Here is a 144,179-nt window from a genome sequence, read left to right as displayed (position 1 = left end):
GGGAACGCCCTCTCGTCTCCTTGGAACACGTTGCCCGGCCGCAGTAGACATAATGGCCCAAATTGGTAACAATCACTGGCTTCCTGGATCAAACGGTGCGAAAACTAAAGCTTCCTCAGGATTATCTCGGCGGCTTGTTGTGGAAACCAGTGTTTCTCGACTTTCACTTGCCGCAGACGAACGCGTAAGGTGGGGGCAGCACTCCCCACACAAGTGTAGGCAAGGGAAAGTTTTGCGCGCCTTCTCGTTTATACACAGTTACCTATTAGGTGTGGTTCCATTTACACATTGCCTCGCTCGTGTTACAGCGGCACGCTGAGGAAGACACCCGTACGCAGATTGCCTGGAAATCGCACCCCGCCTCTCCCTTTTCACGTTCTGTCTCGTCCTTTCCGCGTATCTGCGGAAAGGAGGCGTATCCGAGGTATCCTAGGTATCCGCGAATACGCGTCAAGGAAGCAAAGGCACACACGCCTCACAGATTCGCCCTGATTGGTACCTAGTTGGAATGATCTCGACCCTTACTACAATCTAAAAGCAGGATGCCTTATAAGGGGCACAGAAAAGTCGCGGGGTATAAACTATAGCTGGTAGCATCCGGTCTCCACAAAAGCGCTCCCCGTTCCCTTTCATCCCCTTCATGGATGCCTCCAAAGGGATTGGAAACGGAGGGGTTAATAAGGGTAGGCACCCTGACCCAGTGACGTCACTTGGTGTCACATCACCTAGTGTGGCAGCCACCTATGGCAGCTCCCTTGATGTGGAAGCTCGCTTCAACCTAACGCTAGAAACGAAATGCCGAAAGTCAACCCGAATTCTCGTATCCGAATCTGTGTTTTTGAAGCCGAACTCTATTTCTCAGACCTTCAGTGCCTTAAAAAACCCTAGGAGGCCGTGGTGGAGTGAAGGGTGTCGACACGCACGTCGGGTGCATAACAAGACCTGGGGTAACCTTTGCAATTGCCCAACATCTCACAAACTCATCGCTTTGAGACGTCCTGAAGCCGTGGGAACGCGCATCCGCCGAGAAACCAAAGCCAGTAGTTGGAGGTCTTTGGTAATTCATACACACACACACACACACACAAAGTTTGGAATCCAAGAAGAAAACTCCACGGGCAAAGAACGAACGACTTTCTTCTTGTTCGTCAGGGAAACACACTGGAGAATCACTTAACACGTATCCACCTATTCATATATACTACAGAACCACATTTATACAAAACAATACATCTGCCAAGCGTAAGCCCGCACGTGGCAACAGGCACACGAATCTTATAAATAACTCCCCATGCTCTCTCCAGGAGCTTAAAGTTGCTCTTACGCATGTCGGGCTTTAGTGCCATGTTCAGATGAAATCACATACTCAATGATCTCGAACCTCCAAGTAGAAGCCGTCGACACTCACCTCTTTTTGTTTAATAAACGCTTTCTCACATCAAAAGTGCATCAGAAGTGCGTCAAAATCTTCGCTGAAAGCGCGTCCAATCAATTTTCAAACCTCGAAAGACCCAAATTGCAAACGAAGAACGAACCCGTTCGACCATTTTTTGCACACTAAGTAGACACGTCTACGAACGATGTCAATGTATACCGACACGTGTTTTATGAGCTGATTGATTGATTGTAGGGTTTAACGCGCCGACGCAACGCAGGCGATGAGGCGCGCCGTAGTGGAGGGCTCCGGATTAATTTTGACCACCTGGGGATCTTTATCGTGCGCCGAAATCTCGTACACACGGGCGTTTTTGCTTTTCGCCTCCACCAGAAAAGCGGCCGCCGCGACCGGGAATCGAACCCGCGATCTCGTGCTCAGCAGCGCAACGCCTCAGCCACTGAGCCACCGCGGCGGGTACGTGTTTTATGAGCTATAGTTCTACTTGTTCGTGATCGATGCGTGTATTGTCTTATGTAGAACCATTTTTTCTCGCGATTTCCACGTAACCGTTTTGACACAATGGAAGCCTGGTGTTTGCACGCACGCGCCGTGTGTGCAGAGATCCTGTCAGAGCTTTTCGATCGACCAACCGGTCTATGGGGAAACGCATTAGTTTTTTTGACAGGACGCCGTCTGTCCCACTAAGAAAGCTTTCTCTTTAAAACAAAGCGAGCGCACAAGTGTCCGTCTGCACATTGGGGTAGGCCACACACACGCAAAAGGCTCACCCCTGTTAAACGGAACACAAAGTTAAACTGTTTAAGTCGCGGCGAGAAGGGCAACAGGACGACAAAAAGAACGGCCCAATGGGTTACAACAGCATGACAACCGGAAGAGTAACACCCTCAAGCCGGTGTCCAAAAACGTGTTGGTCCTGCTCTCCGAGATATGAGCAATTTTTTACCCGCAACTCCAACCGTTCAAGAGGCCTCGAACGTGTTACACTACGAAGAGTTTTTAACCACAGTCAGGAACAAACAAGCAGAAACAACTCCCATTGAGTCAGGAGCAGCGGTTATTCACAAGCCGCGAACGGCCGCGCAGGGCGGGTGCACATGCGCAGTAGGGACCCTCAGCCGTACCACAGTCTTGTGGCCATCTGCATTGCTCGACATCCCCGAACGCGCCGAGTTCTGAACTGAACTGTGCGGGCTTTGCCGCAAAACACTGAGTATCTGCGGGAGAGCTCGCTGCTGAGTGCTGTGTACGCTCATGAGGTATTGGCGGCGCGTAACAGATGATTCGTAAGAAGATAAATATTCAAAATATAAGCCGTAAAAATATTCTCCTATAGGGGTGTATTAAAACGAAAGTGTCTTATTCCCGGTTACATCAAGACGTGAATGACGTCATATCCGTCACGGAAGTGACGCAAGTACAACGAAGCAAGCGGCCTGTAAAGAGTGCACCCCTGCGCACAGGGTCTTCTTGCGGGGAAGCAGCCTTTAGTACTAAATAGTATGTTATACTTAGGGTTGTTAGTTTTCGGGTTTTATATTTTAACACGAAAGTGTTTTATGCCGGAATACACCAAGATTTCACTGACGTCATATCCGTCACGGAAATGACGCCAGTACACCTTTGCCCTAGCGACCCGCCAGCAGGGCGTCGCTAATCAAGCACACCCACAAGACAGCCGCCGACCCGCAAATTATGCTCAGCCGCAGATTTCGCTGCACATTTCACTTTCGTGTTTTACCGATTCGTATGACAGAAGAATCAACCACAGTTTTTTTTCAATACCTTAGCGATGTATTTACCACAGTGGTTATCTTTATTTTGCTACCAACGTGCATAACGTCAGTATCAGTGGTACTTACTGCATTATTTTTTTTTCTAGAAAATAAGTGTTTGGAGTTTGCATTTTCTAAGGCCATTGCAATGAGCGCATTTGCGTATTAGCTTGACAAACCATTATGATTTTGATGTCGTTTTTCTGACCTAGAAATGTCGTTCTTTCACCTAATGGAAACTAGACTCGACGGACAGACACTTCAGCTGACTCCCACTGGGTGCCTTTCACAATTACCGACTTCCGACGACAGAATGTGCTGAAATAAGTGAGGAATGGCCGACGTAGGTGAGGATACTCCAAAAGATTAAAATAAACGAAAAACAGCCCCCGTTGCACGTATCCACCGACATTCCAACAACCTAAAAATGATTGGTGAACGCGAGACCAGAAATGTGCTATTCTCAACCCCTGATAAGATATCTAAACTTTTTAAAGTCAATGAGCCTACCGCCGATGGAGGGCGCAGCAAAACGCTACCAACCGAGCCGACAGACAAGTAGCGAAATTCACCATCGTCGTCCATTTTGCCATTACAAGGCGGCAGTAATTAGCAGCGGCCCAGCACGTAGGACACAGATCGAAGCCATTAGAAAGCGTTAAGCCGCATCGCAAAGCAAAGCGGCTCAAGCGGCAAGATTGCAAAGCCCTTCGTAAACGTGAGGCGAAAGCAGTGCGTCTCAGACGTTTAACTGAGCCTTCATGTTTTCGAGTTCACAACCCTTAAGATGCGCTTAGGTGTCCTCGTTTTTTTTTTTTTGTAATCTTGCTCTTAGCGCTAGCTAAGATATATAAAAAAATGGTGGTTGATCCCTCTTTCATAGGAATCGGCAAAACACAAAAGTGAAAGGGGCCTTCAGAGGAGCAGTTGGATGTTAAAGGAACCTCCTTCATGCGCGAAGGGTTCGCGAGCCTGACGCCGCCAGACGAAGTAACGCCGACACGTAAGAAACAAAAAACAGCGGAGGGTGCCTCAATTCACGCGCGTCGCCCGTACACGAAGGCGCTGACACCGAGGCGCCAACTGTCGGCGCTCATTAGCGTCACGATGCGCTACTTCGCTTGGCCTCTCTTAGACGGCAGGACCATCTGAATGAGTCATAGAGAACGACATAAGGCGCGTTCATAGAGCTGCTCACGTCTCGGTTCATAGCGCAGTGGGAAGAACGTCACGTACCTCCCGTTGTGGCGAGAGAGTCGATGTATAGTGTACTAGAATTCTAGTACACTATAGTCGTGGGCTCAAAACCGGGCGCCGCCGTGTCAATGCCACTTTTTCTGGCGACGTCACTTCCGTGCCGGATATCACGTCACTGATATCTTTGTGTACTCGGGCATAAAACACTTTCGGGTTAAAAAGCTTTTAAACGTGTTGTGCTATGAATACAGCTGCTCTCCCAGACACCCATGCGCTTTGCGCTCTCACAGTTTCGGCTACGGCACACCTGCTATGTGATCACGTATGACGAGGTGGTGTTCGACGTTTGAACGTTGAAAGCGGGCTTGCAAGGGGGGCAGGAAGCAACATTACATGCTTATTAGTACAGTGACCGTTTCTATTGGTTTTGAATAGGTTCTAATGCAGAAATTAACTTTCCGGGGAAAAGAAAGACTGAGCCACCGCGGCGGGTGCGGGGAATGCCTACATATGTGGTGATTTTGTCATAATTTGGTAAATATGGTATTTATAAACAAAGCGCCCATCTTCAGTTACCTTGCCTCTGTTGCTAATACATCGCCAAACAAGGGAACTACTATACAGAGATATAAGAAGTGATTAGGATTTATTGTGCGGCGTTTCTGTGTATTATGTATAGCTAGCGTTCTCTTTAGGAACAATTGACTACACATCGCCACGTATGGTTCAACTATCGAAAAATGTCACCCCCCATGCCTTATTGAAATAAAGACCAGCCCTCTTAGAACCGCAGCCACGCAGCTGCGCCTAACAAACCGAGGACGAGGGCACACAACACGAGCGCTATGTTCCTTTCACTTGTCCTTGTTTTTTTTTTTTGCGCTGTTTATACCCGCAGTCATGAAAGCCTAAAGCCGTACCAGACTCCTTTCATGGTTTGAAGGACTCTGGCCGTACTCTACTGCAGTAATATTGTCGGCCTAATAAAATTTTTAAGCACCCGCAGAAATTTTCATACGTGGCATGTTACGTGCCATCAAACTTCAAACATTTTTTTACAATAAGCGCGACTGCAATATGAAGCTGCAAGGATAATTTCAGGCTCGTTCATCAGCCATGCTTTTTTTTTGGCCGAAAGGGGGGAGGGCGAGGGGTGCAAGTCGTGTTAGATTTCTATGGTCCCTCTTCAACATCTTCCACTCATGAAAACGGACTTTGAGTCTTAATAAACTTTGTATTCAGGTTCTTAAGAGTTAATAAAAGGTCAATAAAAACTCATATTTTATGGACTGAAGTCATGAGGAAGTCAATAAACTTCTTATTGCACGAACTCAACCAACATTGTATTGTTTTCAAGACAGCGAGTTTTAATGCACTTCAAGTTACGTTTCTATCATCATCGGCATCCTGTGTACGCCCACAGCAGGGCAAAGCCTTCTCCCATAGATCTCCAATTATCCCGGTCCGTTTCTATAGAGTGACCCAAAGCTCCCATCTTTTAACTGCGGCCAATAGAAATTGTATAAACTTTTTATTGCGAAAACGCACAAAGCATTTTATTGCCTTCAGTATGCCGGGCGTAGCATACGACAGAAGCAGCAAACGCGTCCTCCGTTGGAAAGACACGGTAAGATGACCGGGTGCGGTCGCGCGCTGGTAACAAAACATAAAGAAACTAACCCAAAGAAATGGCCTGCGGCAATGAACCTTATGAAAATCCGACGTCGTCGTTAACCGCTCACAGCGGGCGGTGACAGACAATGGCCAGTTTTAACACACTCTACTGCGTTTCTATAGGGTAAATCGAACTGCTAATTTGTAAACTCTGGACATTATACAGGCTATAAACTTATTATTACGAACATGCAGGAAGCATCTTATTGCCTTTGTATTGCGTTTCTATAGCTTACCGAAGGAGGTCTCGTAGTTTATCGGTGCATAAAAGTGGGGTGATATTGCGGCGCGTGCCCCGGCGAGTTAACCGAAATCGCGCGATGGGCAGCCGTCACTTCGTCTTGGGAGCACTTGGGAACGGTGGAGCCGGGGGTGACGCACATCACCGCCGGACATTGCGAGCCCCCAGAAAGCTCCGCTGTGAAAACTCGCCGGAAGCTCTATTCGAACCCGGCTCACAGGCAACAGGATGTTACGATTATACTCAATAAAAATTTTCTAGAAAGCTAATTAAGATAAATATAACAAAAACTCACCAGAAATTGTATTCGAACTTTGCTCATATGCCAAAGGATGTTATGACTGGGCGCAATAATAATTTTGTAGAAATCCAATTGAGATAAATTTATTAAAAACCCGTCAGAAACTCTATTCATACCTGACTCACACGAAACAGGCTGTTACGACTATAATCAGTAAGAATTGCATAGAAAGCTTATTGTATTTTTTTATAAAAACCATACAAGAAACTTATAAGAAACTACATTAAAAACCTGTAAGCTCTATTGATTTGGCTGTGTGTGCTTTCAATTGAAATACATGTTATAGAAATATTCTATAACATGTTAACACAATGTTTATCGGATTTTTTTAGCAATCTCTACAACAAGTTTATTAAATATCGGCAAACATTTTCAGAAATGTCTATAAAATTGACAAAGTCAACTTTTACGCCTTGGAAGGTCATCTAAACTTACTTTTGCTCACTACGTGAATCACAGGTTTGCTGTTCAGGAGTGCCTTACATTTATTCGTTTAGCACAAAGAGACTTTCGTTTTTTAAGGGGTTCGGTAGCTACTGTCCACAACTTCATTTACAATAAGCAGCCCATAAAAAGACTTGCGCAAGATTGCAATCTGAGAGATGACATAATAGGTTATGCAAGCGTAACAAACACTATTTTCTTGGCAGATTTTCACGTGGTTACGGAAAACGGGTTTTGGTACCCCTACGGGTTGTTCTCCCATGCTGAAGTCCATTTGAACTCACCGAGGCGCGCTTATGGCTGCCCGAAAACCCTCGGTCGTGTTATTCCGCAGTATTCTTTTTGGCTGCTACAAATTTTCTGCTTCAAAATGGAGTTTATGCTGCTTAAAAAATGCTCCCAAAGGTTCGGTTCAGCCATTTTATGAAATTACCGGCGGAGCGCAATCGCGCGCAGTTCTCTCTTCACAGCTGCTCTGGCGTAATTCCCAGGTGTCACCATATCGTTTCACCAACGAAGCTTAGCTCAAAGCGTAAACCCACAAAATAGACAAAAGACCGAATGTTGCACCATTCTCGTCACCCGTATCCTCATTTATGCCTTAGAATGCCCTTCCGCGGTCCACAAAGAGGTTATTAATTTTAGTAACGCCACATTCCTATGTCATGTATGTATATCCAGATACAAGGGTGATGTTAACGTTTTCGTTCAATTTTGCCACTTTTGGCCCCAGCGTCTAGAGCGTGGTTGCAACGGAAACTTATAAGGAATTTTTTTTCGGGCTGGAAATAAAATTCCCGGGTTCGACAATGCATAGGCCTACTCGATAAATAGAAGAGCGACACAAGCCACCAGTGCCTGAGCAAAAAAAAGTACAAAGGATGGTGCTGTGTCCTTAAAGTCGTAGTTGATTGGAAGACATGCGAGCTTAAAGGGACCCTGTAACACTCTTTGAGCAGTGCAAGTAAACCTGCGCAACGTTTAGATTACACTGCCAGGAATACCTGAGCCAAATATTACACGTGCACGTGAAGCGGTGAGCGCGCAAATCGATGTGAAAGACGCGGAAAAACAAACCGCTCTCTCTTCAGTTGTCCTCATTATGCATGGCCTGAGGGACGTCACATAGGCCATGGCTGCCCGATCGGCTGTCACTGGTCAACTTCGCGGGTAGATTCTCCCATTTCCGTCGTCGTAATCGCTGTGTACGAACCTCTTCTATGCCTGAACCTGTAGGCACAGTTTTGCCGTTTCTTTTGTGTTTTGAGTGCGCGCGGAGTTTGAGTGATGAGCTCAATACTTCCCTTTCAACGGGACCACTCGGCTACAAACGTTTATTGCTTCAAAAACGCCCTACCAGCCCGAGCGCGCACTTGCGAGCAGGCACCCATGCCTGCTTTTTTGAGGCACCAGACCGGAAATAGGCCCCTCCGCGTTGCGGAGAAAAGGAGAAAACTACCCGGCATGTGATATATCGAAGGCCACCGAAGAGAACGCCGCGAGCCGCCCCCCTCTACGGGAGAGAGCGCGCAGCTTTCGTCGCGTTGCCCGCGGTCGAGTTGAGAGGGAACGATTATGCGCGATTTCTCATCGCGCGTAGTTTCATTAATTGTGAACGGATTTTCATAATTCTTGCGGGAGGAGATTTCTGGGACAATAGACTTTATCCCAAAATACAATACTAGTAGTCGATGGCAAGTGTTGCAGGGTCCCTTTAAGCGTGAGTCGAAGTTCCGGCTGTGTGGCACAGCCGGACAGGTCCGGCAACAGGCTGGACAGGTCACTGGCGGTCGCACTCAGGCAATTTTTTTCCGGCATTTGGCAGCGGCGGCATCGAGGAGCAACAACCTGATCTTGGCATTTAAAATTTTCCAGCTTCTGCGAACTTGTGACCAGCTGCGGACGAGGCCGGTACCGGATGCGCTGAAGCCTCCTGCTGCCTGCCTGCCTGCCGCTGAGACAAAGAACCAGTCCCTGCTTTTCGTGTTTTTTTGGGCTGATGTTGCTCCTAATTTCGTCGCCGAGAAGCTGACCAGACCAACGGCATCGCTACTGCATCAACGATAGCAGCGACACCGTGTGCTACTGTGGACCAACGAGGGGCGGATCCTGGCATTTGGCAGCGGCGGCATCGAGGAGCAACAACCTGATCTTGGCATTTAAAATTTTCCAGGTTGGTTCATTTTACTGGCGTTTCTTTTTGTTATCCCGCTGTTCTCTGCCGCTGCTGCCAAACTTGTACCTACAAGACTTTGTGCTGCTTTTCGTTTGAGTATGTCACGCTGCTGTGTGTGTCGGTCGCCATTTGATTCTGGCGGGCCGGTCTTGACTTGTGTGGAATGTCAGTTTGAATTCCATATTGGATCATGTTCTGGCGTTACTGAAAAAACGTATAACTCAAAACGTAAGAGTTTCCAGAAAGCATGGAAGTGCGACAAGTGCAAGGGAGTGACCGCGGGATCGGAAGACGACACTGACAAACTAACAGCTCACACTGAGCTGATGGTTCGACTGCTAGCGATGGAAAAAAAGCTGGACGCGCTTCTTGTTTTACCTGACAAGGTTGATGCACTTGAATCGTCTGTGCAGCATATGTCAAATAAATTTGACGAGTTTCAGACGCGTCTGGCTGATCAAGAAAAAACCACAAAGGATTTGTCGAAGCGGCTCGACCAGCTTGAAAGAGCAGGCGCAACTGCCGATATAGCTCAGCTTAAACGGGACGTACATGCACTTGAGTGGCGTAGCCGCCGTTCCAATCTTGAAATACACGGTCTTGAAGAAACCCCAGAAGAGGATCTATTGGTTAAGTTAAATGAACTGGCAACACAGCTGCTCATCCCGCCGATAACACGAAGCGAGATAGCTGCCTTACATAGGCTCCCGTCAAAGCCAGACAAGATACCCGGTGTCATTGTTCGTTTCGTAAGCCAGAATCTACGCGATTCTTGGTTGGCAGCTAGGCAAGAACTGAAGAAACAAAAATGCGATGTGTATATCTGTGAGAATATGACTCGGTTCTCCCGTAAACTGCTGGCAGCAACAAAAGAATGGGCCAAAACGTCAGGCTACGAGTATACCTGGCATTCAAATGGTAAAGTGCTGGTGCGAAGGAAGAGTGGTGACCGGGCGGTGGTTATCCGTTGTGAAGATGACCTTGACGGCCTTCCTCAATAACTGTGTCACTTTCTGCTGACTGAATAGCTTTTCTTCCTTTCATGTCTTCTGAGCTTGACTTTTTACGCGACATCTCTGATCTCAACTTTCATTCAAAACTGTCGGTATTTCACTTAAACGCTCGCAGCTTGCAAAACAAAGTTGACGATGTTTCAGTGTTTTTATCTGGTTTAAACCACACTTTTGACCTTCTTTGCTTCACGGAAACGTGGTTTTCCCATAATACATACGTACCGATTACTGGCTACGAATGTGTATCGTTAGGACGCACACGAAAGACAGGAGGAGGTGTCGCTATATACATACGCTCTGGGTTAAATTATACGGTTCTGTCTGACTTTAACCTTATTCATGAAAGTTACGAATGCGTCAGTATCAAATGTTGTAATAACCTGTTTGCAGTTATTTACCGCCCCCCTTCTGGGTCTGTAAGCGATTTTTTCTACTTCATTGAAACGATGTTAGAAGAATGTGTCTCTCGAAAGTTGCAAAACGTGTTAGTGGGAGACTTCAACATGCATGCCTCAATTGAAAATTCAACATATTTTACTTTCCAAGAATTATTCCAGTCATATGGCTGCTGCAACACTATTACTACCCCAACTAGGATAACAGAAAATGTTGAATCTATTCTTGACCTATGCATTACAAGTTTCCCCAGCAGTGAATTGCGATCAGGGACTTTGTCGTGCGATCTCAGCGATCACTTGCCCATATACTGTGTTCTGCATACTAAGTATCCCTCCACTTTAAGAAACGGTACTTTAACCAGGGAATTCTCTGAAAAAAATATGGAACATTTCAAGGTTAGCCTCCTGTACCAAGACTGGAGCTCGGTAATGGGTGCAACAAGTGCTGACAGTGCCTACAACAACTTTCTAACGATCTTTCTCAGAATATACAATTTCTGCTTTCCTTTAACAACTCCCCGAAGGCATAAAAGAACGCGGAAGCAATGGATCACACGTGAACTATTCGAACGAATTAAATATCGTAACAAATTGTTCCATGCATTCCTACGCACCAGAAACAAGAGTGATTTGAAATTGTTTAAAACCGTCAGAAATAAACTGAACGCTGACCTTAAAAGAGCCAAACGTGAATATTACATACATAAGTTCTCGGGAATATTGGGAAATTCTCGATTAATTTGGCGAAGCATTAAAGAACTAATATCGTGTCAGCCACCTAAACAAGTCATAGTTGAAAAGCAGGGGTTCTCCGATGTAGAATTGGCTAATATTTTCAATGACCATTTTGTCGACATAGGTGCTCCTTCCTGCGACGTGACAGAAAAACCTTGTGAGCAATTCATCTGTGTAAACAACCCTAATTCCTTGTATTTGTTCCCCACGGATGAGAATGAGATTTTGTGCATAATTTCTGACCTGAAAGACGGTTGCACTGCTGGCCCAGATGAGGTAAAAGTAAAGCCACTAAAACTTGTTAGTAACATCGTAAGAGTGCCGTTAGCGCACATTTGTAACTTGATTCTCACGACGGGTGTCTTTCCTGACAAAATGAAACTTGGTCGCGTTGTAGCAATACACAAAGGTGGATCAGTAGAGGAATTGAATAACTACAGACCTATATCAGTCCTGTCAGTTTTTTCGAAAATAGCGGAACACATTATAAACAAAAGGTTGGTAGGATTCCTAACAGCAAATTGCATTTTAGCCAGGGAACAATTTGGGTTCCGTAGAAATAAATCTACAGAAAGCGCTCTCCTTGAAATTAAGGAGCAGATACTTGAAAACATCGAAGCCAAATGTTTCACGCTTGGTTTGTTCCTTGATTTAAGGAAAGCTTTTGATTGTGTTCAACACGACATTCTTGTACGAAAATTGCCTTTCTATGGAATCCGAGGAGTGACCTTGTCACTGATAAAAAATTACCTGTCCTCTAGAGCCCAGTACACCGTTATTAATGGCGTAAATTCTGAAATTAAGTGTTTAAAGTATGGCGTACCCCAGGGATCAGTTTTAGGGCCTACACTATTCCTTTTATATATAAATGATATGGTAAACATAAAAGGTCACGCTAAGTTAATATTGTATGCGGATGATACGAATGTATTTTTTTCCGGAACCAACGTACAAGATCTAGTTGCACAGGCAAACAGTTGGATGTCAGATCTCAGTTTTTGGCTTGCATCTAACAAACTGGAATTAAATGTAAAGAAAACCACATATGTATTGTTCAGAGCTAAAGGGATACCCGCACCTTTAAATATAAACATACAATTTCGCGGTTCCCCAATTCAGGGATCAACATCAACCAGGTTTTTGGGAGTCCTGTTCCAAGAAAACCTCTCGTGGACACCACACGTAGAATCGCTTAGATCAGATCTCTGTCGTGCAATTGGTATTTTAAACAAGTTAAGACATTACCTACCGGCAGTTGTTAAACGCGATATATATTATGCGCTCGTCCACTCACGTATTAGTTACTGCTGTTTAGTTTGGGCGACCACAACTCAGACTAACCTAAGAAACCTTTTAATCCTACAAAAGAGAGGAATGCGGGCTATTGCCAACCTGCACAGAACCGAAAGCGTAGCGCCGTACTTTGAAACTTATAAAGTATTCGATATCCGAACTTTATACAAATTCAAACTAAGCCTAGAAATTTTCCGCCAGCATAGGACCGATAAAGCATTGTTTGAAACTAACTACTGCCCGAAAAACACCTGTTATGAACTACGAAGAAATCTAATTGAAAAACAGCGCTCCCGAACAAATTATGGTACTCAGAGATTAACATCTCAAATACCTGATCTGCTAAATGAAAACCCAATTTTAATGCATCATTTAAATAGTTCCATACGAGTGATAACTTTCAAAATACTTGTAAAAAAAATACTCTTTGAAAAAATGGCATCTGAAAGTTAATTTAGAGTTGAAATGTGTGACAACCTATTCGCAGTGTTGTATTTTATATACCTCACACGACTGCTTTGTTAAATTGTTTACATCAGTTCATGTACAACAAAATTTAGTATCCTAATTTCATTGTTTATGCAATGCCATAAGCAAAAAAACTCCTGATTAAACTGATGTGATAGTTATTTCGGTTCTGCAGTTCTGTACATCTTTTTTGTTGTTGTTTTGTGTGGAAATTGTGAACAAGTGCCACTAGAGTCAAGGTCTTTTTGCGTAGCATATATCTGTTATCATTATACGTTTTTTGTGATTTGTCATTGTGTTTATATAACCAACAATTGCGTTGATATAGTTTGCCTATGTTGTCATTTGGTTTGTTGCGTGCTCATAATTTCATTGACTGGCGGTTGAATGTGCGTTGCTAGTGCTGCTGTCATTGCGCTACAACAGGGACGGGGCCTCGTCAGGCGGCCCAATCGGGCTCGATCAATCGGGCTCGATCAAATGGGCTCAAACGCCTTTTGCCCCGTTCGCCTTGGCAGAAGATTGGAAAATATTCTGTTTTTTTGCACGGTGTACTTGTACTCTGCCTAAATAAACAAACAAACAAACAAACAAACTGCAGACGCGCACGTACCCTAGCCCGGCACACTATCACAGAATGTATCCGGAAATTTGCACAACAGACACATGTAAAGTCTGCCGCAACGAGGTAGCCACCTTAAAGGAGCACTGACACGAAAATTTTATGTTACAATTTTATTGCTTTTATCGATGCTTAATGGTCTGGCCAACCTGAAACAGCACTTCAAATACTTCAGCGCGCGATAGTTACTTACATTTAACGGCCTGAAAATCGTTTGTTTCAAATTCCCGCGCTTTCATCCCGAACGGCGCATATGACAGACTCCCTGCCTGACCTCACCGCTTTGTGCGGACGTCACCGGCGCCCGCTTGAGAGGGTGTTGCGCCGCTCGTTGGGCCGCGCGCGTGAAGTGACGTCACGAGTTTTTGACGAGCGCTATCGCGTCACTTCTTTTTCCTCTCCTGGAGTGATGTCACGCTGATGTCCATTTGCTGAGTGCCGCTCCGCGCGCTGCTCCGTAGGCGCGATAAATGAGATCCAATTGAACTACGTTCTTCGCGTCGCAGGCCGCTCATATTTCAGCCAGAGTATTCTGTTGAGTGACGGAAGTGAACTGTGCAATAATATTAACGCCGAAAATTGGTGTCAGTGCTCCTTTAACCCACATGCTCTGGGATTGTACCAAGGGTCCGCATCGTGCTAACTCCGGAACCCTCCCGCCGCGGCTGTCCGCTGCCTTGTGCAGCCCCAGCCTCGACGATCAACTCTGGGCCGTCCAGCAGGCCTGTGAGGCGGTGAAGCGGCAGGACTTCGACGCCCCCAAACGGGCGAAGAGGACCAGTGGCGACGCCCCCAAGCGGGTGACTTAGGCCCGGTCAGCGAAAGCTCTGCAGGCAGTCAATAAAGTTTTTACCAACCAAAAGTGTGGCCCGACTGCCGACTTTCAGCCTGCACATCCCCCTCTCCGGCTGGCTGGGCAATGGTGGCTTCGGCTGCCTATAGCTTTGGTCAGTCGCAATGACAGCGGTGAGTGGGCGACCAGTGCCCGCTCTCGGGTATTCAACGCCCCATGGGAGCTTACAGCCGCTCCCACGAACTTTGAGGGCAAGTTCCTTCCAAGAGGCCGATCCGTGATGTGGACGTAGGCACTGACAGCCTGGGTGGCTACCGATGCTGGATCTTGGAATGGTAATTAGACCAAAATGCGGTTAAAAATTCCTCCTAAAACTGGAGGAAGGCGCCCCCTCCCGCACGGGGAACATGCTCCTGGCTGCCGACGCGGAGGTTCCTGGTCCGGAGGATCAGGTTCTACGCGGGGGCTTATGGTGGCCAGGTCTTGAACTGAAACTCGGCGACGCAGTGGTCGAAGCCGAAAGCGTGGTCTCGATCTTTCAGTGGAAACGAGGAAAAAAGGAATTAGTACACAGATCGGGAAAACTCTCCTTGCTGAGCCCCGGCTAGTAGGGCCGGACTGATCTCCTTTGCTTAGTCCCATGGCAGTCTGAAGACTCCTGTCCGATATGTGTGAGCGGGGAGTTGGCGAAAGGAGGACATAAAGCTGGTCACGCAGGCCGATCGATCTGAGTTCTTTAAACAAGTTTGTGAACAAATTTCCGGTACCTGGAGACCGGTAAAGGCATAGAGTACCTCAGTACCCGGATTAGTGGAAAACTTACTCGATGAATCGTCCGCACCATTGATCGGGTCCCGCCGGAGGCAAGGGCTGTAGAACCGAGTGTCAGTGCCAGTGCTGCCACCCCCTGATACGTTTTCTGTCTCCGATGGTCGGAACCCAGCACGCTGCCCCTTCGGATGAGCGGCAACCCCGTTGCAGGGGCCGCAAAACGTGCACCCTCTGATGCCCTCCCTGAGGTGAGAGATCAGGCCTGAAAAGGAGTCAGACATCTATGGATCAGAACAAAAGCTCGCTGTCCTTATTCCTTTCCAATTTCCCATAGCCCATTCCCTTCCCCCTCTTCCCTTTCCCTTCAACCCAAAATTTCCCGCTGCCTCCTAAGGAAGATCAGGGGAGCCTCCCCCCAGGCCCGACTCCTGGCTGTGGGTCGCTGTGTAGCTTTCCCCCTTTATTTTATCTCCACCTTCGGGTGGTCAACATTCCACTTGCTATTTGGCCAGTCCATTTATTTTACAATTGGGTGTAAACCGGTTGTACTTCGTGTGGTACCGGTCGAGACATTGGATTTATGTTCTTTTGTCTCATTTACTCAATGCGTGGCACGACTGGACTCAGAACAGCATGCGGTAGCCCCTGTGAAAACGTTTCGCCACAGGCGGTCGGGTTATACAGGAAAGGCGCAGAAGAGCGGCCAGCTAAAGAATATCTATGTTGCTGCGGGGTAAATTGTTAAATAATGAAAGGTACGACAGAAAGGATATTACTAATCCTGATGTGCCAAGTTTGCTGTGGTCTCTAGAACAAGCTGTTCAATGGCGACATCGGTTTGGGGAAGTTACGCCTGGACGAACTTTTTCTTTGGTCCCCCAAAGTTAATTCAATTGAAGTTTCGCTTTTTAACAAGCTGTTTCCGTGCCACACGCGCAGCTCGAATAAGGCCTGCAATCCGGGATCCTCTTCGCAAAGTGACGCGAGACCCGTCTCTACTTAAAAACACTCCCCCCCCCCCCCCCCCCCCCCAGAAAAAAAAAGAAAAAGAAAAGAAAAATAGACAAGGAAGAACACAGGAGACGAGCGGACGAGGGGAAAAAAAATCCCACGCCTTGGCATTACCGCCGCCCATCTATAATTGTGCCGGGCGCATGCATGTTGAGTTGCATAGCCACACGGCGAAAACACGTATACGTGGCTGCGCCGAGAAGCGTGCGTGACGTGCGCGTGAGAGGGCCGTAATTTCGGAGCCTGCAGCCGCCGTCGGGCACTTGGCCTGGCGGCGCGCTTTGTGTGCATACACAAAATGGGCGTGCAACTTCCCCCTGCCTTTCCCTGCCTTTTAAAAGCCGCCTCTCGTTCTTCGGCTGCGCGACTTCAACGAGCCCCCGCTGCCCCGTTCCCCTCCCCTGGGCTGCCAATCATGAAGGGAGCCAGCGGCCAGACAAGCCCCGCGTCTGCGCGAGAAAAGCGGATAAACGTGTACAGACAGCACACGCAGTAAAAGAACAGCGCCGCGGCCTTTTACGTGGTTGCAAGGGGGAGGCGAAAGTGCACGCCTACACGTACCAACACGATCGTCCGAGGCACGGATGTGCATCCTCGTCAAGCGCCCCCTTTCGCCTCTGCCGCCCGTCAGGGTCAAAGCAAGCTCCATCAGCGAAACAACAACGCCCACAACTCTTGGCTCGCTGGGCGCCTCGCTGGAAACTTCGTCTGTGCCCACTCGGTCTCCGTATCGAAAATCGAATCGGATTTTAGGGAGAAAACGTTGAAATAGGTAATTTTCGCAAGGTTCTCATAAATCGTGATTTGAAGCCTTGCGTGGCAGACATGAATAAAAAGAACAGGCTGACAGATACGAGCGTTTTTTTTAAAATCTGAAGCTTGCTTAGTGGTACCCATAGCGCCCTGTCAGAAAACTAATGCATTTCCCCATAGACCGGTTGGTCGACCGAAAACCTGTGATAAGATCTTCAGACACACGGGGCGGCGTGCGTCAAACCGGATTTCCATTGTGTCAAAACGGTTACTTGAAAATCGCGAAAAACGAACGATTCTGGATAAGACAATACACGCATCGCTCATTAAGAAGGGGGAGTAAAATGGTATACTATTATCTCATAAACCACGAATCGGTATACATTTAGATCGGTCGTAGGGGCGTTTACCTATGCGCGAAAAATCGTCGCATGTGTTCGTTCTTCGTTTGCGATTTGGGTCTTGGAAGCTTTGACGATCGATTGGACGCACTTTGAGCGAAGGCATTCACGCATGCACGTCTGACGCAGTTTTGATGATGCAAAGCTTTCGCGGTTCTCTCAACTTTAGGAAGGAATGGTAACTTTTCTTTTGCGATCTCTGAATGTCTCAGATTGAGAGCAAATAATATTTCGTGCAATATCTTGTCTTTTCTCCCTCTCTCTACAAGCACAAGGGTCCCGGTGGTGCTTCGCCAGAGGACGCCGCCCCTTCCCCTCGATGCTGCAGCAGTTGTGGGAGGACCGGGCGATTAATGTGATGGCCGCCCTCTTCCCTCTCCGTTTTTGTCCTCTTATCCCACCCGGCTACTAAGTTGCCCAAGCCCGTAATAAAGCTTTGGTGATCCATTCCTTTGCAGTTTCGGGCCAGCTTCGTAGTGAGCTCACCCTGAAAGCCGCAACTTCCCATTTATACTTAATGTTCACACGAAGTGTCATTCAGGTGACACTGTACCGGGCACTCGCTGATTAAACTTGTATCATTATTGTCGCAGCTGCGCTCTGACAACCCCCCAGGCAGGTTTTCCTTATTTCGAGTTTTTCGTACATGCGGGTGAACTTCCGCACTTCGCATGCCTTATAATCCCTCCGACGGTAATGCCCGCCTGTATAACATTCTGTAGAAGAAATACGTACAGCTGCCTTAAAAAAAAAAAAAAGAAAACTTATGAGAATTGAATGATATCTTTACGAATTGTATAAGCCCCATACACATCGTATTATCTTTGTATGGCATCTCATGCGGCCTTTATGAGGCTGTATATCTTATATGATACTGCGTACATTTGCATGAGGCATACCATATCTCGTATAAGATCTCATACATCTGAATCACATCAGAATGCATCATGAGATTTCATATCTTTCAGTCAGACTGTATGAGCTTCCGTACGAGGTCTCTTGAATATTAAATACGTACTATGACATTCATACAAGACCTCATACCCGGTTAGTGAGATCACAGACATCTCGTCGTATCGCACCTATGATGATCTACACGATAGATCTGAATTTTACATAAAAATGTGGAATCGGAAATTATAGATGTTAACTAGCTCCCCATTTATGGTTTAAGCGCATTTCCGTGTTCAGAAGAACGGAGAGAGGGCTACAGCATTTAGGGAGTGGGGCAACTGAGGTGCGTACAGATAGAGAGATAAAGTTGGAGAATCTAAACTGGAAAAAAGCATAAGAAAATGTTCCAGCAAATACGGCAACAGGGACGGATGAAATTCCTATACGGCTGGTCAACCTACTGGGTCCAAAAAGCAAGGCAAAACTGTATCGAGCAATCGAAAAAGTGATAAAAACTAAGCAAGTACCGGACAACTGGCGTAAGAGCAGGACGAAGATGATATATAAAGGTAAAGAAAACAGGGCTGATGCCAATTCGTACAGGCCTATTACAGTTACCTCAGTGGCATGCAGGCTGTCAATGCAAGCCATAAAAGCAGAACTACAAGCGTGGATACAGGGGAACAGCATACTGGGAGAACTACATTGGTTTGAGACGAGACAGACGCTTAGAGGACAATTCATTTGTCCTAACCCAATGCATAGAGGTGTCAATGGCTCAGGAGCGACCACTATGGATGGCATTTCTCGATATAAAGGGAGTCTACGACAACGTAGATAGAGAACTTCTATGGAGCATACTTGAGCGGGAGAAATTAGGCCAGGACTTTATAAAGCTGTTACAGGGAATTTACAATGAGAGCGAGGTTAAAATTACCTGGGAGGACCAAAAGTGCACGGAACCGGTAGTCACAAATAGAGGTTTAAAGCAGGGTTGTCCTCTGTCGCCATGGCTGTTCATGCTGTACATGGCTAGACAAGAAAGAAAGCTTGAAGGCAGTAAAATAGGTTTCAATCTATGTTATAGCCGCAAAGGACAGGAAGTGGAACAACATATCCCGGGACTGATATATGCAGATGACGTAGTACTACTAGCAGGTAGCAAACAGTGTCTGCAACAGCTCACAGATATCTGCGGGGAAGAAGCCACTGAACTGGGGTTAGAGTTTAGCACAGCAAAGTCGGGAGTTCTAGTTTTGAATGACAACGCCTGCAACGAATGGGTATTCGTTCAAAAAGCAGCAATACCGTGGGTAACGGAATACAATATCTGGGCATATGGTTAAACGAAGGTCAGGCGTATCTAAAAACTCATGAGGAGCATTTAAGAATGAAAGGCAGAAGAAACGCATCTATCATGAAGCACAGAGCAGTGTGGGGATATAACATATATGAAGTAGTGAGAGGAATCTGGAAGGGAGTAATGGTACCAGCACTCACCTTTTCAAACGCAGTAGTGTGTGCAAATCATAGATTCAATCAAGGCTAGACGTAAATCAGAGGGCCGTAGGTCTATTGGCATTAGGAGCACACAGTAAAACAACAAATGAGGCAGTGCATGGAGACATGGGATGGGCATCTTTCGAAGTGTGAGAAGCACAGAGCAAAATATGTTTTGAAGAATGACTTAGAAATATGGATGATCAGAGATGGTCGGCCAAAGTGTTACGGTATCTTTACATGAAAAGCGTGGACACACAGTGGAGGAAAAGAACCAGAAGGCTCAGGACAAAGTATATGAAACCTGGCAGTGCAGGGGAAACGACCAAGGCAAGAAAAAATAAAGTGAAAGAAACAGAGACAACGACCTGGAAAAAGAGGATGGATGCGAAGAAGTCCTTAGATATCTACAGGATCGGGAAGCAGGAGATCACAAGGGAAAAATTATTCGATAATACCAAAGGGAGTGCATTGATTTTTGAAGCCCGAGCGGGCTGGTTGCGGACAAAAACGCTTATCCGCGAGCCGGTACAGGAAGAACTATGCGCAGGCTGCGGAAATGAGCCAGAAACCATGCGACATATTGCAACGGAGTGCAAAAGTATCCGTCCAGTCCTCAGTGATGGAGCCATCCAGCTTCCGGAAGCCCTTGGCTTTAAAATTGGACAGCAGTAGAGGTTAGTAATATAAGGTTAGAATGTTGGTGGGAAAAGAGCAGAGAACAATCTGGGAAGGCACGCGAACAAAGAAGTCAGACTAGCACAAAAATTTGGTAAAAGTACTTTCTTTTTATTTTGATATTATTTTTTTTAGTTTTTTGTTTGTATTTTTGGCGAGGTGACTGTACAGTGGCGTTGCCACTAAGGCCGCTGTGCAACGCCGCCCCGTTACAAAGGGGAAGCCACTAAGCATCATCATCATCATCATTCTAGGGTGCCTCCATGCGCGCCCGCTCCGCTGAGGGTGAGGACCGTTGAACCGCGTCGTCTGCCAGCGCGACCGCCATTTTCTTGCATCCGCTGGACGCGAGGCGCGCGTTTGCTGCGTGACGCGCCTTGATAGTACTGGTCTCGCTAACAGTGTGGGCTTGATTTGGCTTTTGATGTACATTCCTTTTCTAGGGTAAATGAACAGAAGAGTAAGGTTTTGGTGAAGGATTCTCTGTTTTGAGATGATAAGCGAAGGTATGGTGAATGCCTTTCTTTTTTTACGATAGGTGACACGGCGGGCAACTTCTCGCCGTCGTTGTCATACCGGCGCCGTGAAGTTGCTGTCGTGGTGTTTACACATAAACATAGAAGAAAGTAGGCGAAGTACACGAAGGAAGGGAACTGCTACATATTCAAGTATTCAAGTACGAATCCGGCACACTTACGGCCACTGAAACTATTATGCTGTACTTATATATATAGGATTGCCTGGCGGCAAACTGTGCAATCTAAACATGATTGATTGATTGATGAGGTTTAACGTGCCTACGCACGTTAATGCTCCCCTTCCCTTAGTTCATGATTATGTCAAATAGGCTCGATATGTACCCAAGGGAAAAACAGGCATTTTGCCTAAAGTTCCAGATTGCTTGATTGATTGTAGGGTTTAACGCGTCGACGCAACGCAGGCGATGAGGCGCGCCGTAGTGGATGGCTCCGGATTAATTTTGACCACCTAGGGATCTTTAACATGCGCCGAAATCTCGAAAACACGGGCGTTTTGTATTTTCGTCTACATCAGAAAGGCGGCCTCCGCGGCCGAGAATCGAACCAGCGTCCTTGGGGTGCAATCTAAACATAAAGGCTTACACGGAAGTAGGAATAATCATTTATTACCTTGAAGCAAAAATGCACTATGTACAAAATGATGAACAGCATACTCCACTGCTGTTACATAATACATTATGTACAAAATGATACAAGCACTTCACTGCAGTTATAATACAGGTAATGATGATTACGCTCAAATGTTTTCGAACTTGCTTTTTAAGGTTTTTAATTGCGTTCTTAGCATGGGTGTGATGTTCTTGAAGTACGGGGTATCTTCTTTCCAGGTCTGCCAACTGCTTTTTCAACTCAGCACAATCCATTCGTGTCTCATTAGCTGTGAGAGTTTCATTTGCCGAGTTTGGAATTCCGACATTCAAAGCTTCGACACCTGGGCTGTTGAGTTGGAGGTTTTCCGATGACGTCTCTCGTGATACCGTGTGAGTTGACTCGGGGAGCATTCCGCTGTCTCTGATTATGCGTGAGGTTCTTCAGCGGGGCTGTGCACCTCTTCATTGTTGGATGTGGGCTCAGGCTGTGTTCTGTCTCTGGGTGGCTTTCGCTGCTTTGGAGCAACAGGAAGCAGAAAGGTATGCAAACCAATGATCAAATTAAGCAGTAAGTTCAGGGAAAGTGCGGTAATCAAGGCAACGGCAAATCAAGACAAAGAACAAAGCGGAAACACTGCATGGCAAGCGTCTCAACATTTACACTTGTAATAATTAACCAGGTCGAGCAATGGTGCCTTTTCCAGTGGAAATGGATTAAGTGGATGCGTGAGGTTAAGGTTGTTGCGTGGGCTGATCGACATTACAACTGAATAGGTGGAAGGGACTCCAGATAAGAGCAGGAGAAGCAGCCTCGATACGTATACATACATACATGCATGCATGCATAACGTGTTAAAGTCAAAATAAGCGAAGCATGCCAGACCGACGGCTTAATGCCTCTGGAACGTTTCCCAGCGGCCACCACCGATTTGTTAAGTAGTGTACGTACTTATACGAAAACACGCAGTGGATCAAATGGTAAATGCCTACCTCTGATTGGGAAAGGCGTTGGCACAGCATTTGGCTTCATCTTCTTCCATCTATCTGCCCGGCTTTGTTCAAAACAGGATCCTTCAAAGTGAGCCTACACGATAAATTGTCAATATAGGTGTCTTTGTCTCCCGAGAAAAATTAGAATAAATGACGTGAAATCAAGCAACTCGAACAAGCTGGCATCCACGCGTATCGGCTCACATCTGCACATGATTCACAATATAAAGGTGTAATTGACACAGTTCTTTTCACCTCCATGCGCTACTTTTATGGCATGATAAGCAAGAATACATGTCTTAAATATCATAATTTTTGCGCACAACAAGATTTATAACAGACCTTAAGTTGAAACAGCACGGAGAAACACGAGCATAACGCGTCGCATGCAGTTTTACGCTTCCGGGTGTATCATTCACACTGCCAAAAGTGGGCTTTTGGTGAAGTAAGCGTGATGCACCGGGATGACGCTTCGGGCATGAGAAAGGTCGCACACCTTCTTACAACGAGTGCCTCATTTCGTGATACAAAGTGAAAGGACTGATGATGCAAAGCGCCACACGTTTTATATCGGCCTCCCGCTTTAAGAGGCCACGTCCGTTTGCATCAATCAAGTATAAAAAGGCCGCAAAAGCAGGACGAAACCTCCAACATAAACACATAAAACCGTACGTCTCGTATATAAAAACGGCCACACAGACAAGCTGACAACAGCCCCAAATGGATTTGGCACTGCTGAGAAGCCGGGTACTTACACTGCATATGCAGGAGTGGTTCGTCGGCTGCCACTTGTCCCGCTTAATTGATCTTCCCCGTCCACAGAAGCCGCCTTTTTGGATCTCTAGGAAACGAAAACATCCTCCAGAGATTTTTAGCGCTGTTAGAACAGTGGGGAACGCAGCACCCAGGCATTCTACAAGAGATTTTGTAAAGAGCGCCGCTTTTCGCGCGCCTAGCGCGCCTAGCGCGGGAGTCGGCGAGGCGGGATGCAAGAGAATGGCGGCGGCGCCTCCCGAGAACCGGTCTTGGCGGCGGCGACCCCTTCCAAGAGTGGCATCAAGAACGGGGGTTGCGCGCCATAGGCGGGCATCGCAGTCTTTGAGGGAAGGGTGAAAGGTGATGGGGCAATCGAGATGGCTTTGGCAATAGTAATGTATGATATCGGTGTAGTAAATGGGGATGGAAATGTTGAGGGTAGGCGCGGAGAAGTGTATCCTCCCCGACGGGTATGCCTGGAGTATGATATTCCGGAGAGCAGCGTGAGCCGCCTCACACACTGGCAGGAGGCATGAGCTGGGTTTCACACGATTTCGATGTCTGGGGGAGTTTGAAGCAGGTGGGTCAAAGGCGCCCATCAGTCGCGCAGGCTAGCTGAAAGTCGGTAGGGACGGCGACATAGACGGTCGAGGATCTCTTCGTATGTGGCGACGTTGGTATGATGGATGATGGCGGATGTCAGGATGGAGGCTTAGGGACCGAGGGCTACCGTTGCGGGAGCTCGTCCGTGAGATTGGGTCGCTGTGTCTGTGCACCGGGCGCCGGGATTGTTCCAGTATTGGTTCTGTAGGAGACGACCGACATGTAGGCAAGGTGCATATGTTGCATTCGTCGGGGAATAGGTGGTAAGTTTATGTGGGTGCGGGTATGGTAGGAGAAGTCATTATTACGCGAGTTAGCTATTGCAGTTAATAAGGACTAACCTTTTAATACATGGTAAATAACTCTCGGGCTAGCCGGTATTCATAGGCAATGTATCTTTGAACTTACTAAATAGTTGCACGGGAGGCACGGTAAGTTGTTTTTGTAGAGTTTTGAATGGTCATGTCATCAAAGGCCCGAGTAAAATCGGCATAAATGCCCATTGCTACCTGCCCCTCTTTAATCTTCCGGAGTATGTATTCTTTTTTGTCCCACAACGTCATTTCCGTCAACCTATTCTTTTGAGAGAGAGAGAGAAGGCTCTTTAATGTAAACTGGTGAGGTCAGCCCTGCTAGGGACAAGGCTTGCTACACCAGATGGTGGGTGACTAGGTTGATGAGTGGTCAATATTAGACATTAGGGTTACAGCAGGAAGAAGACAAACAAGAAGCGTTGAAAAAAAAGGGAAAGTAAAAACAAGAGAAATCTGCCAGCAGAGTCCGGACATAAAAATACAATTGAAAAGAGAATCGTTAATCTAAACACTGAAACAAACCGAAAAGTAAACGACGCGAAAAAAAAGAGTAACACCAACCCAAGAAAAATAAATAGATGAACGCCAGTGACACCAACACAAGCAAAGTAAAGAGATGAACGCCACAGTGCGAAAGAGTAGATATCACGACACACTTGCTCTGTCTGCTATCTAGAGAAATTTGTCTAGTTCAGTGTCTCGTAGGAACTGGAGTAGAACTTTTGTACCTAAGGTACTGTCAGCAGTATTGGCCCAGGGCCCAAGAAAATGAAGTTCCAGACTGCCTCCATGGCGTACACGAGAGAGGGAGGTCGCTGCAGTTTTCCGCGCAGCAGCGAATCGAGGGCAGACACACAGCAAGTGATCGACAGTCTCACGCACAGCGCAAGTCCGGCACAGAGGGGAATCGTCCCAACCTATCTTGAACTTAAAACTCCGAGTAAATGCTACATTCAGGCGTAGTCGGTGCAACACTCCTTCACACCGCTTGTTGATGCCGCGTGGAAAGCGGAACTTGCAGTGCGGGTCAATAGCCTGCAGTGGTAGATACCTGCGGTGAGGGTCCTGCTACTCCGACATTTGTGCAGTTTATCCAATTTCGAGGATAATGGCGTTGCTGTCCTCTCGGGAGAAAGGAAGCTGGGTCGTACTGCTCATAGAGTGGCCTGCGCTGGCGGCTGCATCAGATCTAATATTGCCTTGAATGCCCGAGTGACCAGGCAGCCACTGAAGATAGATGTCATGACCCTCGTGCACTGCCATTGTGGGAATTTCGCCAATTTCACATACAAGCTGACTGTGGTTGTTGTGAAGATTTCGGAGAGCTTGTAAGGCGCTGCGAGAGTCGAGGAATATTACCCATTGCTGGGCATGATGTCCGCTGATGTAGTGAAGAGCAGCTCTTTCAGCTGCCAGTTCGGTAGCAGTTGAGGATGTTTCGTGGCTAAGTTTTCTTTGGATAGTGCACCGGGCAGCTGGGATCCACACGCCGATGGCGGATGAGCCCGGGCGAACCGAGCCATCCGCATAAACATGTGTGTAGTCTTTGTAGGTACTGTAGATATACTCGAGTGTGAAGAACTTGAGCGCGGCCGCGGGCATGGCGGACTTTTTGCTGATTCCGGGTATTGTTGTGCAAATTTTCCATGGCGCCAGTATCCACGGTGCTACTATCGACTTTTGAGGTGTTTGAAAATTCGCTGGAAGCAGGTGTCTAACATGCTGTGCTGAGATGTCTGCCAAAGGATGCGTGTGACATCGAGTCAAATGGCGCAAAGACGTTCGAAGGACCTCTTGGCGTTGTAGCACTGTGGCGGAAAAGCACCGAGCTTCGCACAGAGTTCCAACCGTCGATGTGCATTTAGGCAGACCCAGGCAGGTGCGCATTGCTTTTGCCAGCACTGAGTCTGACCTTCAGGCTTGTAGGCGATAGCTGATGTAGGGCCGGCAGGCTGTAACGCAGGAGGCCGACAAAAGGGCTTTATATAGGCAAAAAAGGGAGGATACAGGGCAGCCCCACGAATTTCCACCGAGCATACGCAGAATGCGCACAAAACACAGAAGCCGCTCCTTCAGTCGCCGAATATGTGGGGCCCATGACATTGAGCGGTCAAACGTCACTCCGAGAAACTTGTGGGACTTGATATAAGGTATTGGAGTACCTTCTACGGTGAGTGTATAACGAGAAACATCGCGCCGCGTGAATGCCATAGCAGCACACTTCTCAGGGGAAAAAATGAGCCCACAGCATCTGAGATATTTTCTCATCTTCACAATTGCCTTCTGGAGTGCGGCGCGAATGTTTCGACGGTTCCTGCCTGAAGCCCAGATGCAGATGTCGTCTGCGTAGAGTGAAATGTTAACGTCTTTGGGAAGGACTGTTGGGAGGCGTATGAGACAGATGCTAAAAAGCGTCGGGCTCAAGACGCCGCCCTGAGGAACTCCTTGCGTGACGGGATGTTTGGCCGTTTCGCCATCACTGGAGGCCATGTAGAAAACGCTATTATATATTGGGAGGAAATTATATATATCCCGTAGATGCCCGTGATTGACAGTAGACAATAACTCTGTAACTCTTAAAACTTCACTGCGACCTAACTATTCATGAAAAGTAAATGAAAATCAGTATAACGATAGAGCCGTCTTAGCGGCCAATTGTGATGCATTTTTGGAAGGAAATAAGTTGCGATAAAATGATAGTTACAAGCCGTTTTGTTCTGGGCATTCGCGATAAAGTTGGCTTTGTCGTGAGGCGTTTTTGCAACCCCATATTTGTTGTCAAAAACAAAAAATCCATAGAAGCCTATCCATAAATAGCTCCGCTGTAATAAAAAGATCATGGCACATACACGGAACTGCAGGAAACCTCCTACTAAACATTCCATTAGGCTTTAATTGAACTTGTTGTGCGGCTGAATTCTGATGAAAAAAAAAAGAAACTTTGGTTGATTCCTATGTCATAGGAATCGGTAAAACACGCAAGTGAAATGTGCAGCGAAATCTGCGGCTGCTGTCTTGTGCGAGACCTTGGTGTGCGACGTCCTGCTGCCGGGCCGCTTCGTCAAAGATGTACTGGCGTCATTTCCGTGACAGATATGACGTCAGTGAAATCTTGGTGTATCCCGGCATAAAACACTTTCGTGTTAAAATATAAAACCTGAAAACGAACAACCCTAATTATAACATACTCTTTACTACTAAGGCTGCTTCCCCGCAAGAAGACTCCATGTGCAGGGGTGCACCCTTTACAGGCCGCTTGCTTCGTTGTACTTGCGTCACTTCCGTGACGGATATGACGTGATTCACATCTTGATGTAACCGGGAATAAAACACTTTCGTGTTAAAATACGCAACCACCCTACATAGGCATTAGGTATCGTTTCACAAGGATAGAGCCGAAAACAATCGTACGGTTGTATTGCGCCAATGTTCGCTACCTCGCTGGCTTGACACTTCACATTGAACTTGCTTGCCCCCACATTTCAACTCAGTTGCTCTTTGGACGTGACCCGATCTATCGACATATCACTGGATGACATGCGAAAAAGATATCATCGCGCTGTTTGTCGGTCTGGCATCTCCTCTGCTTACGTGTACATGCTTATTTATTAACGGACTCTCATTAGCCCCTCAAGGGTTGCCTTGAGCAATCTTCGTGACGGTGAGTGGCGACTCCACGGACCCCGAACCCAACCGCGACGAAAAAATTAGCAGTGGCTTAGCTCGGCTATGCTAGGATATACGTAGCGTGAGCTAAGGTTCAGCTGGTTATTCTTAGCTTTGCTGGTTGTCTATGATTAGCATATCATGCTTACTGCTGCTTCAATGACACACACGCGGTATGTATATTTATCAAGCGGCTCCGGCGCAGCGTCACCAATCGCCCCAGAGCTAAGCTGGCTCCGCAGGCGCACGCCGGTGTTGCTGCGACGCGGTTCCACACCATCGGTCCCACACCCGGCCACCCCTCACATTATCATCAAGTGGAGCGGGCCGCCACGTGCGGAACGGAGGTCGGCGAAGACGCTGGGCGTGTGGGGTGTGTGAGAGACGCCGGGCAGCGAGCAACGTTCTGTGCGCCGTGTGACGTCACTGCTCCTCGCGCATGCGCAGCACGGCTCTCCAGGAGTGACGCAAAACTGCTCAACCTCGGCCAGTGTAGCTGACGCTGCAAAATTTTTGAACTGAAGGCTCCAGGTACCCGCGAAAACGGGAGCACTCGCGTTCCGTGCCGTCACCGCTGTTGGTGCGCCAGTTTCTAATTCTGCTAAATCGAGTTAAAGCGATCCTAATCGTTTTGTTGCGAACCCGGGGGCATTGCGCGAAGGCTATGCGCCTCTCGCTGTCAAGTGCGGAAACACTGGCTTTTTTTTTTCTTTTTCTTTTTGCGTCGACAGGAGTTCCTGGGAGCTTCCGTCGGCGTCGGAGTAAGACATTCATATGTACCGCCCGGCCGACCCGTCGGCCAGGACCCGATTAGAGCCCCGACCATCACCGTCCGAGGTTTCTTGCCTCACCTGGAATATGGGAGCTCAGGGTACGCGGGGCCACCCCTCACCGCCGCCAAGATTGCCCAAGAAAATAATACAACGGAGGGACGCACTCCGCTCAGATCAGGGACATCGGTCGCAGAAATTTTACCTGCTTCCGAGCTTCCACCTGCTTCACTATGTTTAGTTTCGACCCGTAGGGAAGCCCGTGATATATGAATATGCTCCTAATTATGCCAGAAAGTTGACTCATGACCTTCCGGAGCTTTGTTTTTCTGTTGCGCATTTTGATTTTTTTGACAACTGATCATACTCTATAGCTGCCCGAACGGCGGTCATAAGCCTTGTTTCAGCTACTAGGAAAGCAAACACCCCCCCCCCCCCCCCACCCTTGCAAAAAAAAGAAAGGAAAAAGAACTCACAAAACCGGTGCATCTTTCTCGTGGAATTCCAGGAGGGTGGTATTTATCATTAACGCAGAGCAAACGATTTCAAACACCTTTTCGCTCTGCGTTTACTAATCCCAAACGTTGCAGCGGGCAGAGAGGCGCAGGAAAGCGGCCGTGGCTTATGTAACCAGAATTAATCGCTACAAATGTGTGTTGCTCTTGGCAGACAGGGAGAAAGTAATGTCCTTCAACAAATAAATCCTCGAAGGAAAGCGCCGTCTTCGCCAAGCAAACGTCCCGCCTCGTCGTCTCGGAAGTCTTGTTTCTGTTAAAAGAAAAGGGAGTGAAGAAAGAAAGCAAGAAGGGCCAACTTGTTAAGTCGTCGCAGACACGGGGCTTCGTTGGTCCCTGCCCATTTCGGCGTGGGAGTTGTCATTATATTTGGACAGCACCGCCAAGCACTCCACAATGCGCTCGCGTGCGCCGTACAGTATACACACAGTCGCAACGAGTGCGCAGAAATGGCCGACTCTGCAACATACCACTGCAACCCGCCCACGAGTCCCTTGCCTCCAATCGTTTCCCTCCCTCCTCTGCCCAGTTCCTGCCCCGAAACAGCTCGCATGCGCACGCGGGACGTGTTCCCCACTGTTATTATCGTTATCGTCTTTCGAGCTGTCAGTCAGCGCGAACTACGCATGCCACGGCATCTGAAATTCGAAAGTTGACGGGTGGATGTGCAGCGCGAGCAACTTGTCGTGGATCTCCCGACTCTTCTAGCTGCCCCCACCGTCGCGGGAAGGCTGTGGGCCGGCACGAAGAGGCGCTCATGCGGGAGCGCCAGAACAGAGACACCCAACGTCTGCAGTACGAACCTGAGCGTGTGCTGCGTTCAGTAGTTTGCTTCCAAAATTGCCGAAATTGCGGGGCGTGCGCGCGATCCCCCTTATTTTGCGTCAGCCAGAACAACCCCCTCTCCTGCAGCGGCCACGGATGCAGCGTGGTTTAGGCGTTATTTCCGAAGCAGCAGGAGAGGTGCTGAAGCCCGCAGTATAAACTGAACACCATTTTGCGCAGTACCATCACAAATAAGAGTCCCACTCCCTGGCTCGGGCGTTACAAGAATCAGTTGTTTGCCGCCGAGGAGAGGAGGCGGAAAAAAAAAGAAATATAAGGTATCAGGGTAGGGGAGTAGCGTGCGTGCGGCCGAACGTATACGAACGAACAAACTGTGCCCTAGCGTGTTTTCTCTTGTGCCACGCCTGGAGTTCTTCCCGGAGATTGACAACTTCGCGAATAACAAATAGACGGACGCGCCTTTTCTCTTCTCTCTTTTCTCCTCACGGCGTAGAGCAGTCCGTATTTTGATGCTACCCTCTCCCGATGTATAGAGCCTGTTTGAATGAGACGAAAATATTTCCTTACGAAGCAAGCTCAGTATTAGCTCTGCTACGCCTGAGCTTGCTGGGTAAGTAATTTTGAAGGTATACAGTTTTGGATATCATTGGCAAAGCCCGCCTAATGCATCCTCCCGCACGTTTGACGAAATTACCTAACCGCTACGTTCCTTTTCTATTCATGTATAAATATGATTCCGTCTCCAAGCAAGTAGTTTTACCAAGCGAGCAGATTAAACACCCCACAGCATGACAAGATACACCCCCGCGACAGAAGTCACACGGAAATGGGAATCTTTCTTTACTTCTTGCAAATTTTCGTAGCATACTGCCGAAAGTTGACACCGTCAAGGCCATGACTGACACGTGCTCTGCTGACGTCATTCTAGGCACGGAAACCTGGCTGCATGACGACGTCTCGAACTGCGAATTGCCGCTTCCAGACCACTTTTTTGTTTTCCGCAAAGATAGGAGGGAATGTAGAGGGGGAAGGGTGATGGTCGCCATTAGAAGTGATTACCAACCCGTGATTTTTCATACCGAGACGTCGTTAGAGCGGCTATGGGTGATGACTCGTTTAAAAGGTGTTACTTATGTCATAGGGGCCTGCTATCGCCCTCCTAGCAATCAGCCTGATTTTATTGACAATTTTAATGACTCATTACTAGCCGGTATCCAAGGTGTATAATTATTCTGGGTAGAGATTTTAATTTTCCCGGCATTGACTGGACAAAAACTGTCAGTGGGTCATCAAACCGGCATGAGTGCTCTCGTTTCCTTCATACTCTGAACATGTTTCATTTAACCCAACTTGTTCAGGAGCCAACGCGAGGTGAACACATTCTGGATTTATTGCTTACGAACGATACTAATGGTTGTAAAACTTACGTCCTGGAGGATCACAGGCTTGTTCACTGTTTATTCCCCGTGTCTGTGCAGAGTAGAACCACGAACAAGAAAAGTATTCTTAATTATTCCAAGGCAGAACAAGCAAAAAATGAACAGTGTGCTCAAAACGTTTTCGCTGGCATTTCAAAGTAGTTTCCATTCCCGGTCCCCAAATGAAAATTGGGAGCAAACTAAAGGAAGTTGAACAGGTCTGCATTCCCCTGTCTGTATGCCCCTTGGTTTACAAAAGATGTAAGGAGACGTTTCAATAAAAAGAAACGGGCATACCGAAAGGCTAATCAAACAAACACGGCGGAAAATGGGCAAATTTATAAAGAGACTGCCGCAAAAGCTGAAATTTTAATACGGGAGGCTAAAAACAATTACAGTAATCCATCGTTATAACAAAGTCGCTTTACTCGAAATATCGCTTTATTCGAAATTTCTTCGGGTCCCAACCCAAACACATGCATTTTAGGTGTTTTTTTAGCTCAACAAACACCACCTAAAACTCGAGTCACTGCGTTTGCGGCACTTTACAGCGCGAAACTCTCGCAGCATTCCGTGACCACTGCCACTGCCGCTTTTATGTGCGGCGACCGCAGCGTCATGTAATGCTTGACCAAATCGGAGCAGGGGTTGCTCGCGCCCAGCAAGAGCTTGAAACAGCCAAAGCTCACTGCCTTTTTTGCACCAGAATATTGTGCTTTGATTCCTCAGAGCTGGGGTGCAATTAAAGCTAAAATGCTATAGCTTTTCTTGAGTTGCCGCTTATATCGAAACAATGCTTATAACGAAATTTTTGGCAGTCCCGCTGACTTCGTTATAACGAGGGATTACTGTACTTCAATCACACATTACCTACTCTATTATCAACCAATCCTAAAAAAATTTTGGCAGGTGGTTAATCCTAAAGATCACCGGGACATTCCATCGATAACAGATGACAGCGGGCGTATCGCCTCACCCGTAAAAGCAGCCGATATATTTAATGATCAATTCAGAAATGTCCTTACTCAAGAAGAGCCTATAAACGATTTTCCTAAGAATAATGATCTAAACATTATTTTCCCCTTAGACTATATTTTTATAGCCATACAAGGCGTGGTTAAAGCTATTGAGAGGCTCCCACTGAATTTTCATCTCCATTCTTCCATTCATGCCCTTGAATACACCGATGCAATTTTTATTGATTTTGCCAAAGCCTTTGACAGGGTCCCTCATAAACGGTTACTTTCAAAAATTCGCAAACTGCAGTTAAATGATAAAATTACTAAATGGATTGAAAATTTCTTATGAAATCGGTGCCAACGTGACGTCATAAATGAATTTAGCTCAAGTACCACGCACGTCCTGTCTGGCGTACCGCAGGGATCTGTACTAGGGCCCCTTCTTTTTTTTTTTTTTTGTTTATATAAATGATATCGCGGCAAACATTGGCTCAACAATAAGACTCTTCGCAGACGATTGCGTCGTTTACAGGCAAATAACTTCCCATGACGATGTAAATGCTTTGCAAGCCGACTTAATCAAGCTGACCCAGTGGTGCCATCGATAGCAGATGGAAATTAATGTGGAAAAAACGAAGCATACTTCCTTTTCTACGCTAGCCAACACGTCCCGAAATTCTTATAAGATTGACATGCTTCAGATCGAACAAGTTGATTGTTTTAAATGTCTGGGTGTCTTTCTCACGTCTGACTTGGCTTGGGATACGCACGTAGATTATATCACAAAAAAAAGCCTTTAAAAAGTTAGGCCTTCTTAAACGCCGACTATCACTTACAAACGCTGAAACGAAAATGCATGCTTATACTTCCATGATAAGGACATCATTAGAGTATGCATCAATCATTTGGCATCCAAACAGCTTTACTCTGACCAAACGCCTGGAATCAGTTCAGAATAAGGCTGTCAGGTTTATTTTATCTTCTTACTCATCATTCAACAGTGTTTCCCTTTTAGAACGCACACTCAATCTTTTAAACCTTGACACTAGAGGCAAGTTTTAAAGCAAAGCTTTTTACCGCTACCCCCCAAGGGTTCTTTCGCGACCGTTGGTGTCACCAGAAAACTCCAGCGAACAAATAAAAGAATTTACTGGCACCGCCGGGAATCGAACCTGGAACTAACAGACTAACAAAGCGAGAGAACGTCGTCTTACCGATTTAGCTACGAGCCCACACGAAGAGAGGGAAGACAGGTGGTGTACTCACTAAGTACATCTACGGGTTTACCCCCTTCGTTCTCGCTGAATGCCACGTGAAAGCGTCACGCGACCACTCATGCCCGTCTAGCGGCCCTGTGCGCACCTTGCTCATGTGCTAAGTGTTACAAAAATGAAAGGAAGCTCACACCAATACATGGCATCTCATTTCTAGTACGCCAATGTGCTAAAGCCTGTGGCCTCCAGTGTTTACGTAAAAAATCACAGCTCCTTGTCGTCCGCCCTCACGCCAAATCAAGGAATACATTCAAATACTCCTTGATGGGCAGGCCATCACTCCAAGCCTCAGCATCAAGATCCTGGGACTACATCTCGAGGCTAACACCAAGAGGGACGTCTCCTTGCATCGCCTCAAAAACAGCATTAATCAAATTATACACATGATCAGGCGACTTGCCACCAAGAAGCGAGGCCTAAAGGAATCCGGTACCTTTCGATTAATTGAAAATTTTGTCCTCTCGAGAGTCACTTACGTCAACCCCATGTCTTCTTCTCGACAAGGAAGACATAGAGATGCCTTATATAATGATTAGAAAGGCGGTCGAGCAGGCCATTGGTCTTCTCATGAGTGCGTCCACACAGAGGCTGCTTAGCACGGGACTCCACAACACTGTGGAAGAGCTGATAGAAGGCCATCTTTCAAACCAGAAGGTCCGACTCAGCCGCATGCTTCACCAGATCGGCTGGGCAGCCCAGAATGTCACTCCGCTTGACGTAGTCCCAGACTCTTGGCGACCAAAATAAAGATGCTCCCTTTGCTTAGAAATATGAACCCCTCACATGACGAGGGTCACCGAAAAGCACGGGCTCAAGCGCTAAACACCGCCCTCGGTGGGGATCACGCAGTTATTTACACAGACGCCTGCAAATATCTAGGGTAGCAATACGCCATCATCGTGGCTACCTCGAGAACCAACCTCCTTGCGTGTACCTCGCTTAGGACCCAAGAAATGATGGCAGCAGAAGAGGCAGCCATCACTTTGGCTCTCACTCAACCAGGGGTTCGGAGGGTAGTCACCGATTTCCAGCAAGCCTACTGGAATTACCAGTTGGGTTGGGTGTCCTGACCTGCACTGCGCGTGCTAAAAAACCCCTCCCGAAACGGTTACATTCAGCTCATCTGGACACCCCCTCACGCTTCAATGGAGGGCAACAAATACGCCCAACCAACAAGCCTGCGCTTTTACCTTCCGTGCTATGGAGCTGCGCGAGGACAGTCACCCGCTTGTCACGTTCAGGGAGATAACCCAGCACTATCGCCTTCTGAGACAGACCGTACCTTCGCCTTACCGTGACCTTTCCAAAGAACAACAAACTACCCAACGACTCAAACAATCGGGGCTCCTTCCCACATCCTACGCGTCTTCACTTAATGCATCCGAATCGCTACGACGCTGAATGTAAATTTTGCTCAGAAGTAGGAACACTCCGCCCCGTAATCGGGGTGTGCGACTTTAGCCCTAAGCACCCTCCTCTCTTTCTGTCAACTACCCAACAAGAGCAATGGGAGATGCTGCTGTCCAGCCCCTCTCTACCTACCCAACTTCAGCGGGTGGACGGAACACAGGCCGCGCGGAGTGCATATGGGCCCCACAGAAGAAGGAATCACTCCCCGAGGCTGCACTCTGGGCCGTTCAGAAATTTGAACAGAAGTATTTCTTCCTCCTCCATCTCAGCCGCAAGGCTCGTCGCCTCCGTCCGCGGCGCAGAGACGGAGAAGTCAGATCGTCTAACACCTGGTTGGAGCTTACTTTGATTTTATAAAAAAAAGTTTCCACTCTTGCTACACCAATACAACTCAACCAAACACCGTTCATGCATCATGCATTGATTTAACCTTACCGAGAAGATCTCTTTGAAGTAATAAATGGTGTGGTTAAGTGCATTTCACTTCTCTCTGGTTTTACTATTTGTAGAGCAATGTGAGTGATTTTAAGTGACGTCGCATGAGTAATCGTTATGGGTGCCGTTTACAGCTTTGCTTTCCAACCACATTCACAGGGTGGATTGGCGCGATTTTTTTTACGTGAGTCCTTTTTCCGCTCTTTATATTTTGGTGATTCTTCATTCGCGGCTACACACATTCTTCCTGCGCATCACACTTCCATGCGTGTTGACCACATTCACAAGGTATATCTTCGCAAGAACAGTCAAATATCAAACTTCCCCCTTTTATTGTCAATCAAAGAATGGAATGCGTTACCGGAATGTGTTGTAGCAATGAGGGAATATGCTTCATTTCAGAAAGCCCTTTTTGCCTATCTCGAGCCAAGAACTGTGCATTGATTGTGAGCGAATGACCAATGTTGGAAGTTACTGTTGAATATACGCGACCCTGACCCGATTTTAAACCCGCCATGTTATCGTTCAAGTTCCCCCCGATGTGCCTCTTCCTGCGCATGCCTTTTCTCCCTTCTGTTGCATGTGTTTTAAATATTGATCGTGTGAATTCCCCCCTATGTAATGCCTCTCGGGGCCTTTAGGGTATGCAAATAAATAAATAAATAAATAAACCAGCACCCTCAGATAAGCTGGTTGAAAGCAACTGCTTTGCGTGTCACATGCCGGGAAAGACAGCGCATCTCCTTCAACTTTATTTTCACATTTTTTCCTGTTACAGAAACAAAGTAGAAAAAATGTTGGACAGGAACAAAAAGATACGGCAAAGTAGCTTGACGGGGTTCCTGCCCATTTCTTGGCATCGAGGAAAACAAGCAAAGATTTAAAAAAAAGAGCATAAAATACACGTGGGCGACATGTTGCATTGTCAATAACATTCATAAAAACACCAAAAACATTCATTTTAAAAATGTAGAGGAGAACACGTATGATAGAACAATCTTACCTAGTTTACATTTCACATATACCAAGAAGGTGTACATACTGGGAAACGAGAAACATACTGGGAACGAGAAATAAAAATTTTTTCACTAAATATACACGTATTAACAACAAGGCATCAACGAAATTCTTTCACTAACATAGATTTAATAGACATAATTTAAGTCATGAAAGATTGAACAGGAGATACTGCGCAAACATGCAATTTGTAAAAAAAAAAAAAAAAAAGAGGCGCAATTACTTTGCAGTGTAAGATATCTTTTTAACTTTTTTTGTAATAGTGCACAAATCGATTTCCTGGCGTTGAAGGTGTTCTAAGTAAGTGGGCATGCAGTGCTCTAGTCTATCGAAACCGTGGTTTGTGCGAGAAAAAGGTATTAACCATGGGTGTCTGTTCCTAACATTATATTGGTATTCATGAGGCGTCCTGAGATTACATAATTTTAAGAAAAGTTCATTTTTACATTTTAAACTGTGCTTATATTTCATGATTAGATTATACTGAAAACTGTGTTGCAGGGGAAGCACGTTTAGCGTTTGGAATAACTCGGCCGTGTGCACGTCATAAGAAGCGTTTGCGATGTGGCGGATGGCCTTTTTTTGCAATAAAACAAGCTTGTTAATGTTGCTTTGTGATGTGTTTCCCCATACCAGGTTGCAGTAATTCATGTGAGGCGCAAACATAGAGTTGTAAAGTAACAGTTTAACTTTGGATGGAAGTACCTGCCGAAATTTACATAGGACACCGCATGCCTTTGACAATCGTTTAGCCACATGATCGACTTGTGTATTCCAGTTCAAGTGCTGATGAAAAATCACTCCCAATGTCTTCACCTCCTGCACAACTTCTATGTTTTCTGATCCTAAGTGTAAACTGAGGTTACGATTCACTATGTTCTGTACAGGTGTAAATAAAACAGCTTTTGTTTTGGATCCATTTATTTCCAAGCAATTTATTTCAGTCCACTTTAATATTTCTAGTAATTCAATATTAGCTGCGTAAGTGAGATCGTGAACATTTGTGGACTGAAGGAGCAGGGTAGTGTCATCTGCATACATAATACACTCGGCATTTTTATTCAGCTTGGTTATATCATTTACGTAAATATTAAAGAGTAGTGGTCCCAGTATGGTACCCTGCGGAACTCCGGATGTTATTTCTAACAAGGAGGAGCGATTTTCATCAATTACGACACACTGCTTTCTATGTTTTAGGTACGACATTAAAAGCCCAAGTGAAATACCGCGGAAACCATAATGTTCAAGTTTAAGAGCTAGTATTCTGTGATTGATTGATTCTATCGAAGGCCTTCGAGAAGTCAATATATACACCCAGGGTAAGAAGCTTATTTTCGAAGCCGGTAAGGATAAATTCTTTGTGTTAATAACGGCATTTCGGTAGACATACCGCTACGAAAACCAAACTGTTTCGGAGATAATAAAGAGTGTTTCTGGCAAAAACATGAGACACGTTTGAATATAATTTTTTCTAGACCTTTAGAGATGACAGGTAATATTGATATCGGCCTGTAATTTGAGAAACTGTTTCTGTTCCCGGATTTAAATATTACAGTTACTCTTGCGCGTTGCATATTTGTCGGAAAAGTACCCGTAGATAGACAAAGGTTAAAAATAAACGAAAGTACTGGTGACAAGATGTCAAGGGTATATTTAATGGGCCTGATTTCTATATCATCAATATCACGAGCCCTGCTATTTTTTAGGGATGTGAAAGTTGAGTGTATTTCCTCTGGACACGTGGGTTCTAGAAAAACCGTTTCCAAATTCGGAGCATCTAAGAATTGCTTTACAGCATGACACTCTACGTTCGATTGGGGGGAGACTAAAGTTGTGAAATACGTATTAAATTTATGGGCTAATTCCTTACCCTTCAATAATGCATTATCAATTTTTAATTCAAGCTCATCTTGTCGATAAGAATTTTTGTTCAGGAGCTTATTTATTTCTCGCCAGATTAAATCGCTATTTCCAAGTCGTCCATTAAACAGGTTTTCAAAGTAGGCATTTTTGGTACTGCGCAGATATTTGGTTACGTGGTTTCTGAATTTCCTAAATTTCGAAAGATCGCGCGGGTTCTTGGTTTTTACAAATTTGGCGAATAAAGCATCCTTTTCTTTAATCAATCTATACGACTCATGTGTCATCCATGGTTTTCGTAGCTTTTTCGACTTTTTGACCCGTTTGAACTTAAAACATTTCAGATAGGTACGTAATTTAAGCAAACTCATGAAGACATTATATGCTTCCTCCGCACTCGTTCACTCATATACCGGGTTCCAATTTATTTTTATCATCTCATATCGGAACGCATCTAAGGTGTCGATGTTTATGTCCTGTACAGTGTACGACTCGGATTTGGAGGTTCTATTTTTAAGACTGGATTTGTGTTTGTAAAGCATATAGACAGGCAGGTGGTCACTAACTCCCGATATAATCGTGCCAGACTTAACGCAATTCTCACTATTGTTCGTAATAAATAAGTCTAATAGGGTTGACGAATTACAAGTTATGCGTGTGTGTTCTTTTATACATTTGCACAATGGAAAGAGTCAAGCAATATTTTGAAATCGCGGGTAGAGGCTGTGTTCTGAAGCATGTTAATGTTACAGTCTCCGCCAATGATTACGTTAAAATTGTTCGTGTCGGCGAAATTCAATAGACCGCTCAGAAAACCAAAAAATTTGCTAACGCACCCGTCAGGGGGGCGGTACACTACCACAAACAAATATTTAGCGTGTTCCAACGTGAGAGCTTCGTAATCCGGCGTGATTTGTGTGAACTGCGGTAACAGGGTACATAACATTTCTTCGGATACAAGTTGCAAAACACCACCACCACGTCGAGAGCATCTGTTTAGATAATAACTTTGGTATCCTGGTAAGCGAAGTACATCTGATTCACAAGAATACCACGTTTCTGTGAGCATGATCACATGAAATCGGACAAGAAATTTACTAATGAGCATGCGCAATTCATCAGCCTTGTTCCGTGCAGACTGCATGTTGCAATGTAAGAATGCTAGATAACCACTATTCGCAGGGAACGTGATATCGCCCGGAGTAGCCATTTGGCGAAAACTTCCAGAAATGGCAGATTGGCATACACCAAGAACAGATTAAACTAAAACCTGACGCGCGTCGCGCATCTTTGCCAAGTCAGCTTCGCAGCATATCAAGAGGGGGCGGGACTGCTCCGTTTGCCGTGCGTACACTTTTCCATCCTTCGTCCACGCAAATCGCCAGTTCATCTCTTTTTTTCTTTGCTATTGTCATCCCAAGTAACCTTTTTATTGGAGGGCACAAATGCTCATTAACAAAGATCGGTTTTCTTACTGAGAAACCTAGTTCATCTGTGGCAACCCTTGTCTTTCGTGCTTTCGCAAGAACTGCGTCTCGCTTCAACCGATTTTTGAAAACTACCACAATGCCCGGAGTGGCATCAGAGCTTGGGCTCTGAACCTGGACTGAATCCTGGCCACCAGCGGTATTTCTACGCGCGGGAATACGGTGGCAGATTTCAACGTCATGTTCTGAGATCTGTTCTCCTAACGCATCCCCGACCTTAGTAAGCACGGCAACAAGGTTCTCGTTTTTTTCCTGCGGGATTCCTTTAACTTCCAAATTTTTGTTTCTGGAGTACTGGTCCTGCGCTGTGATGCGCAACGAGTTTTCTTTTGCCATGCCCCTTAGCTCAGCGAGTTCCTGTGCGATTTCCTCGTTTTTCGTTTTCAGCTGCGAGTTTTCTTTCTTTAACGCCGCACATTCCTTTTTAAGGTCTTCGACATCTTTAGTCATGTAGTCAAGGCCACTCTTCATTTCTCTAATTTCTTTTCGCATTTCACGCTTAAAATCCGATTCACTTGCCATATCTAGCAAAACAGGGCTTGTGGTGAGCAACAATTTTTGTGTCAACAACACAGGGCAGCAGAGGCAGAAATGCGTAGCAAAACAAATGCGATATTTCCAACCTGTGAAATAAGCAGAGGTAAGCGTCCGCTCTGCTCGCCGCCTCCGCTGCCAAGTAGCGGCGACGATAGTTGCACCCTCCTTTTCAAGTCAGCAGGGCACACGTGGTTCCTCGTGGGCGGAAGCACACCGTTTGTCGGTGTAGCCACGTCAGTCTACTTCCGATGACTGTCGCTGTAGCCGTGCGTCTGCAGAGGCCTGTGAAATAAGCAGAGGTAAGCGACCGCTCTGCTCGCCGCCTCCGCTGCCAATTTTCGATAATGGCATGCATCGAAGGAGCAGCCATAGAGTTTCTTACAATTAGAAACTATCGGAGCACAAACAGCAAGTTTCGCGGGGCGTGTGCAGCAGATAAGGCACCAACTCGGTCGCGATTTCTTCTTTCCTGCTTTCCTTTATTTCATTCTGGCTAACTCAGAGGCAGCCTGTTCGAGGGCACTGCTTCAAGAGGTGGGCGGGAGCGCCATCACGTGGTATTTTTCACATTTCGCGGGGGTTTATTTATCAGTCAGAATAAATGAATACACAATTAGTTCATCGCTGAAAATACCGCAGTTAGATATCTCTCGTGGGTATCTACCTACAAGTGCCTCATTGACCCTTTAGTGATTCGGGCAGCGCTTCTTGAGTTAAATAATTAATTATAATTAATTGATTAAATCTCATTAACCAAAAAATTACTGCCCACGCTTCACTGTGCTGGAAACATTATGCACTAGGTTTTCTTCGAGGAACGGACACCCTGTACTCGCCCCGAGATCGAACACAGTCGGCCCTTGGCGGCGGCGGGACGAACCGCTCATGGCGCTCTCGTGTCGTCTGCTCGGTCACGTTGCGCGCGGCACAAGACGCGTTCTGCACACGATAAAACAAGCAGTATGTGCACTTGTTCGGCAGGAAGCAATGACATAGTTACCTCTTCTTGCGTACGGTTCCTCTAGAAACGCAATAATCAGCGGCCGTTGCAGGTTGATGCGCTGGTTTAATTCCATGAATCATCTTCGCCGTGGTCACCGCTTGAGTGTGAAACGTGTTATAAACATTGCTTCGACACATTGCATTTTTCTTATTGATGAGTGCAGTCGCCTGCCGTTTCGAGAACGCCAAAGAGTGCTTTTTGAATGTGGCGTGGTGGTTATTTCATGGATAAAAGTTAATACACGAAACGGGTAAGAAGCGGCAAGACCTGTGCATACCAGTGCATTTGCCACACCCATGTAAAATTGCGCTGCGTCCTTATAGAAAGAAGAAACAAACAAATAATCATTTATTCATCAGCACCTGTTTGCGTTATCGTTGTACCTGACGGCCACAATCACTGCCTTGTGATCGCTAAAGTGCACGGTCAAAGGATCTTTGAGAAGCATACGCGCGTCACAGTTTCGCGTAAAGACCATATCAATGCAACTCCCGTGAATGGTAGTGGGGCACGTGTCGAAGCCGGCAGAGAGACAATGCATAGAGTGCCTGGTCTGCATGTACTCGACCAGCCACTCGCCACTCTTCTTGCGCACGTCAACGTTGAAGTCGCCAACCAAAACTATGAGGTCAGAGGGTTTGGAGCGCACGCGCACACTTTCCATAGCCGCGTCCAGCTGCGCGGCAACGGCGTCTCGAGCGAGGTTGGGCGCGAGGTACACGGTCACCACAAAGACTCCGTCTCCGGTGTAGGCAAGGGTGTACAAGTCCTTGTACGGAGACGTGTCTCGAACGGGAGACGTGGCAACGGCGTGCGATATCAAGTTCCCTCGGGCGTGTCCTCTCCCCTTGCCCTCCGCTACTCCCGCCCGAGCTACCACCTGCTCCGGTTGCTAGGCGCACCACAGCTGTTGCTAGGGGCGAGGAGGAGCGCGGAGAGATAACACCTGCGGGCACACGCCGACGGAGCACGACAACCCCCGACTAAGAAATGCATTCGCATTTACGACGACGACGACGACGAAGGCAGAACTACGAGGCGCGCGCTCATGTGCGCTCGCGCTGGAGGAATGCAGGCGCACGCCGCTCGATGGACGCAAGACAACCCCCGACTAATAAATGCATTCGCATTTAAAACAATTACACTGCACACGACGCGTGGGCTATCGCCCATACATTACCGGGGACGTGTTTTACACCCGCCAGCACGTGTGTGATCGAATTTTTCCCGTACATTTTCGAAAATTAATAGTATTTTTACGCAAGAGTGCAAACATATCTGGCTGTTCTATGCACCTGTTAGATTTTAAAAGGAACGTGAATGGTCAACAGTGCCACCGTAACAGGAAATTTGTGCTCACTGTGAGGTCCCAGAAGCTTGGTTTACACACCGTAAACCCGCTTGTAATTTGCAAGTCTATCTATAGCTAAACATAAGAAGTTGATTGTATTGCGCGCGTCAGCAATTTAATTCACAAGTTCACTTGCAACGAAAGCCTTAAATAAGTGATCCGACACCGCTATTCATCAAACCTGCCTTCAGAATCACTAAATTTTCGTTTGTCTAAAGCTGCGCGCAAAAGACCCGTTAAAACGGCTGCATTTATATATCTGCGCTGGTAAAATTGAAGTAATTTTATGTTGCCATTCGAACGCACAAAAAATATCGTAAGCTCTTAGAAAAAAAATCGCGCCAATCCACCCTGTGAATGTGGTTGGAAAGCAAAGCTGTAAACGGCACCCATAACGATTACTCATGCGACGTCACTTAAAATCACTCACATTGCTCTACAAATAGTAAAACCAGAGAGAAGTGAAATGCACTTAACCACACCATTTATTACTTCAAAGAGATCTTCTCGGTAAGGTTAAATCAATGCATGATGCATGAACGGTGTTTGGTTGAGTTGTATTGGTGTAGCAAGAGTGGAAACTTTTTTTTATAAAATCAAAGTAAGCTCCAACCAGGTGTTAGACGATCTGACTTCTCCGTCTCTGCGCCGCGGACGGAGGCGACGAGCCTTGCGGCTGAGATGGAGGAGGAAGAAATACTTCTGTTCAAATTTCTGAACGGCCCAGAGTGCAGCCTCGGGGAGTGATTCCTTCTTCTGTGGGGCCCATATGCACTCCGCGCGGCCTGTGTTCCGTCCACCCGCTGAAGTTGGGTAGGTAGAGAGGGGCTGGACAGCAGCATCTCCCATTGCTCTTGTTGGGTAGTTGACAGAAAGAGAGGAGGGTGCTTAGGGCTAAAGTCGCACACCCCGATTACGGGGCGGAGTGTTCCTACTTCTGAGCAAAATTTACATTCAGCGTCGTAGCGATTCGGATGCATTAAGTGAAGACGCGTAGGATGTGGGAAGGAGCCCCGATTGTTTGAGTCGTTGGGTAGTTTGTTGTTCTTTGGAAAGGTCACGGTAAGGCGAAGGTACGGTCTGTCTCAGAAGGCGATAGTGCTGGGTTATCTCCCTGAACGTGACAAGCGGGTGACTGTCCTCGCGCAGCTCCATAGCACGGAAGGTAAAAGCGCAGGCTTGTTGGTTGGGCGTATTTGTTGCCCTCCATTGAAGCGTGAGGGGGTGTCCAGATGAGCTGAATGTAACCGTTTCGGGAGGGGTTTTTTAGCACGCGCAGTGCAGGTCAGGACACCCAACCCAACTGGTAATTCCAGTAGGCTTGCTGGAAATCGGTGACTACCCTCCGAACCCCTGGTTGAGTGAGAGCCAAAGTGATGGCTGCCTCTTCTGCTGCCATCATTTCTTGGGTCCTAAGCGAGGTACACGCAAGGAGGTTGGTTCTCGAGGTAGCCACGATGATGGCGTATTGCTACCCTAGATATTTGCAGGCGTCTGTGTAAATAACTGCGTGATCCCCACCGAGGGCGGTGTTTAGCGCTTGAGCCCGTGCTTTTCGGTGACCCTCGTCATGTGAGGGGTTCATATTTCTAAGCAAAGGGAGCATCTTTATTTTGGTCGCCAAGAGTCTGGGACTACGTCAAGCGGAGTGACATTCTGGGCTGCCCAGCCGATCTGGTGAAGCATGCGGCTGAGTCGGACCTTCTGGTTTGAAAGATGGCCTTCTATCAGCTCTTCCACAGTGTTGTGGAGTCCCGTGCTAAGCAGCCTCTGTGTGGACGCACTCATGAGAAGACCAATGGCCTGCTCGACCGCCTTTCTAATCATTATATAAGGCATCTCTATGTCTTCCTTGTCGAGAAGAAGACATGGGGTTGACGTAAGTGACTCTCGAGAGGACAAAATTTTCAATTAATCGAAAGGTACCGGATTCCTTTAGGCCTCGCTTCTTGGTGGCAAGTCGCCTGATCATGTGTATAATTTGATTAATGCTGTTTTTGAGGCGATGCAAGGAGACGTCCCTCTTGGTGTTAGCCTCGAGATGTAGTCCCAGGATCTTGATGCTGAGGCTTGGAGTGATGGCCTGCCCATCAAGGAGTATTTGAATGTATTCCTTGATTTGGCGTGAGGGCGGACGACAAGGAGCTGTGATTTTTTACGTAAACACTGGAGGCCACAGGCTTTAGCACATTGGCGTACTAGAAATGAGATGCCATGTATTGGTGTGAGCTTCCTTTCATTTTTGTAACACTTAGCACATGAGCAAGGTGCGCACAGGGCCGCTAGACGGGCATGAGTGGTCGCGTGACGCTTTCACGTGGCATTCAGCGAGAACGAAGGGGGTAAACCCGTAGATGTACTTAGTGAGTACACCACCTGTCTTCCCTCTCTTCGTGTGGGCTCGTAGCTAAATCGGTAAGACGACGTTCTCTCGCTTTGTTAGTCTGTTAGTTCCAGGTTCGATTCCCGGCGGTGCCAGTAAATTCTTTTATTTGTTCGCTGGAGTTTTCTGGTGACACCAACGGTCGCGAAAGAACCCTTGGGGGGTAGCGGTAAAAAGCTTTGCTTTAAAATGTCTGGGCAGTTAACTGGTGTTACCATTTCAGGGAATCCCACAAATGCAAGAATGCGTCATGCTACCAGTGAAAGCATTTGAAACTGCTGCTGTAAACTGAATTCCAGGGATTGAGGCTTGCTTATTCGTTTCTATTTAAGCTTTTATTGAAGGCTCAAAACCATAGTCTGGGAAGATCGAGCTTGCTACGAGCCACGGCGTACAAGTTCATTGTCATTATTTCGGCCGTTCTGAGATTCCCGATGGGTCGCCGCTTTTTTGGCGTAGTAATGACAACTTATTGCCGCTTCTATGCTATGCATTGAACGTTGAGGAACCGAACTACAGCATACCACTCTTGTTTGCGCCTTTCGTCCGCACATGCGGCGCGAAAAAGGCACGAAGCGCGTCCACAGTGTGCATTCTTACGGGCCGCTCAGCGGAGCATAGCAGCGCGACGCTGTCGCCACCTACATGTCGATCTCGATGCGAATAGCCATTCAAGGGGATATGGCCAATGATGGTGACAGCTGCCCTCAGAGGCTGAAGCCCAATTGGCCGATTCCCATTTGGGTGCAAAGTCAGCATGGCCACCCACAATTACCACGTGTTCCCCCACTAAGAGGGATTGGCAGGTGAAGATGACCGCTGGCTAACCACCGATTCACCATTTCTCAATGTCACGATGTTTTCGCATTCAAACCACGTAGGCAGCTGACTCAAGTGCCCCGAGTATTTTTTTTTGTTATCCGAGCGATACTTCACTGTTGTGTACGGTTACTGCGTATATATATATATTCATTTATTCATATGCACACTTCGTTCAGACAGCAAAAGAGAGCATTTTTATGATAATGTCGCAGCTTTATTTCAACACTCATCAGCGGGTTAAAATAAATCACCCTATATGTATTATGTTCCGGTCCCTGCAGGTAAAGTTCATGAGCACTCATAATAAAAAGTGTATAAATTTCTAGATGAAAGCATTTCATGCTTGGTACTTTACGTCCACGATTCGCTCAAGTTTGCTTGTTTAGTTCATGGTGTACGCTTTACCGTCACGGACAATACGAACCTCGCGCGAGTCCCAACATACCAAAAAGCCCGCACAAAATTAATTTTTCGGGCATGGAGAACATCAAACAATGGTGCAGCCCCGGTGTGTCCAGAAAGTGCGACTAGCACACTTCATCTGGGTCGCATCGTAAAATTCGCGCGTTTCGGTTCACCTTAAATTTTGGCTGCGACATTTTACCGGTCCGCATGCACACTGCGACTATGCCATGAGCAGTTTTATGAGAACCGCGAACACGCCCGTCTGGATTCAAATTTGGCGTTTTATTTGTCACCCGACAGCGACGACTGCAGAGGTGCTCGCACGTATCGCCGCTGCCCGTATTTCAGTTTCGCAGTGACCTCGACGGTGGGCGAAGCCGTTCCGGAATGAAATCCGGGATCGAGGGGGACCGCGCGCGTCGTCGTGCTGCGCGCTTCTATTCTTTTATCGCCACTCTCATCGGACCTTTGCGCATGCTCGCATCGCATCAAAGAGACCCGACCGCCACTCTGGCGCCCAACGCGCGACCCAGGTAAGCATAAAAAAATCGCGCCAATCCACCCTGTGAATGTGGTTGGAAAGCAAAGCTGTAAACGGCACCCATAATTACTCATGCGACGTCACTTAAAATCACTCACATTGCTCTACAAATAGTAAAACCAGAGAGAAGTGAAATGCACTTAACCACACCATTTATTACTTCAAAGAGATCTTCTCGGTAAGGTTAAATCAATGCATGATGCATGAACGGTGTTTGGTTGAGTTGTATTGGTGTAGCAAGAGTGGAAACTTTTTTTTATAAAATCAAAGTAAGCTCCAACCAGGTGTTAGACGATCTGACTTCTCCGTCTCTGCGCCGCGGACGGAGGCGACGAGCCTTGCGGCTGAGATGGAGGAGGAAGAAATACTTCTGTTCAAATTTCTGAACGGCCCAGAGTGCAGCCTCGGGGAGTGATTCCTTCTTCTGTGGGGCCCATATGCACTCCGCGCGGCCTGTGTTCCGTCCACCCGCTGAAGTTGGGTAGGTAGAGAGGGGCTGGACAGCAGCGTCTCCCATTGCTCTTGTTGGGTAGTTGACAGAAAGAGAGGAGGGTGCTTAGGGCTAAAGTCGCACACCCCGATTACGGGGCGGAGTGTTCCTACTTCTGAGCAAAATTTACATTCAGCGTCGTAGCGATTCGGATGCATTAAGTGAAGACGCGTAGGATGTGGGAAGGAGCCCCGATTGTTTGAGTCGTTGGGTAGTTTGTTGTTCTTTGGAAAGGTCACGGTAAGGCGAAGGTACGGTCTGTCTCAGAAGGCGATAGTGCTGGGTTATCTCCCTGAACGTGACAAGCGGGTGACTGTCCTCGCGCAGCTCCATAGCACGGAAGGTAAAAGCGCAGGCTTGTTGGTTGGGCGTATTTGTTGCCCTCCATTGAAGCGTGAGGGGGTGTCCAGATGAGCTGAATGTAACCGTTTCGGGAGGGGTTTTTTAGCACGCGCAGTGCAGGTCAGGACACCCAACCCAACTGGTAATTCCAGTAGGCTTGCTGGAAATCGGTGACTACCCTCCGAACCCCTGGTTGAGTGAGAGCCAAAGTGATGGCTGCCTCTTCTGCTGCCATCATTTCTTGGGTCCTAAGCGAGGTACACGCAAGGAGGTTGGTTCTCGAGGTAGCCACGATGATGGCGTATTGCTACCCTAGATATTTGCAGGCGTCTGTGTAAATAACTGCGTGATCCCCACCGAGGGCGGTGTTTAGCGCTTGAGCCCGTGCTTTTCGGTGACCCTCGTCATGTGAGGGGTTCATATTTCTAAGCAAAGGGAGCATCTTTATTTTGGTCGCCAAGAGTCTGGGACTACGTCAAGCGGAGTGACATTCTGGGCTGCCCAGCCGATCTGGTGAAGCATGCGGCTGAGTCGGACCTTCTGGTTTGAAAGATGGCCTTCTATCAGCTCTTCCACAGTGTTGTGGAGTCCCGTGCTAAGCAGCCTCTGTGTGGACGCACTCATGAGAAGACCAATGGCCTGCTCGACCGCCTTTCTAATCATTATATAAGGCATCTCTATGTCTTCCTTGTCGAGAAGAAGACATGGGGTTGACGTAAGTGACTCTCGAGAGGACAAAATTTTCAATTAATCGAAAGGTACCGGATTCCTTTAGGCCTCGCTTCTTGGTGGCAAGTCGCCTGATCATGTGTATAATTTGATTAATGCTGTTTTTGAGGCGATGCAAGGAGACGTCCCTCTTGGTGTTAGCCTCGAGATGTAGTCCCAGGATCTTGATGCTGAGGCTTGGAGTGATGGCCTGCCCATCAAGGAGTATTTGAATGTATTCCTTGATTTGGCGTGAGGGCGGACGACAAGGAGCTGTGATTTTTTACGTAAACACTGGAGGCCACAGGCTTTAGCACATTGGCGTACTAGAAATGAGATGCCATGTATTGGTGTGAGCTTCCTTTCATTTTTGTAACACTTAGCACATGAGCAAGGTGCGCACAGGGCCGCTAGACGGGCATGAGTGGTCGCGTGACGCTTTCACGTGGCATTCAGCGAGAACGAAGGGGGTAAACCCGTAGATGTACTTAGTGAGTACACCACCTGTCTTCCCTCTCTTCGTGTGGGCTCGTAGCTAAATCGGTAAGACGACGTTCTCTCGCTTTGTTAGTCTGTTAGTTCCAGGTTCGATTCCCGGCGGTGCCAGTAAATTCTTTTATTTGTTCGCTGGAGTTTTCTGGTGACACCAACGGTCGCGAAAGAACCCTTGGGGGGTAGCGGTAAAAAGCTTTGCTTTAAAAGATACAAGACAATAATAGAGCAGGGCCGTTCAGACTAGAGAAAATCGCGCGACCAGAACGGGGTCGAACAGCGGGTCATCGCGACCGGCCTCGCGTCGCGTCTTCAGCTGCTTCTCCTCCGTCTCTTTCTTCGTACGTGAACACGCGACCCCTTCGCCCCCCGTTTCGTCTATCGCCTTCGAGATTTGATCTTGCGGCGGCGTCGTGTGGCGGTGCATGCGTTCCCGAGCGCCTCGCTCTTTCCACCCGGACTGCCGGCCGGGGTGCGTCTTACCTGGGGGCCCGTCTTTGACACGAGATGCGGTGCTGCACGCGACGAGTGCGCCGTGTGCGAAGGTGAAAACGTTTCGAACACTTCCTCTGTAATACAATAGAAGCTAAATTCATCGCGTACGAGCAGGGAAGTAAGCAGGATTTTTTTTTTTTTTTCGAATTCTGGTTGAACCGAAACGGGTCAGTTTCTGAAACCGCCGGGTGCACGGGGAATGACGGGAGAGGGGGTGGAACGGGGGCATTAAGTACCCACTGCGTTCGGAAAAGACTCCATTTCTAACACCCCCTTCCAAGCTTTCCTAAGCACAATTTATGGCCGTTTCCTACCGATCGTCAAGATGGGTCGAAAAAAAAGGGAAAAACCCGCGCAGGAACTACCTCCCGATATTTTCGAAGCTGTGAAGTGTGTGCCTCAAACAATAACGGAATAGACGACCTACTCTACCGGCACTTTTGATGCGAAATATCATGGTTTTAGGCGCCTATAAAAGGCACTAAAAAGCTTCATTTAGGCAGATAAGGCGTCAAATACTATCGTTTTAAGACTATGCATATGCTAAATTTATATTGACCTCGGCAACGCATTTCACGGCAAATTTTCCGCTTGCATTAAGAACAGCGGACAAATCTCGTGCTGTGGGAAAGTAATTTTATTTCATTCATGGAAACAATTGCGAGATAAGTATCGCCATTTGAACACATTTGTGTGAAATGTAGGAAAATATGACCCTGAGAGAAAGGCCATAAAAGCTATAAAACCAGCACCATCTCAATGCTTTACGGTTGTGCCTCCTTTCAGTCGGTATTTGTGTGCGGAGAAAAGAGCACTCAACATCCACTGAAGTTGGCGGAATGTGCTTCCGCTTCGGAACGCTCGATGATATAAATGCATCTGGAATATCAGAATCTTAGTCGCTGAGAGCTTTTGCCGGTTCTTTTAGCACGGACAGTCCGGGAATTTTTCTCCAAGACATATTTCAGCTTCGAGACCGTTTTGTTTGCAGCTGGGGAAGACCTGCTGTAGCTCCGAAATGAGCCCACAATTTTCAGTCAGAGCTACGCAAAAGTTTCCATTTGCTCAATGCTTTCTACTAATAATGCGAAATAAGCATATGAATTTGTCCCGTCATGCTCAAGCGCAGCTAAGTGTAGAATAGTCTGGGCCGCGATGCTCTTGTCGGCTGAAGTCTGTTAATACCAGTAAAGTGTTTGTTGTAGTAGTCTTCCCCCCTTAACTGAGTTCCCCAGAGCGTAACAATTCGGGCTGTGGTGGAAGAGGCACAGGAACATGCCTAGAAGAACCTTTCTTGACTGCAGCTGTTTATTCGTTGACTGAACAGGACGATCTTCCTCAGCTCTTCCGAACACCATAGTAGTACAGAGAAGTACAATAATCCTGGATGAAAAAAAGATGAGTCATCCTGTCCGGAAGAAGTGGATCATCAGCGAAGCTGCTGGGAATAACACCGTTCAGTAACGATGCACTGTGTAACGCTTAACAACATTAGACCGCACGCAAGATTGTTTGTAACTTACACATAAAGCTAGGTCGCAAACACCCATGAAAGTTACCCAACTGCTGTTGCGACGTACTAAGCTACTTGAAAAGTGCCGATACGCTCGTTCTACAACTTCCGTCTCTCATTCGTTCTTCGGGCTACACGCGCTGCGTTTTGCCGGCCGGCGGTGTTCCCGTGATCGGCGGCTGGCTGTGCACGTGTTCCTGGCGTCTCCTTAACACTTTCGTGCGTCAGATTTCACGTGGTTTTTCCTGGGAGACGTCTTTGACCTTGAGTGGCACGTGCGCGGCTGTGTCGCGTTCATCCTCTTCTTTCCCTGAATTATTTTTGTACGTCTTTATTTCTGCATTCAACATGTGACGACCTTTGCGGTAGCAATTGGGTGCTTTATGGCGGTGGAGGAGGGGGACCGGTGTTCGCTTTATCATCGAAGTGGGTGATCCCGAGGCCGGCTGTGCGATGAAACGGCCAGGTCCTCCTTCTTCATTAAAGTATTGAAAAATTGCCCTCCAGAGCCGAAGTGCGTCCGATGGCACCATGTGCGATGGCGGGTCGATCCACTCTTGTAAGGTACTAGGTCGATGTCGGCCGAGAGACCAAAGTGTTTTTTCCCAGACCGCTGTAAAAGCAGGGCAACTCAACAGGAAATGTTCGGTCGTGCCTCTCGCACCCCATGACGCGTACTGTGGAGTCTGGTATGAGTGTGGGTTAATGAGGTTCAACCGTGCTGGCGACAGAAGTTGACCAGTCTGGGATCGCCGAAGAAGTACCGCCTCTACCTTCCGGACTGTACTGGGTGGACGGCGATATAGTTCCCCAAGTGCCGGAGAACGCTGTGGCGATATCTTTGTGCGCGATTCCATGTCTCGGCCCTATCCATAGGAGGCGACGGCGGGTGTGAAACGTAGGCATGGACCAAAGACGTAGAAACGACAGCGCATCCAGGCAAAGGTGAGGAAAGAGCTGCAGCGCGCGCTACTTGGTGTACCTTTTCGTTCCCAGTGATTCCTCCACGCGCGATAAGAGGGCTACAAAGTCGTTATAAAATGAATTCCTCCACGCGCAGGAATTCATTTTATAACGACTCTGTAGCCCTCTTATCTCAGACAACGGGCTTAGCTTAGCAGTGAATGGGGCATGTCGGCAAAAGTTTTCGCCGTTGATCCGCGGACACACCGTGACAGAAGAACATTGAACGAAAGTGGTTGGGTCACACTCCCCCTCCCAAGATGTCACGCATCATCTCCAACGATCCCTAATCATGACAGGCTGACCACCCCCACCTCCTCACCTTCCCCTTCCCCAAAAACGGCCATGCGGCCTCCCCCATATCAATAAAAGCTATTCAATCAATCTCGTGCTGACAGGGGTGACATCAAGCCCATCCGGCGGCGACGTTGGCTGCGGTGTCACTGCGTTAGGGCCTCTGGCGGCCTAGTTTAGTTGCTAGGTTAACGTCAGGTACAGGTTACGGCGGTTAGAGCACGAGTTTCCGCGTGTGATTGATTGATTGTGGGGGTTTAACGCGCCGACGCAACGCAGGCGATGAGGCGCGCCGTAGTGGAGGGCTCCGGATTAATTTTGACCACCTGGGGATCTTTGACTCTTTCCCAAGTTTTACACCCCTCGCCACCACCAATGTTTCTTGCACAAGTTGCGCAATCGGCATGACCAGCAGTTTTTTTAGCTCGCTATGGGACAGACGCGTGCCATTCGCTTGGAAGAAGAGCTGGAATTAAACAGGCGTCGGCACGCGCAGAAGCGTGAATTGGTGCGAAAACAACGGAAAGCCGCTGCCGCAGAATCTGCAGCCACCGCGCTCCGCCTCAAGTTCCACGTCGTTGAGTAGCTGCGAATCCCTTCCGGATAAAGAGCTATTTGCCCGCGCTGAAAGCAGACGTGAACCAATAGCGATAATATATAAATTAACTATAGCAAAACCCCCCCATAGCTACAGCTTCGCTGGCTTCCATCTTCACAGAGTGGAAGGGCTTTGAATTATTTGCCTCCTTATGAACTTGACGCGACCACGGCAACGCGATAGTTTCTTTTTGTCACCACCCATCATATACCATTATCAGATTACATTACATTATTATCAGATCTCAGGGTCAGTTCTTTTTTATACTCAGCAGTCCCAGATAAGGCTTCTCTGCACATACACCCGTAATGTGGGAAAGTAAGCTTTCACTGCGGCCTGAAGAGAACGTTTTTCTCGCTCACCAATTTCTTATATTCATATGTTCCTCATCGATTGTAAAGCTACCAATCACCTACATTAGCACCATCATGAATGCTATAACTTCGTCAATGACGCATTTTTGTGCAGTTACAGGTCGTTACGTACAGCTATCACGTTACGGACAGATTTTGCCGGGGTACTCGGCAAAGAATGCTTCCACACTGAAAGAACTCCGGGCGCACAGATGTCGAAGATGAACGCGAACAGTCACGCGGCTGCGGCGCGTGCCACCCGTTCCCAGCTGCTGCCAACAATCGCACCGCTCGCTCTGCGCCCCGCGCAAGCCGCTGTCCCATGTCACGTCCCGAAAAATCGGACCTCGGCTGCCGCAAGGGAGAAAACTGACATGTGCGCCCAGCTTATCTACACAGCAAACGCTCGGTCAGGAAGTGGCACGCCGATATTTTACATGGGCAGCTCGCATGATCCGTTTTATTTTGTGGCCAACTGTACACGCTCACTGTAACAAAAACCGCAGGAACATCTATTAACCCACCAAAAACCACACACGAAAGCGGTGCGTTGCGCTGATAAACGAAAAAAAATTGTGGTTGATTTCTCTGTCATAGGAATCGGTATAAAACACGAAAGTGAAATGTGCAGCGAAATCTGCAGCTGAGCATGATTTGCGGGTCCGCGGCTGTCTTGTGGGTGTGTCTGGCGAGCGACGTCCTGCTGGCGGGTCACTTCGGCAAAGCCGTACTGGCGTCATTTCCGTGACGGATATGATGTCAGTTAATCTTGGGGTATCGCGGCATAAAACACTTTCGTGTTAAAATATAAAACCCGAAAACGCACAACCCTAACGTACTCTTTGGTTCTGAAGGTTGCTTCCCCGCAAGATGACCCTGTGTGCAGGGGTGCACCCTTTTCAGGCCGCTTGCTTCGTTGAACTGGCGTCACTTCCGTGACGGATATGACGTCACTTATATGCTTGTGTATCTCGGAATAAAACACTTTCGTGTTAAAAGAGGATCCGACTTGTTAGAAAAAGATCGTTCTTGACGATTCGGCTTTTAGTGAGCCCCTTGATACATAGCCGGAAGTCGTTCATTTAAATTAGCTATAGTAATTGCTGCAAAGAGCATACGTAGATCGCGTTTACATATCCATCGTTACAATTTCTGTTTTATTTATTTATTTATTTATAATACCTCAAGGGCCCCAGTCAAGGGGTGTTACATACGTGGTCGGTGGGTACATGACAATTAATCGAACACCGTATCATTGAACGCCGTTTGATCGAAAGCATGACCATTTCACAGAAGCTGCTTGCTTCATCGAGCGTGGTTTCGTCAAAGTCATATCGCCCGTAACCTGTTCCATCAAATGCTATTTGGAATCTTCGGGAGAGGTTAGTATTTCTCCCTGAATATGTCAAGTCCTTTTCGTCACCATGGATGCATGAAGCATGACATAAGTTATGTAAGCATAGAAAAACCACGCCTTTTTTTAGCACAAGTCTTTGTCACTGCCACTTTCCGGGACAGTTAACGGCAGCATACAGCAAAACGAACGAGCTCTGGGTGATGCCACCTTTTACAGCGAAGATGGATACGATCTCAAGGTCTTGCGCCGGCGCGCAATTTACGCTGGCAAAGACTGGAATCCGAAGGACCCCCAGACATGCGATCGCTATAGTGCCATTGGCCTCACAGCCCCAAGCGCCGAACTAGCTGAGATGTCCGCGGTAACCTTTGATGATGCTGCAGACAGTGCAAATATCGTACTCTGTGATGAAAAACATGCAGCCAAGTTGACTCAAATTGCCCACCTGGCCTTCCGCCAAAATGGCAAAATTGGAACAATTGAAGCTGTTATTGAAATCAAGCGATCAAACAAAAACACGACTAGAGGCGTTATCCAGGTAGACCCCAGCTACAGAAACAAGATGATTCTAAGTTGGATCAGGTGCGAACAAGCAGATGTACTTGCAGAACGAAAAATCACTGAATCCAACCGGGCAATCCTTACATTTGACTTCACTACCCCTCTTAAGAGTTGTCAAAAACTACATGGAGCTGGTACGAGTGACCGAATACAGACCGAAGAGAATCGTGTGTTTCAACCGCCACAGCCTGGGACACATGGCCAAATTTCATCCTTCTCCCAGCGTATGCACAGACTGTGGTAGACCACACGTTGAAGGAAAGAAATGTGACTCGACCGTCTTTTGTGTCGTCTGACAAAAAACAGGACACCTTGCTGTCAGCAAAGTGTGTCAGCAAAGCTGGCTGCCAAAGAGGGCGAGAAAGACTTCTCTAAAGCCAATGAACATAGGCCTGCCAGTCACCGGTCGCTCAAAATGAGCCTCTTAAAAACAGATATCCTCGACCCGGCCTCTTGTCTTGCTCCTACAAGAAACTCGGGGACCATATAAAATTCCACACTACACTACTTTTATGGGCCCCAAACTCATTCATGAATGCTTCAAAAGATCCAGCCAAGCCACAAGCTGCAGTACTCGTACATAAGTCTTCCCAGGCCATCCAACATCGGTGGGACACTGCTAGTAACTCAAATAGGGAGGTTATCATTGTACGAATTCAACCTCCACGACGCAAACCCATGCTTGTCGTCTTTGTTTACTACTGGCCACAGTGCAATTAAAAAATTAGAGACCCCTATGTCTGGGTACCTTACCTTTTTCCGCTGAATTTTTGAGGCCCAATTATTATTGGAGGAGACTTCAACGCAAAAGGTAGCCTATGGGGATACTCTCACTCCGATCTACGAGGAAAACTCTTAGAGCAAGACCTTGAACTCAGCTCTCTCACACTCAGCAACGAACACGCAACCAGATTTGGGCTTCATAGTACTCAGCGGGACACCCCACCGGATCTTGTGATAACTTCACCCGGTATTATCAAGAAATGGAAAACTCAAGGCTCCACCACTTCCCCATCTTTCTTCCTCTTAACGGCAGGAAGCTTCGCTCAAAACTTACGTATACCATAACAAAATGGAAGCATTTTTTGCCCCTGCTTTCAACTGAATGCCCAACCTGACCTTTTTGAGTTCGTCCAGGCTGTGTCCGGTTCTCGTACTCTGGCTGCGGAATCAGTCAACGGCACTGTTGAGGTTGACAACCCAGACATCCATATGCATAGGTTGCTTCGAAGAGCAGGACGTCTCACCAAGAACTGTCGAGAACATGGCAAGCGTCATCATGACCCAACGAAACTTCAAAGAATACGAATGACCTAAAAATTTGCTGCACACCATGTTTTACCAGTTTCGCTGCCTGATTACATTCCCGCGCCTATTATACATCGCCAGACACACTTCCCCCCCCCCTCTGCATAATACCTCAAGCTCCTGTAAACTACTGAAGCATCACACTTTAAACCGGCAGCGTTGCTTGAAGGCTTTCATGCTATTCATACGACACCAGGTGCCGGATAGTATAAAGACCTAGGCGAATTTTGATTTGTGCCAGTAAGTGGTGCTGTATGGTGATGTGTTTGAGTAACTGATTCGTTGGAACCTATTCAAGACTTTGCCAGATCACCGTCATCTGCCTAAAAGTTTCCGTTCTGTTTGTTCAGTTTGTCTCGACGGCTGAAATTCACTGAAATGCACTGAAATGTTACATAAGACCCTTTTTGTGGAACGTGGGGTGTAGGAAGGGCCCAAAATATATAAAATCACCAATGTTCGAAGGAGCCAGAAAGTAGCCCCGTCGCCGAACTGAAACTTACGTCGCCACAAGTCTTGAAAAGTGGCCAGTTTGGCGGCAACGCCAGACCTGGCAACCCTGTCTGCAATTGTCTTGTGTGCATGGATGTCGAACCAGTTGGCAACACGAAAACTAGCTAACAAAACTGAATGAAAAGTATTACCTGTGCAAAGTGCACGCAGACAATTGCACAAAGGGAAAGACACAAAGAAAGATGAAAGCTTGCAACTTTTATCGCACAAAAGCTTGTGTATATGTGCAGGCCAAACCAAAGCCACTGTGAAATGGCGTTGCTTTGGCCTGCACATATACACAAGCTTCTGTGCGCACCCATGCGCATGAGAAGACTAACAGAAAGAGAAATGATGTCGCCTATATGAATGACAGCCCCTACCCCAATGGTCAACACAAAGTAGACAGTCCCCACTCGGGCCGACCCCATCACTTGTGCATCATTCAAGATATTGGCAATGTGGGACGCTGAAGAGTTATCTATCGCCTTAGCCCTCATACGTACGAAGCACCCAATCATTATCAGGGACTCTCAAGCTGCCTGCAGAAGCTTCTTAGCCGGCAGGGTGGCCCCTTCCACCTTGAAGTTACTCTCGCCACATTAACCCTGCCGGGAAGTCCACATCATTTGGACTACTGGTCACTTCTCACTGGCGGGCAACAACTTTGCTCATCAGCAAGCCTGCACCCTCTTTCCGGCCTTCCCAAGAGACCACATCGCCCATCCCTCTCGTCACCTATCAAGACATAGCGCAGGCGGCCTCTTAGCCTTAAACCCAGCATCTGGGCTAATTCCAGTAGTAGCGCAAAATCCTCCCCTGGTGAGCCGGGGAAAAATTAGGCGAGTTATAACTGCCACGGCAACGCCCCGCCATTTTGGGTCGGAGGCAAGTTGTCAAGGCAACACTGCGAGGAGGCGCAGCTTGGGGGGAGAGGTTCTGTCCTGGCCCCTTGTGACTGCGACGTCATTTTTATAGCTTTATTCTGCCCGCTTGCCTCGCTTCTGTGGCGTGCGGGCTCGCGCACCCGCACGCCGGCACACTGGGCGCACGGGACCATCCCCAGCGTGCTCGCTACTCGCACGACTGTGCTGCCTCTCTCGTGTTTTGCGCCTCAAAATGCAACGTATGCTCTGGTATAGTCACAATCATGGCCGCTTGATTATAATAAATAAATAAATATCGGGAAAAAAAATATCACCAAGTCATGGCCCTGAAACGCTCCTCAGACGAAAAACGACAAGCCAAAGGAATACACCTGAAAAAGCGATATTCAGTTGCATTTTTTTACATTCCAGGAATACTAAAGGAATACTATGTAAGGGGCTGTAAGTTATGGGCATGTATTTGCATGACTGTGCATTTATGGCACGCATGTCAGGAATTTACACCATTGTAAAAACAACAGCTTTTGAATTTTTTTTATTGAAGCTGACTAGTATTCAGCACTTTTGACATTTGCAACTTGTGTTTATACACACTGCAAATTATGAATACAGCATATTCTGTGTTAAGAAATAACTACATAATAACACATTTACACAACGGCAGCGTCTCCTGCCACGCGCGTGGCAGCAGCCACGCCCCCCTGGCAACGGCTGCTGCCACGCGTGACGTCATAATGACGTCATAACATTAATAATTGTCATTATTTTGTGTAGTGTAGTCCGAAATACACATTTTTTTTATTTGCAGTACAAAATAACGCACCATTGAACTGCTAAAACTTTTCTAAACAAACAATTTTTGTTCTTGCGGGAGCAGCCGGCGATGCTGCTGCTGCTGCCAGCTGCCGTATCGCGCAAGTCGCGTATCCGAAAGCGTGACGAAGCTCCGATTTTCTCGGGCCGACAACGTAGATAAACCGGAGTTCATATTGTTAGAAGCACTATCTGAAAACGTGAGAAAGTTGCTTGTGATTATGTATTGCGTGGGGACCCAGCCAGCCTTTCCAGACCGCAGCAAAATAGCCGCTCTCGAGTAATGTTGACCTGTGACCGCTTGGTTATGCTTGGTGTACGCCGATGGTACCTGCGTACAGTTTCAGCGTACGTGAGAGGACATCGCACAGCCGACTGGCCTCGTTCGAACAAGCTACGTTCCACACAAGAAAAAACACCGTCCGAGCGTAATTCTGTGAACCTTCCGACGCATGTCGGCGCGGCGGCATCTACTATCAACAGTTTGCACCACGGCAAGTCCAGAATGCTTAAATGGGCGACCTGAAATCGCGGTGTGTGTTCTCGAAATGAAGACAACTTAGCAGCGCCAAAAGATAATCAGAATGTACAGTGCCGAGGACGAAGGGTAGTGGCGGCAACCGTTTTTTACTAGGCACATGTGCGCATTACAGTTACAGACAATTGCGCCGAGAATAGGAAAGGTAATCTTTGGTGTCCCCACACATGTACCACGTACGTACCACTACAGTAGATCTCCTCTTCTGAAATATTAGCAAGGAAAACTCGAAAATCGGGAAGTTCTTATTTTCTAGTGGGCGAAATTGTAGCTTAAAATTTGTTTTACACCCACGATACGTTTTATGAGCAGAAAAGTCTTGTGAGCATGCGCCACAAGGATCATAATTGCGTGATATTCAGCGCTTAAAAAGATTTCCTAGTAGAAACCAAATATTTCGTAGTAGGATACATGATTCTACAACAGTTTAGGACCTGCGACCTTCAAAAGGTAGACTAGCTAGACGCTTCATCTCATAGCCACTGCACTGGTATAACTTTCACATCTCACTGTACCGTGGTGTACGCTATGTTGGCCAGACTTGACTGAGTCCCTCATGCAAAGGAAGTTAATTCAGGACACACACCCAAACGATAGGGTCAGAGAAGAGGCTGTAGAGACGGCAATAGGAAGGGTATATGCTTGGCCGGCCATCATGTCTAATACACCTACATGCACTCCAGCATATGAAAACCTATGGGTTCTGCACAGGCTCAATAAGCAACGTCAAAGAGAATCTTAAGATGTGCCTGGAACGTGAAAGCATCTACGGATTGTTTGTGTAAACAGGTATAAGCAGCGAGCATGCTGCAAATGTAATTGATAGGCAAACGTCAAGGCTATCATGGGGCGAATTTAACAAAAAGAAATGGTGCAAAAGATCCCAATTTCAAACTACATTGATGTTATATGTGCATGCACTATAAACACAGTCATCAGTATGTTAACTGTACGTAAACACTCAAGTGATATGATCAAACGGAACTAGAGGCCCCACTGCAATCGCCCAGTTATGTTTCTTTGCAGTGGAATAGGTCGGTATCTGTTAGTCGCACAAACAAGATTCTCTGATGGCATGGAGAAATAGCTGGAAAGTGGCTATGGAGCTCCAGCTGCTTTACACATTTTCTGTAATACCAGTTATTTGTTTGAAGTTTTGCAATAAAATTGATCTCATTTGTTAGTCTTTTTAATTAATGAACAAAACTTTTCATGGCCACAAAACAGTGGTCGATAAACAAATGCTCACTTTCTTTGGTGGCTTGTAACGATTCACTAGAATTTCACATGGCCAACCCAAGGAATCCATGGCTCGTACACTGCAGGGTAGTGCTAGTCTCCAAAAACATTTGCCAGGACGACTGGAAACTAGTGCGGCCCACAGGCTCCATAGGTGGAAACCAGTAGCCCAACCACAGTGCCATAAAACAGCTAATGAATGGAGTGAGTCTCTGCTAAATATTAAGCAGGTTCAAAGGGTAGGTTCGCATTGATAGATTTTGTGCCATCGTTCACTGTGCGTAGATTAACTATTTAACGGGCACAATAGTCATTTTTGTTATTTCGGACAGTTGAAGGGTTGCCTAAATGTTCTTTAACAAAACAAAAAGTGAAAGCTCTCAGGGATTTTAAAAACATTGTTTAGCCTCTCCAGCAATTGTCCCAGCCTGAAGGAACTCAGCTGATAGTTGGTGCCGACTGTCGTCCTCACTTGCTAGATCCCTGACCAAGCACATGAATGCAGTGACTAAGAAAGATGGTGACCAAAGTGAGAAGAGAAGGTGGATCCCGTACAACAGCCCTTGATCATCTAAACACCAGAAAAAAGCGCCGATGACTCACAGGCCACGACTAGGGCGTTAAAATACCTTTTGACATACATTTACAGGGCATTTACAACCTTTTATCAAAAAAATCTTGATTACACACACTCCCTCCATGGAAGGGGTTTGTTTCTGACAAGGTCGTTGAAATTTGTTATTAGTGACAACATAAACTCATCATTGGTCCCTTTCATTCAGCACACTTACGGGCTTCGTTTTAAAAACCCTGCTGTTTCTATTTCACGTATAAATGAACTGCTTATGCAATATTCTCTTATTTACCTATGTTCGAAGTAAACTGTGTTATACCGTAAAATGTGATGTGCCGAGTGCATGCAGGTGTAACATTCTTCAATGGGACATGCAGAACATGAAGCTCAGTGCTGATAAACTTAAATCAGGGAAAATAAAGCTTCCCATGTTGCTTCTTTATTTTTGTAACTATTCTCTCTACCAAATACCTTGGTGGTAAACTCAACTAAGCTCACCTTTTCCCTAGGCCTTTATAATTGTTTTGCTCTGCAATTATACATTCTCAGCTGGAGCATGCCTGCTGAATTCAGGCCCCAACCACGCTTTACTATTTCTCAATTGCAGCTGTATGAAATGTTGCTCTTTAGGTTTTGCCAATGATTTCCAACAGGCCATTTAATTGGTGTCAGAACCATTATATACCTTTAATTGCTATTTATAGCAAACAGTATTATATCATTTTTCATAACACATTTTGTTGTAACCTCATTCAATGATTTTGTTATCCCGCCAGCCTGGTTCATAAATCTTTGCGTGAACATGCCCGTCTTGCAGCTAATCTGCATTAACAGACACCACACATTTTGGCTTTCCAGCGTATAGCTTTGGTGCCCGCAAAAAGGAATCTTTTTCTTGGCTCCTCTGCAGCGCTTTGTAGAAAAAGATCACTTGCTGGTTTGGCTTTCCCGCAGGGCTCTAGTGTAGTGCAAGAAAGTATCGCGTGCTTATTCCTTTTTTGTTGAAGTTTTAATGCTGTGCATCTTCCAGAAGAACCCTGGCATTTTGTTTAGAAATGGAACTTCACAGCACAAACAGTGCAGAGATAGTAGAGCTACTCACTTTTTGCATAGACACGGAAGTTTGGCAGATCACTTGTCATTGACAAGCAAGTGTTTGATTTCTGGCTTTAAGGTGCAACGCTGGGATAGTTTACTAGCTGGGGGGAAAAAACACAGCACTGATAAACGGTATTGAAGTACTAGGAAAGGTGCCGTGATCAACATGGTTTCCATGTGTTGGCAGCTTTTTGGTCCAGTGTTTTTCATGAATATTTGCCAGGGGGCCTTAACATGGCCTGCTTTTGTGTAACAAAAATGTCAACAGTGAAGCAATTATCAATGCTCACATGCTGCTCATTGATACCAGAGCAAAAGTACGTTCAGCAGTCATTTTATTGTTAAAGCCACCCATGATCCATACACCTTCCAGCTGTACTGCAACTTTCACAAACACCGACAGACATTCACATCTACGCACGTGGCCTTGGCTCCAGTTCTTGCACAAGGAATTAAGAAGTACTCTTGGGAGTGGGCAATGTCACGCTCGACACCAACCATTACCCCGAAGTTGTACTTGATGAACTATTTTTTACGCCTGTTGGCTTAAAGGATTGTTTAAGTGCCCGTTTTGTGGAAGAAAAAGAAACAGCTAATGGGCACACAACACACAACCCGTGAATGTGTTTTCTAGCAGCTGGCTTCTGACGAGACTTGCATCATTGTTGGGACATTTTATAAAGCCCCTTACCACTAAGTAAATTCACTTGAGCAATTTTCCAAAACAGTGCGGAGTTAAAAAGCAATAGAATGTGAAACGTCCCCTCACAATTGGAAACTCTTCCTGTTCACTACCCCAAAGGCTTTGACAGTAGACGCTTAAGCACGCTTCACCAGTTGCGAATACAAGCATTAGTGTCAAGTTGAACTCCGCAGAGTGCTTGGGATGGGCATATAGATGTCACAGCCACTTGGAATTTGTGCAAAGACTGCAAGCCTCTGAGATAAGCTCTCATCATCATTAGCCCATCCTGCTGAGAGTGAATGAAAGTATTGTGCCTGGTTATGTTCAATTCCAACCAAGCCAAACACAAGAGTAAAGAAGGAACGAGCCTATCAAAATACATACTCAAAGCAGATGCAGGAGGAAGTTCTATTGCCTAACCAGGTTAGAGGAGGCGAAAGGTACTGGAGCGAAGGAAAGGGAAATAAGAGCCAAGCAGTAATTTTAAGCCTTGCCTATCATTTCATTAAGACTTCCTAAGTTGAAACCACAATGGTACTAAGCAACAAATCTGAGCATAGAACTGAATTGTCACTTGTTAACCTTATGCACACCAGACTTTTAAAGGACTATAGAAGTTCCAAACTTGGCTCACACGGCGATCTTATCGGCTGCACTTCTCCCATGCTTGCACAGTTGGAGCTTGAGCCTCCTTGCACAAGAAGCCAGCCAGTCAGCGAATGGTTTCAGTGGTATCTTGAATAGATATATCTTTGGACGGGCAGTTGGGCTCCACCCACGGAAGTGCAACTGCGCTCCCTGCACGGATTCTGCAGCGCTACGTGCACAGATCGTTTCTGTGGAATAGTCAGGATACATTTCTCGGCGACAGTACTACTGCCCCGGGGGAAAAATTGCAGAAGCTACATGCGAGATCGGATTGCGTTCGATGATGCCGTGCGCTACCTGACGACACTCGATTCGTGCACACGCTGACACTACGTCGCTCGCTACGGCGCGACGCGATGGAAAATACTGATCCCTACGTTTTATAATTGAGCCAGCACTCCAGAATCAGAACACAAGGCTTGGCATGGAAGAAGCGAAGCACAAGTAGACAACAAATGCAGGTGCGTAATGCAAATAGCACGCGAACTGCAAAACAACGTGAAGCTTACAAAATATTAAACGACAACAGTACAGTTCTAGGAGCATGTAAAAAGCGGGGCGAAGCAGCGTGCAGAAAACAATGCGTTAGGCTTACCAAGACGTGCAACAGCAAGTTCACAAAAAATACCCAATCTAAATAATTACAAGCACACCTCCCAACAAGAAAAAAGCGCCGCGAGGCAGCCGCTGTACAGGGAGATAAGGACGTAACGATGCGTCAGGCCTGCCATTCGAACCACGGGCGGAGAACATCGGGACACAAGACGCGAACACCCGGCTGCCGTCGTCAACACAAAAAAGTGGCATGATCAAATGACGTAAATATGACGTTTGTTTTGTGACGTCACAGGAAGTCACGTGATTACTTTAGCTTGACGTCACTTCTGCGTGGCAGCAGCTGTTGCCAGGGGGGCGCAGCTCGTGCCACGCGCGTGGCAGGAGACTTAACCTTACACAACCGCTTACCTTACATGCGTAAACAAAGGAAAAGAATAAATGGACATATGTGCAACTGTTTTCTCCAGCCATTTTACTTATAAGTACACACGTCTTTGTACAACTGCTTGTCTTAGTTGGTAGGGCAATATGTGCAAACAAGAAAGCACAAGTATGTACAGTGCTCAGCGATTGAAACGCGATACTCGGAGTGCGTGGCTGCCGGTGCTTGTTGCGCCACCGGTGAGCGCTTGTGAAAGCGAGCTGACGCATTGTGGTATACGGTGAGGGTGAGAGCGTTCGTGACGCAGGCTGACTGCATCCGGGAGACAGCCCTTCAGTGTGCGGTTCTTGGCGGCGCCATAGGGGTGCAACATGCCATGGCTTGAAAACGCTGCGCCTGCGTGCCGCGCCGCGCCCCGCGAAGCTGGGCGAGCTGGCACCGCGCGCATTATGAAGAAGTTGAATGCGCATTTATCGCGATGGGTTATCGTGGCGCGCACGGCACGCAGGCGCAGCGTTTTGAAGCCATGACATGTTGCACCCCTATGGCGCCGCCAAGAACCACACACTGAAAGGCTGTCTCCCGGATGCAGTCAGCCTGCGTCACGAACGCTCTCACCCTCACCGTATACCACAATGCGTCAGCTCGCTTTCACAAGCGCTCACCGGGGGCGCAACAAGCACCGGCAGCCACGCGCTCCGAGTATCGCGTTTCAATCGCTGAGCACTGTACATACACACAACTGTTTTCTCCAGCACTGTGCGAGCAGGAATGTATGGCCACAAAAAGAAAAGCAACCTCATCAAACTTTTTTTACATAACAATTGACTGCACATGTGTAATGTATTTCGAGGCAATCTTTGAATACATCATTCATGGCAAGCCTTCCGAACCATGGTTTTGTTCAACAGTGATTCCTCCAGGTTATTTACGTTCTCACTGACATTTTTTGTGGCATTGGAAAGATTCGACAAAATAATTCTGACCGCAATATAAAGGTGTTTACCAATTTGACACCAACGGACATGGAAAAGAAGACAAAATAATGGCACCCACCGCAGTGGCTAAGGTGCTGTGCTGCCGTGCCCAAGGATACAGATTCGATCTTGGCTGCGGTGGCTTTTCACATGGAGACGGAAAGTAAAAATGCCTGTGCGACGAGATTTCGGTGCATGTTAAAGATCCCCAGGGGGTCAAAATTGAATCCATAGCCCTCCACTATGGCTTACCTCATAGCCCAGGTGTTGCTCGAATGCGTTAAACCCCCCCCCCCCCCCCCCAAGTCAGTCAATCAGTATAATTTCAAGAGGCCTAAATGTCACTGGTCACTGAAGCCATCAACTATATCCTCTGTTGGCTCATTGGCTAAGGCATTGTGCTGTTCAGCCCAAGGACACAGGTTAGGCCCTGGCCGTGGTGGCCATTTTCCTTGTAGAGGCAAAAGCGATAACGCCCTTTTCTTGAGATTTTGGCTCATGTTGAAGATTCTCAGGTGGCCTAAAGTAGCCCAGAGGTCTCCAATATGAGCAGCTTCATAGCCACGGAGTAGCTTCAGCGTGAAAAAACCCCCAATGTATAAAGAAAAAAAACCCATCAAATTTGATGCCACTCACATGGGGCTTAAAAAACTCAGTTCTAGAAAACAAGCTGGGATTGAAAAACACGAAAGGCTGCATTGCAAGAAAGGGTGGGCCTAGGTACTAAAGTTCAGCCAACATTATAATACAATGGACTTTTAATTAATCTACAGCACTTTGCTACCGGGTACCTTTTATACAACGGGTAGCCTTGGTGCCTCAGCCTTCAGTTAAAAAAGGAAAAAAGAGAAAAAACCCACTGCGAAATGAGAACCTCATTTAAAATAACACCTTCTGGCATTTTGTTTGTGGGAATTCTTTCCTTCTTTTGTTTCCTTTAAAGCTCTATTAATTTCTTTGCCATGGAACATTAGCCTTGTACGGCCGAAATGCTGAAGGAGGTCTACGTGGCAGGCTTCACTGCAGCACAAGTTAGGTGGCAGCCTTTCGTACACCAGTCTGAAGTGCTGCCACTGTGCCATGCAGATGCGCGCAAACTCCTGCATGCTCCAGAAACCCCTTTTCCATGTCCTCAAAGAAGCCTTGGGAAGGCGCTGTGAACTGGCCAATAACTCCACCTGGCTCATCACGAGACCTCGGCAAGGCTGAAATCTGGCGGGAACCAGAGCAGACCTCCTCCTCCTTCCTCGAGAGTGGACCACAAAGCACATTCTGCTGGACATTTTTTGAGGAACTGCTGCACGAGGTGGCCACTGAAACACAACAAGGTGTTCATTGCTCGACACCCGACACCTCGCTGTAACTGGGAGATTCTGCCACCTCCACGACTGGTGCCTCGACATGGCTGCCCGGTGCCAGATGAGCCAGCACGTCGGCGTCGTGAATTTCACAGTTCCCTCGAGATGTCAGGTTGAACAGTTTCTCGGCAGAAATGTGCTCCAGGGCAGCAATAAACTGCACCAGATTTGGTTTTTCATTACTGCCACGCTTCTGCCTCACGGAGCCAAAGAAGTTCTCCAGAGGGCCCTGTTGCAGGCTGTGAGTCAGGAGACAATGGAAATGAAAATTTTGGGAGAGGTCTTCCCACAGCATGAGGACAGACTGTAGCGTGACAAGCCAGCCACGAATTGTGTGGGGCTGCTTTTTAGGGATGTCAAACCTCCAGCGTGCAATCCATTCGAGTGCCTCAGAAAGAAATTCTAAATGTCTGAAATTGGCATTGATGGTGTAATTGTTTTTTCGAGGATCAGACATTTTAGCGTTTCTGCTGTTGGGGCAGTCGAATAGACTGTCCATTCGCTCAATGAATTCTGCTGCAGGTTCAGCGGCCCCATCTACTGCTCCTCCAACAGCAACCATGACTGACAATGCGGTGGATACAGTTTGGCTAAAGACCTGTGTTGCAAGCTTGACCTTCATGCTGCTAAAGGCCTCTTGTACACATGGTCGTCAGTCAACTTAGGTGCCAATATTGGCATCAACTTATCTTTGCTTTCATACAAAACTGTTATGTAGGACCAATCAACAACTCCACTGCTAATGAAAAGCTTGTGCAGATAGCGAAGGTTATTTCTTGCGCACTTGATCAAATGCGGAGTGTCAAACAAGAAGCAGGCCTTCGTCCACAAGCTTCAAAGAAAGGATTCTGTTGGATCATGTTTAGAATTTCGAATAACCGAATGTTACTTGACCCCTCGTCGCACACCACTGCCTCAACAAAGAGCTGAACTTCTCTCAGGATTTTAATTAAGGCAAGCAACAGCCTTTTGATGACCTCTGCATGCAACTTCCTTTTGACCACTGCAAAAGCCAAAGGCTGAGCCCAGCTGGTTGAGATTCCAGAAAGAACCACAAAGGCTGTGTACGCCAAGCCTGCTGTCCTCTCAGTGCCGCCGTCTGAATAGCCAATGACCACACAGTTTTTGGTGCTGTACTGTAAATTTGGGCACAATGACATTTCATCAAACATGACTACACAAACCCGACCTTTGATTGACCAATTGTTTACAGCGTCTTTCAAAGCGATAATTCCGGGTGTCACGGGCACTTCAGCCAACCACTTCTGGAGTGACCTCGGGTGTCGCAAACGCGGTGCTTCGTAGATCCGCTGGTACAGAGGCGGTCTCCTCGGGCCGCCTTCTTCCTCCCTTCTTCCTGCCCTGCATTCGAACCTGGCTTCCCAGGAGGTGGAGAAACTCTGGGCTCACAATTGGCTTCAGCGCTTGCAGTACTGCAGCCCTCTGGCTCAAATCCTGTGGAGTCTTTTGCTCCTGGGACCTTCTGGAACTTCTTCTTGCCCCGCAGTTCTGTCACAATCTTTCCCGTGAAGATCTTCCACTTTTTGCTCGGGCAAACAGGAACAGGAGTTGAACCTGCACACGCACAATACTTAATATCTCCTAAGGATATCTATATATTGTTAATTGGGAGTCACAGTTGTTCTTGGTTGACAGGTATGAAATATTACACAGAGCTACCATCCAGGGGAGTCCTGAGAGCAAACCGTTTTCAGTGTGCAAAAATTATGGGTAGGAACAGCCAGTATTGGCTTTAAAAAAAGTTGTTAAAAAGTTTTGTACTGAACATGCCCCATCTCCCATCTGTAAATAAACAAGGAAACCCAAAATGTTAGACTTCTGAAGGTCCATTTGGAGAGTTATAGACTGACACCAGTGCCCAAAGTGTGCATCGTGGATGTTCTAGAGGACACAATCCTAGCGGTGCTCATAATTGCAGCCGATACAGAAGGTGCGTAAGCAAAAGACGTGCCACAAAAACAGGCAGTCAGACTTTTTAAGCGCATGCAAAGCTATGACACCACTTGCACGCACCTACAATTTCTTCGGAACTCTTTTGGAATGCTGTTTACTCTAGTTTTTTGCTACTCCTCTTTTGGTGTATTCTAGTTGTAATATTTATCCATTTTTATTGAAAGTTATCCAATGAATAGCTCATTGCACCCATCGTTATGTTTAAGCTGGAATATCAGCTGAGCCTTCCTAGCAGCCACTGGCATACGCAGCGGGAGCCACGTCTCCTCCTCAAATTTAGTTGCTGGGTGAAGGGGGAATGGGCTGCCTACCATCACAAAAACAGTATCGATGACTACTTCTCATTCACAACCTATGCACTGAGCTTGCATGGCTTCAAATGTGCTCTCACTCAAGAAGCAGCCATTTTGCAATGCCCTCAAATAAGAACAAACAACGAACTAGGCAACTGGAAGGTTATGTAAAGTGCGCCCAAAGCGCTGGTTGGTGCATTGGGTTTTATAGCACATAAGCAACTAAGGCCATCACGAGCCAAACAAACGGTTGCGTGCTTACTTTTGTGTATTTACTCACTGTTATTAAAGGGATACTGAAATGATTCGTAAACACTGCAGGATTACTAGAGCAAATTGTAGTAGAAGAATAAGAAGTGGTTTTTTGGCACAGCAACCTTTCGGTTATATGCACCAAACATAAGGTAGAATAGTTAAGGTTAAATGATGCTATTCAAGCTGTTGTGAAAATTAAAATTATTTCAAAAGAACTCACAGATTTGCGCAGCTAAAACCAGTTTGGAAAGCCGGTGTCTTTTAAAAATTCAAGAACATTACTAAAATCCACCAATAATTCATAATGATTCAAAAGGTGCATAATGCCCTGAAATGTCTAATGCGTGCTGCTTCAAGGTGTGGGCAGCTTATTAAAACATGCAGTTATGGCAAGAGGATCTCCACAGTGTTCACACACGGGTTGCCGACCTATTCGCAGTCGGCATAAATTACGTACCTCAGAGAAGCGGTTTCTCTGCCTGCAACTTTTCCATTCTTACAGGTATGGTTTCACTAGGTGTAACTCATTTCCAGTTTGTCTGTCCCATTGAGTTTGCCAGTACACTGTAGTTGACTTTCGGATGGTGTTCCGACGGTCCTGGTAAAGAACCTTCACCTTTGTTATTGCACCATGCCTGGTATCGTATGCTGCTTTATCGACAGTTTCATTTTCTGGAATGCCACTGTGGCTTGATATCTAACAAAGGACGACACTAACCCCTGCCGGCGTAAGGCAGCACAGTCGATTTTTTAGCATACCTACAGCTGCATTCTTTGAAGGGACAGGGGAGGTTATAACACGTATAGCACTTAACAACACGACGACGAGAAAGAGGGGACACAAGACGGCCCCTCTTCCTCGTCATCGTGTTATTAAGCGCTGTTTAGGATGGACGGATACCAACTAGCCCAGCTGTCGATTCTGTTGAAGCTTCAAAGAATTTGAAGCGGCTGTGGGAAATACTGTGTGGAGAAGAGGTCCAGAACTTTTTGACAGGTCATCAGATTCAGTGGAAATTCATCGTTGAAAGAGCTGCGTGGTGGGGCGGGTTCTGGGAAGGGATAGTTGGGTCAGTAAAGGCATCTCTGACGAAGGCGTTGGGCAACTGCTACTGCAATTTTGAGGAGCTCACTATGGTTCTGATTGAAATCAAAGCCATCATAAACACAACACCGCTAAACTACATGTATGTGGAATCCAAAGAACCAGAACCACTGACCCCCCCACTTTCTTGTGGGAAGGTGTTTGACTTGCCTTCTGAGTGGGTCTGGTCTGGAAATTTCACTCTCATCCACGCAGGATCAGTTGACCTATTGCTGGCGATACCAACAAAGGACGGCTGATCACTTCTGGCGAAGATGGCGACAGGAGTACCTGACTTCTCTGGGCTCCGTTCATTTAGCTGTGCCAAGTGCATCCAGTGAATTGAGGAAAGGAACTCTTGTGTTAGTTCATGAGCATCATCTGCCAAGACAGCTGTGGAAAATGGGAGTGGTCGACGATGTGCTGGTCGGACGAGATGGACATACTAGAGTATGTGTAGTGCGCCTACCAAATAGGAACCATCTTCAGCAGACCGATTTGATTGATTGATTTGATTGTACGGTTTAACGCGCTGACGCAACGCAGGCGATGAGGCGCGCCGTAGTGGAGGGCTCCGGATTAATTTTGACCACCTGGGGATCTTTAACGTGCGCCGAAATCTCGTACACACGGGCGTTTTCGCTTTTCGCCTCCATCAGAAAAGCGACCGCCGCGGCCGGGAATCGAACCCGCGACCTCGTGCTCAGCAGCGCAACGCCTTAGCCACTGAGCCACCGCGGCGGGTCTTCAGCAGACCGATTCAGCTGTTGTACTTCATAGAATTTACCTTCGAATGATCTGAAGCTCATTCCGGGGGGAGTATGTAGGAACCCTCAACTTCAGCGCTCTTCTTGCAACCGTCTGGCAACGTTAGTTCCCCCTAGCTCGCTGAGTAAGCGCCAGCACTATCGCAATAAATTCAGTTGTTGCTTGTTGCTTACAACGGTGTGGTGTCGGTTTATCGGGCGAAATGCCATTAAAGGTAATGTCTGGGTCCGGATGATGTCTGCCCGGCTGGCAAGTTTTTTAACAATAAGGTGGACTTGACGCTCACAAGTGGACATATTGATTGATTGTAGGGTTTAAGGTGCCGACGCAACGCAGGCGATGAGGCGTGCCGTAGTGGAGGGCTCCGGATTAATTTTGACCACTTGGGGATCTTTAACGTGCGCCGAAAGCTCGTACGCACAGGCGTTTTTGCTTTTCGCCTCCGTCAGAAAAGTGGCCGCCGCGGCCGGGAATCGAAACCACGTCCTCGTGCTCAGCAGCGCAACGCCGTCTTACAAAGTTTCATTAGCCTCGAATATGCCCAATGTTTTTTTGTTTTTTTTTTTTTTGCCCGACAATGTTGGCAAGCACGAAGTGTGTTTCCAGATTTTGTCACTTGGAAAAGTTTTGCGTATATAAACTTCTCTTTAAAAAATTCATTTTTACTTTTGGCCAGGTGGCAAAATCGATCGAGGACATACGTACACACACAGAGATCAAAATTAGTGGGTTTAAGTAGCCAAAGACAGACTACCATCTTTAAAAGCTTTACTGACTGTGGTACTCCTGTGAGCATCCTCACTGTAGAGTCTCTGTGGGACCTCAGCCAGCCCAGACGGTCCTGGCTTTGGGGAGGGAGGGCTTTCTGGTCCTTGGCACAGCCCAGATGATCCTTGTTGTGGCAACGGCGAATTCACAGGGGCAGGATCTGTGTCTGCAGGAATATTGAAGAGTTTAAAATTTTGGTAAAAGGAAGAAGGGTATTGTGTGGCTAAAATTCTGAGATACTGCTAATAGTTTAACAAATATTGCATCTATGCTTTTCACGGCCCACCTTCCTGTTTGCGTGCAAGACGCTCACAAGTTTCTGATTGTGAAAACTTGCAAATTTTAAGTATACCTGGAGGTTAAAAAAAACTCAGTGCGAGGAGAAAGTAAAGCACATTACTTGATTTAAAAAACTAGGGTGTGATTAACACAATGGCACAGAAGAAGCACCATGGGACCAGGGCTCATTCTCGTCTAAATTTGGTGGAAGCGTCATCACCAGCTGTCTTCAGTCTTGCGCCATTCAAGGTCAAAACTGGCATGTCGGCATTCAGAGGAAGTGACAGGAGGAGGGGTGTGGGTTCTGATGACGTGCTGGGGCCCACATAACACTGCCCAGCGGGCCTCATGCGGCCCCTGGGCCACAGGTTGCCGACCCCTGATGTAGGCAGGCCATTTATAACGTAACCACTTACAGTGCGAGACTGGACAACGCACGCGGGTTTTTGTGACCACCGGTTTGCTTCCGATAGAGCTCAATGCATAAGCATACCGCTTCAAATGCGGCTGGCCAAAGCACAATACCGTTTAGGAGTGCGGTTTCTAAGGCACACCGATCAACTGGTACAGCTGTAGGGTTTCCCCCTCCTCTTCCCCCCTCACCCCACAAAAGCCCCTGCGGGAGGGGGGGGAAAGAGTGTACATAAAGGTTGATAAAGGTTGAAAGATTTGAAAGGTTGAAAGGTCACAAGATTTTGATGCCAGCAGAAATTACTAGTACAGACTTGATCGTACTTTCGTACCTGACATGAGAATTTGGAACGAGAAATACAAACTGTTTTTGCTCATCTGCACTGGTAACACCTGTACACACACTACACAAGCAACGAAAACAATATTTTACTGGTAGCCCTGCACTGCAGTAGCATTAAAATGGTAGAAATGAAGCCCCAGGCAGTAATGGATAGTATCCCTTGTCCATAAAACAAAAGTGGGTCTGCTTAAATTAAACTACTGCGGCCCTTCCTGGCCCTAGCCATTTTTATTTATTTTTGTTAATTGGAGCTATTGTGAGTGTAGAAGGAAATCTTATCTGCTTTGTACAAGCAAACTCCACATGATACAGTTTGCTTCTGTGCACGCACAAGCTATAAGGGTATATATGCTGGGATTGACTTTTGAGCATATAGTAGCCGTAAAGTAAATACTGTCGGTAATATTTTCTAGAACGAAAGTTTAATCCCATTGATGACATTTGGGCCCATCTAGATGTTTCTGTTCTAGTCCAGTAAAATGAAACATACAAAGATTTTAGCAGCGGTAGCTGTGTATAGTTTCACTGAGGCGCCTGCAATGTTAATTCACAGACAAGATATTAGCATCACAAAAAAAAAAGGGTGAGAAATTTAGCCCACTACATTTTCTCTTTCCTGCGCATCAACGTGTCAGTATCAATTTCTCAGATACACGCTGTATCGTGTGTGATAGCCGCGGCAAGCGCGTCAGCCCACCCGCACGCGTGGAATGCTCTTGTCATCGCATCGCGGCGCATGCTCGCTGTGTGCGTTCGCCTTTCCTGTGTCCTCCGCCCTTTCCCAATGTATGCCATAAAACTGGCCGCCGAATAAACCGAGGGGTTCTTCTCGCCAAAGCTTGGCTTCACTATCAGCGGCGGTCGCGCCAACACGAAACACACGCGAACAGGTAGAACGTACGACATGCAAGAAACATGACCCTTAGGCACACTGGGTGTTTTAACGAGAGATCAAACTGGCATGTCCGGTCGACATCTTTATTTTTGACCAAAATTTCCTGTATAGCTCCTTGTGCACAGGGGAAAACATATGTGAAGTTATTTTGTGAAAAAAAAATTCTCTTTCTCAAAGAAATTTCCAAAGCCAGCTCGGGTCACTGGCACATTGAGCGGCTCGCAGAAAATTGCAAAATTTTACCGCTGTAAAACAAGAACTACTGCAGCTATTGCCCTAGCTCTTTTTATGGACAGACTTTGCATACTCTCAAATTATTTAAAATATTTGTGTTCGGCTTGCAGAGCAAATTTTCTTTCATAAAAATTCCTAAATTGAAAAATATTTTGAAAATTGCCCAAATGTGGGGCTTTCTTTCTCGGAATCTAAACAACCAAGGAATCTTCTAGCGTTATTCCTCTATCCTTGTTCAATCTTCGTGGCAATTTTAGTTTATGTGGTCAAGACAGTTCAATTTGAATAAAGCCCTGTACTGTAGCAAGGCAACGCATTTCGGTATATTTTGAAAGCCAATTAAAAAAAAAAGGCCATCTTCGATTTTTTTCAAACTTTCACAAATTAAAGCCAAGGTTGCTCTCTATCACCTGCTGCATACGTCAAAAACATGTTGCTCTATTTTTGTTGTTTTGCAGCTACAAAGCGCTAACTATGGCCTTGTTAGCATTATTCTTATGACCAGTGGCATCAGTACTATTTTTCCCCTGGGGAAGCCAAAATTATGCTACCATAAAAATTATCATCATTTATATTAATATTATGGTTGTTTTTTAAATACATCGCCATTTATTTTCTTTGAGTACTTTGTACAGCTAGTGCTGCTACGGTGACTAGTATGCATAAATAATCACAATTGGCGTACCAACATAAAACCAAATCAAACCCAGTCAATTATTCACTAAATATCACAGGTGCTGGGGAGCACAGTACAAAGGCCGGTTAGTGACTTCACCTCTACACGAGGCAACGGTACGCCACCCACAGTTCTACATCTTCGTATTTTTCAATGAAAAAGAGCCGTGTACATCTCAATAAATAAAAAAAAACATTTAAAAGTTTGCAAAAGAAACACAGCACATTTATAGAAATGCCTCCTAACCGCAAACATACTACGAGACCTGCACATTGATTCTACCAAATGAAGGCTTACACAAAGGATATTGACAAAGCAAGCGAGTTAAATATACAAATAATAAAGAAAGAAGTCATGCTACGTGTTAATATGTACATGTAGATTGAACCATGTGCATTTTATTATTAGAGTACGTGCATGCACAATGGATAATTTGTTTTAATTTTGTTCCGAGTATTTGCTTGTTTGGCGCACCATATTAAAAAAATTGCAGCGGTATGATACGGATGCTTTATATTTCGTAATATATAGTCGCACTGCTGATCTTGTTAAAGGCAACTTGTTAAAGGCAACTTGTTAAAGCGAGAGTAATTATGCGATTGCTGCAAGCCGCTCAGGGAACCATGGTTTTTTCAGAAATCTGAACTGGTTAGCATAAAGAGTTATTGGCCATAGTGCCCAGTGGAGCTGGCAAGTATCACGATTGTACGAGCCGGACACAAAAGGCAAAGCCAATATACCATCGGTCCTTCGAAACAAACCCTTTAATTCAGTAACGCTTCCATACACTTCGAAATAACGCAAGCTAATAGCTACGTATATCTTTGTCGACCTGCAAAAAAAAAATCTTTGCATGATGGTTAATTTTCCTTTTAGGCTTATTAGCGGTATAGCTCATGGAAAAGGAAGTGCCTCACCTGTGGTCCGACGGGAAACCAAAAAACTTCCTAGCGTAGTTAGACCCGGTGTTGGGGCACCATTTTGGCAGCATGTCACGTGCAGTCCCTCCTTCTGCGGCGGAGGCAAGTTTCAAGAACAAAAACTACAGAGTGCTCCGTAAAAGAGCGGAGGCACAAAAATGGGAAAGAAAGGGCAGCATTTTGTTTCCCCAGGACCAGTCTCTCTTGGAGTGGTAATATCGAATGGAAACTAAGAAAAAGTACTAACGTCGGCCGGGTATTACCAGCCCAACAGACAACACTTTTCTCCTTCCCACCCTGCACTCTCAGAGGAACAATCGCTACTCGCAGAATCCAAACCAATACCTTTCCTCACCCAGTCTGCCTGCAATGTATGCTTCCAACTGGCATTCAGCAGGATAGATACCCTGCTGAGTGCCAGTTCTGTTCACAACGCGGTACTCTACGTCAAATCATATATGATTTTATATTTTATATGATTTATATTATATAATAGAGCGCGAGCGCAATCCCAAACTATCTCCTCTCCAATGACTCCCATTCCACCCGAGCTGTGGGAAAACTCTGTGACCTACCTGCCGCAGTGGCTCAGTGGCTAAGGTGTTGCGCTGCTGAGCACGAGGCCATGGGTTCAATTTCCAGCCCCCGCGGCTGCTTTTCTTATGGAGGCAAAAAGCAAAAACGCCCATGTGTACAGCACACGTTAAAGATCCCCAGGTGGTCAAAATTAATCTCGAGCCCTCCACTACGGCGCACCTCACCACCCAGGTTGCATCGGCGCGTTAAGCCCTACAATCAATCAATCGAGAATTAGGTGACAAGCGGTCAACTGAACGTCCAGCAACTCCTGGCATGCAGGGCGAGGGCTTTCTGCTCATCTCAGATTCCAAGACTAGGGAGCCGCTCCCACTTCAAAAGTGGTCTAAATAAACGTTTTCTACTACTACTACTACTACTACTGCTACTACTACTACTACTACTACTACTACTTGTGCAATAAAACTTAGTTGTGTCCTTCCCTCTGTGTGGTCATCTGCAGTTTGCACAGGTTATAATTTTCGTTAAGATGGACCAGCTTGCACAACAAGTCAGCTAATAAAACTAGTTAGGCAATTAACCGTTTGCGGCCTAAAACCTTTGCCCGCTTTGCGGCTGTTCTGGTCTGAAACTATTTTGCCAGTTTTCGGTGTCGCAAAAAAAAACACAAACTGTGCAAGAAAAACTCGCAGGATATTTATTTTTTCCCTTGCATTCTGCACGCAACTCCTTTACCGACATTTGATGGAGGCACATAATTTTCCTCCTCATTAAAGTCATCATCACTTTCGCTAAATGTACTAGAGTAAAATGCACGCGGTGAAAAAACAGCCAACTGAAAACACTCTGGGATCCACAAGGCCTGTGCTGAACATTGTGCTGCACCCTAGTGCAAAAAGAATGAACTTCCACAAAGTTCACCTAACCCTAAAGAGATGGTGCATCCTCTATATAAAAACAGTGCGCGCTCTGAAGAGATGGTGCATTATGCTCACAAAGATTGCACATGCGTCGCAGTGAAAAATCCCACGAAATTTAACCTCGAACACCCTTGTCGTGCAGTGCCAGTCAGCAGACCACAAAGGGTTCAGCATCCCACAGCATAGACTGCTCATAACATGTCGCGAAGGAAAAACCAGTTTCCTGCTTTTTACTATTCCTGGACCTTTGGGAGAAGAGGGGGGGGGGGGTACTAGCATTTGCCACTACTACTACTACTACTACTACTACTGCCGTTTTGGAGCCCATATGTGAAGCTTTTATCGGCTTTGTGTAAAATAACAGCAGTCGTCAGAGTTTTATTTATGCCAGTGCTAACCAAGCAGTGCTTTTAACAGGCCTATGAAAGCCATAGCAAATGCATTTTACCATTGGCTGCTGAGCGTGCGATGGAGACCTTGCATGCCATGCTTACAGACCAAAGATTGGGGGCTTGAAATGGCAGGCACACCACCAAAGAAGTAGTATAGTCATCTTGGTTCAGACAGCAAGACTGCATTCATGAATAACTTTGCAGCAATCGTCACCAGACCAAACAGGCAGGGTTCCGTATGCACTAGTCCCTCAACCGAATTCAGACTCTTCTGTATTCTGCAAGACCAGTTTCCCACAGGATAGCAGCCCTTCTGTATGGAGAGAGAGAAACAGGCTTTGGCCACACATCGCCAGTACGGTGTGGGAAAGTTTGTCGCAGCTAATGGAGGAAGGATGCTGGAGCATTTTTGCGGTGGTAGATCGTTCTCTTACATTTAGATTTGCTTTATGCAGGTCATATGGCGACAAGAACGGGTGATGAAATCATTGTTCCTGTTAAGGAACCTTAGCACACAGCAGTGTTGCACTAAATGATACATTAAAGCCCAAGCCTTACACCTTAACGGGGTGCAGCAAGTAATGCCCAGGCTATACCCAAACCAACACCAAACATGCCTCCACAAGAGTCACATTTGGCTCAAACAGCTGCAACAGTTCGGACCAAACCAATCAATGGTGCAACGATAACCCCCCTCCCCCCACAAAGCACGACACTGCAGCCAAAGGACTGTAATGACAAATATGGCGAAGAAATTCTAAAAGAGATAAAGCCAGCATAACCTGGTAGCACTCCAAACTCTTGCACATACTGAAAGTACAGAGCATTTATTTAGAAGCAGAATCATAAAAGCACTGACAGAGAGAGAGAAGGCAAAGAGTACAGTACAGTAGAGAAGAAGACAGAGTAAAGGAGTACAATCCGTCAAGCAAATGTGACGCACTCTTCTTGCGAAGCATAGTCCAGCCATCCTCGCAGAATTGAAAGGCGTGGTCAAGAGAGCAAAAAGGTTTAGAAGGCAAAGAGTAGAGTACAGTAGAGAAGAAGATAGAGAGAGCAAAAAGGTTTAGAAGGCAAAGAGTAGAGTACAGTAGAGAAGAAGATAGAGAGAGTAAAAAGGTTTAGAAGGCAAAGAAGAGAGTACAGTAGAGAAGAAGATAGAGACAGTAAAGGAGCTATGTACAATCTGTCAAGAACGTTTGACGCACTCATCTTGCCCGCAACTCTTCTTGCGAAGCACAGTCCAGCCATCCTCGCGGAATTCAAAGGCTTGGTCACAGCGATAAAAACTGTTCCTTGATTGGTGGAGCAGGCCCAAACTCATTCTTGTGCGCAGGTCTAGTAGCGTCGGCCGGTGACTAGGGGGCGGAGAAGCTGGCCAGCCTCTCTACAATGGTACGCGCATACTTTAGTCGTGCGAACAAGTCCTCAGGGCAGCCGAGGGTCCGCAGAGTTTCAAACCGGTATGTGTGGAAGGTCCGGTTGTCGTCGATATACGACACGGCGGCCATCAGTGGGCACAGAATCAATTTGGTGTGGTCTTGGAAAAAATTGATCTGCAAAAGAAGACGGAGGGAACAAGGAGTTTTTCACTTCTGGCAGACGAACTGCATGCCACTTAATTGAAAAGAATGGGATAGCAAAGTCACAGATGCATCCTTTATGCTTTAGATTTAAAAGGGCAAGCCTTTTAATTGCTTGCACAATGAGTGGCCTTAACAGTTCATGTTCTGTGGAAATTTTGAAGCAGTACAAAAGAGCATCTCTTTCTCCAAATTTAAGATTGCAAATGTTCAGGTGGAGAGAGGGAGCATTGGGATAACAACCACAGCAGGCCAGATGCAGGGCTTCCCAGCGATGCACACTCTGCTTCCACAACTGCAACCTCCACTGCTGGGTGAATGCTTCACAATAGACCCCCGACAGTCGAGTTGCCGGGTGCCCGCCGTGGCAGATGTGCACAACTCTGGGTCGGTCATGCCGCACCGACCACCTTCATCATGAAGCCCTTGAACGTGCCTTTGCAAAGGCACTTACCACAAAGTTATTAGCGCGCATACCTACAAAATACTGCAACGATAGCAGAAAGAAATATTATCGATGGTGGAAGCTTCCAAATAAGACGGCGCTGATGGAATAACATCGCCTTCCTGCCAAGCTGTATGCTGGCACACTGTAAAGGTTGCTCCCAAGGCTTTGCATTTCCATGGTGACTGCATTTTAAAAGCAAAGTTTACGTGCTGCTGTGAAATACGAGCAGGTGGTTGGCTACAAGGTTGGTTAGCGCGCTGTAAATACGCAAAGTGAGCAGTACATTTGTTCACAACGAGGATGCTTAAACGCAGTTATCACAGCGTAGTCACCAGAGACTGAACCTTAGGCAAAATGCCTCTTTTTCCCTTGGGTAGGTAATCGAGCCTATTTGACATAATCACGAACTAAGGGAAGGGGAGCATTTTACGCAATAGTTTATTGTGCCTACAAGTGCCTATATGGGCTTACTATAAGGGCCTTTTAGCGCCTACAAATTCCCTGTTTCGTGTTCTAAGTGCCTTGCGAGCCGCGTCGAACGCGCTGAGAAATGCAAACCGTGTTCGAGCTGCCGCCACCTCGACCTAACCACATCGGCCGACCTTCCAGAGGCCCGTACGCAGCGGCACCATAGCCAACCCAACGTCACTGCTGACCAGACGAGCTGTTTTGTTAGATGTCCTTACGATGAGCCGTGTCCACGGACCAACGGCAAAAGCGTTTTCCCGATGTGCCTTATCCATTGCTAACGCAATAAAAACAAGCAAAAAGGAAAATGAACATGACACAGCCGCACACATGCAACTCAAGGTCAAAGACGCCCCCTGGGGTAAAGCCATGCGTAAATCTGTGACACCAAATTTTAAAGTGACGCTATGAACACTTTCAGTCATCCACAGATCACGGGTACGCCACTTGCCGGCAAGATGCAGCCTGTGTAGGGCTAAGAAGGAACAAGAAATGAAACTTATAGGAATGTGCACTCGGCACTTCTGAAGTACTCTCGTCGTGAAAGACGTCATTTGCTGTGCAGGCATTTGGAAACCCAGCAATAAGGGAATTGGACACTAATATTGATAATTGGTATCCTGTGCATAGTTCTGGAATGGTGCTATTCCCGTAGCTTCCACAGTCATCTGGTCCTGCAGAACAGAATAGATCAGTAATTTGTACGGAATCATTGCACTTCCGTATACTTTTCATTGGGTTCGTCTAACATCTTTCTTTGTGGCACAGGTGTGTCTTGAAGCAGCAGTTACCGATTGTGCCTCTTTCACCAGAGTCCGTTGTTGCCCCTGAAACTCAGCTAAGGGCGAAAATCTACTACAAAAACACTCGCCGGTGGTATTTAACAGCTTTTCAGTTGACAAAAGCGCCCCAGCCCAAATTATTTACACCACACTACAGTTGAATGTGACTTGGCACATTCGAGTGTATTTCACACCCTTAGCAGAAAGCACTTCCGCAGCTGAGAGAGAATGATGACCTCATTTTGAAGGTTCAGGGCAGATCCATCATCATCCCTGGACTGGTTGCTAAAAGAGCCATTCCTGTCTGACATTCTGCCATCCTGTGTGACATAAAATTCCTGAATTCCCTGTGCTAACAGAACTGCTGAAGGTTCTGAGCAGCAAACATTCAGATTTTACAAATGGAACCACGTCATGGAGCGTCCTGAAGTACATGAACGCTCCCCCAACTTGAAGGGAAACTAAAGGCCGAATGAAATTTTGTTTTAACTGAAAGATCATATGCTTCGTAGCACTCTCAGCTTTTGTTAGACGAGCAATGATGCATTATTTCCCGAGAAATCCGCAAAGAAAGCTGGCATTTCCCTCTCCCGAAAGGAGCGAGGCAACGGTGCAGTTTGGCAACAGTAGCGTTTAATTAAGCCACCAAGAACGTGTCTTTGACCGAAGGAGAAATGCTTTTTAAAATTTCAGCGGCCATTGCGCCCGCCTACACTGTACACCGGCCGTGAACGAAGCAGCGACAAGCGCCGTTTCAAATCACACGCAAGAGAGGCTGCCCGGCTAGGCACCCACTCCAGCAGCAGCCTGCATCTCAGCTCGTCTGGTCATCACGTCCATCTCGCATTCTCTTCTCTCACGTGACGCGCCAACCTGGCGTGAAACACAGTAGTTGAAATTCAAAGCACCTCAGCCTGACCCAAACATAATAAAGGTAGAGCTATGCGTACTTGATGTACAGATTATCTATCAACGACGGCTCGCAGTGAGCGGCAGTACACAGTTCGGATTGGTCGGATAACCCCCTGCAGTAAGTACCGCAACCTTTCACAGGAACTGGGCACGGGCACGCCTTGCCGATTCCAACATCCGTGCGCAGAGAACGGATTAGAATCTCAGGCGGGTCAGGTTTAAACACCTACAGTGCATCATGTCCCTTTGCTGCTTCCTGGTGAAGATATTGCTAGCAGAAGCTTAGGCATTCACCAAGGTAGGTTATTGACTTGGCTAAACGCGCACCGATGCTTCTTAACACGAAACTGAAAGCATATGATGGCTGAAGAGCGTGAGAGAAGCAGCCTGTCTTGAGCGTATAAAATTTGTTGTCTGCGTTTAATAAATTACGTCAGCTCACTGAAAGCTTCGATTTGCATTTACTTCCCGTACTCAACCAATTCGGAACTGTTTATTTTAGGATAAACATTTATAGATGCTTCTCCAATGAGCTCTCGCCGTGCAGAAATATTGTGATGTCACAAGCTACAGTACCCGAAAGCTGCAAGTTGACGGTAATAAAAGTGATACAATTACTTTCTAATAGAGTCCTCAGGCCAGAGCCGTTCGTGTAGAGTGAAAAATATTGCTAAATATGGATATTCTAAAATAACTCCAATATGCTCATAGGGTATCCTGCTCCCCCCCTCCTGACCTCCTCGTCCAAATGAAAGTTCTTTGATAGCCTTCTCGTGAAGAGTTTGTTTTTTCGTGTTGTGTTTTTATACAGCTGGACACCGCTTCCGATACGCACAGACAAATGTGAATTTCATACTGTTGCATATGCCAAGTACACCATTCAGATCAGACCAATATGTAATGCCCTTGTTGCTCAGGCAGTAGCTCTGCAGTCAACAAAACAATGCATTTCAACAAGTGTACTCGCATAGATCAGTTAATGCACGAAAACATCGCGCAACTGCTGATATCGTATTAGGGGACTTGAAAACAATAAGGTACTGTTTCTTTTGATACCAAAACACGCTGATCATGAGAAAGTTGTGCGGGCAAGTTAGAAGACGTATGAGCTATCCCACGCATCCCTTCCGGGCGTCACGCCAATTTGTTTAGACCTTCCATCCCATATGCGAGTTCAACTGAGTAAATCTGTCATCGTCCTCCCGTACTGTGTGGCACAATTACTGTAGAATAGCACAACTGATTTTAAACATCAAAGGGCAACTACAGGTGAACCTAGTTGTAACGAACACTGATATAGCGAATTATCGGCTACAGCGAACTATATACAAACTTTGGTTGGTCACGCTTTATTGCAATGACACTTATTCTTTTATATAACGAAACAAACCGTGATAGCCGTGTGAGATATCAGATATAATGAAGAAATATTTGACCAGGAGTGTTAGAAGCTACTTGGGGAAAAAAAAAAGTCCTGTCGTCTGAAACTGCAGAAGTATAAAGGCCCTTTTGTTCGTGGACACTGTGGAAAACTTCATCCGGCTCAGTGCTGAGAGTAGCCACCAGACAAAGATAACATCCTTCTCGAAAAAATAGCAATGCAGGCCTGTTTTGTCAAATGAACTTTGCTGCGTTGCGATTTCTAGTTCATTGAGATGGGAATGCAACAATAAGAAAGGGAAGGTTTACCTTGTTTATAGGCGATTCGAAGCCTAAAAAAATGCATTTCTGTATTAAGTATTTTTGCGCGAGCCATATTTTCGATTTGCTAGAGCCGACTTTTATATCTACTGTTACAACGACTATCGGATATGACAAACTAATTTGCTGTCCCAATACTACTTCGTTATAATGAAGTTTGACTGTAAATTATGAAGTTCTCACCACTATTCCACTGCCTCAGTGAAAAGAGACAGAAATGATAAGTGCAAGGATGGGTCTTCGGTTATGGGCACATTAATGGACAAATGCTTGCTTCAAGCCACGCAGAAAATCTGAATTAACTTAGTAAGGTTGATGCCTGGCCTAGTTGGTTCACCATGCTAAAGTTGAACCGCAATAAAAACGCACACAAGGACAAGTGAGGGACATACGTCAGTGCTGCATATGTGCCTTACTTGTCCTTGTGTGTTTTTATTGCGCTGTAACTTTAGCCAAATTTCAAGGTCACCTAAGCACTTGTGAATGCTTGCCGAGTGCTCGCCTGAATTGCGCCTAGTGGAGTTTCGCTGCGCGGTGTGCAAATGCAAGCGGCCACCTTTCGCTACCTTCAAAGTTTGTATACAGTTCGCCAAAGTGGCCAATGAATTAGATGCTTTCCACTCCGTAGCGGTGCATTACGTACTGCCGCACAGGGTGTACCGACTCAGTGAATGAGAGGTATAGGAGCAGCTTTGCTGCCACAAACACAGTCTGTTCACTCAATGGGTTAGTTAATGCTTTCACACTAAAAACAGGCAACAAGGGGTGGTTGAGAAGAAGAATGGTCGAACCTGTACTGTGCCACTGGTCAGGTAGAATGAAATGGCCGAGCGGGTGCGGAACCAGGAGCTCAGGCAGGGCAAGCGGACAAGGTTGTCACACTCGCGAGGGGCCACGTCTCCGCCAGTTGTGAACAAGAACTCCTTCATGTAGCTGCAGAAGTACTTCAGCAGGGTGACCTTTTTCTCCAGCACCGCGGGGTACTCTTCCAGCGAGTAGTAGTTCTCCAAAGAATTCACATCCACGTAGGTCACGCTCCTGCACATAGATGCGACACATTGCCCGAGAGGCAGGCACGTTAACGCCAGTTCCAACAGCCACTAGTTGCAACTACTTAGTGGGTGTGACTAGCGTTGAAGTTGCATATCCTCCAACGGTAGAGATGTTACTGCAATTGAGGCTACCATAACAGGCGATACAAGAGCACAGACATGAGCTACAGCATTTTGAAATTGTGGTCAAGTGTACTACGCCTTTTTTTTTCTCGTCCACTTATAACAATATTTTGCTAGTGACAACGAAATCCCATTGTTTTAAGCGGGTTGAAAAAAAAAGAGAGGCCAAAACATTTCATTCGCATGCAAGCAAGGTAGTACTGCTACTCATTTACAGAAATCCATAGCCTGACACCTTTGTTTGCTTCACATGAAGTTAGTGCACATCTTTTTTAAAGAGCATCTAGGTGTTGCACATAGCCAAGAGTAAAGTCCTTGGTGAAAACAAAGTCCCTGAGTAACTGTATCGAGCAGCACAGGGGCGATGCCAAAGTGCGTGGCGCCAGGAGGGGGGGTTCGGAAAAGGAACTGCTCTCCTCTCGCTGCCTAGCAAGTTTTCGGAGGGGTGAAAGGGATGGCAGGCGCAGTGCACAGCCACGCAGGGCGGCTCATGTAGCATGCCATCGGTGCAGAGAGCCAACAGCACCTTGCATTTTTGGTGCATGCTGTAACTGAATTTAATTGTTATATCTGATAGCCTGGCACTGGAGCATTGTAACAAGTGGTTTATTTTACCACAGAACGCATACAAAAGTGGACGGTGCCATAGTTCGTCACCGTAAGTGCCCTTGACTGTAGTTTTAAAAGAAAAGTGAATTCAAAAGATAAAATGCAGTTCACTGACCACGATGAAAGATAAATGACGTCTATAGAGCGCTATGGCTTCCTTGTTCATTATTTCTCGACGGGGTCAATGACCTGGGTGATCATTCTACCCGATTAAACGGTATGCAGTCCAACAACCAACTTCATATATTGAATCCAATGTCCATACAATGTTCGCATAGTGCAAACGTGTTCGAATATCATACAAGGCTACCACTGGACTCATCATTGGTGTGGAAAATGGCATAGCGAAGCACGAGAAACTGGACATTCCATTTCAAGGGCCATGTGAACGTAGCCAAAAGCTGCATTTTAAGAAACCCGCCAATTTGCACCTGTGGAAGGACCTGTAATTGAGGTTTGTGTGCAGGGGAAAAAGAAAGGGGGCTGCCAATAAAGCCGTGTCAGGGCCCTTTCGCCTAGTGTGTCTGCGTGTGCATGCGTGCGTGCATGTGCGCGTATATCTTGCAACATTGTTACCCTGTCTGGTTCTGACAAGGCTACTGAAGCATTAGTCGTGGCATTTGCACAGCTTCGTTTAGTGCAAACTGCGCCCTGCAGATGCATTGCATGAAAGCCTCTCGAGAAAGAGATGGAAACTGGGGAACGACATACTCACCTCGCATAATCAATGCACCTGCATAAGCATGCGCAATTTTTTTTTAGAGAGGAAGCAAGAAAAAATCATTGAGCAATAGGGTACAAGGTTACAGCCAAAAAGATGCACTAATTGTATCAACATTTCACTTTCCTTCAAAGCAAGGCTATTCATTACCAGAATTTTGGATTGCTGTTAACAGATAGAAACTCGGCTCCATCCCGCAGTTGGAAAATTTTGCCCACTGCTGGCAGTAGAATTTTGTAGGATTCCCAGTGGTGTGCAGAGCATAAATTCTAATCCAAAGCACACCTTGGCTATGAGGTGCAGCATATTGGAGGGCTCTGGATTAGTTTTGACCACCTGGGGATCTTTAATAGGCGCCAAAATCCACGCCATAAACGAACACCTTTCCGGTACTTCGGGGCAGAGGCAACGAATGGCCCGTACTCACCAGCCAACGACCCAAGCCAGTCGATCAGCCAGCGAGAGCATCCTCCTTCAAGAGGAATACGCCGTCCACTCATTTACGCAAGCAGTGTGTGGGCAACCCACCATCTCTCGGGCATCGCAAGGTCTCTGCACACCTTGCCGATTTAAACAGTGCCACTGACACAGCACAGCAGAGGCAAGCGGGGAGCGCAGACTCACACTCTGTTGCTGAGGAGCAACATCCGGGTGTTGTCGTTGTACATCACCCCGATGCTGTCGTCGCAGAGTTGGTAGCCCAGGCCGTATCTATCCGTGTAATCTACCCACTTGCTGATCCAGAGGACCGGCACAGAGGCCGGATCCTCTGCCTCATCAGCGGCGCCGAAGTGGCGCTCTGGTGGGTTCGAGTCGATGAGACGCGTCAGCAGCCGCCGAAGCTCACCCAAGTGCGCCTCCCGCTGGCTGGCCTTGCCCTGAACGCCGACGACGTTCATTGCCACGGCAACCGTGGCGTGGCCACCCACTGCATGCGGAGGCAGGAGAGCTAATTTGAGAGATCCACTTGGTTTGCCACTCTTTCCAGCGTAATAGCGCAAGAAGCAGCACAATCCCGGAGGTAGGGGGGCGGGGGGCAGGCGTGCGGTGTGCTAGTGCAAGAAGAAAAAATGCTTTAGTGGTTTGCGAGTATGCTGCGCATTCGAAGAAAATTTTACCTCTGTCAAACCTGCCTATTCAAGAGCACTTCCATGGAGTGTGCTCAGCTAAAATGTCATTTGGGAGCAGCTAAATGGCAAACACAAATGACACTTTCCAGGGAACTCACTTTAAAGGGACACTGAAAAGAATTTGAGAAGCTTCTGTTTTTGCTTGCATTTCGTTGACTGGCTCATTTATCTCGTCATTTATAAAGCCTAGAAGAAGAAAAACTACCATGTGTGGTCTGTGGCAGCCGCACCAACTAAAGCAGTCCATAAGAGGTGCTACTGTGATTGGGCATGATTGGGCAATGTCCGAGCTTAGAATTCAAACCAGTTTTGGTTTCGGTTCTGTGAAAAAACATGTTTGGCATCCGATGTCATCGTTGGCCGGTCATTCTCGATATTTCAGTAATACTGAACTTCTGCCAGGTCCGCCATAAAATGAGTCAGATAAGCTTACCAACACGGCTTGGAATCTTAACAATCACTAGCCGAGGCCGATGCAGTGGATGAACGCCCTTTGCGTCACCACTGACGCTCCTCAAATGCGACGTGCCTTGCCCCCAACTTTGGAGCTTGCCTGGCTCGTGCCTGTATCGTAAGAGGCGTGTTCGCATCAGGCCAAGGGTCGGCTGATTCGGGACTGCAAGCAGTCTGTGCTTATGGCAATAGCATGCCAACAAGAACTCGCCAGCGCGTCAGTGTCAGTCTGCACACATTCTGCGAACTCGCTTGTGGAGCAATGAATGTTACAGCGCAAAAATGGTGAATTCGGTGTAGAAGACATTGCCCAAAAACAAATAAATGAACTTAAAGTGCCACTGGGGATATGAACTTCGAATTGCAAAACAACGGACCTAATGGAGTCCCTAATGAACAGACCTAATGGGCATGTTTCGACCACTCTCACTGCTTTTACGAGACTTTAGTAGAAAATTCAATTCGATAGTGCTGTCCTCTCTGCATCCTCCTTGCCAATTTTCCCATGACGTTTCGTATGATGCTCAATTGAGATGGCATGGCTTGACTGCGCTACTACACGGCTCGCCAACCCTCCAACAGAATCAGTCGGCCCAGCGTTTAGTCGGCTGGCGGAGAGTTGTCACTGAGTCTCCGGTGACGTGGAGGGCGCTCATCTACTGTGTACGCCTTGGCTAGAGATCATTACTATTCCAAGCCCTGTAATGTGATTGGGTCGAGTCATTTTGGAGCAGCTTTTGCAGCAGCAAAAAGTAGGTTTTGGAGCAGCCAGAACAAGCATCAAGATTTGAGAAATATTGCTAGAAGGCGAGCAAAACAACTGACAGGAGCACCAAAAGCAGCATCCAGGGCACACAGAAATGTTTAAACAAGTAAAATTCCTTCGGTGCAGACGAGTTTCTGCCGCACAGATGTCTTTTAGGAGTGACTATGAAATGCCTCAAGACAAGAACCCAAAGAGTTTGTGCGAGTGTGTACATGCATTCACTGCATGAGCCAACAGATCATGAAAGAACTTGTTTTATTTAAAAAATGACTATTGGGGTAGCATTCCAATCGGCAGGCTACAGAACGTCTCGTAAAACTATAATGAACAAAACACAGTAACAGGCGACAGAATGTACTGAGTGCATTTTATGTAAAAGCTTCTAGCACCCAACATAATTGTATGTTTCTCTCCGGGTTCCCAAGACGAAATTGCATGCTACATGTCCTCTCTGACTTCTACACTCGCTTTCCAATTTGCAGGGGACTAGGTTTGCAACAACGGTAACTCTCTGGTTTTCTTTGAGCGGTAAGACTCTGTCTTCATGAAGCACCCACCCAGATTGTGAAAGAGGGTCGACTATTATGATCATTGAGTAGGTGGATCAACGGCTAACTTATTTGAAACGAAGACGAAAACATGAGTGAAAATGCCAACCACGTTCTTCACGAAGATCAGCTCTGCAAAGAAAGTTTTATCATAAAATGCTTTCCTGAAGCGCTTCTGTAGTGTTTCTCCTGAACGACATGTTGAGTCAGACAAAATCACCTTCTCCAAAGCTCAAAACTGTTCAATGAACCCGCTAACAGCCGGTCCCACATTAAGCCATCTTGAACTTTCGCCCTTTCCCCTTTCCAGCTAGCTACCCTTGCAATGCCCTCTCCATCTCGACCCCTCGGAGTTAGTCATGTGAACTCCTGCCAAGCTTTCATCATCATCATCATCATCACCACCCTATAGCTAGCTATCTACGCCCACTGCAGGGCAAAGGCCTCTCCGATTAATCTCCAATTATCCCGGTCATGTGCTAACTCGCCAAGCTTTATTGCAAAGCAGATAGTAAAGCGTGAACCACATGGCGCATTTTTACAGGCGACTACTGAGCATCAGCATTGCGAGCGCGATATTTTCACGCCCGCATCAACAATATTGCGCCCACGACACCTTCTACCTTGGTCAGAAACTGACGCGCGACGCGCGTGACAGTGGGAAGAGCTTGCAGACTTGCCCCAAAGGGGAGGCGCGCGCCTCATGGCGGAAGTTTCGAAGCACTCGAGACAGCCAGCTGGCTCGGACAGATGTTTAGTCTTACTACCCCGGCAGATATTACATGGGCGCTTTCACTAGCGGCGCGGATGTTTTATAGTACCATTTTTGCCCGCATTATCAGCTCTTTTACCGATAAGCAAATTCGTGTGTGCCTTGAGCAGTGTTTTAGAGCGCGGTTAGAAGCAGTCGCTCGAAATCCCCACACCACCTTGCGGCCGAAACCGCCACCATGTTGCCGCCGCCGCCGCCCGCGCCGCGTGCGGGTGTTCCGCAGCAGCGCGCCTGTGGCATGCGCGGCGCGTTTTCGCGACCAGAAAACACTCCAAAAGATTCCCTCCTCTTCAACGCTCATGGCGTAAAGGGCACGCCACATCGAGGAAGCTCGGCGAAACGAAGCTTCGGCGCAAGATTGGCGCAGATTGCTTGAAATCAGAGTCCTTGTAGCAGGATGTAGCAGGATTGACCTTTCGGCGCATTTAGGCGCAATTGGCGCAGCTATCACATCACTGCAAGCCATGCTGGCAGGCTTATACGACTACCACAGTTTGCAAAATTTCGGTTCACTTTACACGGGAAGACAAAATGCAACCATGTTCAGATCGAATGAACTAGCCTTTGAGAAAAATGACATAAATTAGATTCTGTGTTACTGCTTCAGTGGTTTTCCCTAAGACCTCATTTATTTATTCAAATTTAGAGATAAAATTGGCTTCACTGTTACCAAGAACAATAGCGTTTTCCACCTACATCCCCAGCCTGTAGAGAAAGGGTACATACGGTGGTAGGGCTTGAGCCTCTCAGCTGGCTTGATCTTATCCAGGTTGACGCGGATGGAAGTCACCTTTGCCTCCAGTTCTTCTGCGAGAGAGTGTTCAATGCTTTTACAGATCAAAAATGCACTGGGCAAGCTCTTCCACACAAGCTTCTGAAGGAATGCAAAGACCCGGAACATGTCAGCCTGGTTGGCAAAATGCTTGTTCCCAGAATTGAGAACAGTCTTCATGAAAGTAGCATAAACATTTTCTGGGACGCATTACTAACTAAACACTCAACAAACGAGACGCCCCCTAAATCCCCTTCATCGCACCCGTAGCACCGCCTAGTCCCGCTTGCACTAAATTCAGACAGCCTGTTCTCTTCCGTCTCCACCTTTCATGTTTTGTCGCGTTCGGCGGGAACCCTGACAGTCTAAGCTCGCGTACTCATACGGCTTTCCAAACGGTCTTTGGCTGTCTAGGCCAGCTGCCTGGGCTGCAAAATAACAACGCATATTCCGGTGCACCACGTGACGCGATTTTAGGTGAGTGGTCACCATATGAACCAGTTTAGGCGACGCAGCACCTGAACTGCGCCGTTCAATTTAGTGGTGGTGCAGGCAAATGCAGGACGAGTTCATGGCTTTGTTTCTGCACCTCCTCGGCCGGGAGTGCAGATAAAGTTCAGGTCTGGTTCCCCTGTTTACACAGGATGGCGGAACCGGCATTGCACTCCTGTGAACTGCTTCAAGAAGTACAGGGTGAATCGAACAGACCCATCATGGTGGCACTCCTGCTTCTGTAGCTCGAAGGTACAAGGAAAAGGATAAAGCCCTTGGTCAGGTGAACTAGGCAGAAGACAAGGTCACTACGGGAGGGGCTTTAGGCTGCGATAGCGCTGTTGCGCAGTCTGAAACACCAGCAATGAAACACATCCGCTTCCGCAGCTATGAGAAAGAAGACTGGGAGGGCAGGTTGGTGCTACTGGGCTCTGGACGAGAGCAGTGCAGAGGGGCTTTAATGCCACTTCGGATCAGGGTTAAGCCACTTTCGGTTACACCATGCGTGTAAAAACAGAAGGACTTTGTGCTTGTGGGATCACGAATTGTCGCGGTGTTGGGTGATACTTGAACTACATTTTTTAAGGCACTTCTCCAGCTGCGTGAAACTGCTTGTAATGCCTGTGTTCCAGATCACACTTAGAGACTAGGTTGTATTCACTGGCGTGGTGCCCATGCCGGCAACTATGTGTGCACACGGACATGCCAGTGCTTGCACGTCCCCGTTGCTAAAGCAATGACATATGCACGGGCCGTGCGCATCGCAGGCGACTGCGACTCCTCCATTTCTGCCACGCTGGCTGCAACGCAGTTTCCGTCATTCTTGTGCAAGTGTTTAAGCGATTCCATAACGTTTGGTGTGCCGTGTTAACACTGGTTGTGCAAAGAATGACCGTTCATCGTTGCGACAACGTAGCGCTGTGATTCAATGCCAATTTCCCTATGAGAGAGTACAAGTTCTTCGTGGCTCAAAGGGTGCAAAGTGAGTGCCATAGTAGTGCTGCTGTGCAGGAGCGTTTGTGCGGGCAGCAGCAGTAGCAGCAGCAGCAGCGGCGGCAGCATTGTCTCACTGAGCTCGAAAGCATTACCTCGACATCGGTACTGTTCTGTGCAGCGTCCTACAGCCTACCTGTCGCAAGACACCACTGAAGCCGTTGGCACAGGCCAGCTGATTGCCAGCTGCTGTGTTTTGGCATCAGCCACAGATTTCTCAGCTCTCGGCGAGCACCTGTCCCTTCGGCTGCTCGGTCACTTGCCGATAGATGTCGCCATTCTCCCAGCCCACAAAGCACTCACTGCTACGCTACCATCAAATCTCAGTGGCATACACGTGAACACTTACAATTTCTTTGCAAGAATCATTTTGCTTTTGTACTGAATGACTGTCATAGGCAAGGTGCGGGTGCACATGTGTCGATAACTGTGTGTTTGCAGGCAATTGCACTGCAGCAAAGGCATTTTGTGCATCGCGACACTTCCTCAACCACCGCTCCATTCTCCAGTGGCGATGTGCAATTCTTAAGGGTAAGTAGAGCATCACCACACAGTGTTACTGCGGCTAGTCCATCTGTTAACGTCATGGCCGAGAATTGGGTGGTAATGGCGCAGACTACTGCACCCCCCCCCTTTTCTGTGAGATGCAGACGCACGCGCAGATGCATCAGGCACAGTCATGGCGTTTTTCAGTGTTGCCAAGAGAAGAAATCACTGGCTAAACTTTCATAAATACCTTAATTAAAAACTTGGTCGAACAAATTTCTCAATCTAACGAACAAAGCCGGATTCCCCCACAGGTGCCTATACGGCTCAATGCTTTTATGAACTCAAACTAACAAAATAGATTAAGCCCCATTCCCGATTTAACGAAGTAAAGGAGCAATTTTGAATGTGTTTCATCAGAACGCTAAAAATTATTGTGGCAAGTCAGGAAAAAAAAAGAAGAGAACAAGGCATCTAGTTTTGTGTTGCAGTTGGGGGTCTACAAGATAAAGAGGATGCCGACGACCCAGACACTGCTGAAGCTTCTGTCCAGGTGATGGACGCTATTGACTTGCTCAGGCACTTTGCTGGGGCTCACGAAAAAACCGAGGACGCGTTGAACATGCTTCCGTGCCATGCCCAATGCTAACGAAGCACACGCAGACAAAAATTACAAGCTCGTCTTGGCTAGAAATAAACTTATTTATTCCCGAAACCGTAGCGTTTTATCATTATTCTTTCAGCGCACTGCTTAATTATCACCAGGCAGAGCCGCGGCCAAATTTACAGAATCAACTGCTTGTAAAACGAGTCACAATTTTACAAAGTTCTCAACTTAACGAAATAATTCGCGGTTCCCGGTGACTTTGTTAGATTGAGTTTTAACTGTACCAACTACGGACTAGCTGTAATGTGCACAGGTAGCAGCAATGCTACATGTGTCAGGCGTGTGGAGAGCGGAGCATTGGTTCCGGGAACGTGGGAGATGTTTTGCACCTGTCGTTTAGCTGGTCAAAAACAAGCAGCCTGGGGTCGTTCCATATTCACAGTAATGAACAGTTTTGAGCCGTTTAGGTGCCACTGCGACTGCCAATGCCCTCTTGAAGGGTAATTATCTAGGGAGGAGCGTATTTACCCCTTTGGACGATATCAAGTCACGGTAGTTTGGCCTACAACAACGCATGTAGTGCGTCAGGGGGCAGATGTTGCAGGTGGGCGACACAAGGCTGCTTCTAGAAAGTGGTGCTGCATTGGGACCTTGCACACCTGGTTGCTGCCAATGCCTTATGGCTGAGACTGCATTTGCTGCGTGCTGCTCGTTGTGTTGTGTTTTTCCTTTATTTTTCTTGTGTGGTGGAAGAGGGGGGAGGTGTCCACAGCAATTTGCGGATGTATTTGACATGACCAATCAGACCGATATAGATGCAGATTGCTAAGCTATGGCACGCATGCCAAACTGGGGAGAGAAAAAAAGAAAGAAACGCAGACACGAGGTCCCAAGGTCAGATCCTCGGGGTTTTTAAGAGTGCTATGCCTGGTCGGCATCTTGCCAAGATAGCTAGCTGCAGCTAGGGACAGCCCCACCAGTTGTCGCTAGGCCAGCATCCGTTGCTGGCTGGGGTGCTGACGGGAAGGGGTCATTACTTGTTTAGTCAAGTTTAGTTGTGTAAAATCCCAGATGAAAATGGACTGCATATTCTTGCTGGAAATGAGGATTTCCAGCCACATTTCTAGCATAATTTTCCAGTGCCAGCTGTGAATATCAACTTCCCGCTGGAAACGTAACCTTCCCAGCGAGAAATATTGATTTCCAGCCAGAACACAATTTTTTTCTCTCGGGAAATTTGTGACCCGGCCGGAAAGGTTTCCAGCTGGAAGCGGAATTCCGAATTCTGGCTGGAAAAGATATTTCCAGCCCCAGCCGGAGGTGCTCCTGGAAATGAACGTTGTTGCACTTTTAGCTTTTACAATGCATAACAACATAAAAAACTGTGCTAATCGGTTTAATACGTAAGTAAAACACTTCAACAATAAGCGATTCCAAACTAAAAAGCAACAATCTCTTCAAAATTATTTTAATTGTGCACGGACTACATTTTCACGCGCCTGTGCCTAGCGCCATTTCACACACCTAAAACGTGTTCGACCGCTCCATGTTGGCATACGTGCAGAGGTCCGCACGTGGCTGCCGCGTGTTTTACGTCCTCTTTTGGGCTAAACTTTTGACAGTGTATTCAATTCTTTTCTCTACAGCGGTTTTGTGCGAGCTTGTGCTGTTCGTGGAAGACGTTGTCAGGATCGCTCTCGCGTTATTCGCGTCGCTTGTCGATAACAAAGTGATATGCCCAGAAAACGATGTGGTGCAACAATGGACTGCGTACCGCTCTACACTGATACTACCAAATATAGGTAAGTGCACATTCGTATTGATTTGCTCAAATCTATGAGCTTGTAGATTTCTTAAGCGTGGAAAGCGGAATCAAAATGCGTGCACGCACTTATAGCCCTAACGCAGTCTTGATCATTACAGCGACCTAGCACCGTGTGTGGCGCTCTCGTAAAAACACTGCATTGGGCCTCGCTAAAGTTCGACTCGGTATATTCCGGTGGCCTGTGTACAGTGAGAGAGTAGCTGTCGAAGGTCTTAGTGCGTTTCAGACGTCGGCGTGTATTTTAATAAACACAGTGTAATTAATGCATGAGCGGTGCGGCGCCGTCAACAATTGAAGTGCAGCAGGCAGTCACATGTGATATTATGTTACGAGGTGAACCAATCTATAATAAATCGCTTTTTCTTCTGTTTTTTTTTAGTATCTGTGAGGGAACGTCTACGTTGCAGAATGTGGTACACGAGGCTTGCAACCTAGAAGACTGCGGGTGGAAGGACCAAAAAGTGGAATCGAGAACTCTGGTAAGCACCTAAATAGATGGAAATGGTTTGATTGGCAGTTGTGAAACGCTCACAAAATCACTTGACATCGCGGTTTCTCATGATGCTTTATTTTTCATAGGCTATCTGGACCACTGGGAGGACCATTTACCCAAAGAAGGTGGAGATTCCGGCCCCTGCAGATGTTCTCGGTACACAAGTGACAAGGCTGAAAATATGTAATATACGGAACGACAATACAGTTTTAAATTTTTAATCTGGCCTCTGTGTTACTGCTTTGGGGCACAAAAGCCCACACAGAAGAGTTCTTTTATTCGGAAATGCTGAAAGTGTTTTGGTGCCTGCTACAAAGGACTTCAGGTCAGAATTCTGTTCATAAAAACTAAATTTGGTATGTGCTACTGCAAAACGTGGCAAAAAAAGTGATTTCTGGCTGGGAATAGAGAAGAATCCAGCATGAAAGAAGTGATTTCTCGCTGGAAGGTGGTGCACAATCCAGCAAGAAAACAATCAATTTCCAGCCAGAAAGCGTTGTAGAACCAGCAAGAATAAAGCAATTTCCAGCTGGTAAGCTACACCATTCTGGCTGGAAATAATGGTATTTCCAGAAAGAAAAGGGTGATTTCCAGTTAGAAGTGGCATTTTTCCTGCTGGGAATGGTGTGATTTCCAGCCAGCAGACATACATTTCTGGCTGGAGACAAACCTGGAAATTTTGATTTCCAGCCAGTGGTGCCAGCTCCAGTCCAGGCTGGAAACGATTTCAGGCTGGAAGACTGTTTCATAACACAGCCGGGACTGGAAATCATTTCCATCTGGGGTCAAGACAATATATTTCTTGTAAATGCAGTTTGCAAACCCACTCCAACCACTCTTGGCATCATCAATGCCTGGGCAGGAGGCACGATGCAGATCACTGAAGGACTTCTATTTCCAACATAGAGCACAAGGTCCAGCATAAAGAACCAACAACCTTAGCACACAAAGGAAAATGCTTTCAAAAGTGTCATTTTCCAAGCAGCACTGTGGCTGCACCACGAGTGGGGCTCTGCTGGGGCAGCCGAATAACAGAGCACACTGCTTCCTCCATGTTGCCAACCTAGGAACCATGGTGCTAGTTAGCAGGAAAAGGATCGTTTCTCGCTTCAGCTGGTTTGAGAGGGCAACCCTCGGCCGAAAGACCGGGTTTGTTCATGCAGTTTGGAACATTTGGTGAAAGTAAAACACCACAGGGCACAGGAGAGTACAATGATAGCAAAATGGTGCAGCTAGAACACTCCTGCACAGTTTTCTCGCAAGCTTTCCAGACAATCTACAGACAAACCTGAAGCAGCAAATTAAAGGACGACCCGCCGCGGTGGCTCAGTGGCTAAGGCGTTGCGCTGCTGAGCACGAGGTCGCGGGTTCGATTCCCGGCCGCGGCGGCCGCTTTTCTGATGGAGGCGAAAAGCAAAAACGCCCGTGTGTACGAGATTTCGGCGCACGATAAAGATCCCCAGGTGGTCAAAATTAATCCGGAGCCCTCCACTACGGCGCGCCTCATCGCCTGCGTTGCGTCGGCGCGTTAAACCCCACAATCAATCAAATCAATTAAAGGACGACACGACGTAAACTGTGGCCGCAAGCGAAAGTTCCACAAATTCACCTCAGTCTTCCTCGAAGGGAGACTTGATGCAGAACAGAGGTCAGAGACTAACCAAAAGGTCGCAGGCCAACTCACCCCGGCCGGTGTTGCGCTCAAGGAGGGGCTTGCGGCCGCCGATGCTCAGGGTGGCGTTGAGCGTGTCAAAGCGGGGCTCAGTCGTCAGGCAAGAGGTAGGGAGCTGCGCGGGAAGTGGGCCTGAAAGGCAGTGCACGGGAGTGTTGGTGTGTGGCCGCCAAGAGCCAGGTGGCAAAGCTGCACTTTGCACACTTTATGCACGTCAACATGACACTGGACCGCATGCAAGCTTGTTTGGCAGCTACCAACAAGCCTACGTAAAACCAAGGGACCCAATTCAAAGCATGAGTCTTTTCATACAATTTTGGCACGACAGGTCAGATTCACTTGGCGAGCCAGCTACACAGTACGCAACAGATCCATGCCAGTGTGATTACTTCTCATGGTGAGGTAAATTACCGTATTTACTCGATTCTAAGCACCCCCTTTTTTTTCCACGATCGCGATGCCAAATGTGGGGTTGCTTAGAATCTGGGGGTAGGGGTGTGTACTTAAAATCGTGAAAATACAATATATGTACCCACATCTTTGTGCCTGCCATCACCCCCTGGTGCATTTTTTTCAATGCCAAACGCGTCAGCTGCTTTACAATGGGAGTGACAGGGACGCCCGTTTCACCACATGCCGTAAGGTGGGACGCCAATTTTAAAGGCCAACTGCACTAAAATTACACCTCGGCCAAATTTACTTTGAACGTACAGCCAAATGAACTGGGACATGACTGGTAGGCCCATGAAATGTGTGGTTAAGTTGGAGACCGTCGCAGCTCAACTTCTAGGACTTCAGCGAAGGCGCACAAGCTTGCCCCAGCTGGCCGGCCACGTGCTGCCTCTCACATGCCGGCTGGAACGTCAGTTTAGCTTGGCTATGCTCTCGTCAGTTTCGCTTTCAAAAGCTCCGATCTGTGACGGTCATTCACGCTACGAATACGCCAATTTCAGCCGTCATATTTTGTATCCTGCAGTTTGTTTAGGCAGACTACATGGAAATGACACCTCTAAAAGGTTGAAATGTAGAGTGCAGTTCTTGGCACTCTGTGGGAGAAGAAGAATCTTGCTGAAGCTCTTGCTTTGGCACACAGTGCAGAAGAGTGGCCAACCAATGCACGTGCACAATAACCAGTAGCGTGCAAGTCGGCTCGGGGGCAAAACATACCGCAGGTCAGGAACTCATCCTGAAGCAGGGCTTCGATGCTCGGGCGCAGGTGGGGCTCGGGCTGGAGCATGCGCCGTATCAGGGAGCGTGCAGGGGAGCTGAGGCCCGGTGGCACGTGGTACTCGTTCCTCTTGATGCGCGTGTACGTTTCCTTCAGCGTGGAAGTCTCAAACGGCGGGTGTCCCACCAACAGAGTGAACCTGCATCCCAGGAAGACAACCAAGCTTTTACAGGCACCACAGCACAGGGAGCAGGTGGCCGATATGATCACACGCTCAGTTGGCGGTAATTGTGGGGAATGCCTCCCTACTAAACCAGGGTCCAAAGAGCAGGACGCCTTACCAACCGACTGCAGTGATAGATGCGACAATTGCAATCCAAGGCTTTTTGCCATGTGCAGGCACGAAACAAGACATGAATGTCAGTTCTATCCTTCACCCAGAGGCTGTAGTTCATACCACAAGCTGCATGCAGCACTGTGGAGGCTACATTCTTGTCAACAGTGTGCCCACTGAGGACGCCTAACTCACCACGAAGGAAGCGACAAAAGGCGCCGGGGCCTTGCGGTTCCCCTTGCCGAGAAGGGAGAAGGAAATGTCCTTTCAGGGCCCCCTTCATGGTGAGTTAGGCGTCATCAGTGGGCACACTGTTGACAAGAATGTAGCCTCCACAGTGCTGCATGCAGCTTGTGGTATGAACTATAGCAAGTACACCAAGACGGCTGTGCAGACATAGAGCTTACTTTTGATTTCTAAAGTTTTTGCAATACGCTACCATGCGGGTCATTCCTCTGGGAGGGTATGTGCCACCCCAGTTTTGTGTAGCAACAGCACTGCATGTCAAAGTCTCACCTATTAAGTACAGCTCAAAAGTTTAGTACTGGTAAGTTAATGCTTTAAATTCTATGCGTCTGACTATCAACAATGGTGATAATTACGATGGTTTATTCTCGGCCAATCCACTACGAACAAACAAACATTTATCAGCAACAATGAGCTCAATTTCAAACTTCCAGCCTCTTTTGCTACGGTGCTGGCCATGAAGCTAGGTATGCGCCGATTGTGAATCGCTTTCTCAACAGAGACAGTATTGACAATTATTGCCCACAAAGATACTAATATCACCCACCTGACAGCTTAATTTTGTGTGTGGCCACTATACAATGCTCCAAGTAACCCTTTGTCCACGGCTATGATGGAGACAATAGCGATTGTTCAACTCGACCTTGGCCAAGCATTAACTGCAGACTAGAGCAGAAGCCTGCAACATGCGCCATTACCAGCTGTTGCAGTGAAAACAGCCAGAACCAGGCACATAATATATTCTTTCTCGAAGTGTTTTTCATCAGAGGCCCAGTAAATAGAGCACATTGTTCAGCAAACCGCAACACCTGTGCCAAGTGCAACGCAAAATTAGAGTGACATGTAGACATGTCCGAGAGCCTTTTGAGAACTGATCTACGCAATGCCGAGGCAGGACATCAGTGCCTCCCAGCAAATGCGACCTTCTGCACAAGTAAAACCAATACAATCAAACCATCACACTCCAGCTTAGAAGTAAAGCAGCTATAACAGTTCCAGTAAAACCGTGCCATACATATCCACCCAGGCACCTTTTCTGGTTGAAAAGTGGTTGCGCCAAAGTCCCAAGGCAGCATTTTAAATTTTATTCCAAGCAAAGAAGTCGTACTGCCGCTTTGCACATAATAACTGTGCCTCACCGGCAGCAAACAGCTTAGTAGTTTTACTAGGTTGAACTGATGCACTAGTAGCACTCATTTTGCACTGTGCTGCGTTATGGATAACTGAAGAGCCAGTACTCTAACTACCATGCAATAGCAAGACTGCATACATAATGCTCCATATCGCAAAGGAACAAAAACTACCGGAAAGGTACCAGTAAACTACTTAAGCACGCACCAGTACTAATCATGCCATACGTATTGGATAGCGGCTAGATACGAATTAAAAAAAAAAATCAAATTTTTGGGGTTTAATGTGGTGAGGCTGCACTGGGCTACGAGGGGCACACCATGGTGGAGGGCTGCAAATTACATTAAACCACCCGGGGGACTTAAACATGCTCTTAAACCTCGACTTGCACATTTTCATTTTTCACTTCTATCAGAAAAATGGCCGTTACAGGCCTGATTGAGTCCATGTCCTCAGGCTCGGCAGCACAACGCCTTTGACACTAAGCCATCGCGGCAGGCACAATATAACCAACTAACCAGCGCACCGTTCCAATCCTACTAGCAAGACACGTTGTGCAATTGTCACAGGTTATAGGTGGATTAAAGCATTCTGACGGGCTAGTTGGTCTGACATGATGGAAATAAAATTTGCGCTACAAGGACGGGACAACGACTGTGCTGTGTCCTCTTCTGTCATCCCGTCATAGGTGGAGTTCAGCTAGGTCTGGGCGACTCACAGGATGCATCCAATGGACCAGATGTCCACCTCAAAGCTGTGCCCCTTCTTGGAGAGGATTTCGGGGGCGATGTAGTTTGGCGTGCCACAGAGGGTCTTCTTGCGCTCTCCCTCAAAGTTGACGCGTGCGGACAGCCCAAAATCAGCTATTTTGAGCTCCATCCTCTCGTTGAGGAGGAGATTCCCCAACTTGAGGTCACGATGAATCACGCGCTGCTGCCCAAGGTAGCGGCAGCCGAGAAGAATCTGGTGCAGAAAGTAGCGCGCCTCAACTTCCGTCAGGGTCTTGCGACGGCGGTGCATCTCCATCAGGGACTGCGACAAGGAACACGGGGCATGTCAACGTCTCATGGGTGTGCGACACCTCTGCTGCATAACAACTTCCAAACAGCAACAGCCGACTGCTTGCACATGCAACCTGTACACATACAGACGGCGTGCCATATGAACAATGCACCTAGAGCAGTGTGTAGAACTGGAAAAAATACCGGTTCGGCTAATTTCATTTCGTCCTGGTTCAGTTGCGGTTCGACTAAAGCACGCAGTGAACCAGTCTGCAAACTTGAACCAGTTCACGAACCGGTTCAAAGCTTAATTATTAGTGAAGTGTGAAAAAAAGTTCAAAGTAACCATAAAATGCTAAACTGACAAAGACGAAGCAAGACTCGAAAGACCTGTTTTGAGTGCCTTCCTTCATCTTTGCCTATTTAGCACTCTATTCGTCTATCTACTACAACGAAGAACCAACTAGCTCAACAAGTTTTGTTTACCACAAAACTCAAATACAATTTTTGATCATTCAAAACACTGCTTTCTTCCAACGAACGCAGTGAAATATACGGTCAATTTTAAACAATTAGGCCGGATGTGGAGAAGCCAGAAAATGTACAAGCCTCTTTTTCACCTAGCCCAAGGATTTCGTCCCAGGGACTACATAAGGCCACTGTCAAGAGACATGACTGTGGGATTTATTGCTACTTCTTGTACAGTCTTATTCAAGTGTAGCTTGTATTAGCAGACTCGTGTCGCCTTCGGTGTTGCAGGTTGCAGTTGGTGTCGTGTCGTGTGCCAAAACTTGCTCCTCACACCTCCCTCCCCCCCCCCCTGCTTTCACAAGTGGCACACCTGATCATGCCATACTGCCAGCTAATCACAGGTGCTCCCTCCCAGTCACAGGCACACCCCCCCCCCCCCTCTAAATGGGAGCGGGCCCGGGAACATGCGCGTACTCGGCAAGCTAATTCAGAGTTTCCGCAGTTGGAAAGTCAGGTGCAACGAAAACAGCGGGCCGCTGAAGTGGTTTGGGAAGCAGTGGTTGGGCATTTGGTTTAACAGATTTCACAAGAGATTGGTTTGCGGCGTCACAGGGTTAGAATAGACAAGCTTCGCGTCTGCCGCTGTTAATGTAGGAGACTGCCTTGGATTTTGTACCACTTACCGTAATTAGCCGATTCTAACGCGCACCCGACTTTCCTGGCAAAAAAAAAAAACGAAAAAGGCAAGGTCCTTGGAGGCGTCGCCAAATCACCCCCCTACCCGGCTCGGTAAAATCAAGATAGACTGATCAGTTGCAGTTTTGCACCTCCGATTGTAATGCGCACGGGACTTTGTGAGCAAGAAAAGCGAATGCGAGAGAAACGGGCGATTTATTTCCCGAAGTAATCTCACTCATCTCACTCCTCGTCGCTCTCCGCTGACCACAACATCTCATCCTCGGTGCCGTCAAGCGCGTTCACGATGCCACACTTCTGAACGAACGTTCAACCATGGTCGATGGGATCGTGGCCCACGCCTCGCACGCCCATCCCGCGAGCTTCTCCATGGAGAGGCGCACGCTTCAGCCGACCGCTCGTTTTGAACGCGTGAGAGCCGCTGCTGCCATTGGTGTTATCAAGCGCGCAAGTGGAACGATTTGACGATTTGTGTGAACGCCGATAGAAAAGCCTAGGCGCCTATGCTTCCTGCGTCCGAAAAATTGTTGCTAAAAGCCATGGAGGAAAGTTCCTCCGGTTTCTCCAAGCCAAAAGCTTTGGCGCCACCTTGAGATGGTGATGGCGATGGGTGGTACGAAATTACCGCTGTTTCGGTTTCGTATCCGATTCTAACGCGCATGCGATTTTTCGACCTATTTTTCCGAAAAAAAAGTGCGCGTTAGAATCGGGTAAGTACGGTACGGGGGGACACTGCTCTTAAAGACTTTAAATTTTTAAGTAAACTGTGAAACTTGTCGCTTTTCCTAGACCGATTTCAAATATTAAATTATTTTTTTAGTTGGTCATTAGTTCCCGAGATAATTAGAGGTAATTAACCATACCTGGAGAAACAGACAAAACAGTGTTGGCCATAAAACTGTAATCTTTCTATTTTTTAACGCTATGAACCCTGGTGAGTGCAACAAGACGATCAGATTTTTGATTCATCGCTTGGAATTAATTTTACAGCTGATTAAACCTTTGTGGCACCAGTGGCAAGGAACCATTTTGAGTGCCCATTTCAAACACGAACGTTTAAAAGCTGTAAAATTAGTTCCATGCGATGCATCAAAAAATTGATTGTCTTATATTGCACTCACCAGGGTTAATAGTGTTAGAAAATACAAAGATTACAGTTTTATGACCCACACTGTTTTGTCTATTGTTTCACCAAAAATGGCTAATGATCTCTAATTATCTTGGGAACTGATTGACTAACTGAAAAAATATAGCCACATTTGAAATCAGTGGGGAAAAAGCACCAAGACTGACAAGTTTCACAGAGTTTACTTAAAAATGAAAAGAAATAGTTTTAAGAGCCATGCCCCCCCTAAACGCTAACAAGGAGTTAACCCAGAGCTAACAGTGCTTTAATTATTTCCTTAAGTCACTGCCTACGTTGTGTAGAAGAAAACTGACGTTTTTTGAAGTTTCCAGTGAAACATCCTTGAGAGCATAGTTGAGAGAGTTTGCCATAGTTTAGTTTTTTAAAATAAGGCAAGGCTGGGCGTAGTTTTCATGGTCCATTTAGTGGCCCAATTCGAGGGCAAAGACTCGGTAGAAAAACAGCGCCGTCCATGGGCTGCACGCCACCTTCGATCCGTGTCGGGCTTGCCATCACATCAACCAACTGAGGATGCTGCCTGCATCCATACAACAAAATCTACTAAAAAGTCGTTGCCATCCCGCCCTGCGAAAGTAGATGCCCAGCGAAGCTGTTGTAAACCACAACACGTGCTGATGGGAGAGGGTACAAAATGTTTCTCGTCATCTCGGTGGGCTTGGCACATGCGCTCGGCTTCTCTGGTGGCAACTGATGGGTCCTGCCTAGCCTGGCGCATGTGCTCGGCGTCTTGGGCAAGAACTGCTCCATTTAGTGACTAGTCGTGCCTAGTCTTCAAAGATAACCTGCAAACATATGGTGGGGTGGGTGGGGTCCCATTGTTCACGGGAGCCTTATCCATAATGTGATTTTGATGCTTGTTTATGAATACTAAGATTTATGCTGTATGCCTGATCAGCCTCAGCATTTTAGGCAAGAACTGCTGGGTCCTGCCTGGGTTTTTTTGTTGTTGTTGCTTACGACATAAAATTTTCAGGCCAACCAGAAGCTAACAGCTTGGCTGTGACACTATGCATGCACACACACAGAACAGGGTGCTCGTCTACTTGTGAAGAGCAACTTTTGCAGTAAAAAAAAAAAGACTACAGTTTGACAGACTAAGGCCATCTGTGAATACGAACGTCTAGTGCCCAATGCTGGGCACACCTCTCAATTCGAAAGAATACAATCTCTCGAATTCACACTCGAAATTTCCCATTGGCACATGTCTTCTGTTATCCCTCTGTTGCGCATTTTAGAAGATTATTTGTGCAGCTCCCCTTAGGCTTCTTCTTTACTGCTTTCTTTTTGTATACAAAGTTTGAGTCACTTGAGTAATGCCGATGCCCTGAATTAATGAAAACATATGGTTTATATAGTCGCCGCAAGGGTGTGTCTCCTTCGTCCTGTGTCGTGCCCGTCTCTCTGCTTTCATTCGTACTATTATGCATATGCAAGGCAAAATTTGAACACTTTTGAGGTGCTACAAGTAGTTTGAACCTTGGAACAGTGCGCAGTGCAGAAATTGCGTGGCATAATTGCCCCTGCACAGCCCCAGCACGGGGAATGGCAAAGGCTGTGCTCCAAACCTCCTGCAGGCTTCCAAGAGTGTGCATTTCTTTTGCCCAGCTTTGCTTCCTCAACCAGCAGCAACATACCATTGCAATATTGGTGCGCAGTCATTTCATCATGGTGAGACCACGAAGAGTGTTTAGTTTATTGAGTTTTGACTGTGCGCGAGATTGCGATGCTCATGGCGAGTGAAAGAGAAAAGCTCCATATGACATGACAACCTTTTAACAACAAATAGGTGAACCGTTTTGTCATCAACCGGTAACAGTTTTTTCTGTTTTTGGTTCAGTTCCACTGGGGGTTCAGCAGGCTCAAAACACAACAGGTCAATTTCAGGTTCAGTTCCACTTCAACACTCTGGTTTAAAGGATTTCGAAACAGCCACGTAGAACAGGTGTTGCATGCCAAAGCTACTTCCGGGCTGTGAAGTGCGGTGCATTGTACACATTGTGCAACCCTGTAACGTTGCCGGAGGTCTAATTTTGCTGAAGGCGTACTCGACATACTTATGGTGGGCAATGAAAAGGTCGCCCTGTGCTTTGCACCATCATTGTTGTGGTATGTGTCTAAAGTGCAATCATCAACGACTTCATCATTAGTTCATCTCTCATTGAGTGTCGTTTGCATATCCAGAAGTTTACTGTTCCCTCGACTGGGAAGGTGGGACCTGCTCATTACCCGTCTTGTAATGAGAAAAGATCAGGGCCAGTATACAAAACGGAGCACCAAAACTGGAAGCACACAGAGAGGCAAACAACTGCGCTTTTGTGCGCCCACACTTAATGTTCTATTTTGTGAACTTCCATACACCAACTAGCCCAAGAGCCTTTGCCTGTATGCAAGTTGCCCTATGCAAGGTTATCAGTCTCAAAATGTTTTGCTGTATTTGCCACACTTTGTTTTGTTGGCTATAACAACACTGCTAGCATGGGCGTGACTACGTGCAAAGTCTTTTGACGTTAAAACTTTGCAATGAATGTCTGCTCAAATTTTTAGGCACGGAAGTGCTTTGCCTCGCTCTACTTTGTGCACTGAAACGCATGAACAACGATTGTCAGGAGCACAATACAAGATTTTTTTCTGCAGCCCATAGCAGTTAGTTTTACCTGAATCGAGCTGGGGATGCAGTAAGAGTCAAAACTTATATGTGGCCCAGCTGGGAATGTAACCGAAACCATAAAAAACACTAGCCGGAAATGCAGCTGGAAGCTACAGGTTTCCAGCTGGAAAACCAGACTTCAGCAGTATATACAGCTGAGCACTCACATTTCCATCTGTATCATAGAAGTGAAAATTTTTTTCAGCTGGAAATGGGAAATTTCCATCCCGAATTTCCAGCTGGAAATACGAGTTTCCAGCTAGAAAAGATTTCCGGTTCCATATAATACAGCTGGAAATGAAAAACTTTTAATGTGGGGTGGTACACGTGCAACTTTCCCGATCACAACTTGCAACGGAGACAGGCAAGCGTACCCTCATGCTGCAGAGTTCGAGGACGATGTAGACATTCTTGTCGTCCTCGAAGTAGCCGTGGAAGCCTACCACATGCTTGTGGTCAAGGCTCCGGTGTATCGAGATCTCTTGGGCAAGCTGCAAACGGACACGAGAAATTCAACGAGAGCGGCGTAAGACCGGAGAATGGTGATCACGCAGCGTCTAGAGAACCACACTTTATTCAAGGGGCCATGAAAGAAAGAGAAAAATTTAGTTCATTAAAAGACTGCTCTTTGCACCAGTAGACAATCACAGGGGATACATGGGTTTGGGAGCAGGAAAAACGCTTCTAGCAGGCTTGGAGCAGCCAGAAAGGCCTTTTGGCAAGGGGCTGCTGTGTCAGCCACCTGTCAATTAGGTGTAATCTACCGTATTTACTCGCATAATCCTCGCACTTTTTTTTCGGAAAAGTCAATGCTAAGTTAGGGGTGCGAGAATTATGCGGGGAAAAAAAAAATCCGGTGCACAGTGTTGCCAATCTGCCTCCTGCCGATCCCGCTAAATGTAGCGGCCGTTTATTGTATATATAAGCTCAGTGTTGCCAACAGCAGCTATTTCTTTTTATTTTATTATTTACAACGTAAACAGTCTCTCGTCGATCAGCGATCATGAAATTGCCGCCTTTGCTTTCTGGCGCGCGCCCTATCTCGTAGTCGTCATGTGCGTGCCCTACCCCTGCAGTAACGCACATTGAAGTCGGTGACGCCGAAGTGCCTGCCTGCGGCGCGGTTGCCGTGTTCGATCGCGTACTCTATCGCTTTCAATTTGAAAGCGGCACCAAGCACAAAACAAAGAGATCAAAAAGTTCTCAAAATGGCAGCGAGCTATCCACCGTTGACGCGAGTGACGGGACCATGCGGGACCACGACGACGACACGACAGCGGGCTGCGCGAACGCCGTCTAGTTGCGCGCACGCGAAACCGGCTCAAAAACAGTGTGAGCAGCGTGTTAGGGCGCAGGCGCCCTAACACGCTGCTAGGGTTGTTAGGGCGCCTGGATGGCCTTGGATACACAGCGCTCTCTGCCGAACGGAGAGGCGGCGGGGGAGGGCGCGCTTTGGAGAGCGCGTGCACCTTGCGGGTTTCGCGAGCAGGCAACTTTCGCCGCTGCAAAGTTGGGGGTGCGAGGATTATGCGAGGAACCAAAAAATCCAAGTTTTGGTGGCTCACATTAGGGGTGCGAGGATTACGCGAGTGCGAGGATTACGCGAGTAAATACGGTATTTATTCACTACATTAGGTTTTCTCCCATGCACTAGATCCCACTCCAAACCAGGAATGCATTTCTTGTACTATACCTTGAAATTTACTATATGCGGTGTTTTCTAGCTTCGGCCCCACCAAGTTATCACAGTTCAAAGAATCGCGCACAGAGTCGAAGGGGATCAGATAAGAGGCCTTCCTTCGCGTCCGGTAGAAAGCAGTGTTACGCAAACTTGCAGCACCATTCCGTAAAACAAGGCATTCGCTTGCATTTTTTCTGTCGAACAGTGCGTGCGAAGCAGAACGTATCCGTCTTTGCCTGTCACTGGGTTGCAAGAGTCGACGAACGTACGCCATCGATTACGCAACGAGAGCTCGTTAGAATGCATAATGCTGGCCCATCCTCTACATAAGCAAAGCTAAAATGAGTAATTATTTCTTAACAAAGGCCAACCGTATTAGAAAGCGAGGGCAAAGAGTCCAATACCCCTTTTGTGCAATACGAGCAGCTATATATGCTCATCAAAAATTTGACCAAATGTAAGTTGACTTCCAATAAACTGCAACCTTTCATGGGAATCTGTTTGCAATGAGACACAAAAACATTGCCCTCACTTTCGGTCATCTGCCATTGATTGTGGCACAGCTGTCAGCACCAGCAAACAAAACCATGCAAATGTGACACAAATGAATCTAAAGTGAAGGCAAGTGCACGTGGCCTTACAGCTAAGCAAAAGCCAACTGCAATAGCCACTAATAGCTCTGATGAAACCGAAACCATAAACCACATTGAAACAGAAAACAAAACATGATGTTTCAGCCAAGTTTTCGGGCACGGGGCATCATGGCAGTCATATCTGTCTCTGCTAGGGTTCTCCCCAGGAAATTGTGAGGTGGGCATATGAAGACCGACGGGGAGGAGGGGTGGGGGGGAGTTGGCCAGGCACATACTAATAAATGACAAGACAACAGCCATTCAAGCACAACCGCTTTGTGTTCCCACTTTCTTGGCCCAGTTGTCCACTATTGTATCGTACGGGTATACCTCTCAACATCAGGCCCTTCAACCACAATGCAAATGACACAGCTGTGCTTTGACGAGGTTTAGAGCTGGAAAGCCTCTCAGTCTACCGAGGTCATGTCATCGAGATTCCCGCAAGCTTCACAGCCTGCGCTTTCTCGTAACAGTGCACTTGTGGAGCCGGCCCCTAGCGCTTGTAACTTGCACTGCCCAGGCACAGAAAGCTGCCCGCCAGTGCAGCAAACTTGAAGCCCTAGAGGCGGTGGTGGGCGGCAAAACAACTGCCGCCCACTGTGGGGACAACCCTGCCCTCTGCGCAGTTCGGGCTCTGCGGCACAAGACGGCACTGATAAACGCGTTTGGCGCAATAGGGGCGGCTCGACACAGGGTTGCGCAGGTAAACAAGCTTAGTGCTCAATGGCTCACCTGTTTCACCCCTGTAATCATCATCACGACTGCTTTTTGATGTTAACAAATGTTAGCAAATTTTACTGCAAACTTCAAACAAACAATGGGGATTTAAGAAAAAGTTGCAGTGACATGTACATTTAGGCTTCAAGATTCAAGACGCAATAGAGTTTGGCGAAAAACGAGTCCACAGCCCATCCTTGCGTGTCATAGGAATGTTGCCACAAAGGCGCTTTTCGTGGCACGCGCTTATTGCCATTTTGGTGCATTTTCAAGTTTTATTTTGTCTTCAAGGCCCCTTTAAGCCAATCAAAACAGCCTGCATGCTACAATCCCAAAGAGCCGCAACCCTCACGGCATTCCCAGCCTCTGATCGCTACAAGTCTGAATGTGCATCTTCGCAAAAAAGGGGCGAAAGCATGCACGAAAACAGAAGAGATCCACGAGATGGAGTGGAAGTGCCAGTCACCAGAATTTACGGCGACAAGGCGCACCTTTTCCCTTTGGCGAGACCGAACCAGAGCTTGCTTGGAGACCACCTTGCTGGCATAGACCAGGTTGGTCTCCTTGTCCACGAGCTCATAACACTTGGCAAAGCCACCCTGCAAAAAAAGAGTGGATGAGCAATGGAAACTGTGCCTGTTGACATGTCCACTAAAAAAATAAGGGGGGGGGGGGGGGGAAGAGGTACAGCATAACACGCCATACTCACACATGGCGTAGGAGCAAATTAGGTGTTGTGCCGAATTTTACATTTCGGGAGGTCCCCAAAGATTGAAAGTTCATTACGAGCATAGTGCTCCGCAATAATCCCACTGCGGGGCACCTCCAGTTGTAACACGGTTGCAACGTGCAGTCGCAATCAATTTGAGGGTGGTCATTCGAGTGGCAAAGAAACAAACAGCAGTGTCATGTTACGGGTGGTATGATGGTTGCATCTTGCAAGAGATGAAGGGAAGAAGGCAGCACTATCTTGATCTCCAAAGTTGTGAAAATTGCCACCATGCAGCTTGAAAGGCCTGCTGATTGATGCTTCTGTGATCACCTTCAAATTGATTCTGACTATGAACAAGGTCAGAAGTAATGAACATTACGTTTAAATTTAGAGTTCAATGCTCTTCTGATCTGAAGGAAGACCACCGAAGCTGTGGTGCATAATGTTAGTCGTGGGCTAATTGTCATAATTTGTTTCGCGATTACCCGCCGCGGTGGCTCAGTGGCCAAGGCGTTGCGCTGCTGAGCACGAGGTCATGGGTTCGATTCCCGGCCGCGACGGCCGCTTTTCTGATGAAGGCGAAAAGCAAAAACGCCCGTGTGTACGAGATTTCGGCGCACATTTAAGATCCCCAGGTGGTCAAAACTAATCCAGAGCCTTCCACTACGCTGTGCCTCAACGCCTGCGTTGCGTCGGCGCGTTAAACCCGACAATCAATCAATCAGTTTCAGGATACTTTCAATAACAGAAGAGTGAGAGCTGTTTTCTGCAATCATACTTCCCCCTGATGATAATGATTGATGATTTCTATTGGTTTCCCCTTTGTAGCAGGGTGATGACATGTCATCTTACCAAAAAGGACTAATATACCTATATTTCATAATCGTGATTTAATACTAGCACTGCTTAGGGCAGGCACAAAAAGCTCAAAGCTTATTAGGCACAAACTATTTTTTTCTGTTACAGGTGGTAACTGTCCTAGCATTCTAATCTTCTTTTCGTCGCCTCGACAGCCTTAAAGTTAACTTCCTCTGTGCTAACCTTAAATCTAAGGGCTTCTGGGAGCTAAATATTTCCCTCGTGTAGATTTGGATGGATACCCTCGCATGCTAACACTATGTGCCGCATAGTTTCTGTTTCTTTTCCACAGACCACGCATACCCCATCATTTGAATACTTCCCCACAAAGCTCTTAGTTCGCAAGCAACCTGCTCTAGCCTCAAAAAGCAAAGCACTGCCCTGGGAATTATCATAGAAATTTTCCTTTCTGATGTTCAATTTCTCAGCCCTGTAAATATCTAACGACATTTTACTTCCATTTTTTCTCTCCATTGATTCGTTTCAATCTGCCTTGCCTCTTTTTTGGTTACCTTGGCTGTTTTGGATTCTCCACTGTTCCTTCCGTATTTCCTTCGATGGCTATGGTCATGCCTCACTGTGCAACAGGCAATGTGGGAAAGCCAGCTTGCAAAGACAATGCTTACACCAATCCCCTGAAAGTCTACCTCTTTAAACATAAATGCATTGCGGGGAAGACATTTCTTCAGAGGCAATATAAGCCTCTTTATATTTACATATAAAGGCCCTAGGACCTTGTATTTTTTAAGAATTTTTTTCAATACTTGGAACAGTTTTTTGCGGGGCAGAGAAAACCTCTCCAGAGGCCAGAGGGAGCGCGACATGATACCAGGACAGACTGTCGTAAAGCACAGCCATAGAACAGCTCCGCAGTTAACTTGGCTTCACCACTGAAGAGGTAAACATGTGCGAGAGCAGAATTAACGGGCACTTGCATGTAATACAATGGCCGAGGAAGTGGGGAAAAGCAGCTGCAGTACTCTCAGCTTGACAACTAGTGCTCCTGCCCAAATCACAATGGCATGCAGCAAAAAAAAATGATACAAATGCAAAAACAGGCAATATGGTAAGTTTATGTATAAAGCAATTAAACTACACAACATTGGGGCTGTCGCACCGAATTGCAGAAACGTGGTTTCAAGGGGGGCAGTGTAATAAGAATTCGCAGTAAGAATTGAAGCAGGGGCAACATGTTTTTGCACAATTTTTCCGCAAAGGCGACAACATTGAGCACAAATGTTTTACAAATACCTGAAATAAATAATCGCTTAAGTTTTTGCCCAGTCCTGTGGAGCTTCAACACTTGACTGAAAAAAAAAAAAAAAACATGAGGAAGCCACGCGTGATGAATGGTGATGAAAGCGAAACATGAATGGTCTGAAAAAAAAAAAAAACCCTGGAACTATTAGCACCCCCCCCCCCCCCCATTTTTATTTTGGTTCAAATTAAACTAGCAGTAGCTGCTTACCATTTGCTACAAAGGCATGGTCCCAGCTAAAACACATGCCATGGCCGGTGACGTGGAAAAAAAAAAAACTAGAACAACGCTTGATAGGGAGACTTGGGAAAAATAAAAAAATTATGGTTAACCAGGGGCATTTTGACAGTCGCCTTGAAGAAATCCCGAAAACTCAAAAATTTCAATACTTGCGCGACAATTAAGAGCAGTAAGAACAAAAGGTAATTTCCATGCGTAAAAATAAGTATGCAAAAAAAAAAAATGCGAGGGAAAGGTTCACAGAACACGGCCACAAATCCCTCCGCCCCTGTGCACCCAAGCCATTCACTCCCCACCCTTCCCCTCCCTGAAGTTAAACGTCAAAGGCGGAAGCTGCCGTTGCAGTTGATTGACGACATACACCGCGGGTACTAGCAGAAGAAAGACGGTAAAATCACACCGAGAGGTTTGCTTTGGCACACGTATAGGGTAGAGGGAACAAATTAAGAACAAAGGCCCGTTCGCGCGACAAGAGCGAGCGAAAGGTATGGGCTTCTGTTGCTTTTTTTTTTTTTTTTTTTTGTCGTTTGGTCTGAACCACGTTTTGTCGCCGCGACAGAAATCGCGTCGCAAGTGTGAACTCCGCTATCAAGGTAGCTCGCGTCCAAAGATGAACGGTAGCATGACCCACTAGCTGCGACGCAATTAGAAGACGCCCAGAGTTGAATGCCGGCTCGCGAGGTGAAAAAATACAATTGCCTTGCACCGTACGCTGCTACACGTGACTGTGCTCGGACGGCGCACAGAGGTTAACAGCACGCTTACCTTGCCGAGAAACTTGCCCCGGATGTATTGCTTCTTGCTCCTCTGGTCAACGACTACTTCGGGCAGGCCTCCGGCCTTTGTCGGAATGGCGGTAGCCATAGCGGAAAGAAGATACCCTGAGGGAAGGCTGCCTATCCACAGCTGAGTGACCCGAGCAGCCCAACAGTTTTGAACTAGCCACTGCCACAACTGACGGCCGTTGCAACCGCCCCTCGGCTTTTTGAGCACCGATTTGCGCGTGCAGAGCGCCTCATTGGTGGATGACCAAGGGGCACGCGCATACGCGACTGTGATTGGTTACCCCGGCAATCTTTTTCCTCTTTTGTGATATTCAAAATAAAACACTATATTTCAAACATTGTCAATACTGTATTATGATTACGCAAACTAAAATAAGTAAAACATACTACACAAAAGTAAATAAATTGACAGATTGGATTTCTTTTGTTTGCATCAATCCAGTTGGGACGAACCCACTGTGAATCCAACATTGGCAAATGTGTTGTATTTTAAATATTTTTAATAAGTGAAATAAATTGTTTATTCAAATATAACAACCAGTGTCTAGCTCCCCCCCCCCCCTCTTTTTGTAACGGCGGGGCGCAGAAAAAATTGAACAAGGCCAAACGACCCGCGTGACGTCCTAACGGAGACGTCCTCATCACGTCTTACAACTGTGGGCGCCCAGCGCGGCGTTCGGCGTGGCGGCGTCTGTGAATGAATGCGCCAGCGGCTCGAACGCCGCGACGCCGCGTTCTTCGGATTTCTGTGGGTATGAACGTGGCCTAGCACGCAGCACGCGTTCCAGATCTGCTACCGATCGGCTAACGTTTCCCTGGGAGACCTGTTCTCCTTCACAGCCTGTCTCATGATAGTGAGTGCCTCCCGGCTGCCCTTTTGTATGCTCTTATCGAAAGCGTGAAACGTGCTTCCGTCATTTATTTATAAACAGTGGCTCGATCGCTTCACCAGTTGAGCGGGCCGCATGGTTCCATGAGCGCGAAGTACTGTTCATGCACACTGCGCCGAGTTTGTTATGCGCGCAGTGTTATGCACACCGCGCATATATTTTCTTCGCATTACAGAGGATTGGCGGCGAGTCGTTGCGGTGCCACGCCAACCGTGGTGCCGAGGCGGAAAGAGAACATGGGGCTCAGGCCTATGGTGCCTAAGCCCTCATTCGGCTCGTCTAGCGGCGCCCGTGGATACCGGCTGCTGTAAGTAGAGCCCGCAGCAACTTGTAATAGTAATAGGCTAATATTGCCCGGAAACAAACTGCCGTAGAATCGACGGTGTGGGGAAAAGGACTGGAGGTTGTTGGTTTTCGGTCGGTGCACCACTCGCAGCGGTCAGTTGGACGGCTTCCCTTTTGCGGCTGGCGCATCGTAGGCGTTCTGAAATCTCCCCCCTACCCGAGACTGTTAATACCGTGCAATGCGCTTCGCAGCTATAGTACTCGCGAGGCCGGCTGTCGCCGTTGCGACCGTCCGACTCGTGGCCCGAAGGTGAGTGTCGTGATATGCGTTCCTTATCCGTGAAGCTCGACAGTCAGGCTTCGTGAAAGTGCCGTACTCGCTCGCCAACGCGCCCCGACAGCGTACGCGTCGACTGGGTGCTGGCGGAGTTGTGCTGTTAGAAAAATAGTCAAGAGATCAGGATGCAGGAGGTGTAGTTAAACAGGTGAGTTTACAAAGCGGAGGGGGAGAAAAGAAAAAACGCATGCTTTGCCTAGGGCTCCGGGTCCTTGACTCGCGGTAGCTTCGGCAGCACCCCAAACCTGGTGATATGAAGCAACAACAGGCTTGGTCCCACTACACGAATAATGGCGCATCACTGAAAAAGCTCTGGGCCCAATCTTTCAAAGGGATTGCCACATTGTCTTCTAAGACAGAGGCATCCGTAAGCTCCAGCTTCGAAGACGAGGGCAGTTGCAACAATGCCCCAGACACGGTGATACGATGCAACAAGCTCGGTCCCTCTCCGCGAATGATGGCCCAGCGCCGAAAAAGCTTTAGGGCCACACGCCCCCTCTGCTTAATGGAGATTGCGTTGATGGACTTTAGTCGCCACGCCACCTTCCAAGGAGCTCTCCAGCGAGGACCCAGTGAAGGGAGCAAACTTGCTGGACGCGGACTGCAAGGTGAAAGACCAAGAGGGCCCTACCGATATCTGTCTTTAGGAGCGGGACACCCTCCCAGACTGCCACGAGGGCTGGACTGAAAACTCCTGTGAAATGGCCAACTTAAAGGAGGTAAGGCTCTTTCTTTTGATAGTTTGTCGCCCGCTGTTGTTTGTGGCCACACATTTTACTCTTATGAACCACCTCGGAAATTCCTTTGTGCTAAGAATTGCGCGAAATTGAAGGCGTGTGCTATATATAACAGAGCACTGGCAGTGCTACCAGGCACCTTCTCAGAAATTTTTTTTTTAATGATGCTTTCCCCTTTGAACAATGGCAGCTAGGATAAAAATTAAATTAAAATCTAAACAAGGAATGAATACCGCCGTCACACATGAAGTTACTAATCCTGCAGCGCAATTTTCACAAACCAAACAAATGTGCCAGGATGAAAAAGATAAGAAAACTGGCTTGCAGGGAGTATACACTCGAGTAGAGGGAACACACCGGAACACGGGGGAACACCGGAACATAGTGCTTAACTGTTTTCAACTGTGCGCATGGATGCAATGGGGGGACTTCGATGCATATTTTCAAAACAAGACGTAATTGCCTCTAGAACTCTAGGAACTGCTCTTTACTGCGGCGGTGAACACTTCAGTTACTGCTCACGCTGTCTGCAAACCAGGACATACCCAACCAGGACACGCTCGCTTAGCACTTCAGGGGAGACCATTGATCATCCTCCATGGAAAATTTTCTAAAGAATTCAGTACGGCAGCGTCTGGTTTCTGTTCCGGATGAGGCCCGTGCTTGGGAGGGTTTGGGGTGTCACTGTGGTGGGTAGCGGTGTCAGATGGACCATGATGTAATGTGTCGCACTGCTATGTTCCTAAGCAAATTTAAATTCCAGCTAAGTTCTGAAGCCACTGGCAACGAAGATGCATGGTCACTTGCGCAATGTTTGACGTAATAGAGATTGTGAATTTTTTAAAACATTATTTAAAACAGTGAATTCTTTGAGGTGTAGCTTTGTGCCTTTCTGGGAATAGCTTTTCTGCAATAAGTATACAGTTAAACCTGGATGTAACGAACCTCTATGTAAAGAATTCCTGGATTTAACGAAGTTTTTCAATTCCCCATTTCCACCTTCATTGAAGCGCATGTGTTGGCGACCTCTATGTAACGAAGGAGTTGCAACGATTAACCTGGATGTAACGAATGCGCTACCCTGATGAGTCAAGGTTTCCTGCCCTTTTTCTGAAAAATCGGATGGCGAAATGCAGTAATTTAGCGAATTTAGCCCGCACCGCAATCTCGTGCGTTTCCACGTGTGAGTGCGGCGTCGGTTAGGTGCTATAGGCCTACCTGTCGGCGTGTAGTCGCGTGTGTCCCCTGATTTCTGTGGTATTAGTTCCTGGGTGATGAGTTCTGATACCTGAATACGAAAATATTTGTCTTTTCAAGACAAGCACGCAATTTTAAATGCCGTCTCCGCCGGCAAGAAAGAAGAACGTCACCGCCCGGAACAGTGTCCCAGCTAACATCCCTTCAACAATTTTCACCGCAGGAAAGAGCATGAAGTTCGCGAAAAAAGCGCCCTTTCAGCAGAAGTTTGGTTCTTGAAACGCGTTAAGGCACCGAAAAGTATCAAAACGCAAAAGTGATACTCAGTTACGTTTGTGAATTCTGGGGCCGTGTAGTAGCAGCAGGCGCCAATCACGCAGTTTTTCAGTGTGAAATATATCCTTGAACAAGGGTGAGTGCAGCATCACTGATGTATAGCATATTCGTTTCGTTTCTGCTTCATTCCCACAAGCACTAACTCGCAACCTGCATGTAACAAAAACCTGGATGTAACGAAAAAATGCGAATTTTTGTCAACATCGTTACATACAGGTTTAACTGTACCTATTCCTAGACATGTGTGCGAACAAGTCTCGTATTCATATAGTAAAACAATTTTTTTTATGGCCAAAGCCACGCCTCGGCTATCACCGCTGCTGTTTCTCTGTTTGACATCAGTGTAGCACGTGCTCGCCGAATGTCGTCAGGCGTGGCGCAGGTATAGAGATCATGCAGGGGTTTATCCAGAATGTCGATTTGGGAGGGGTGTCGATATCCTGCTGGAGGGATGTTGCGGGAGTGTTTATATATCCCTGGGTGAGGGCTTGCGGTTGTGGAATCTTTTTTGAGGGGTGTCGATATCCTTCCAAAAGGGGAGGGGGGGGGGGGGCGTTATGGGGGGCTCCAGTGGCCCACCATACCATCAGCACTTTCATTTTGAACTGGTTTGTATTCGTGGACATTATTATTCAGATTTAATTTTTGAAGTGTCTTTTCAATGTTTTACTTAAGGGGCTGGCACAACCTTTTGTGGTTCAGTAACTTCTGCACCTAATCGTTATTTTGGGGTGGAAAATCAGGGCCACATTGGGACCGCTTTAGCATTGGTCTCAACAGCGGAACTGTTTAGGGGCCCGCCATGTCCTCCTCCAGATTACAAAAACTGGTTCCCAGTATAGAAAAATTCAAAAGAACTCCAAGGGCCATCATATTTTGATACAAGACAGCATATAATGCCCCCCTTCCTGGCAAAACATCTTCCCAGCAATACAGTTGTGTTTAGAGGTGAAGCCGACTTCAAGGAGATGGGTGCTAGCTCGGTCTTTGCAAGCTGGCTTGCCCACATTGTTGCGCAGTGAAGCATGGCCATCTGCGCAGGGAGGGTGATTACAGAAAACGGCTCCAACTCTGATGTCTTAACCGTTATCGTGAGTGCCAAGAAACAAATTATGACCATCAGCTGCCAAGACGACCCAAACATTGCGCACAAGAAGCCGAAGCTAAACGGAATCTTCGTAAAGACAACCCGCAGCTCCATTGTTTGAGCAGATTTCATGCTGGGTGGAGCTGGCTTTAGTATTTTTTTGCTTGTATTTTTGTATGCTCTTACAAGTTGCGACAGTTAGTGGCTTACCGATGTCCATTTGCATGTTCTCCCAACTTATTAACCTCTTTATGGGTAAGCCTGGTACAAGACTCGTAAAGAAATTGATCGTGAACCAGCCTTATTTTTGCCTATATTTCTTCCATCTTCTTGATGTTCACACATCCCACAAATTCTAGCGGGAACTCATCTACTTCTGCTTTTTTTTCTGCGCCTTCAGTACAATTATGTCTGAGGCTATGGTTGTGTTTATAGTCTGTCTCATGCAGCAGAGCTAGTCTAATCCCGCTAAGGCAAAACTGACGGGACGTGCAAAAAATTTTGTTGAGGCAGATGTTTGTTGAGCCAAAATCTGCCCAACACACTATTATGGGAGGGCACGAAAAATAGCCCCGTGTATTATCAGTATCGTTGACCGCATAATGCAATATTTAGAAAAAGGAGTGACGCACAGTTGCGTCACGTTTATTCGGATAAGAAATGTACCAGTGGTTATCTGTTTTTTTTTTTTTCACCTGCACATAAAGAGCGTGTTATGGGAGGGGGGGACATTGCTGTACAACAAGGGGCATATGTATCAGGCTGACCCGAGCTGACTACTTGCAGATAACTGTTAGGCCATCGGAAGCCTCCCTCTTAGCTTGTGGCAGGAACAGGGCGTGTTGTCTCATAATCTGACTGGGCCCGATGGCATCTAACCTTGGAAGGCAAGCTGCATGCACTTGCGTTTATCGGGAGATACGATGACGCGGGCGCAAGACTAAGCACAAAAGCATTATTTTTGCTTTTACTTTGAAGAATGGTAGCAAGAAAACTGCAATGGCAGTCGCTCGCAACGCACGTATGACGACGCTGGGCCAGCAGGGCCCATTTGTGCGATTTCTACTGGATACGGATTGGCTGTACTTCCGGCTTGGCGAACGGGGCCTGCGTGCTGTGTAAAAATGGCTAGCTACATCATTATCACCAGCAAACAATAGTGTCCATTTATGAGTTTGTTTTTGTTTGTAGAGGGGTTGTGGGCGCACAGCGCACATTCTCAATGAAACTAAGCGCCCTGAATGTATACAAAGTTGTAGATGGCTGGCATTCTGCCTATTTCATCGTAAAATAAATGTTCAAACCCAGCCCCACCGAGTGAAAATTTCATTGAAGTAAAAACAATCAAGCCAGAGAAATGGTTCGTTGTGCTTAGGAATTTGTTGCATTGAATTCTTTGCCAGCTGACGGGGCATTGTAAATATTTCGTTGAAGTGGAGTTTGTTGTAGCAGTGTTCGACTGTATAACTGGATCCGTGTTTGGGGACCTGAGGCTTTACATCTGGCTGAATTGGGATGCAGCATTGAGGGGATGAAGCTTTTAAAGTTGAGTAACTTTTTCTCTTTTCGGCTTAGGACAGAGAACCACGGCAGAGACGCAATGGTGTGCGAGAGGGGTCCTTGGTGGATCTAATTGAGGGTGTCTGTCTTATTGGGCTTGGAGCAAGCGGGCCCCTGAGATAACAGGCGGAGTTGCGATGCAGGAGGTTCACACCACCTGTACTTTGTGCTGATAAGCAATTGCCTTCGTATCGCGAACGCAGGGTGCAGATGTGTTCCCATCATGTTGTCTCGCCAGCAGAAGCCGGGCTGCTTCCCCCTTCTTCCATTGGTTATTGTAGACGGCAAGAAATGCACATCACTAAATGTAAACACAAAGTATAAGTTAAAGTCGCGCTGGTGGTTTTCAAGACCGTTCGTGGAGCAGCGGCATCCGATGCGAAAAAACAAAAAAGACGAAATAAAGCCCATTCCTCTGTTTTTGAGTGATGATTAACAAAGAATGATTGACAGGTACACTGCTATGTGGTTGGATTCGTGCATGCTTTGTTTCTAGTGCGGTACCGCTTGTGGGGATTTTCGTGGCTCTCGCGACATGGTATAAGCAGTCTACATTTTATATGGGGCCAACTTTCATCTTTTCTGGCGACCTCAACCAACAAGTTTTTTAGTATTAGTGTAATGAGGGTATATGTTCTGTCAAGCTGCAGTTAACACATTCCTATGTTAAAAAGAAAAATGCAAACTGCGGTTCCATGTACGTTCGTGTCAGTCCTAGGCAGGTAACTTGCTGCACAGCACAAGGCGTAGACAATTAAGCTGAATTTTAAACCCTTGCTGCATGCCTTGTGGGCATGGTGGGACTGAGAGGGCTGATGTGGGATACAGGGGGTTTCACCACGCCCGCAAGATGACCTATACAAAATGCCTCTGAGAGGTTGCGGCATCCACGAGGGAGACGCCGCGACGGGTCTGTCTTGCCAACGAAGGCGACGACAGGCTTCAAAGGGCCAGGACGAACCTGGAGACTTATTGGCCGAGTGGTGCAGCGCATATTGACCGCCAAGGCAGGGCTACTAAGAACTAAACTGTACCGACGTACTCCTTCAAGGCCCGGCCGAACGGGCGGCTATGGCCAAAGTTGCACGTGGTCCGCTCGCAAGGTAGGAATAGCCGTCAATAGGGGTCCGATCAGGGTCAAAAGCAGGCCTCGACCGAACGGCACGGCGGAGAGGATACGGGCTAACGTTGGGACGAGCAGCGTCCCGGTTCTCCGGCTCCAATCTCCGCAATCCCTCATCCCCCAGAGACCAGTGAAATGTGCGCGGCACGCTTATAAGGCGCGGGGGGAAGGAGGCAGGTTCTTGGGTGAGGAGGAGCAGCTGCGGAGGTGGTTGGTGTTCGCTGGCGCTTGGGCCCGCGAGTCGACGGAAGGCACGGCGTAGGTCGCAGGCGTGGCTGACGGCTGCGCTTGTGGGAAGAGGAAAAGGGCACCTTAAGGTTCGCCACAGCCTTCATGGCATGGTGGTGCCATCCCTGCTTTGCACTTGCTAACGAGTCCTTTCTCCAGTACCAATAATGCATAAATTTTTTTAACAAGCACTTGATCTGCAAACGTCTCCCCACACACCTACAAGGTTCTTAAGGGCACTGGCTAAGGCGAAATTTAAAAAAAAAAAACTTTTTTGTTCTTCGCCATTGCTCAGTTCATCTACTTATGCACATTTTGCATAATCACACTTTTCTTAGAAAGCCGTATTTCTGGCTTGAAAACAGTTTTTCCGTAAGCAAGTAGTAAGGGACCAGGAGGAGGAGGAAAAACATTTAATCCAGAGCATGTCAGCGCGAAACACGCTGGATGAGAGTGGCTCCCTCTTCACGGGATTCCATATGCTGCCTTCGCCAAGAATGTGCTCTGTGTTTGTTGTCATTTTTTCCATGAGGAAACTTCCAGTTCCAGATCAAAATGCTTTTCTGCAACGAGCTGTATTAAGTAGGGATGGGCGAATATAGATTTTGAGGTTCGAAGCGAATTCGAAGCGAATAGTGATTTGGTCGAATAATTTCGAATCGAATAGTTCGAATAGTACACATTGCAAATCACAAAGACAAATGAGCAACTTGTGACCTGACTAATGTACACAATTTTTTCTAATAATTAGAACTCACGTAGGCACAGCATTGTGTAAAACTATTACCAGTTGAACATTTATTGCAAAATCTTACACACAGCTTTCCTTTGCTGTATTCACAAGTTTTCATGAAGAAATGCCTGTTGCGCCACATGCTCTAGGTGCAGCAGTTTCCGCCGGCTGCTCATTCACAAGTTTAAGCAACACCTAGAAACTCGCAGAGTTAAGCGCCGCCTAGAAGCTCCGCTAAAAAAAGAAGTATTGTAGCCACTAGTATCCTCGGCCGTAGCCAAGCAAAGCGCGGGTCTATTCGATTCAGCCTGCACCTCTTGAACCAGTTCACAGCGGTGCAAAGTGGGTTCCGCCATCGGCGGAACCAGCCCTGCACTTTTTTCGTCTGCTTCTGCACCTCCTCGGCAGGAAGTGCAGGCGAAGCCATGAACTCGTCCTGCACCCGTCGGCACCACCGGTGAATCGAACGGCGCGGTTCAGGTGCCGCAAGCTGCACCACTGAAACGAACGGCGATGTGCCGCACCGCCTGAACTGGTTCACGTGGTGCAGGTGAAACGAATAGACCCCGCAAGTGGCTGGCCGCCATTTTGAATAGGCTCGCTTAGTGGTGCGGCGTACTGCCGCACTGAGCGCAGGGGGGTAAAGCGAGCTCCGAGACCGTACGAATCGTGGGCGCTGACACGAGAGCTTCGCCGCTGCGACATTCCACAATAAAACACAATAAAAACAACGTACTCTACTCTCGCTACCAGACCAGCTCTGCTCGGTGGTTGATCTCTGCGCCCTCAAGCGTTTTTTTTTTTTTTTGTCTTTCCCGGCATGGCGGCTTCGTGTCGCGTATGTGCGGTCGTCGCTTTTCAGCAGCTCGCCAGCGATGCGACATGGTGAGTGTGGTGAGTACATACGACCAGTTTGTTACGATTCAATGCTTTTAATACCTCTACGCTTCCTTCTTTGCTGTCCCGCCCCGAGACTGTTGTCGCGAGGTTTCACACTCGATCCGCGAGGACAAATTAAACGGACGAACATTGTAAATTTACCGCAGCATCTAGTGACTGTTAGAATCCGTTGACATTAGCTGTTAATAGTGCCAGTCTTTGGTGTTTCGCAGACAAGCTGGTTGCTCAACCTGAATGCAAACGAATGAAAACGCAGCACACATTAGGTAGGGAGGGAGCCAGCGACGCGGATGCGACAACTGGCTGCCTTGGCATTTAATTACAGCAAAATGTTTGCACCAAGAAAATTGACGAGCTATAGCGATCGCCATTCATCACGTTAAAACCACATTCTCGCAATCTGTGTTCCTTAACTGAAAGGTACAAACGTTGCTTTGTACATTGTTCGCGACCCTGTTTCGTCTCACTTTCTCTCGCAGCTTTTTTCAGTCTCTCGCAGGGCATATTGTCGCGGCATTAGTTTAGTATGCACTCGTACGGCTAAAGTCAAGCCTAGGGATTGTCACGCGATGAAAGACTTCGCAACCCCTTTGGCTCTTACTCGGAAATAATGTTGGGGCGTTGCTATACCCAGCACACAACAAAACAGAGTACAGTGCATGTGCCACACACTTGTCTGCAACAGCGAGCCTCTGAAAACGGCGGAAACAATCTTTTACAAAAACTGTGAGGCCAAAAGTGGTCGGTAAGATTTAAGAATGCCATAGTAGTTTTCTTTATATTCTTTTCGGGCGAGGAAGGATGAGGCTAGAAGTACGACAGTTGTGTGATAGATAAGTGTGTTGCTCTCTGTACATACTATATCACCGGTGGTTAAGGAGCTAGGGATAAAGGAGTGACAAAGAGGGAAAGGAAAACTGTTCAAGTTGGCTATCATTTTTGACAAGTGACTTTAAGGTACCCGCAACATTTTTGAAAGTACAAGGGCAGTCTCACCAAAACTGATTTAATGTGACGGGTTGGCCTAGTTGATATTCCATTGCTCGAACAGTGGAGGGCAATAAAATGGACAGGGGCTGTGAAAGGACAACGCAAGCGCGCTACTTCAACTGCAGTTTATTATACAGACACTCTTTTTAAAAACAAGCTAAGGACAAATAAAACTGTGCAGAAAGAAAAAGAACAAATAAAGGGGTAATCACGTGTGATTAATTCTGCACGCTCAGACACCCGTCAACCCATGCGCCATCTACAAAATTGAATTTCAATTCAATTTCTCTGCCTGATGGTGCAAGTGATACACACCGATACACCTGTCTTATGCAGTCTTGAGTATTTGCTGCTTCTACTTTTTATTTTTTAATTGTTGAAGTTTGCTAATCAGCATAAAAACTACCTCCCTACTGTGCCGATTGCTCGATCGACTGCAGCGGGTGGAGCTGAGATTGGGTAAACCATTCAGGCATCATGGGACCCACTGCAGTGGCTATGGTGTTGTGCTGCTGAGCCCAAGGACGCGGGTTCGATTCCCGGCCATGGCGGCTGCATTTCGGATGGAGGCGGAAAGCAAAAACGCCCGTACGGTCAAGATTCGGTGCACGCTAAAGATCCCCAGGTGGTCAAAATTAATCCCGAGCCCTCCACTACAGTGTGCCTTTAGCGAAGGTGTAGCTTTGGCACAAACCCCACAAACAATTGTTCAAGCATTGTACCAGGTGAAGAAAAAATAACGTAAAAAGGTAAATAAGTTTGCATTGTTTTCCTTTCATGCAAATAAATTAAACATGCTGCTGTTCATAGCAGAAATTTTAGGGTTCAGTTTTTTAGTATGAAGGCCTCTGGTACTAGTGCTCCCTTTAGTACGTGTGATCAAATGCTGTGTGCTGGCCATCAGACCTACCCGCAGCTTGGAGAACATCTTCTACAGCCTTCTGCTCAGTTATTGTTGGCTTGGCCATTTTTCCGGGTGCAGCATGATTAGGCTTCCGTTTCGTAGAAACAAATCTGAGCTTTTTTTGTTGCTTGGAGTATTCGCCACCGGATGCTGCACCTAAGAGCTGCTTGAGAAGTAGTGCGTGTGTGTGTGTGTGTGTGCGAGTGTTGAGTCATGCAAATCAGTTGTAATGTAAACTCAAGGGTAGGCATGCAGGTGAAAGTGTTATTTGGTGTGTTAAACCCGAAATTAGACTGCTTATCCTTCCGGTTTATCAACCATTCTTTGGTGCTGTCTTCATGTGGCACCCAACTTGTGATTCCCATTATAGCTACTCAGGACCATAGCCAGATTTTTTGTTTGGTCGGGGGGGGGGGTATGGATTTTGGGAAGGAGGTAGTTTTCCCAAAACAACAGTAAGTATTGCTTACATGCTGCTTGGAAACGATTTCGGGAGGGGTTCAAACCCCCAAACTCCCCCTCTGGGTACGGCCCTGTAGCTACTGCATGTAATTCAGAGTTCAGCTGACCGTCATCTGAAGTGAAACTTTGCTTCTTTTGCAGCTGACCATGGCCACGGTGACTGCGACACACTGGGCCATCTTTGGATGTGCAGAAAAATGGAGCAATAAATTTGTACGCTTTAATAACAAAATACTTCTGTTGAATGGTTACCTGTGTTACCAGAAAACTTCTTTGAGATTTATGGGCCGATCAAAATTCATCACATTGAGGTAATGGCAGGGCATTATTTTCTAGTACCAGGGTCCTTTCACCCGACTGTGGTTCCCAAGAAAGACATGGGGTCCCTGGAAAACCACACCTTTACTGGAAGTCCCGTTCCCCCAAGGTCCATCATCAGCAGGTCACGCTGTGCACACCTAGTCCAGCACTGTTGGCCATGTTCTAATCCAGGCCATGTCATGCCACATCTTCGTCTTCCCCTGGGACATATCCCGTGGGATTGACCACCGCCACCGTTGTCCGGTTACCACAATTTGAAACGACGCGCAAGGAGCAGTATAACGGATGAGCAGTTGTGCACAAGCAAATTACATAGGCAAAGTTACACATGCCGTGATCCACGGCTAGTCATCATTTGTCTGGCTGAAGTGCAGAATAAATGTCTTTCCATTTCTGACCATTTTGGTGTTGCCGTGTCACTTCCTCAGCAAGTGTGACAGGTCATGCGAGGCAACAAAATGAGCCATAATGAAGTAAGGGATACAACAGGAGTTGCAAGTTATTTGTTTTCATCACGTTACTATTAGTAGACTACCTATAACAAAGCTACCTTTCAGTTCTTATGAGGTTTCACTGTAAATGCCACAAAAAAGTAAATCCCTGTTAGTCCATGAAGAAAAAATGAATGTTTGGTTCATTGGAATGACTGCCTCATTAGTATGACACTGGCACACATTATGGGACGCAGTGCAACTGGCTGAGGCCAGCAAGTGCAAGCTGTTAGGTAGGGCTTATGAGCTTGAAAAACAAGTTTTTTTTTTTTTCATTTTATAATAGTAAGAATCGGGTGAACAATGGAACTTGAAAAAATTATGTAAACTAAACAAAAGTACCACTGTGCACTGTTGTGCTGTGCACACTATGCTTGTTGGAGCTGCTTAGAGTCACTAAATAAGAGCTGCTCAGCAGTATGGCGCTTTGGAGTTTTCTCAGAACACTGGCCGATTGGCGTAAGCGACATCGTCTTGCATGACCCTATTTCTTGAGCATACCCTATATTTCACGAAACGATTACTACATGCTGTAACAAAGACAAGCCAGAAATACAAGCCAGGTGCACATACGCTCAAAAACAAAGTGAGTATGCACAGTGGGCCTGAGTTAAGGCCTGAGTGGTATTCATGCGCCATCTAGAGGACCAGCGGTAAACGAAGAAATGAAATTATAAGGCATTTATTTTGCCACAGGGCATAGATGAGGGAGTAGGAGTTGATGATGACGAAAGTTAATTGAACATGAAAATGTTCACTTCGCAGAAGTCCAAGAGAGACTGATGATGAGGCCCATGTATCCATGTAGTGTATGCAGTTGCATCGCCTACGCGGAGGCCTGTCACCGCAAGATGTTGCATCCTTGTCGGATGCAAGGCAAGGTTTCCCCATCTGCTGCAGCCCTAGTTAACGTGCTCAACATTCATTTCAAATGCCTGCCCTGGATACATCATCGCTGACATCACAAGAGACATATTTAGCGAGAGGATTGAAACTTTGGCTTAAATTGTGTAATCTCTTAATGAATAAAGCATTATTCGCTGCTTGGCAAGCAGTCGGGGCTCTATAAGACACCCAATGTTGTGAGTGAAACTGGTATTTTGTCCTAATGGCCCCTTTAACGTGAATAAAAGGTTTGCTCTACAACAGGATTTGTAGCAACTGCGAAACTTAGCAAAGAACTGTAATGTTGTGGCACAGCAGATAAGACGAACCATGGTGGAAGGTTATGAGCGATCTATTTACATCATTTACAAAATGGCCATGAGAGTCAGTGCTGGCTTCGCCCCCACGCAGCTTCTCCCTCGTAATTGTCATCAATGGTCAGCCATGGGAATTGTCCACCATGCCCCGTGACAGAATGGCACCTGGAAAAATCAAGGAATGGTCAGGGTTACTCATTAAAGGCCAACGGTACTCGCATTTCAGCTCGGCCAGATTTATCAATTTGTAATAAGTACCACCCAACGCCGCCTGTATAAACATTGCTTGACACGTCGCGTGCTTTTCAATAGGAAGGGTAGGGACGCTTAGTTCAGCCACTCATCTGCTATGTGGTGCCCGCCGGCGGACATTTCTCCTTACGTCACTGCTCTGGAGTCGCAAACGCTGCACCCACTTTTATGACGCTTGCCTGTTGGGTTTCAAGAGCCGTTTTGGTCACATCTTAGGCGCGTCGGGGTGATAGTTCTGGGGCGTGCTGGGGATCTTGTTCAACATGTTGCTTGCTTTATACTTGCTGCATTTTTCCAAAGATAACTGACGGAGGAGGAACTGAAATATATGTGTAAGAACATATTAATTGTCAGGTAGATAAATAGTGAACAGAAAAACTATATTTTAGGAAGGTGCAGCCATTATTTTACTGATGTTTTTTTCTCTCTGGACGATTTAGGGAGGAAAAAATTGCCTGCACATTTTTCATTCAGGCGCTCGCTTCCACCATTACTTTCGAAAAATATCACGTGCTTGTAAAGTTTAGAAGATTACAGAAAAAAAAGGATAAGCAGCTGAGGGTTCCGCCACGCCGTCTGGACGCCTCTACAGTACAGTCCTCAATTTTAAAAGTGCATACCGATGCAGAGTGCGAACAGCGGGGAGAAAACAAGACCGAAATGCGGAGGGGACAGAGGGGGGTATGCCCCACTCAGAAAATTTCGGGGCCCGTGATTCAAGTAGATAAGAGCGCAAAGCTGGCACCAGCCTGCGGCAGCACAAGTGATTTTGCTCCGAGGCAAAGGCGGTTTTATCAGGGACAGACCAAGACAGACAGGCATGGTGAAAAACAAGGCGTAGGAGCGCCACCTGGGGAACCCTAAACAAACTTTAAATATTTTGCATAGTTTCCGAGAAGCAGTGCTGGCGGGCAGACATGAAAGCACAAAGGAAGGCTACGGAGCGGGGAAGGGTAGGAGAGAGCAAAAGGAGAGTGGCTGTTTGGCCATTTTTTCGCTCACGTGTTAGGCAATAATCATACAGGCGGCGTTGGTACCACCAAATCAGCTGGGACACTAGTGGTGGCCCCGCGAAACGCTTCGTTAATCAGTCGGAAGAAAGCTCCGCGTCAGACCACGCTACACCTGCCAGCGCATCACAAACAGCCATGATGTGCCTGTTATGCTCCAGCCGACGGGGGCTTCTTTCTCCAGCCAGCCACGCAACTGGAGAACCAGTCGAGCTCTGCTGTGATCACTTCACCTATTTGCTGCCCCATGAGCACGCAGAACTTGCGCGCTGGACAGCCGCAACATCACTCCAATGGCTGCGCTCTTCTCGATTTTGGTTTCAAAATCGACGATTTTTGCTGACCGCTTGCGGCTTCCACGCAAGTATTTCAGCTGTTGTATTTTCAACTAGCTTTCTTTTTCAGAAGACCATACAGGAATATCGTTTTCAAGAGGTTGAAATTTTAGTGCAGTTGGCCTTTAAGAAAAAATTATTTTGGTGAGGGTAGTTTGCAAATATTAACACTGCATAATTAGTGTTTACTCTATTGCTAAGTTCCAAGCACATTTGCAGCATTGTTGAAAACAGTTATTAAAATAAGGGGAAGGGGAAACGGAAAAAGAAGAAGTTGGTGGTTATTCGTCCCATAGGTGGTAGGCTGCGTGCATTCACAGCTGTACTGCCCTGGGAGATCATCAACTCACTGTCTGAGCAAGTTGCTGTGCAGCAAGCCCTTCCACTGCTTTGAGGAGGGGGAGAGAGGGAGTTTGTGGGAGAGCCATGCCAGGTGGGGTGTAGTGTGAGGGGGTATTGAGGTAGTAACAGCAATTGTTGTGTTAGATGAAATCCTGTGAAGTTTGCGCAAAGGTGGTGATAGTGAGCGTGGGTTTAACGATCGTTTTAGATGCACCCATCTGCCATGGAAAAAGAGTGGGGGGTGGGGGGGAGAGAGGTGGGAGGCCCGGCAGAGGTAAACATTCTTAACTTTGAGAAAAGGTACAGGATGGGACAGTCTTGGAGCAGGGTGTAAATGCCTTGAATGCAAGGTCACAGAGCACGTGCCACATTATTCCAATGAAGAGATGCATGGGCAGGGACAATGACAGTCTAGGGCCACTGAAAGGAAATGGTCGCTGTGAAAGTCCCAAGGAAAAGCACCCGCATGCTGCCTCCAAGTTTGTGAGTACGCTAATACAGGAGGAAGAGCCAATGCAATGGCTGCTGATTCGGCTGGGTTTCGAAGATGGTAAGGAATCCAGCAATAGGAAGAGTTACACCACTGGCATGGATGGCTTTTCCACATTACACCAGAGCTGTGCAGAACAGCCCTGAATATGTGGGTAAGTTTCAAAAAAAAAAAAAAAAAAAGCAGTAATTGTGAATTGTTTTTTTGATCACGCACGCCAGGCACAGAAGTGCCGTCTTTCTTCCGTTACCCCTCCTGGCTACCTGGCTCCCCCGATGCCTCGCTCTGCGGAAGTATTCGTCAACAAAGCTAGGGCCAACGCAGCTCTCACACCCCACATCACTAGAAAATGGATTTACCCAACGGGATCTCCACCTGTCCCCAGTGCCGGATGACCGTATTCGCCACCCTTGACCAACACCACAACGAATGTGATGCATTGTGCGGAAGAAGCAGGACATGGAGTATTATTGGGGCTCTTCGATTGAATGTGAAACCTCGCGACAACAGTCTCGGGACGGGACAGCAAAGAAGGAAGCGTAGAGGTATTAAAAGCATTGAATCGTAACAAACGGGTCGTATGTATTCACCACACTCACCATGTCGCATCGCTGGCGATCCGTTGGTTAACCGGCCGCTGCTGAAAAACGACGACCGCACCTACGCTACAACACAGCCGCCATCACGCCGATTCGCGCGAGAGACAAAAAAAAAAAGAAAAAGAAAAAAAAAGTACACTTGAGGGCGCAGAGATCACGACCGAGCAGTGGTCTGGTAGCGAGAGTAGACTACGTTGTTTTTATTGTGTTTTATTGTGGAATGTCGCAGCGGCGAAGCTCTCGTGGCGCTGACATGATACAATTCTCATGGTTGCCAGATCAATTGTATTCAGCCTTCTAAAAACTTCTGCCGTAATTATTTAACTAAAACAAAGAACTGAAGCAAAATAGTTACAAATAATTGCCTCAGTAATTAAAACTAGCTTCATAAAAATGTTTAGTGTAATTAAGCTCTAATTAGTGGAGAAAGAGTAAGTTCGTACTTCAGTTTTGGTTTCGATTTTTTTAAGTGTGCTAGGAGGTGGCGAGGCCCTGGCGCCTGACTTGCGCAGTGTGTGTGTGCAGTCTCCGGCTCAGATCTGCGTGCGTGCAAAACGTATACCAGTTATACAACTCGGATGCACGCGCTGAGCAACTGCCTCCCCGGGCGCTTGCGAAGCCGTCATTCGTTTCTTCACGTTAAGCACCTTATCTATTGGCCCTGAACTGACGCCAGAACAGCGATTCCGATTTGACCTTGACTACCGCAAGTTCACTACAGGCTACGGAGTGGCAGCCAGCGATGGTTCCCGTTCGAAGAGAAATAAAAAGAGCTTTTATAATCGCTCGGTTCCAGTTGTTTTATTAATGGAACTTCTTACAGCCCTTCGTGCTTCGAACTTTCGCGCAATCGCTCGTGAAGGTAGAACGAAAAAATAGGTAACAAAATGCGGTTTCTTTTTTAATCAGTCACAATAAATCAACAAGTCAGTGTTGTCTTCTCACGCGCTATGTGCGGTAAATTACTGCCCATTCAATACTCGCATTCAGTCCCGCAAGCTTTCCCTTTGAAGTGGTGTAAAGCAGCTAGAACTTGACGAATACAGACAGAAAGGAAAACGGGACACGCCGCGGACTGTATTCCGCATACTCCCTTGGCATGCATTCTTCCAGTCTGTTGGCCTGCGATCGACCGCGCTCTTTCGATCCTGTGCTTCGCCGCGACTCACCGGCAATACCAGCGTTGGCCCATGCGATGTTTTTTTTTTGTGTGTGTGTAAATAAAGGTTTTACATTGAGCTAAAGCGACAGTTCACTTCACGTTGTTTGAAAAGCATTGAGCGACTCGCAAAATGTCACAGAATGGCAAAAAAAGCGGCACAGCGCAAACATGCACGGAGATCATACGGAGATTCATTTTTCTGTGCGCCCAGTACGGATCAGCAGACTCCTTGGCGTCCTCGCGCATGCGATCAGTCGCATTCGAGCTTGCGCGCAAGTGTTGTTTGAGCGTTGCCACATCTTGCTCAAATAGTCTCAGTACATATGAGTCACACGTACGCTAAACCGAAAACACGTCGGTTACCTACCCACAGGAGATAAACTACGCAATGCTGTTGATGCTGTCGACGCCGCCTACACAAAATCCGCCTGGCCAGCGGTCCGCCATGTTACAATTAATCCCGGCATGCTTTGCTAGCCGGACGCGGAAATGCCACAGTAGCACGTTGCCAGATTACAACCCATCGCTTTCGCCGTTTTTAGTAAGCAAAAACTCAGCTGGAAACCTTCAAATCGTTGTATCATGTCTGCCACCGTGTGTCGTACGGTTCCAATGCATTGGCTCAGCGGCGCGCTTTCCCTCTAGAGTATATTATCTCTATGACTGAGCGAGCCTATTCAAAATGGCGGCATGCCTATTCAAAATGGCGGCCTGTACAAGTTTGCTGGCTTGGTGCCGCTATGTTCAGAGCGGTGTCGTTTCAGTGCCGCCTTGTTTTTTTTAACCTAAAGTGTGCTGGCGGCCGAGGGCTTCGTCGAACCTCTAGGCAAGGCAGCAACTCGGCAGTGCCGGCACTGATAACAGAAATGTCCGCGTTGGTGGGTCTTGAGCCAAGCCTGGGGTAACTCTCGGAAAGCTTGACCGAAAGGCTTGGCTTTTAGCTGCCTATTCGGGAGCATCGAATAATTCGAAAATATCGAATACCTGCATTCGGATCGAAGCGAATAACGAATAGAGAGCTATTCGATCGAATATTCGACAATAGGCACCGGTCACTGCTCAGAGGGCGCGACGAATAAAGTACACCCAGCGCCGCCCCGCGGAAGCTTGAGCTAACCCCGGGTCGGTGAGAGCCAGACGGCCGGCGCGCGTTCATAGATTCGGCACCTCTGGGTTGTTTGTTTTTGCGATTCTGCGATTGTTTTTGAAAGGTGTCTCGTGCTTGAAAACTGTTCTGGCAAATAGTTTCCCCATGTCTCAAGTGCTTCTGTGCGATTTCCGGACAATTACGGGGCTGAGCTACTACTGTCGGCCTCGCGTGCGCGAGAAGTTAGAGATTGTACATTCCCGCGCGCGTGTGCGCCGTGAAAGAAATTGATAGAACAGACATCGTTTCGAAGTCCCACTCTCAGCAAGTGTCAACCGTCTCCGAAGCATCGGATAATTATCGCGCCGAGAATGCTTGCGCCGAGAGGCGAAAACGAAAGCAGACACCGGCGGCCTGCCGAGGGGACCGGGCTCGGATCACGAAGCACTCGAAACCTCCATCGCCGCAGCGACCGCGGCCGGATGTTTACACCACCGAGCGTGTATGGTGCGAGCTTTTGACTCTCGCGTGGTGCGTGTGTGTGCTGTTCGCCCAAGGAAGTCTCCCCACGCCCGAGCAGCGCGCCAGACGTCTTCTTTGAGTGCTCCTCCGTCTATATATGTAATCCGTTTTTTTCAGTTAATTAAACATCTTTTTAAATTCTCAAACCCATAGGCGTGCGCAGAGTTCTCGATTAGGGGGGGGCAAAGTCTTAGCGCTGCGCCCCCCCCCTCCACCCCCTTACATCAACTCCCGACCTCTTCCCACTGAAGGCCTAGCGGTCCGAACGCAGTGCAAAGAGGGATGCTCGTAAAATTTTTATATAAATGCGATGAAATTGCAACACACAAAATACTTCTGAGCAGAAATTTTTACTTTCATGTGTTACATCGGCAAGGTATGGGGCAAAATTGGGCGCCCCCCTTCAGATGATTAGGGGGGGCGGCGGCCCCCCCTGCCCCCCCCTGTGCGCACGCCTATGCTCAAACCCCAGTGTTTTCCCACTCAATATGAGCCACGATCAAGCTGACACAAGGGAAGGTTATTTACAGCGCCAATTCAGGTCAGTAGCCAGCGTATACCACGGCGCTCCACGACAGAAGCGTGTCTGTGTTATTGTTTCCTCTGTTCGCCCAACCACACTACAGTTACTTTTTCGGTTGCCCTTCTTTCGCTGGGTTGGTGTTGTCACTGATTAAAAACGGATTCCAAACTATAGCTTATGACAAAGTAAGCGCAGTTCACACAGTTGGAAATCTGCTGTGGAGCTGCGGTTGTCTTTACGAAGATTTCGTTAGGTTCGGCTTGTATCTTGTGTGTAATGTTAGAGTCGTATAAGCGGCTAATTGTGATACAGTTTGTTCAGGCCGTTCAGAATTCTCCAAAAAAAGTATTTCCTCCTCCTCCCCATCCTCTGCTTAAAAAATAGCAACCTCAACTTTCAGTGTACGCAAAACGCATTAAAGAAGTCAGCGCGAGTGAATGCAACCTTGCCTTTGATAGCTTTCCACGCTCTCGCTTGGAATGCGTGGTCGAACTCTGTACACTTCGGGAAACAAAGTAGGGCAGTAAGTGCATGGGATGCGTACTGACCGTCTTGACATTGCTTTTGGCATCACCCGCGAAGTGCTGTGAACATATTCTTGTGCCGCCTTTTGGCATCCATTCGGTGCTGTGAATGTCGCTAAAAAAAGGTTACTGCTGATAAAACAATAGTGGGGGAAGCCGTAATACCTTGTGTTATGCAAATACTACGACGGCATGCGATTCATCGCAGCGCGCGATGTGTATGGAACACTGAAAGCAAACATTTTAGTTTTACGGCCCTTCGTGTCTACGCTGCGCATAAACAGTCATCGCACTCATAATACTCCTTCCACTGACAAAAAATGTCATGGCTTTCTTACTGCTAAAATCCATTTCTTGCGACGCTGCCCGAGAAACTTGTACAGATCGATGGCAGACTGCCTTCCGCGATTGTGGCAGTACTTCACGCAGCAGTAGCGGCGTGGCCATTAATTCTTTCCTGCAGCATTTTGATCCTTTCGGACACTGCAACTTGCAATTATAACTATGTTTCTTAAAAAAACTTCCGCCACACAACGTCGAACCGCACGCAGCGCGCGTGTTTTTACGTGCGCTGAACGGCCGGTCGCGACATCCACCGACCCGGAGTTGCTAAGCGGCGGCGAGAGATGGCGCTGCAGTCGCGCGCAAACTTCACTGTCCGGTGCCTATACCGAATATTCGCCCATCCCTAGTATTAAGAAATTGCTTGGCAACCATTGCGTAGCTGATTTTTCGGCCAGGGCAATCTAAAGACGCTGTTGCACGTTTTTTCAAGATTTGTCCTTCACCGCGCACAGAAAAACCTTCTTGTTTGGGCTTCACACTCTCAAGATTAGAACATTGGATGCTGTTCTTTCATTCAATGATGATAGCAATGCACATGCCGGCATTTGAAAATCACTCAGATCAAACACTGGGTGCAACACCACCATCAAGTGGCTGAAAGAGGTTGACCACAAGTGAAAATACTTTCCGAACAAAGCTGTAAGATGGTGCACAAAATAGGCAAGGAAGGACAGACGACAGGCTGTCAAGCAAAAAAATGACTTCGACTGTGATTAGGAAGCTGGTGCTTACTGGGTAAATAACTAAAGTGGTGTTTGCGGCAAAAAAGTATTGTTTCACCTCTTTTCTTACTTTAAACTTTATTATCTCAAAGCAATGTTTTTTTTTTGCATAGTTACTATTATTTCCTATGTCTTCCAGGGTAACCACCTGATTTTTTTTCCTGTCATATGCATGCAGTGGTTTTCTTGTTACACAATTTTTAATATGCAAATAAAGCTAGAATTTTGGTACTGGCGGAAAAAAATCATTAAAAAATGGAATTTTAGTCTGATTTTAATAGCTCTGGTTCAGTCAAAGGAGCCTAAAATTTTAAAGAAAATGGTACCTAAAAATGGTCAAAAACACATGGTAAGTATAGGGGTTACCCTATGCCCTTAAATATGGGCTCAAAGAAGGGCATACCACATTTAGAATAGCCTGGTATAAACATATACAAATAGTTGGGACTAAATATGGCCAGGTAACAAATCGAGCGTGGTGTGGCAACGTCTGTGAATGCGGCAGCGGCTAGAAGTCTGCGTTCTGTGGATGTCTGTGGGTATGAACGTGGCCTAGCACGCAGCACGGGTTCCAGGTCTTCCACCGATGGACTAACGTTTCCCTGGGAGATCTGTGCTGCTCCACGACCTGTCTCATCGAAGTGAGTTGCCTCTTCCCAGCTGGCCTTTTGTGGGCTCCTGCAGGGGTGGAAACGCTGCGCCATTGAGCGCTAAACTTGTTTTCCTGTGCCGAAGAGCCGTCTGTTGTGCCAAACTCGTTTATTAGCACCGTCCTGCTCCGCAGAGCCCAAATTTTTTTTTGTGTGCGTGTTTGTGAGAGAGGCAAAAGCTTATGAGTAATGCAACACCTGTCTTAAACTGGTTCCCCTGTCCCCTCCCTCTCTTTGTTTTTTGTGAACTGCAGGGCGGTAATGGAACCGATTGTGAAGGAACCGGATGATGGGCCCCGCACGGGGCACCTTGAGTATTCAGGGTGACGGTATTGGCGACACCGCGGACCCCGAGCCCCCTCGCTCACGCTGTGACCAACCGTGGCGGTGAGTCGAAAGGTGGAGGGACAGAGGCCTCTAACGGTGGCCGTCGGAGCCTTGGTTAAGCTCCGTCCGATGGGCTCCCTGTCCGTTTACCAGGCAGAGAGCTCCAGGACCTCTCTAGTTATCAGGGTAAGGCTAGAGAAGGAAGCAGTTCCCTGCTCTATATGCCTGGAGTTTTGCGATCGCTGCGCCACCTGACGGCATGGGCGTTGAGTGGCTGATAGTGTCCCTTGCAGTGTTTCCGTTCTCTTTCGCTTCTCTTTGCCTTTCCACACCATCAACAACTTGTTATGATGATAACTTGGGACTCTCAACAACGGTGGTGCAAAATAAAAAAAAAAGGGGCTGTTAGTGCATGTTTTGTGCGCGTTTGTAGGTTGCTATCAATTTGATCACAAATAATTGTTCTCTTTTTTGCTCTTTCTTTAACTCTAAGATGAAATCTTTCTCAATAACGAAACGGAACCAGTGGCGACACCAAAACATGGCGAGCCAGCACGGAAGCTTAACTAGGGGTGTGCGAATGCTGAATAGTAACTTTTAAATCGAATATCGAATCAAATTTGGAAAAAAAGCCAAATATCGAATCGAGTATAGAATACCAATTGTTTTTTACAGGCCTCGATTTTGCATAGGTTTTTGCGCAAAAGCAGACGCTACTTCACATGTTTGGGAGACATGGCTTTTTGTTTTTTTCTCCCCCAACTTGGAGAACGCACTTTCCGGCGTGCATCGGCGGTACTTCAGGACGGCGCAGGCGCAATACACATTAAAAAAAAAAAAAAAAGACGGACTTGCACTGAAGTTGCTGTTCTGCAATCGTAGGCAATGACTATACAGTGCCTCGTAATTCGGAAGCGAGCACAACCACAATCATGGACCACTATGAGGCACTTGGGAAGCACATGGGCAGCGGGAATGAAGCGGAATAATACCTAGCAGAAGGAAAACTTGCACTACAGTCGCCGTGGACAAGCCTGCGCTATCCGCTGTGGTCTAAAAAACGAGCAAGCACGCAGTAACCATACCCCAACTGTATCAGAAACAGCCAGAACTGCTTTTGATTTTGAATTAACGGAAGCGCTGTCAGAACGGTGGCAGTCTTTTTGGAAGCTGCCCTAACATGTAAACATCCGGTTGCAGAATTCAAAATGGCTGCCAGATTCGACAGCGACGGCTAGAAAAATAGTTATTATTGAAGCAATCGCAGATTACTCCCTACAGCAGGCTAACATATACAGCGTCTCTAAGGCTCGCTCGTTGAGAGCGCAATTTGAATGAAACTTGCCAAGCAAACGGTGTAGCAGCAGTGCGTTAGCGTGCGCCGACGTCTCTTGCTTCGGAAACTCGACTTAACTATTCGATAAATTGAATAGTACATATTCGACTATTTGCGGACGTACTATTTGATTGGTATTCGAATTTTCAAGTATTCACACAGCCCCACTTTCTTCCAACTGCCTTTGAGAATTGTCATGTAGATTGCGGAACTCTTTCCACTTCGAATGGAATTTGAAATTTTGAAGGCCATGCGACTCAAACGTCCTTTCAAACGCTCTGTAGCACAGGTATTAGAAAGACTCTTCTGGCGTTTATTTGTGAACGGCCCAATTTCTTGGTTGAGCAAGCAGGCTGAGGCACGTGAGCAAGAAAGGCCATTCATGCACACTGTGCCATGGGTTTAGTATTCCTTTTTCTCACTTGATGCACACATGTTTGTGCATTGCAGAGCATCAGCGGCCACCTGGCCCTTGCGGAGTCGCGCCAACCGTGGTTCCGCGGCCAGTGGCGTTCAACTGCTCGCTCGGCTCGTCCAGCGGAGCCCGTGGCAGCCTGCCCCGGTAAGTAGAGCCCGCAGTAACCTCTACCGTTTGATCCATTTATGTGCGGTGGTATTATAACCTGTGCGACACGAGCGTTTCGAACGCATTTAAGTGGAATGTCAATTGACTCAAATGACACCTTTGAGCTGCTACACGGCGTTTTTCAAATGCCTTTGTTTGGAATGCCATTCGAGTCAAAGGAGCACCACCAACGACCTTTGAGGTTCTCGAAGGCATTTGAAATGCGAACGCTCATACTCTTGGGAGCAGTTTCTGCGTGCCGTAACTACAGAAACAATTATTTGCGAGTAAAAATTGATGTTTAAAGTGAACGATATTGTTTTTCACTTGTTTTTGTTCTCTATCAGTCGCTGAAATGCAGAGACTAGTCGACTAATGATTTTGACTGTGGCGTGGCTGCGGTGACCCTCTAACAGTAGTTAAACATGCGAAAAGGGCGATGGCGTGATAGCGGCCAACTACGAGCGCACCCACTGACAACTTGATAAATAAATATCTTGATAAACATCTTCAGCTATCTGCTCGAAACCACGTTTGGCATGGTGCTGTTGCATATGTGCCAACTCTCCGGAATTTCGACCACATCTCCCGATTGCTTGAATGCGATCTCTAACCTCCCGAAAAGTGGTTGCTTAGTCAGGCGGGTACTTCAGTCTTCCCTGCTGCGACATCTGCGGTGCTGGTGAAGAGCACTCGCCATGTACTTTTTGTTCCTTGTAACCACACCGTAGAGTCTCGCTAAGTATATTCTGGGCACTGTAGTATGGCGCGCACCGTGCATCTGGGAAGTGCCGGAATGTTGGTTGTAGCTTGCAAAGGCTGGCCCCAAAGGGTGCTCGCCACTGTACTTAAAGAAGGCGAAGGAAAAGGCGTCGCAACGTTTGTGTCTGCCTGTCTCGTGATGCAAGAACAAAGCAGCTCAAAATAAACACCCTTAACCCTTTAAAGGAGCCATGAAGAGAAAACACAAGTTTGGTTCATTCGAAAGATTGCCTCGTTAGAACCATACTGACACCACTTTTAACACAAACTTTGCTCAAATAAGCTACATAATTAGGAAAAAAGGGAATGACCATGCGACCCACCAGCTCATTTCCCGCAACAGAACCTATGATGTCACACGAGAATGCTCTGCGATTGGCGGAGGCCGGCAAAAGCAAACGCAAGTTAGGCATGGCTTACCAGCTTGCATAGTGAGCTATATGCCCGTTAAACATACTGCACATTCCTTTTATGACACTAAGAACGGTGGAGTAAACGGTTGAAGTTCCGAACGAACACGCAAGCGTGTATGCCAATGCGTACGAAACTACCGCCAGCCGAACTCGACATCTCGCCGTCGCCACCGTCGCGCAGACGAATTTTCGGGTTCGAGGCTCTTCGGGGCCAACGAACCGTCCCAGCACGCACAGCCGCGACCTTGCTTGGTATCGTAATCCCTTCACAGGAGGTTGGCCGTCATATCGCCAACGAGCAAAGGTAAAAATAGAAACAAGGGGAGTAAGGAACAGCAAGCAGCGACGAGATAGTGACAGTCGTCGCAGTTTCGGAATGGTGTTGGCTTGCTGCTATTGTTAGGAGCTCGTTTCCAGTTTACAACCACTGAAAACTTCAGTTTGTTCGAGTACTTTACAATGAAATTTCGTTGCTACGTTTTGAAATGCCCATGTAGTACGGGCAAATCGTCGAGGGAGTGCGACATCCCCGCCGGTGAGGAGATCTCCTTTCATGTGCTGCCCAACGACGAACCTTGGCGAAGCAAGTGGCTACGTTTTGTGAACTTTGCAAACGGAGGAGAAAGGGAGCTAAAGGGAGTACGAGTGTGCTCGCTTCATTTCCGAGGAAGTGATTACGGCAGGGACCCTTACGTTAGCTCACTCCTGGGACATGCTGGCGCTCGTCGCTGACTTCGTCAAATCGCCGTCAAAGCGCTCTGACCTTGGGGGAAAAAAATGCCGTATACACCGCGCATTGACGCTCGTATCTTTCTGGTCGATGCAGAGAGCTCGCGCGAACGGCTTTCCATACACGACACCGGCCAACTGGCATAAGCGATACTGCTACTAAAATTGAACTATTATTAACCGTAATAAAAATACGGCACATACGTACCAGTCTGTATTCGTCCGTCACGACGGGGCTGACGAGGCAGCGGTGCCGACGGCTGGGCGTTCGTCGGTTGTGGCTATCGCGGAATGGTCGCTTTCCGGTCCATCCGCGTATCCCACAACTCCTGCCGCTCGTGCACTTAGAAGCATTGAGCGTTCAAGTGGTGTGAGGTTGTTAAATGCAAGCCCGAGCTTCTCGGCGAGAGTTTTGTTCTCCGGATCAGGCGATTCCATGACTAGGGATGCGGGTGCACTAGGTTTTACTAGTATTTTTAAAATGGCCGCCGTCTCGGTTTCGGCACGAGTTCCGGTTCCTGTTTGATTCCCGCGTGTGGGTGCTATATGGAGTCGACATACTAAGTATCTGTTTCATGGACCGGCTCGTATGACGCCATTGTTCACGTCACGAAATGTGCAACTTAGCGGGAGATTTAAAATTTTGGCTTAAATTGCCTTATTTCTCAGTGAATAAAGCATCATTTGCTTCCGGGAAAGTGCTTAGGGTACTATGATACGCCTTATCTTTCGAATAAAACAAACTTGTTTTCTCTTCATGGCTCCTTTAAGGTTAAGGGTGTTTATTATACAATAATTGGAACACTTAAAAAATTTTTCCTAAGCGAACCGCCGCTCTGTTCGCGCTCAAACTTGCCACGAAGGTCGCAATTTGTGGTCTATTTTGTTTGATACCAGGAGCAACAATGGTACTTACCTGTGTATTCTGAAAATAAATAAAAACGATTTTCGCCTATGGGAAATCGGCGGCTGATTTGGACGTGCGGGCCAGCGCAAGTTGATGTTGGATTGACGGAACCACCTGCAGAGTGAAACGCATGTTTGAAATTCACGTACGGAGCCAAATGGTGCAGCAGACGATCAGAAAATGCGCCTAGAAATGAGCTAACAGACGATCAGAAAACCCGGTTTTTGGGCTCGCACGTCCAAATCGCCGCCATTTTCCCATAGGCGAAAATCGTTTTTATTTATTTTCAGGATAAGCAGGTAAGCACCGTTGTTGTTCCCGGTGTCAAACAAAATAGACCACAAAATGCGACCTTCGTGTGAAGTTTCAGTGCGAACAGAGCGGCGGTTCGTTCAGTAAAAATTTTTAGTGTACCAATTACCATCACAACACACTTTATATAACAAAAGCAGGTCCTCGTCTCCATGCCCGCAGTCGTGGGCAGAGCAGTTGAGGATTATTCCACGGCAAATGCGCTAGTCCGGCACGTACAACCAGAGCCCGTGCACAGTTGGTGTGAGCTTAGTTGGTGATGCGGTGCACAAAACTAACAAACGGTCGGAAGCATTGATGCAATACCAGTGACGTCTGCATTAGTCCTTTATCTGCCGCTGCTTACCTTCTGGTACTACTCTGGTGGACGCAGCCAGGCGCAGCAGTGCGGTCCCCATCGAGCCGCAACTCGCCCAGCCACAGCGGTGGCCACCCACGCCCGCCGGCCTGGCCCCCCGCTGCCATCCTCGAGCGGCCCCCGGCTGATGGCAGCTCCCCACAGCCCAAGGTCGGCCTCCGTTTTCCTCTAACCCCTGTGTGCACGCCCGTGTTTTCGGCAGCCTGTGTCAAGGATGACTGCTGCATTGGCCGGGAATGTGCATGGCGAGGCGCCTATGACACAAAGCACGGCAGGTGCAGCACCAAGGAGGAGGAGGAACGGGAGGCTACGGGTCGAGCAGCTCGCCACCTGAGAGTGGGTCGGCCCCCAGTGTTTTTATAGCTCTCCATCCTGGGGGGCATTTTGCCCTCCCCATGGTGCTTCTGAAACTGTTCCATCTTGTTCACCATGACTTCAACACTGCGTCCAGTGTGGTAGGGTCGAGGAATCTGCAATAGACATGCTGCCATGCTGGTTGGGCCGTATGGTTGTGTGCTTTTGGGGAAGTTGGCAGTGGCTCCGTAAGAGCAAAACGGCTCAGGTTTCTTTACTGGGCACAGCAAAGAAGGGACTGGCCGGCCCAGTGCCAAGATTCCAGGCTTGAAGGGCTGCGAGAGCTTGCGTACGTTTATGAACCTGCATGCACCGGGATGGGAGGATGGTGTTTCATCACCGATGAGGGCAGGGCGTGGCAGTGCCTCAGGTGCACACTCCACTGTCACCTGCGTGAGTGTGAAAATGAATTCGATGAAAAATGCTCTACCCCGAACGGTCTTGTACTCCTCTTATGTTGACGACATTCAAATTAGTTTAAAGTCCTGTAATTCATCTATATGTGAACGCCAGATCCAATTGAGTGTCAACAGACTGGTTACATGGGCTGAGAAAAATGGGTTTACATTTAATGCTGATAAATGCGCCGCTGTGGTACTTTCCAGTCAACGTGGCATCCATCCCCTTCCCTGCATCATGCTACAAGGTCAGCCTGTACCTGTGAAAAATGAGCACAAGTTTCTCGGTATTTTACGTGACCACAAACTCACATTCATTCCGCATATCAAATTGCCAAAAATGCAATGCCTGAAAACGGTGAGCATTTTGAAGGTGCTTTCCCATTAGTCATGGGGAACGGACACAAAGTGTCTGCTAGCACTTTTAAATAGGCTTGTAAGGTCAAGGATAGACTATGGATGTATTGTATACCAGTCTTCAAGCAAAACAGCACTGAAAATGTTGGACCCAGTACACAACTTGGGGCGTCGCTTGGCCACAGGTGCATATCGAATGAGCCCCATTCCATCCCTTTGTGTTGAATCCAATCAGTGTGGGGCTAGAGTACCAGCGATCACTTCTCTAAATAACACTAGTATTCAACTTTTTGAAAGATGACCTTCCATAGCACCTGCCTTTCCTTTGGCAGTGTCACGCCTTGTAAAGGACTTCCAAATTCCTCTTTCTGGTGGTCACTGCACGTCTATTCATGAGTTGGTTGCTTTGTGGGACATTTGCCCAATTCTGTTAGTGTGACATGTTTTTCAGAGAAATACAAAACAAAAATGTACCAGACTTCGTTATTGCTCAGCACTTTCTGTCACTCAGGGACAAATGCAAGGCAGCTGAATTCTACACGGATTTCTCGAAGACTTGTGCAGGTGTGTCTTGTGCTGCAAATGGCCCCCTATTCAAACAGTCATATACACAGACTGTCTGAGTGTTGTTTCAGAGGTTTCATCTCTGAAGGCTAGTAAAAACTCGACTTCTAATGCTGTACTAAGAGCCCTGTACTCGGCTTATAGTCTCAAGCTTGTTGTCACAGCTGGGTTCTGGGCCACTGTGGCATTGCAGGAAATGAAGCCACTAGTCTAAGGGCTGCAGAAGCTGCCCTTTGTGACACCATAGACGTGAACACATTTGCATGTGGCAGTGGATACGTTATACGTTATAAGCGGTCTACACTGTACACAACTCATCAAGACTGCCAATTTTCATCTAGCAGGCACTAAAAATTTTAAAAATTGTCTAAAGGCCCAGCTCCCCCCACAGGCCGTCAGTGGAAAGCAGTCGCTGGTGCATATTTTCGGGTTCGCATCTCATTTGTCCGTGACTTTACCATTGTGCCCGGGTGACGGGGAGCTCTGTGCAAGAATGTCACAGTATCCTCTCTCCAATGCTGATTCGTGCATGCCTTCTTACTGCTGTTAAAATGTTTGGCTCGCTCCCCCCTCTTCATGCGAATGTCCTCCCCACTGCCCTCGTGTCCCTGTTCCCTGTCCGCAGTGGCACTAGTAGTGCTCTTCTGGCGTGTGTTTGCGGACGGCTCGATTTCGTGGTTGAGCGAGCCTCCTGAGGCACGTGGGCAAGAAAGGCCGTTCATGCACACTGTGCCGAGTTTCGTGTTCCTTTTTCTCACTTGATGCACTGATGTCTTTGCATTGCAGAGCATAGGCGACCAGCTGGCCTCTGCAAAGTCGCGCCAACCGTGGTTCTGAGGCCAGTGGCGCCGAAACCTCACTCGGCTCGTCCGGCGGTGCCCGTGGCAGCCTGCCCTGGTAAGTAGAGCCTGCAGTAACCTCTACCGTTTTGATCCATTTGTGTGGAGTGGTGTTATACCTGTGCGACACGAGCATTTCGAAGGCATTTGAGTAGAATGTCAATTGACTCGAATTACATCTTTGAGCTGCTACACGACGTTGTTCCAATGCCCATGTTTGGAATGCCATTTGAGTCATAGGAGCACCCCGAACTACCTTTTAGGTTCTCAAGGGCCATTGCAACGTGAACGTTTGTACTCTCAGGAGCAGTTTCTGCATGCCGTAACTACGATATTCACGAGTAAAAATTGATGTTTAAAGCGAACAATCTTTACAATTTTTTACTCGTTTTTGTTCTCTATCCCTCCCTGTACTTTTACAAGTACCTTTGTACTCTCAACAGCAGCGGTGTGAAAAAAGGGGAAAAAAAAAGGGCTGTTAGTGTGCATGTGTTTTGCGGGCTTGTAGGTTGTAGTCAATTTGATCACTAATCATTTTTTTGCTTCGAATGAAATGTCCTTTCAAACGTTTGTGTAGCACAGGTATTAGAAAGGCTCTTCTGTCGTTTATTTGTGAACGGCTTGATTTCTTGGTTGAGTGTGCGGCCTGAGGCGCATGAGCAAGAAATGCCGTTCATGCACACTGTGCTGAGTTTCGTGTTCCTTTTTCTCAGTTGATGCACACGTTTGTGCATTGCAGGGCATCGGCGGCCACCTGGCCTTTGCGGAGTCGCGCCAACCGTGGTTCCGCGGCCAGTGGGAGTCTGGCCATTAGGGTAAGCTCGTAAAGGGTCGGAGGAGGGCTGTTTGTGTTTTTCCCTCATTCGAACATTTCAATTTTTTAACATTGTTTTGTATGTGTGTGTGTGTCGGTGCATGCGTGAATGAGAGAGAGAGAGAACAGCTGATGGGTAATGCAACACCTGTCTCAAATTGGTTTCCCCGTCCCCTCTCTTGTTTGTGAACTGCAGGGCGGTACTAAGGTCCTCAAATAGGTGTGCGTC

General features: G+C 47.2%; 2 protein-coding genes and 2 long non-coding RNA genes across 8 annotated transcripts; 2 read left to right on the top strand and 2 right to left on the bottom strand.

Moving 5' to 3' along the window:
- Positions 1 to 65,066: 65,066 nt before the first annotated feature.
- On the bottom strand, positions 65,067 to 112,808 carry LOC144178640 (serine/threonine-protein kinase PLK1-like). 2 transcript variants are annotated; one of them, XR_013324038.1, is made up of 13 exons: positions 112,550 to 112,808; positions 109,208 to 109,315; positions 106,061 to 106,177; positions 100,443 to 100,756; positions 98,013 to 98,212; positions 96,858 to 96,977; positions 90,232 to 90,312; positions 86,461 to 86,764; positions 84,123 to 84,369; positions 78,646 to 78,993; positions 75,586 to 75,679; positions 71,839 to 71,996; positions 65,067 to 68,263 (listed from the first exon to the last, which is right to left on the bottom strand). XR_013324038.1 is itself a non-coding variant. In XM_077706646.1 (10 exons), exons 1-10 carry the CDS (start codon positions 112,646 to 112,648, stop codon positions 78,796 to 78,798), a joined length of 1,788 nt encoding a protein of 595 aa, XP_077562772.1. In that variant the 5' UTR covers positions 112,649 to 112,808; the 3' UTR covers positions 78,429 to 78,795. The 2 variants fall into 2 exon arrangements, 1 of the variants encoding a protein (XP_077562772.1); XM_077706646.1 differs by lacking the exons at positions 65,067 to 68,263; positions 71,839 to 71,996; positions 75,586 to 75,679 and having other exon boundaries at positions 78,429 to 78,993.
- LOC144178652 (uncharacterized) lies at positions 94,412 to 95,443 on the top strand. Its single transcript, XR_013324039.1, has 3 exons — positions 94,412 to 94,657; positions 95,060 to 95,159; positions 95,260 to 95,443. It is a non-coding gene; the product is annotated as an uncharacterized LOC144178652 (long non-coding RNA).
- Positions 112,809 to 114,270: 1,462 nt separating the features above from the next.
- Positions 114,271 to 143,951, top strand: LOC144178613 (uncharacterized). Of its 4 annotated transcripts, none has more exons than XM_077706612.1 (7): positions 114,271 to 114,800; positions 134,841 to 134,906; positions 135,170 to 135,302; positions 137,029 to 137,140; positions 140,640 to 140,774; positions 143,084 to 143,194; positions 143,876 to 143,951. In XM_077706612.1, exons 3-6 carry the CDS (start codon positions 135,202 to 135,204, stop codon positions 143,132 to 143,134), a joined length of 399 nt encoding a protein of 132 aa, XP_077562738.1. In that variant the 5' UTR covers positions 114,271 to 114,800; positions 134,841 to 134,906; positions 135,170 to 135,201; the 3' UTR covers positions 143,135 to 143,194; positions 143,876 to 143,951. The 4 variants fall into 4 exon arrangements, with proteins under 4 accessions (XP_077562738.1, XP_077562735.1, XP_077562727.1 ...); XM_077706609.1 differs by having other exon boundaries at positions 134,829 to 134,906; XM_077706601.1 differs by lacking the exon at positions 134,841 to 134,906.
- Positions 126,372 to 129,484, bottom strand: LOC144178638 (uncharacterized). Its single transcript, XR_013324037.1, has 2 exons — positions 129,381 to 129,484; positions 126,372 to 126,517 (listed from the first exon to the last, which is right to left on the bottom strand). It is a non-coding gene; the product is annotated as an uncharacterized LOC144178638 (long non-coding RNA).
- Positions 143,952 to 144,179: the final 228 nt, after the last annotated feature.

The sequence above is a fragment of the Haemaphysalis longicornis genome, unplaced genomic scaffold (genome assembly GCF_048455015.1).
Source record: "Haemaphysalis longicornis isolate Haplotype H1 unplaced genomic scaffold, Haemaphysalis longicornis Haplotype H1 scaffold_1, whole genome shotgun sequence".
Taxonomy (NCBI): Eukaryota; Metazoa; Arthropoda; class Arachnida; order Ixodida; family Ixodidae; genus Haemaphysalis; species Haemaphysalis longicornis.
Note: the sequence above shows the minus strand (reverse complement) of the source record. Positions and strands in the feature narration are given on the sequence as shown.

Excerpts from the sequence above, each read along its gene's own strand:
- LOC144178640 (XM_077706646.1), bottom strand. The coding sequence starts at position 112,648 with ATGGCTACCGCCATTCCGACAAAGGCCGGAGGCCTGCCCGAAGTAGTC. Across the intron at positions 106,178-109,207 it reads GGTCTCGCCAAAGGGAAAAG|CTTGCCCAAGAGATCTCGAT; the intron begins GTGCGCCTTGTC and ends GTCCGTTTGCAG. Across the intron at positions 100,757-106,060 it reads TCGAACTCTGCAGCATGAGG|TCCCTGATGGAGATGCACCG; the intron begins GTACGCTTGCCT and ends TCCTTGTCGCAG.
- LOC144178613 (XM_077706601.1), top strand. The coding sequence starts at position 135,202 with ATGATGGGCCCCGCACGGGGCACCTTGAGTATTCAGGGTGACGGTATT. Across the intron at positions 137,141-140,639 it reads GCCCGTGGCAGCCTGCCCCG|CCAGGCGCAGCAGTGCGGTC; the intron begins GTAAGTAGAGCC and ends TGGTGGACGCAG. Across the intron at positions 140,775-143,083 it reads GCAGCTCCCCACAGCCCAAG|AGCATAGGCGACCAGCTGGC; the intron begins GTCGGCCTCCGT and ends TTTGCATTGCAG.